The sequence below is a fragment of the Zosterops lateralis genome (genome assembly GCF_965231275.1).
Source record: "Zosterops lateralis genome assembly, chromosome: W".
In the NCBI taxonomy this organism is placed as follows: domain Eukaryota; kingdom Metazoa; phylum Chordata; class Aves; order Passeriformes; family Zosteropidae; genus Zosterops; species Zosterops lateralis.
Window position 1 is genome coordinate 23325477 of NC_139801.1, and position 144179 is coordinate 23469655.

Consider the following 144179-nt stretch of genomic DNA (forward strand, 5'->3'; position numbering starts at 1 on the left):
ACCAGAATAGATATTTCGCCGCTTTTTTGTCTCTGGAGGCAGCCAATTTGGTAAGTTTTAAAACGACAGGCCCCCAAAATCGGAGCTCCGTCACAACCTCCGGCGTAGTCTTGGGGAAATGCAGAAAGAGCATGCGCACAAACCGCTTCAGCTCTCCTTCGGAAAACTTAACATTATTAAAACTGAGAACGCCAACAAAACAACGAAACACGCCTTTCTGCTCTGCCGAGAGCTTGGCACCCATTTTTAACTTCCAAACCGTACCGCAACACAAAAATAAACTAAAAATCGAATCTCAGCACGAAAACTCCGGTCAGGCAGTACCCCCCCACTGCCTCCGCCCCGGAGGTGCCTCGTAAAACAAAAAACCCGCTTCAAACCGCGTCTGTCGCCCGTGAGCAGACCGAAAACGGGGTGGCTCCGGCTTGCCCCGCGCCCGGGCCGGCCAAGGAACGAGCACGGCGCCGCTCCGGTCCCGCCGCTCCCGCGGTCCCGGTCCCGCCTCACCGGGAATCGAACCCGGGTCGCGGCGGTGAGAGCGCCGAATCCTAACCACTAGACCACGGACTCGGCCGTGTCGCTCCCGTCTCGCGGCCCCGGTCCCTCCCGCGGTGCGCCCCGTGTCGCGTCCCCCGATCACCGCGCGCGGCTTCCCGATAGCTGGGCTCAGGCGCACCAGCTCGGAGCCGCGGAAACACAAAACACAAAGCAACAAAACAAAATAAAACCAGGAACCTTTAAACAAAAACCCGAGAGAGGAAAACAACCCCCCCCCCCGAGTGCCGCGCGGCTGATCCCCCCAGGACAGTCACTCCTGGGCTGGATCTCCCTTTTGGGTAGGGTGAGGGCTAGGGGCTCACACTTACCCTTCCCTGGTTCCTGCGTGGGTACGGCGGTTTGGTTTGGGATCCGCACCGAAAAGGACTCTGCTGGGTGCTGCAGAGCTACCCTTTTCTTCCTCCCGGGAGCGCACCTGAAGGCTGCTTCCACCAGGAGGCGCGACGACAATGAAAAATCCGTAAAGGTCCCGATCGACCGGATTCAACCGCGTGGCTCTCAAAATGAGGGCGCAGCGTCAGAGCCGTCGCCGTCGAGTCGTCAAGCTGTTCGCCCACGCGTGACAGCCCCACGTTGGGCGCCAGACTGCAGTGGTTCGGCTTCTCCAATGGGTGCAGCTCCGGCCAGCCCTGCCGCCACTACAACCAGGGGGCCACTTTGCCAGAGGCGTGGGCAAACCCGACCACGGTGCGGATAGTGCGCAGAATATAAAGGTGGGACTCTCAGGATGTGCAACCAAGGGGTGCGTGGTCCCCAAGGCAGCGCTCCGAGGAGAGACGCTGACCTCGGAATGCCACGGCTCTTTATTGAGTGGGTTACAGGGGTGGGATTGCGTGGGACCAATCACAACCTTTTGCCAACGTATAATGAGGGAATGCACAACTTTTGAACCAATAATAAGTAACTTGGGGAGGAGGAATACATGATGAGGGGGTGGGGAAGTTATATAACTTAAAGATTGACACTTAACAGAAAAGTGGTAAACAACTATTATGGGATAGGGTTACCAGGACAACCAAGGTTTTGGCGGGAAAGTCTGAGGGAAGGAGAGAAGGGGAGAAGGAGAGGGAAGGAGAGAAGGAGAGGGAAGGAGAGGCCATCTTAAACAATAGTAATAATTACAAAATTATAAAACACAAATTATAAAACCAAACTGGAGCAGTGAAAACCCAATTGGAATTGAATTTAAGCACCACCACACCCACCGATGTCATCAACAAGATCACAGCAATGTCTCCACCAACCAACACGAAGGAAACACAAGCTTTCTTAGGTGCCATAGGTTTTTGGAGAAAGCATATTCCTGAGTACAGCCAGATTGTGAACCCTCTCTACCTGGTCTCCGGCAAGAAGAACACTTTCCAGTGGGGCTTTGCCCAGTCTGAGCCACTGCATACAGTAGATGGAGATAAAGTCCCAGTGGTGCATGTAAAAGGTTTGCTAGGGAAGACAGTTTGGATCAATTCTGCCTCGAGTACAGACAAACCCATCTGTGGGGTTGTCTTTGCTCAGGGACCAGGTTGCACATAGGGGATAATGCAGAAAGATGGAACAGCATGATGTGTACCTCAGGGAGATCTGATTGTTGGGTGAGAACCATGTGTAAATATCATTGTTTGCTGAATGTCACTGCCATTGTCTGTATATAGCTGTATACTGTATATATGTATAATGTATGTGTGTGTGGAGTTGGAATATATATTAGTTTTGGTAGTAAGTTTACAATATGGGGATAAGGGGTGGAATGTCCTGGGGTGACTTTATGATGCTTGTTTCCTGAATCGTTTCTTCTGCTTATGTTGGATATTATGTTCTGCACCTTTAAGACTGGTTATGAGAGCGAAGAAGGGAGAAAGAGCTCCGTGTTTGTTATCAGAAACTGCACTCGCTCCTCCACATTCTCCTCCTGGGCTGTGTTTTCTGCAGCACGGACAGACAGCGGGACAGAGATCTCCATAGCTTTTAGTTGGTTTTAGCTAGCTGAGGCAGAGAAGTTCCCTGGTCTGTTTTGTTTCTTTCCTTTTTCTTGGAACTGTTCGAACCTGCTCTGGACTGAAAACCCAGAAGAGCACTGGGAGCTATCACCTGTGGCCCACCGGGGCCTGGGCCTCGGCATTTTCCAGCACCGGAGGGACTGATAAGAGACTGACCAAGCCAAGCTACACTCCACAACAAGGACTTTCTGAATTTGCCATCTTTTCAAACAGCGAGAGTTTTTATTGTTTCATATTGTTCATTTTTTTTATGCTTGTGGATACTTTGCTTGTTAAATGAATAGTTTCTTCCTCCTCCTGGACCGAGAGGAGTGGGCGGGGCAGGCAAAGCGGCCCCTCCGCACGGGTCGTACGGAGCGGCGCAGCCACCTGATCACAGCGGAGCAGCGCGAGAAGCGAGCGAAGACGCCCCGGCGGCTCTGCACTCAATTTTAAAAGTACAAGGCATGGCTTTGGGGTCAGCCAGCCCACAGACCCCGGCAGGGAGGAGCCAGAAGCAGATGGAGGGCGCAGGGGAACAGGGATCGCTCGGAGCGAGCGCCCTATGCACTTCCGTAAACAATGCCTACGTACTTCCACCGATGCCATTTTGTGAGCAACAAGACGTTCAGCCTCCTGCTGCAGTGCCACCACTGGCCGCTTCTATTATTGCACCTTCTAATACTTACAATACACAACAACTAACTTGCAGTCTCATCCATAATGACAAAGCAATCAAAGTTACGGGTTTCCTGGATTCAGGAGCAGAGATATGGAAGTCACCAGGTGTCTACAAAGCAGTCTTTTTAAGTATTGTTTAATTTTAAAACTATTCTAGGTTCTGTTAAAATATGCTTATCTAATTTGCAAAGTTTAGTGTTGGAATTCTGGAAACAGGATTTTGGGCTTTCTGTGCTAAATGGCACTGATCCTCAAGTAGGCGTTGCATTTGACTTGAGGCCATGGAACAGGCTTCTGAAGTTGAGTGATAGCACTGACGTTGTGGGTGTGTAGTTTGAATAGAGGTGTGTGATCTTACAGGGTAAAAAGCTTGGAATTTGGGTTTTTGGTATATAGTAATATATGTGGGGCAAGATGGAGGATTTAGGGTGTTGTCTAAGTCCTTCTTCACCTTCTTCTTCTTGGTTTCGGGTGTTTCTTTCTAATTGAGTGAAAAAGGTCCACATTGTGAGCCTTGGGTGGTCATTATCAGGTCAAAAATATAAATAATATAGGTGTCATCTTCTTATTGGGGAATTATCACTTAAATAACCTTGGAAAGAGTTAGAGGCATCCATTTAACCTCCATTTTCTAACTTGCTAGCTAGAGCTCACGACTCGTGAGGCTGTAATATAGATAAGAATTAATAAACACTGAGTCTGAACATGAAAACTGAAAGGAGTGAAAATTGGAAAGCTCCTAAATATATGTTGGAGATTTGAAGAGTTGAAACCCTTGATTGTCATGTAATAAGTGTATTAATATTTTAAATATTAATAATTTTGAAATGTAATGTAACAGTAAGGAGCCACCTCTGTGGTCCCCCTGGGGGGGACAGTGAGGGGGGCTGCTTGGTCGCTGGAGGCCGCCCGCAGCCCCCCCCCGAGGCCGGAGCGGGCTGCCCACCGTCAGAAAAGCCTGCACCCCCCACAGACACCAGAGCGGGCCGTCTCGGCCCCGACCCCCGCTCACTGCCACCGTTCTGGCGTGGCACGGCCGATGGGGGGGCCCCGCCGCTGCTCCTGGCCCCCGCGCCGCTGAAGAAACCGAAAACAAAAGTTGCCGGCGTGCCGCCTCCCCCTCCGAGCGTCCGCTCGCCTCGGGCCGGCGCGGCCCGACTCCCAGAGCCCGCAAACCGCTGCCGCGCGGCACGGGCTGCCGAGCCGGCACGAGCCCGGCGCGGAGAACCCCTGCGCTCCCAAAGACTGCTCCTGCACTGCGGCACGGCCGGAGCGTCCCGCGCCCGCGCCTTCCCGCCGCTGTCACCGCCACGGCGTGGCTCTGCTGACGGGGCAGCCCGCAGCTCCCGGCCCGCGCGGCCATCCCGCTCCTGCCGCGGAGCGGCCAAAAGCATACACATACCCCCCCCATCGAAACCGCGAGACTCCCAAGGCGCCCGCTCCCCGTGAAGCGCGGCCATCTCGCTGCTGTCGATTTCGAAATAACCCCCCCCCGGGGCGACCCCGTAGTACATGTAAATTAAGAATCCCAGTGCACTCTGGGACCCTTTTTAACACCAAAAAAACCCTATAAAAATAAATCCATGTAAGATTTAGACCCACAAAAGACAGTACTAAACCGTGTATACCCTAGAGTATTAATAGACAATTTTTTTGTAACTCGCTGTAACCTAAAAATACCCCAAAAAAAGGCAAGACCCCAAGGCAAACAAATGGAAATCAGAACTCCTTGGAGACCCCCGGCAAGGGAAGAGTTCTCCAGCTCTGCAGGAACATCTGGCTGCAAAGCTGACCAGGACCCTCCTCCTCAAGGATGAACCCGGCTGCAAGGTCCCTCGAGCCACCCTTGTAAGAGCTGATTAATAAAGGCATTTTAAGGAGAAAAATATTATCTCCGCCCATTTTTAACAAAAACTGTGACTCCCGTGTATTAATCCCAGCTCTATGACGAAGAAAAGAAGATAAAAACCTCACATTTTAATGGTACCTCCGTGTGAGGAGGAACACCTGTTAACGGGTTGGAACTGGGACCTCCCTGAAGAAAGAGAGATAACCAAAGCAGCTGGAAGCTAGAAAAGAAGAAAAAAATCCCCAGGCAAAAGAAAAAACAAGGCTCAGACTTCCCTAGACGCTGGTGAAAGTGAACCAGAACTTTGTGAGTGCTGGCCAATCACGGAAACAGAGGGAACCAAGGAGAGAAGCTGACGGTTATAACTCAGGTAGGCTTCAAATTCTTCAGGGTTAATAGAATATAAACGTGGGAAATGTAATGTCCAGATTGCAGAGGGACGCAGTAGACTTGCTAGAATCGATGATAAAAGATGCAGGCCCAGTAGCTCTGTTTAACTTCTTTTCTCTGGGACTCTGTGAATCTAGGACTATAGCACTGCTGCCCTTAGAAATACAACGGCGGCAAAACATGCAGACCATCGGAGCCACATTCAGCCCGTGCAGCCAAAAGCAGAGGAGGGATTAGCCTCCCTCCTCCCGCTCCAGCAGCTTTGGCAGCGTCAGCAGCTGTTAAAAGATCACTGACCGCGGCTCAGCCGGAGGTGGGGACGATCCCGGTTGGGGGGGATGCCCTGGCCCTGCAGAGGCACTTCCTAAAGATGAGGGACCCCCTGGGTTGCAGGGGCCCGGACCGGGACTAGGCAGACCTCTCTGTGCACTGCAATCGGCAACTGCACAAACTGAGCATGTGCAGCACAGCTGTCCGTACAACAAAATGGCGGTGCCCTGTGCACTTCCGTAAACAATGCCTACGTACTTCCACCGATGCCATTTTGTGAGCAACAAGACGTTCAGCCTCCTGCTGCAGCGCCACCACTGGCCGCTTCTATTATTGCATCCTCCAATACTTCTAAGTTACAGGTTTCCTGGATTCAGGAGCAGAGGTAACAGTGATTTTTCATCTCTTCTGGTCAAAGGACTGAACTTTAGAGACACCTTTTAAATCCCTCCAGTAAATTTATGTTGCTGCCATTTTATTATAGATTGTTAAAATCTACAGTAACTTTTTGTGATAATAGTCTGAAGAAGTTAAATTTTGTTGTATCTAGAACCATTTATTAGTTCTGTAGTTTTTTAATTTATTACAAATTCAGTGTTGATTAGATTAAGCAAACTTAAGCTTTAGTATTCTTAGATATGAGTAATGTTGAGTTATATTCTATTGATTTGAAATCCTGTTAAGGCTGAGTTCTATTGAGTTAATTTTGTTAAGGTTTATTTTTGTCAAAATTAATTTCTACCAAGTTTAAGTTATATAAAGTTTAAGTGATAATGTTGCCATAAGGCCTCTGTTAGCAGTAGTTAGGCTAAGGAGTTGGTCCTTGTGCAGGCCCATGAGAACCAAACCTGAGAAATGAGGCCTGAGAATCTGCTGATGCAAGGAACAACGTTTAAAGGACTTAGTAGAGCATGTAGTACATAGGTATACAAATTACTTGTGAAATATGATTACATGGTTACCAATAAAATGTTTCTATGGTGGGAGTTAAGCTTAGAGAATTAACCTTTATTTTAGCTAGAGCAAGCGTGCAAAATTTATAGCCTTTAGAAAGGTTACCTGTAAGATGAATGTGAATGTTTAAAGTAAAATACGTAGGAGACTGCACGTAGGCTGATGAAGTAAGACTTGTAACAAAGGTATAAAAGATGAGCATCTTTTGTAACCAACTCGGGACCCTGACTTTGAGACATTAGTCCTCAGGTCGTCCCCGGGCCCTAAATAAAGCACCGCATAAACTGACACTCTGTTGGTTTGTGTTTTCTCTGGGGATCGGGCAGCAGTTTTCTGGCGACCGTGGCAGGACCTCCGGAGGTGGCTGGGGCGGTTCGCGAGCTGATCAACTCCACGCCGGCACCAGGTGATTTCTGGGGAGTCATCGACCCGCGCCCGACCCCGCACCTGACGGATGACTGTGAGAAGGTAAGCCCGAAAGGTGCTTTATTTTTTTTTTTAAGGTTTGGGTGCCTGCCTAATAAGACGGGACGGCGATTCCCGCAGGGTTGGGCTAAAGACGTCTATGGTCTGGGAAGCCTAGGCGCCGACCGTCAGATGAGGCGAAAGCCTCGCAGGCTCGGCTCTTGCCCCTCGCGGCGACGAGAAGTGGCAAGATTGGTATTGGCACTGGTATTGGTATTGGTATTAGTATTAGTACTGGTGTGTGTGTGTGTGTGTGTGTGAGCAACTTAAGCTGTAAAAAAAAAAAAAAAAAAAAAGAAAAAGAGAAAAAAAAAAAATGATGCCGTTTAAAACCTTTAAGGCTTTGGTACAATCTAATGATAAGGTCCCAGGGAATTCCCCCTTGGGATGTTTACTGGGAAGGTGGAAAAAGGAAGGATTCCACCAAGAGTTACATAAAAGTAAAAAAAGTAAAATGATTGATTATTGTAATCATCAGTGGACACTATATGAAACTGGTGGCCCAGAGTGGCCTTTGAATGGATCTGTTAACCCTGATGTTATAACCCTTTTGATGTGCTTTTTACAGAATAATGAGAAATGGGATGAAATACCTTATCTTGATTTGTTTTATGCTCTCAAAAACAAACCAGAGATGGCCGGAAAATGAGTCTTTACAATCGGAACTTATATCACAACTGAGGCCACACTGTAAACGAGAATCGAAACTTGATGAATTGCCATACATAGATCTTTTCTTTTATTTAAAAGAGAAACCGGCATGGTTAGTGGAATGTGGAATACAAGCACTGGTCTTAGAAAATAATCATTGTTTGGCTTGCGTCCAAGATAAGTGTTGTGTAGAACACCTGGTTTTGAAAAAAAAAAAAAAAAAAAAAAGGGAGGAGATGATTTGGAAGCTGATTTATTTGTAGGACCCACTGCCCCTACCAACGTTACCTCAGCATTAAGTTTTACTCCACTTACTCTCACCCCACCTGATTCTGTTTCCTCTCCCCTGCTTGCGCCTATCCAAAATGCTTCTCCTGGCTGTCCCCCTTCTCTGCTGACACTTGCTCAAAGATTTATCCCTCTACCGACCCTCCTCTCCCACCTACGCCTATGTCATCGGCTCCTGTCCCCTATCCCCAATCCTCCTCTGCCGGAGTTGCCCATTGCTCCTATCCCTGGCAGCGATCGGGATTTGACTGTGGGGCGGGGATGAAGGGAAGGGAGATGCAGAAGGGACAGGGCGGAGAGCAGTGGTGGTGGAGGGGATGGCTCGGATGCGGCCAGGAGGTATACTGGTCCTCAGGTGGATGGTGGGCGAGCGGGGATTCAGCTCGCCTTTATTTTTCTAGACCAGTCACAGGAGGACATTAGGAAAAGTTACAGGAACTGGAAAACGGAAAGTTAAGAAGTTTGGACAAGCTTTTAGAGGTGGCAAGGACGTGGTGGCAGAACCAGTCGAGACAGTAATAGAGGTGGTTTTGGCAGAGGCTGTGGAGTATTAAGAATAAATAAATTAGAAGGACATTGAAAGCGAGAGTGCCCAAACTGGTTTAGTCAGTATGTTCAGCCTCAGTTGAATAGCATAGCCAGAGTCATGGATCTGTGAGGGGAAGCCAGGATCAAAGGAATAGATGGTCACTCTGCGCTTAGAAGGGAAAGATGTCACTTTTCTTGTAAATATTTCATATTAAATTATGTAGAAGGGCAGATTGGAAAAAAAAAAAAAAAAAAAAATTGACTGTAATTATTGGAGCCACAAGGAAGGAGGAGATCTGGCCATTCCTGCAACCCCTAGATCTGAGCTTTGGAAATAAAACTTTAACACATAAATTTTTTATATATGCCTGAGTGTTCAGCTTTGCTTTTAGGATGTGATTTTCTGGCAGCTCTAGAGGCAGTGATTACTTTTGAGAATGGTGAACTTGTAATGAGGATACCCGAGTCTAAACCAGGAAAGATTTTAACGGTAAAAGAGAAACCAACTCCAATATTCCTAAAAAGGTAGAAGAAGTAGTGATTCCCTCTGTGTGGGAAACGGATATATTAAGGAAATCTAAATTGGCACAGCCAGTACAGGTAGAATTGAAGGAAGGGCAAGTCAAGTGCCATGCAAATTAAACAATATCCTATCAAGGCAGAAGCATGATAGGGAATAGTAAAGACCATTGATAAATTCCTAAAGTACCAAATTCTAGAAGAATGTGAATTAAAATACAATACTGCAATATTCCCAGTAAAGAAATTTAATGGTGAGTTTAGACTTGTACACGATTTAATGGGCGTAAATGAGATAACTAAAAAGACATTCATTTAGTAGTTGCTAATCCTTATACATTGCTAGCATCAGTGAAAGAAATATACAAATGGTAAGTATAGACTAGTGCAGGATTTAAGGGCAATAAATAACATTGTCAAAGACATTCACCCGGTGGTGGCCAATCCGTATACTTTGTTAACATCTGTGTCAGAGAAATTCCAATGGTTTACAGTTATTGATTTAAAAGATGCCTTCTTCTGCATCCCACTGGCATTAGAAAGTAGGAAATATTTTGCCTTCGAATGGGAGAATCCGGATACTGGACGAAAAAGGCAGCTCACTTGGACACGACTTCCCCAAGGATTTAAGAATTCAAGAATTCTCCTACAATTTTTGGAAATCAATTAGCCAAAGAGCTGGAGGAATGGAAGACGACTCAGGTAAGAGAATCACCCTTCTCTTACGTTCTGCTCCAGTATGTGGACGACATCTTTCTGGCTACAGAACAACGGGAGGTCTGTTTAACCCTAACTATAGAACTGTTGAATATGCTGGGACAAGGAGGATATCGGGTTTCAAAGGAAAAGGCCCAATTAGTCCAAGAGAGTGTGATATACCTAGGCTGTGAAATCTCAAAGGGGGTAAGGAAATTGGGAATCAATAGAGTTGAAGCTATCTGTGCAATACCCACACCCCGAAACCACCAAGGACTAAGATCCTTTTTAGGAATGGTGGGTTGGTGTAGACTCCGGATACCAAACTTTGGGCTAATGGCTAAACCCCTTTATGAAGCTTTAAAGGAGTCTCAACTGCAGTGGAACAAACCACAGGAGAAGGCCTTCCTAGATCTGAAACAGGCCTTGAAAGAGGCACCTGCACTCGGCCTACCAGACTTAAATAAAGACTTTCAGCTATATGTCAATGAGAGGCAGCGACTAGCCCTGGGCGTACTAACCCAAACCCTCGGATCGTGGAAGAGGCCTGTTGGGTATTTCTCTAAACAACTGGACACTGTGAGCGCAGGATGGCCGGCATGCTTGCGGGCAGTGTCAGCCACAGTGATACTGATCCAGGAGGCCCGAAAATTGACTCTGGGGAGAAAGATGGAGGTGTTTGTGCCCCATATGGTACTGGCAGTTTTGGAACAAAAAGGGGGGCATTGGATGTCCTCTAGCAGATTGTTACAATACCATGCATTGCTCAGAGAACAGGATGATGTTGAGCTCAAAGTGACTAATTGCATCAATCCAGCAGAGTTCCTCCGCAGTGAGCAGAATGAGGGCGAATTAACACATGACTGTATGGAAACCATCGAACAGGTATACGCTAGCCGACCGGACCTGAGAGATGTGCCCCTGGAGGTGCCAGACTGGGAACTGTATACCGATGGATCCAGCTTCGTAGAGAACGGAACCAGGTATGCTGGGTATGCAGTGGTGACCCTCACGCAGGTGGTGGAATCTAAGGCCCTCACCCTAAGAACATCTGCACAGAAGGCTGAAATTATAGCATTAACCAGAGCCCTGGTCCTGAGCAGTGGAAAAAGATAAATATATAGACAGATTCAAAATATGCATTTGGAGTTCTGCACGTACATGGGGCTTTATGGAAAGAGAGAGGACTGTTGAGTTCACAGGGGACATCCATTCGACATCGGAATGAGATCCTGCTGCTACTGGAAGCTGTGTATAAGCCAGTGGAAGTGGCTGTGATGCATGTGAAAGGACACCAGAAAGATGAGGGAAAGATTTTTCGAGGGAATCGGCTGGCTGATTTAATCGCACGAAAAGCTGCTAGAAAGGTCTGCACTGAAATGGCGCTGATTCCAACGAAGGTAGGACCAGTACAACCTTATATGGGACAAAAACCCAGTTATTCCGCTGAGGATGAGAAATTGGCACAGCTGGTCCAGGCCCAGAAGAATGCAATGGGATGGTATCTGACTGGGACTGGCCAAGTAGTGGTCCCTACCAAATTGATGAAGGTGATTTTAGAAACTGAGCATAATAAATGCCACTGGGGAGCAGAGGTATTGGTAAAATTTCTGAAGAAAGAAATTATCTCTGACCAGATGTTAACAATGGCTAAACGAGTGAATGCCATGTGCCCAGTGTGCCTTAAAAATAATCCAGTAGTGAGGAAGCAGATACAACTAAGGAAATCATAGGTAGGAGCAGAGCCAGGAGATTATTGGCAGATAGATTTTTCCGAATTGCCCCGATCACAAGGATACAAGTATCTGCTGGTGTATGTCTGCACGTTTTCGGGATGGCCAGAGGCCTTCCCTTGCAGAACTAATCAGGCCAAAGAAGTAGTGAAAACATTAATAAGAGAAATCATTCCGAGATTTGGGGTTCCATTGGGAATCTCTTCTGACAGGGGACCTCATTTTGTGGCAGGAATGGTACAGACAGTCGCCCGACTGTTAGATGTTACCTGGAATTTGCATACCCCATGGCGGCCTCAATCCAGCGGGCAAGTAGAGAGGATGAATCAAACCCTGAAAGGACAGATTAAGAAAATCTGTCAGGAGGCCAAAATCCAGTGGCCTCAGGCCCTACCATTAGCCTTGTTAAGAATTAGGATTAAACCCCGGGAGAGGATAGGAGTAAGTGCATACGAGATACTGTATGGCAGACCATATCATGCTACAGTATTAAAGGGAGACCCTCATGTAGTAGGGAATGATGTGCTTTTTAATTATGTATTGTCTCTGAATAAGGTACTTACTGCCCTAAAAGGAGCCCTGCAATGGAACAGACCCCTGCCGCTGGAAAATCCTGTCCATGACATCCAGCCGGGAGACCAGGTCTATGTGAAGAATTGGAACACAGACCCCCTGAAAGAAACATGGGAAGGCCCGCGACAAGTGATCATGACCACCTTCACCGCAGTAAAAGTCGAGGGGATCGACAACTGGATACATTACACCCGAGTCAAGAAGGTGCCGACCCGTTGGGAAGTTCAACCGTTAACCCCCACTCGAATGGTGTTCCGGCCCAAGGACAGATTCTGATAGTTGGGTTCTTGCTGATCTGTTTATTACCTTTAACCAATGAATTTTTAGTTATTACAGAACTTGAACCCAAAATAGTGATGATGGAAGGAATGAATGTGTCTATGACCTGTCTGTTCACGGACAACCAGAAAGTTGGATCCGACGAAATCAATATAAAGTGGAGGAGACAAGGGGCAGAACAAATTCATACAGGTATAACTATGGTTTGTGATGAGGATGAGCAAAAAGGAAATACCACCCTGCAACTATCCAATGTCACAATAACTGACAGCGACGTTTATCGTTGCGTAGTCTGGATAAGAGAGAGTTTTGATTATGGGAGTTTCAAATTGAAAGTTTTACCATGGGATACTGGGAAAATAAGTGAAGAAACTGTAGCTGTAAATGTAACTCCAGTCTCAACTCAGGTGGATATGTGAGACGGACCTCCTTTGAGAATAAATTGTACCTTCAAATTGGAAAAGGAATGTTATCAGGATATCCAAGTCAAGTGGTGGAAACAGAATAAACATCAGCAATGGGAAAGACAGCTGGGGAATATAAGTTGGTGGACTCTGGGAACTTATGGGAAAGGGTGGCTGAATTATACTGATCCAAAGATAGGAGAGACAGAAGGTATATATCTGTGCATAGTGTCCTGTGGAGGGAAAGGGAATTTTGGGTAACGAAAGGTGGAGGCAAGGGCCCACTTAGGCTCTGAAATTAAGGCCCAACATGGAGAATATCAAGTGACCAAAGGGAAGGATGTGATTTTTACTTGTGAAGTTAAAGAAGGCCAGCATTTTTCCGAGTATGGATGGTGGTTTGGGAAAAATTTAACATCTGGAGGGAAGTATCAGATAAAAAGAAGATTAGGAGAATCAATTATCCTGATAGTAAGGAATGTGCAGCCAGGAAAAGATGAAGGCATTTACTGGTGTTGGATAGCACAGGATGATTGGTAGGCACATGCAAGAACGATGATGTACCTAGATGAGATGAGAGTGACTCGGCAGGTAGATAATGAGGTAGGGTTACCAAGAAACTCTAAACAGGAAAATCTGGTAGTAGGAGTGATACAAGACTTTGGAAAAACCCAGAATGTGTCATCCATAACTGCTTGTCTACCTTTACCCCATGCAGCAGGGGATCCCATACCCTGGGGAATTATTCCTATCACTGAAATGCCCCCGATCACCAGAAATGGGACAAAGGAATGTAGGAAAGAGTTGCATAACCATACTGAGTGGACAGTTAAAACAACAACTCTCCGCAAACAGTGGTCATCACCTGGAAGTAGAGGGAATTGTGAAGCCTTACCCAATTCCAAATTCATCACGATTGGACGATTCAAAAATGTAGGATGGTGTGAATATGATGAGGTACAATCACATAAAATGCCCATTACAAAATATTACTATGAAGTGGTTTGCCAGGATGGCAAGGAAGAGTGGACTACATGGCAAGCAATCTGGGGGCCAAGCTTGCTGGAAACATATAGTTATCTAGGGAAAATTGGATGGTGTATACAATGGACTGGTAGAAAGAACCAGACACATACCCATGTCCTGACAGCAGAAACAAGTCGTAGGAAAATGACAGAGAAAGTAGAGTCATGGAATTGCACAAGGGTAATTACGTGTGATACACCAGGAGAGCAGGTAGGGCTGGTACCAGTGAAGATTTTGCTGAAATGGGGATGTGAATGTAGAGGATACAACCACTCTATAAAAGGAGAATTAAAAGGACAAAAGCAGGTGAATTGCAAAACTACTACCATAAGGAGTCCAGGGAATTTAGTATGGGTCATGGGACATGGAATGTGGACCATACATATACCTATAGATGGATTGGTGACCCAAATAACGTTGGGAGTGCCCACATTATGCCCATTCTGGAAACAATCAAGATTGACAGATTTGGACATAGGAAGGAGGAATAAAAGAGAGGTCATAGAAGGAATAAATCCAGAAGATGAGTGGCATGAACCATCAGGAGGGGTCAAATTGGGTTGGATGTTAGAATCATTATTTGCTCCCATATCGACCTATAGAAATAGGGAAATGCTCTACCGGCTTTTGGGACAAACTGAGAGATTAGCATCAGCCACTAAAAAGGGGTTTAAGGATTTGAATTTGCAGCTACAAGCAACTAGTAGGATGGCTATACAGAATCGAATGGCATCGGATATGTTGTTATTAAAGGAACATGGTGTCTGTGGGTACCTACATGATAGAACAGATCATTGCTGTATCCATATCCCAAACGTTACAAAGGAAGTAGAAAAAGACATAAGTCAATTGGACGATATAGAGTCTAAGATACAGGAAACCAAAGAAGATGCTGAACACAATTGGATTGGAGCAATATTTAGCTCTTTAGGGATCCAGGTTTCTGGTTGGATATCCTCTGTCATTCAATATGTAATAATGATTATAATCTTGGTTGTGATTATTTTTGTAGCATATCGTTGTTTCTTAGGAATGATCTTTAGGGAAAGGATGCATACGAGAAGAGTCATGAAGGCCATGACCCGAAATGAAGTCATGACAAGAATTACTCCACCATCATCTTATATAGAGACTGCTGCATGAAGAAGAGAATTGAGCATCCTTGCAACTGGTTGAAGAATGCTCAAAAGGGGGGAGTTGTTGCCATAAGGCCTCTGTTAGCAGTAGTTAGGCTAAGGAGTTGGTCCTTGTGCAGGCCCATGAGAACCAAACCTGAGAAATGAGGCCTGAGAATCTGCTGATGCAAGGAACAACGTTTAAAGGACTTAGTAGAGCATGTAGTACATAGGTATACAAATTACTTGTGAAATATGATTACATGGTTACCAATAAAATGTTTCTATGGTGGGAGTTAAGCTTAGAGAATTAACCTTTATTTTAGCTAGAGCAAGCATGCAAAATTTATAGCCTTTAGAAAGGTTACCTGTAAGATGAATGTGAATGTTTAAAGTAAAATACGTAGGAGACTGCACGTAGGCTGATGAAGTAAGACTTGTAACAAAGGTATAAAAGATAAGCATCTTTTGTAACCAACTCGGGACCCTGACTTTGAGACATTAGTCCTCAGGTCGTCCCCGGGCCCTAAATAAAGCACCGCATAAACTGACACTCTGTTGGTTTGTGTTTTCTCTGGGGATCGGGCAGCAATAATAGATTCATATATTATTAAATTAAAGTTTTTACATGTAGGTTTTATTAAGTTAATACAATTTAAGATTCTTTTACCAAAATTTATTCATATCGAGTTTAAGTATTGTCCAATTTAAAAATTATCTTAGTTTTTTTTTAAATATGCTTATCTAATTTGCAAAGTTTAGTTATTTTTTTCTTAGAAATAAGAAGGCTTTGACCGAAACCGCTGTGATGAAGCACTGACAAAAGCTTGTTTGTGGATGGAAAAAGATGCAATTTGCTGCACCCTTGATTTCCTGAAAGGTTTTAGTATTTGTTACAATCTCTGCTGTTTTACCTTCCATAGATAACACAGAAGAGTCAGTAATGATTCCACATTATGGCTGTTATTGGTTGTAAGCTGTTTCAGTTTTTTTGTGTTTTATGTCAAAGATATAGGTTGTTGGGGGTTAGGTTTGGGGTTTTTTTTATTCTGAAGATTTTTTTTTTCCCCATAAGTTACCAAGGCAACTAAGTGTTGGATACTTAAGAGTACTTAACCAAAACAAAGAGGTGGCCAAAGCTCGGAGGGGGAGATAATGTTTTGGGGGCAGGTAAAGGACGGAGCTGGAGGCAATTGGTTTTTCTAGCTCTTGGCATTGGAGAGAACACGCCCAGGCTGCTGCTTGCTGCGGGACGATTTCACTGTCACCAGAAAAGTCCAGTCCTGGGAAATTTACCATCATTGGCTCGTGTGCCCTGGAATTCTGAGCTCCTCTGCCGCCCTGCTGGAGCTGGGCCAGCCCTGCTCCTCCGTTGTGGCTTCTTCGGTGCTGCTCCTTCTGCTACAGTGTGACCCTGCGCCCCCCTGCCCTGCTGGGACATCCTGCCATCCCAGCTACCAGCCCGGGACTTTCCACCATTCCAGCCTGGTGTTCTGAGAATTCCTACAGGGACACCGAGACCAAACTGCCCTGGGCTTTGTGAAGCAAAGCCCTCAAGGTTCTTGGTACTGTTTTGTTATTAATGCTGTAGTTGTTGTTTCTGTTTGCTTTGTTATACATACTAGTAAAGAACTGCTATTTCTATCCCCAAATTTTTGCCTAAAAGCCTCTAACCGCAAATGTATAATTGGGAAAAAAAAAAAAAGGGGGGGGGGGGGTGTGGTTTACATTCTCCATTCCAAGGGAAACTCCAGCTTGCCCTGGCAGATGCCTGTCTTCCTAAACCGAGACATAGGTACATAATAGTTTAGAAAGGTGTTATTTCAAATTCCTTAGATGATGTATTAATTGTATAATGTGGATTTACTGATTTTATGATGATTATTATTTTATAAGATATTATTAGTGTATTTATAGCTGACTTCTTATATGCTTTAACATCTCTTTCTGCAATTATCTAAAAGATACGTATCATTTTTGTTTTCTAGCTGCTTAAGCATCTCTTAAATACTATTGTTAAGAACTTTGTTTTAAAATATATTAAAGGACATCACTCCAGCCCAGAGCTTGGGTCCTGGACAGGCCCTCGACTCTATCTGGATGGATGTTTTGCCAACAAGCCCGGATGTTTCTGCATCAAAACTAGATACAAGTCACTTTGACTTGGCAATTTGACCCTATAAATATGGCAGCTGAATCTATTTTTAGACTGAGTTTGGGAATCATTATCCAGAGATTATGTCCTGGGTTGCAGTGTAGGATGTACACAAAGTATTTATTCTATCACCATCTTCATGAACTGTTCAAACCAGGTGGGCTAGTGTTTTCCCAAGCCCCCTGTCTCTTCTGCTAATGGCCTTTGGAGTGTCTTCTGCTAATGGCCCATTAACGCCTTTGGGGTGTCTTCTGCTAATGGCCCATGAGTCACAGGTAACTCCCTCCAGGGGTTATCTCGGTTAATGGGCCATCAAGGACCCATTTCACACTTCTCATGCTATTGTGAGATGCTCTGCCCAGGGGGAGGAGCCAAGCATTCTCACCTGGATATAAGCTGGTATGTGGGACAGTGCAAGGGCACTTATCCACTGGATTCCCAGAGGAGCAGGGCTGCCAGACCTTTCTACAGGATCACTGCTTCAGGAAGAGCACCTCACCTGGACTGCTTCCACCATCCTGCTCAGGTTGTATTTTGACTCTGTCAGTGATCCTTCGTGTTATTGCATTTATTTTATTTTACTTTTACCTTTTTACCTTTCTTCTTATTAAATTATATCTCTGACTTGGAGCCTCTCATTCGTTTTGCTTTCAAACCATAACAGATGATTGTCCAATTCCTCACTGAGTTAAGGTTTATTAGCTGTTTGCAGACTCTGGGATGATGGTAAAGTATTTTAGTGATTGATAATCATTCAACTTCTTATGTGTTATTGTTAATAGTCATTCATTATGCTTGTCATCTGAAATACTCTTAGTTGTTGTATCTGAATTTTTCCCTGATTGCTGTCAGTTTTAAACAAGAGTTATGCATCTTTCCATCAAGGTACACTTCCTCTATTAACCTGGGGCAAAGGGCTTGCTTGTGTTTCTGCAGATACAGAACCCGAATGAATTCCTGCAAAGAATGTGAAGTCATATCAAGCACAGAAACACACTGACAACTCCGAGAACAGAGAAGCAAGCACACGGACGTGAACTGCACTAAGACTGTAGCTGATGGCAGACATCTTTTGTCCCACTTGCAAGAACTGTGAACCTTGGATTTTGTGTCAATGTAAAAAGAGTGGGAATTGTTTGGTATCGTAGAGCTCTGTTGGCAGAAGCGTGGTGTACATCATGTTATGATTTAGAAGCCTAAATAAAGTACAAAGCCATCTAATTTTTAGTTGCAGTGGGTCACGAAGAAGAAAATAGCCCTCATCTTCCTGCTCTTAGGGAGGGATGTAGAAGAGAATTTTCGAGAGAATCAGGGGAGATTCAAATTTGCAGAGTTGAATGCAAACAAAGCAATTTAGTGCCATATCTTTAGGTGGTTCCAGAACAAATTTGGGAAAAAAACAAAAAAGGAATGTGCTAAAAGATTTGCTTGGAAATTAAGAATGAAAATGAAAGTGCCTTGGATCAAAAAATAACCAAAGAAAAAACATGAAGTTAAATCAGGTATCATGTTCATATCTTGTTTTGTTTGCCTTCAGCAATGCAACCTTACCTGTCAATCAACCAAAGATCAATGCTTGGGGATCAGTAGTATTGTAGAATTCTTTTGTTAGATGATAGCTTAAGGGAAATATGGGCTTCAGTCAAATGTTATGCTTATGCTTTTTTGCTTGCCTGTTTTTAGTAACTTGCTTGCTTTTAGTAGTGCAAGTTTGCTGGTTGGACAACATAAAACTTTTCTCCAAAGAAATCTTTACCCGAACCACTTGGGGGAGGGGCTGCTTGAATTTGCTATTCTGGAGGGACCCCATTCGGAGGTTTTCTCCCAAATTTGCCCTAAACCAGGACACCTCCCCTATCTCAAAGAATAAGACTGGTAATTTCCAACTTTTTATTAATGCTAGTGTTGCCGAAATGATTTTTGCTTTTATATTTTCTTCATCTATATCTATATATATATTTGTAGCTCTGTAGACTATTGTTGTACACTTATATAGTTCCTAGGTCGCTCCAGTGCTTTTCCCTACCCTGACAGGCAGAAAGACAAAACTCATTCCAGAGGCTCCAAACCCCGGGGGTCCAAGGCCCCTAACCTATCTCGGTTCCTTCTGGGAGCCAAGGTTGAAATCAGCTCTTCGAGACACATTTTCATAAACAAAGTTTAGTTCCTATCTAAAGGGGGGGCAACAGAAGAGGTGGAGCCAAAAGGGGGGAATTACTTCATCACTTGTGCTTCTAACTGGGGATTCTTGTCAATTATGTTAATCTGCCAAGCTTATAAAATTGTATTCACCCCATGCGGGTTGGGCATTTTTCCATATCTGCCCCTGGAGCCCTCCAATAAAGACTAGCCTTTATATTACCTCCTATATGAATATTGTCTCAAAAGTGTGTTGTTTTATTTCTAGGTCTTTAAGGCATCACTAGCAATAAACCTAAAGGTAGAAAAAAAATCATGAGCAGTGGTTGTGGTCTAAAAATGTAATTTCAAGAAAATGTTGCACAAAAATGGTCAAAGTGTCTGTCCTTTAAATGACACTGATGATAATTTAAATTCTGACATTGCCACATAGCATTAGAAACTTTAGTTATTAAAAAGGGTTGTGCTGCTATTAGAAAAAACTGTTCTAATCATTGTCACTCAGCTATAAAGGAGTTCTGAGTCTATAATCATAATGAGAGACAACCTTATTTTTTATATTTCCTATTGGTTTCAATCAAAACTCAGGCATAAATGATTCACAGTGTTATTAATGGGGAAAACTCCCTAAAAGATCTTTCTGGGTTCTCCGTAGTTGGCAGTTACAAAGTCAAAATTAAATAAAAACGCTTTATTTGACACAATAATTCACACATTTAGGAAGTCTACTGTTTGCATTATACAAGGAGTTAAATCCAATGCTTGGTTTGTCTATGTTAGTAGCATATACCATAAAACCTCCTGTAACAATACCGTGATAATTTAGTGGTCTTTGGTACCTTTAAAACCAACAGTCAGAAACAGCATTTATTGGACTCCTGAATCCTGGCTGCTAGCCTAGTGAACCTTGCCTTAGGTCAAAAGACACTGATACCAAGCAATGATGATAGCCCATTCTTTCAGAGGTTCAGCTGTGTGCAGTATACAGAAACAAGATGCTATGGCAGTGCTTCATTTCTGGAATGTTGAGGAGCTGTATTAATATCTTGCAAAGCTCTACTGACCAAAACACAAATCACAGATAGTGATTTCCAACATCTGGTAACATTAGACTTCTAAGTAAACAGCAAGACACACCTTATTGACCCCAGTTCAACAAACCAGCCTTCATATCCCAACTGCAAATCACTGAGTTATCTGGCTTTTAAAGTAATTCCCCTTCCCCAGTTTCCTCCCACCCCTACAAAAATGTGCAATCCCTGCCCCCACCATATGTACTGGAAAACACTAAATAACTTCAACAGAGGTCACAAGTTACAGTAATTTTAAGCAGTGTCCTGAAAAAAACATTCATATCCTGTAAGTTGTTGGTATTTTCTAAGTTTAGGAGATTGTATTATAGCTTCCCAGCTGAAACCTAGTCCTAAGAAACCATTGATATAAACAAGACAAAGGAACTGAAGGTGCTGAAACTCAGCTCTTGTACTAATCAGTGGTGTAGCTCCAGAAATAGTTTTTCCCCTATGTAGTTGATACATAGCATATGCATTTCTGATAGCAAATTAATCCTTATGGCTGTTATTTTACACAAAGACACATATTAAATGTTTAAGTCACAACAATCTTAGAGATTACAATTAAAGCATTTTAAAGCATTTAAACAAAATTTTAAAGTTTCATTTTCAAAAGGAAGAGCAATAGAAAAAATTTAATTGTTTTCCACATAGTTCTCTTAAAATAAAGTCCATAAGGACATATTCAGCACCAAAAGTTAATTAAAAAAAACCAAACACAAAAATAAAAACAAAAAACAAAAAACAAAACAAACAAACAAACAAACAAAAAAACAAAAACAAACAAAAAACCGCAACCAAAACCCAGCCATAGAATAGAATCTATAAAGCAAGCATTTAATATTGCCCTTTGTTTCTCTAATGCTTCAATTTTACTTTTTCCTAATTCAGATCAAGATTCTATATCAAATACCGGGCTACAGCTATGAACTTATCGTGCCTCTGAACAACTAATAAAAAAGTTTAAGTGGAAAATCTTCATTTGATAAGGTTTTAGAATGTTTCACTCCGATCCCAGCCTGTGATGCAACATCAATTATGACAACACTGGTCAATTTTGCTTCATATACAGTTTTTCCAATATACTGGGATAAGTGCTTTAATGCTATGTATATCAACAATTGTTCCCTAGTCTGTTAACAAAAAAGAAAAAAAGTAAAATCATCAAATGCCTTTTTATGCCAACAATTTTAACTTGTAAAATTTTGTCTAGTTGGAAAGGATTGAAGGAAAGGACAGTCACAAAAAAAGCAGCCTAAGACATCACCCAATTTCCAATTCTTGCTTATCAAAGCCCAAACATTTCAACTGAATCACTTAAGACGTGACTCGCATTTAATCACCCTGTCATCATTTTTGGAACATAAAATATCTTTCATGTTCTCATAAAGGCCACTTATGGGAAAGCCTATTTTATTATATTTATGAAGCCTTAAAAATAAGGCATAACTTTGTAAGAATGAGCACAATACAGAAACATCAGCTTTCCCTCCCCTCCCTTCTGAGCTGTTTCATTGCACAAGGATTCATACGATGAATTAGTTTTTAAATAGTCAACATCAGACATGTCTCAGACAATAGTTTTTGTTGTTGGTTTTTGGTTTTGGGTAGGGTTTTTTTGTTGGTGGTGGTTGTTTGGTTTTGTTTTTTTTTTTACATGATTTCTGAAAAGAAAATGTACATTTACAAATCTCTAGTATAAAAACACTGATCACATCTAATAGCTTCTTTAGACTACGTTCAAGGAGTCAGTACTTTTTCTATATGATTTCTTGCATTCTAGATGAATGTATGATTAAAGCTGTTGGATTTTTTGTTTGTTTCATAGAATATCTTGAGTTGGAAGGGACCCACAATGATCATCAAAGTCCAACTCCTGGCCCTGCACAGGACAGTCCCAAGAATCACAACCTGCACCTGAGAGCATCGTCCAAACACTTCTTGAGATCTGTCAGGCTTGGTGCTGTGACCACTCCCCTGGGGAGCCCGTTCTGGTGCCCAGTCATCCTCTGGGTGAAGAACCTTTTCCTAATATCCAACCTAAACCTCCCGTGATACAACTTCAGGCCATTCCCTTGGGTCCTGTCACAGGTCACCAGAGAGAAGAGATCAGTATCAGTGCTTGCCCCTCCACTTGCCCTCATGAGGAAGCTGTAGACTGCAATGAGGTCTCCCTTCAGTCTCCTCTTCTCCAGGCTGAACAAACCAAGTGACCTCAGCTACTCCTCATACAGCTTCCCCTCTAGACCTTTCACTATCTTTGCAGCCCTCCTTTGGATGCTCTCTAATAGATTTATATCCTTCTTATATTGTGGCACCCAAAACTGCACCCAGGACTTGAGGTGAGGCCGCACCAGTGCGGAGCAGAGCAGGACAAGCACCTCCCTTGACTGGTTGGCAATGCTGTGCCTGATGCACCCCAGGACACAGTTGGTCCTCCTGGCTGCCAGGGCACTGCTGACTCATATTTAACTTGGCATCGACCAGGACCCCCAGTTCCCTTTTCTGCAGAGCTGCTCTCCAAGCCTCTTGTTCCCCAGTCTGTCCGTACATCCGGGGTTGCCCCATCCCAGGTGCAGAATCTGGCACTTGCCTTTGTCGAACTTCATACGGTTGGTGATTGCCCAGCCCTCTCATTTGTCCAGGTCTCTCTGCAGGGCCTCTCTGCCTTTGAGGGAGTCAACAGCTCTTCCCATTTTATTATCGCCAGCAAACTTAGTATACCTTCGAGTCCTGCATCCAAGTCGTTTATGAAGATGTTGAAGAGAATTGGCCCTAAAATGGAAATTTTTTTGTTATAAATTGTTTGTTTTAAAGCTCTCAGGACTAGCCCAGGAGTGGTCAGAGCAATTCTCAGCAAACTAATTTGAGTATGGCTGGTAACACTGATACTCTGGCTCAGTTTTATAATAATTTTAGTCTACCAACCTCCAAACCAAGATGATAAGGCCAATGGAGCAATATTTGGGTCACTTAAACAAGCTTCAGGTCAACAGAACCTGGTTCTCATGGATGACTCCAACTACCCAGACACTTGTTGGAAGAACAGTACAGCAGCTCATATATCAGCCATCAAGTTCCTGGAATATGTAGAGAACTGCTTCCTCATACAAATGTTAGATGTGCCAAGCAGAAATGAGGCACTGCTGGACTTGCTTCTCACAAACCAAGAAAACCTGCTTTGTAATATCTGTTAGTGATAACCTTGGCTGCAGTGATCACAATATTGTGGAATTGGAGAGCCAGCTGAGCACGCTATAGTATTAAGACAAAGGTTTTAGATTTTAGAAGAGCAAACTTCAGCTTGCTCAGAGCTCAGTTGGGAGGGATTCCGTGGGAAGCTTCCACAGAGGATAAAGGTGCTAGTGAGGGCTGGGAGTTTTTCCAAGAATGCTTTCCTGGAAGCACAAAAGCAATTCATCACCTTTAAAAGTAAAAGAAATGGGCAGAGCAAGAGACCCCCCTGGCTTAACTGCAAGCCTCCGAGTCTGCTCAAAACCAGGAGAAGCATACCAGAGATGGAAAAGCAGACAAATATCTATTGAATACTACAAAGGCACTGCCAGGGCATGCAGAGAAGCAGTTAGAAAAGCAAAAGTTCAGCCCAAATTGAAATTGTCCAGAGATGTCAAAAACCCAAAGAAAGGGTTCTTTGTGTATGTAAACAGTAAGAAACAGAAGGAAAATATGGACCTGATGTTAAACAGGAGAGATGAATTAATCACCAACAATGCTGAAAAGGCTAGAGGATCTCGAAACTTTCTTCTCCTCTGTCTTCTTCACCCGGCACTGCTGGGCCCCAGGCCTTGGGAACAAAAATCCAGGTTGATGCAAACACAGACCTACTGTCAATGAAGAAAGGGTTGGCATGTGAACTCTTACAGGAGCTTGACCCCAACAAATCAATGGATCCTAACACTATCCACCCAAGGGTGTTAAGAGAGTTGGCTGACATCATTGCAAGGCTGCTCTCCATAACCTTTGAGAGATCACAGAGATTGGGGGACTGCCCAGGAGATTGGAAGAAGGCTAATATCACCCCCATCTACAAGAAAGGATTAAAGGAGGATCACAGAGATTATAGGTCCATCAGTCTTATTCAGTCTGTGGGAAAGTTATTGAACAAATCTTCCTTGGGGCTACCAGAAGTCAAATTAAGCATGGGATTGGGAAAAGCCAGCATGGACTCACCAAGGGCAAATTATGCTTAACAAACCTGATCACCTTCTATGACTAAGTAACTGGCTTGGTTTTGTGGGGTAAGCAGTGGACACTGTCTACATGGATTTCTCCAAGGCTTTCAATGCTGTTTCCCACAGCCTCCTCCTACAGAGGCTAATGTGTTATGGTCTAGACAAGTGGTCTGTGCAGTGGGTGGGGAACTGGCTGACAGGCCACAGCTAGAAGGTGGTGGTAAATAGCTCCTTTTCAAACTGGAAATCTGTCACAAGCGGGCCCCCCCAGGGATCAATATTGGGCCCAATACTGTTTACTATCTTCATAAGTAATCTGGATGATGGAATCAAGTGTACCCCGATGAAGTGTGCTGATGATACCAAGCTGAGTGGGGAAGTGGACACTTTGGAAGAAAGATCCACCCTGCAGGAAGACTTGGATAGGCTGGAAGAGTGGGCTAACAAGAACCTGATGAAGTTCAACAAAGACAAACATCTTGCACCTGGAAAACATCATCCAGAAATGCAGCATAGGCTGGGATCTATCCCTCTGGGGAGATGTTCTGTGGAAAGGGCCCTAGGGATCCTAGTGGACAACAAGCTGAATATGAGTGAACAGTGAGCTGCTGTGGCAGAGAGCCAACAGGATGCTGGGTTGCATCAACAAGGGCACCAGCAGCAGAGATAAAGAAGTCATTCTCCTACTCTACTCAGTGCCTTGTCAGGCCACACTTGGAATACTGTGTTCACTTTTGGTCCCTGATATACAAAAGAAGATGTGGGCAGGCTGGAGAGGGTCCAGAGAAGGGCCACAAAGATGATTCAAGGACTGGGAAGGTGCCATGTGAAGAAAGGCTAAGAGAACTGAGTTTGTTCAGCCTTGAGAAAAGAAGGCTAAGGGAAGACCTTATCACCATGTTCCAGTATTTAAAGGGTGGCTACAAAGAAGATGGAGACTTCCTTTTTACAAGGAGTCACATGGAAAAGACAAGGGGTAATAGGCACAAGTTACTCCTCGGGAGATTCCAATTCAACACGAGATAACAATTTTTCACAATGAGAACAATCAGCCATTGGAATAATCTCCCCAGAGAAGTGGCAGATTCCCCAACATTGGACACTTTTTAGGTTTACTAGGTCATCTTGTCTAGACCATGCTTTTGCCAAGAAAGGTTGGACCAGATAATCCTTGAGCTCCCTTCCAATCTGGTGTTCTATGATTCTGTGACAGAGTATCATAAACCCTGAAGATAATACCAAATGGGCAAACTGAGCTGCTGCTTAGTTGCCATAGTTCAATTTTTTCTTGCGATCTGAAATACACTTTCTACTGGAGACTCATTTTATATATAATTTTTGATGATTAGGTAACTACATATTATTTAAATAAAACCAAACACAAACCAACCAACAAACCTTCTCTTTCCCATCCCTAATTGTTAAGGTATCTCTGCCCGTGAACCCTGGACAGCATATGATTATCCCCTTTTCACACTTTCTTTTCACACTTTTAGTGTCTGCCGGTGCTGCTTTCACTTTGTAAGTTTTGCGCATGTCCCTGTTCAAAATCCCCCTCGAAGAACAAAACCAAAACACAAATATAAATAACAGTGCAACATAACAAACCAAAAGCATTCTAACAGTTTGGCAAGTGATGAATTCACCTGAGATTAATTGATCTTTAGGCAGTCTGTAACAAAACACTGCTTTGCAATAAAAGCAGAAAGGCAACAAATTCTTTTAAGAAATCAAGAAGGTATACAACCTTGATCACGTCTCTTATTAGTTTCCTTCTGTTATCTCTTTCCCCACTTATCTGTTGCTTGTCTATTACAGTTAGCTGCAAAACATACAGCAAGGATTGACTTTGAAGGCATGTAATGTTTGTAAATAAATACGCAATAGGATCCAAGCTGAAGAGGTGATACAGGATCAGCCTACTAGGACAATTTTGAGCATGTGCATATGCAGGTAAAGTCCAGGCTACATCAAATTAAAAGAAAATAAAAAGTCAGGGCATTTGTGGGCCTTCATCTCTTCTTTTTTTTTTTTTTTTTTTTTTTTTTTTTTGGCAAAGCTCTTTTGTTCTTTGTTGTGCAGTTCACAAACAATGGGGGGGTAGCAACAGTCCATCATAAATGAGAATAAGTTGTAGTGACACTTAACTGTATAACATAAGTAATAAGCATGAGCAAATTTTCATAGAATCATAGAAAGCAGCCATTCCTCTCTTACAACATAGTTTGAGTGTTTTTAAACACCTGACTGCACGCTAATAAGGCTGCTCCTAGTATGTGCCACTATTTAATGGAGGGGGACACAGGTTTTCAAGCATGTGGAGAAGTCCTATGATGTGCTGTAGGTGTCAAAGCATGATCACAGGTTCTTTTAATTTATTCACCATACAGGCAAGAGCAATATCACTTCCTTTAAAAGCAAGTCTCCACTATGACACCTTGATCTTCAACACAGAAGGTGTGATTCAAAACCCAAGTCAAGTCAGCTTTTTATGGATTCCTTCATCAAGAGGGGCAAGATGATATCTCATCTGTGGGCTGATCTGGGCTTGGATCAATCTAACCAAAAGAAAAAGAAAAAAAAAAAAACAAAAAACAAAACAACAAAAAAACCCCAACCAAACAATTGACCAAGTGAGCCCAGAAAAAAAAAAAAAAAAAAGAAAAAAGAAAAGAAAAACCAACCAACAAAATCCCAAAAATAAAAGCCACAACAACCCAGTGCATTTCAGTGCATTTCAGCATCAATTGCTAGGAATAAAAAACAAAATTCACAAGTTTGACAATTATAATGATATGTGGCATTTCCAGTCCAAGGGTAATTGAAATAATTGAAAAAGTTCTAGTTAGACAAAACTTTGCGAAACAGTAATAAAAATATTAGATCCAGTGGAAGACTTTAAACTACAAGTTGATGGCAATTTAAGGATAAGCACAAATAACTGCTATAAAAAAATTCTCCTTTACTCACACAGAAGTCTTTTGAATTATATGAGATATACAAAAAACATGACTTGACACATATCACTGTAAACATAATTTAAGAAATATTTAATTGTGAGAAGCAAAGAAGTTTTTCTTGAAATGGCAGAAATTTATCAATTAAAAAATCATTCTACTTTTAAATTAAAGTAGTTAACCCTCAAATATCCTATGGGATGTTTCAAAAAGTTCATGTGTTTGAAACCTTACCTCTTCTTCCTCTCTACAGGAGAAATAAAGGGTACAAGCTTGCTAACTTAGGTCAGAAAAACTAGATGTAAGAATAGTTTAAGTGTACATTGCGACTTTTAGACAACATTAAATCAATTAACTTCATACAGCCCTTTTTTCTGCATTTCAAGCCGGGGCGGGGGGGGGGGGGGGGGGGGAAGTTGTGCTGCATAATGCTATTTTCTTAAAGTGGATCAATTCAGACAAAATTTGGCCAGAGGACACTTTCTTTCATTTGTCCTATATCACTTCTTTTTCTTGAAAAAGAAAAAAACAACATGAAAAGCTTTGAAATTTGCATCTCATTCATGGTTATTCGGTGGCTGCATTTTTAGTCCTGTGAAGGCCAAAAGTGTTGAAGAACTGTATACTTCAGAAAACCTAAGTCATAAATTAATACCAATACATCGCTCTTCTACATGAAACTGCTGAAAGGCCTACATTCACAGAATTTAAACACACATGTAGGCAAAACAGTTTAGTGGTTGCTATAAATTGTTAGGAAGCAGCAGAGGTGAAAGCTTATTTTTAATACACACATTTTTAAAAAATATGTTTCTAAAATGGCAAACAACACTTTTTGAAAAATTCCAGAAAGTATTAGACTGGGGAAGAGTGCTCCCAAGAAAAATTACCTCCCAGGTCGGCAGCTCCAGGAAATAGCATGATGGAGAAGTCAAGGCACCTCATGGAGCACCTTTTAAATTTAAGGTTGCAGAGTTCATGTAAAAAAAAAAAATAAAAATTATAAAAAGGGTAACCCATGCTGTAAATCAGGCATGGAAAACTCTTGATGCAATTCATCTGCATCTTGCAAACAAAAATCCTCCTCAAAACCAACTTATTCCATGTTCATGATTTTAATGGTTTCTTCCAATTTTAGGAAGGAGAAACAGGTTTCTAAACTTATTCCATCAGACAAAAAAAAAAAAAAAATCAGTCACAAACAATATATAAATCATCATAGTCTGACAGATGTACCTACTTCTGAATATAGGGGAGGAGGCAGAAAACGAAACTCCTGGATATATGCAAATAATGGTCCTTGCAGTGCTCTCTGAAAATCATCAAAAGCAGCTACAGGTGCAAGGCCAGACTGTCTGTGTTCCTCTGTGACCACTTCTGCATAGCTAGGAGGTGCTGGAGGGAAAAGGTACATACAGTTCAAACAACAAGGTCTTATGCATGACAAAATATACACCATGATAAATATTAAACTTCAACCACTGAAAGATTCACCAGCAGATAAACAATGACTTAAAAATTGTTAAACAAAAAAGAGATACTATTTTGTTTTATTCTGATATTAAGTTTATGTTCAAAGACAGACTGACCACTGTTTATTGTGGCTTAATTATCTCCTTAAAATTTAAATCAGACCAAAGATAATTTAATCTCTATACAGGTAGAAATGACAGAACATTGCCGTCCTCTGTACTCTAGAAGTCTCCAGGTCTGGGATTTGTACTTAAAAAAAAGCAAGATATTAGATATGCAAAAAGAGAAGGAAGGAAATACATAATTCTTTCTTTGGCCATGAGAGATCTTCCATAGAAAAGAGTATTATCTTTTCACAAAGCCTTGGCTACTAAGGCTGATGAGAAAGTCCAGAAACTGCTATTATGGGTTGCAATGCCTTATAACCAAGGATGTAATTGGGATACTGGAAGTGGAAGCAATGAAGTTATGCACAGATACAATGGCATCCTGTGCTTTTATTTCCGCCACTTTCCAAAGAAGCTAGATTTCACTGCCTGTCCTAGACAGAAAGGCAGGGAGGGAAAAAAAAAATCTCTTGCGCTACACAGAACAAGTAAGTGGCAAGAAAACATCCACAACGGATTTCCTGCAGGCTTTATTATAAAAGGATGTAATTTGACTCTGTTAACAAGACTGCAATGAATAAAGCAGACAAAAATCAAAAGAGAGTAGCAAATTGATTGAGATTTGTATTATCAAGTTACCTTCTAGTCTTTCAGGCAGGGTCAGACCAAGCCAATTTGTGTTCATGCTACCCTGGCTGCTTACACTTGATGTTCTGCTACCAAATGGATGTAGAGGAATGGTACCAATGACCAGTGGTAAGTTAAGGAATAAATCCACAGCTCCTGGAATATCAACATATACCTGAAGAAAAATGAAACAAGTATATGATTAAAATGTGGGGTTTTATCAACATTTCATAAGTATTAGTCTAAGTTATCTTTCTATGAAAGTTTTCATGCAGAGCTTTTTTCTAACAGCCCCTTTTAGGGCCCATGCCCCTATGGAGACATGAGCTTTTCAAGTTAAGAAGAGTCTTAACATGAGCCCTCACATAGAAATGCAGTCTACTCATTAAATGCTTGCTTAGTTGACAGCTGCTTTAAGAACTTGCATGATTTAAACTAAATTTACTTACCAGACCTCCTGTCATGACACTAATACCAGAGCATGTATTTCTTTCATAACTAATGATCACAAAATGGTGTGCTAGAAATTTGTATGGCATGTTGGAAGCTACTCACTCTCACGAGTGAAACAAACTGCCCAACATACCATCAGTGAATACTCCACACGGATTATACTACAGTCAAGGATTGAAGGGGAAACAGGTGGAATTTTTAACTGTTTGCCATTCCAGGTTTCTGTTTTGCCAGATGACAAGGATTCCCCACGGAGGTTGGCAACAAGCTGTCTGACTTCCTTCATTTTCCCTTTGGCATAGAATGCCTGGGTTTGGTAAATGGTTGCCTTTGGCACCACCATACGGGAAGAGCAATTCTCAATCTCAGCAAAGATTTGAATTGATTCACCTGAAACAAACAAACAAACAAAAAAAACCAAACAAAAAAACCCCAAACAAACAAAAAAAAAAAACACTCAACAAAACACACCAGAATTTCAGTTTCTTTACATTTACAAGGCAGCTTAAGCAAACTTTCACATTCTTTATACTGTTACAACAATGCTGCTATCACTGCTCTACCTGAAAAAACCATCCACTGATGCTAATAGAAACAAGATCCCCATGAGCTGTTCTAAAAGGAAAAAGAAAACAACACATCCAAAAAAACCCACAAAACAGTCTAACACCCAAAACATGCCAGTCTAACAGATGAGGTCATTGAACCATCTAGAGATACAAGTAGCCCTGTCTTAGTTAACAGGGTATGCGGAGAAGATTGCTAAATGCAGACGTATGTGGTACAAATATCCTTAATGTCTCATTTACGTAAAAACAGTAGTACAGACTCCAGCTTTAAAAAGGAAGGAAAACCACACAGAATTAATTATAGGATCACATACCTGGGGTGTAGCCCTTTCTTTCAATTTTGGCACTTAAAGATATTGGGCCTGAGGTACAAAGCCAACAACATAGTGTCTTTTCTTTTGTGCCTGCTTGAGGTGACTGCAAGAAGAAGAAAAGTATTGTCCATCAAATTAGGATCTTCATGAATCTCATCAGGTATTTAAACCAACATAGGAAAATAATAATTTTCATAATGTGCTTATTATTACATATTTTGATAAACAAAGCTGCTTTCATAGTGAAAGTCTCAAGCAGTTTAAACAGCATTATACAGATACAATGTTTGTACTAATCCCACTGGTGTATTCGTATTGCTTTTTCTTCGATCCTCCATACTACAGCCACAATTAAAACAATACTAAAAGAAAATACTGTATAGCTTAAAAGGCTTCATAGCCTACACATCCCAACATAATGCTGCAGAGCTTTTCATTTAACTAACAGCAAATTAGAACATCTTCACACTTTCCATTAAGCTGCATTTCCAAAGCAAAATAACTAAGATCAACTACTGTAATCTTTACTCCTGCTATTTCCTCAGTTTCTGAATAATCCTGTTTCATCTATGTTAGAAAGACTTATTTTACACACCAGGATTTAGGGCTTGATCCAAAGCCCACTAAAGTCAAATGAGAGACCTTCGATTTTCATGGAGTTTGTGCAAGGTCCCTTTGCAAGCTGATTTTTCACCCATACACATAAGAAATCTGTTTCAATGGCCTTCTAATTTTCTTTCCCCTCTAGATCAAAATTTGAGAAGGGGATAAAATAAAGGATTTTTAGGCCAGACTGAAATCAAATCCTCACTGAAAGCAGTTGTGATAATAAAGTTATTTTAATAAAATGATATTTCAAAAAAGGATTATACAGAATTGTGATTATTTCCTCCCCATCAGTAGAAAACTATACATGTGGAAATTATCAATTATGCACTGCAGTACATTTTTTACTTTGCATTTTTAAGTTAGCAGTCCCTCACTAAAATATTAAGCATTGCATTGTTCCTTCATAGATTATTCTTTATTTATAATTTAAGAGGACTGGTTAACCAAATTTTCTTCCTTAATGAGAGTCTACAATGTGGTAGCATCAGTTTAGACCGACAAATGCATTTTACGTCTTGTAAAGATAAAGCAACTCCAAGTACAGGATAACTTAGCCTTCAAAATACCAGCAGTTAAAGAGTTGTTAAACTGATATAATACTTAAAATAAGAGCTGTACTTAAACTAGCAAATAAATTTTAGGTAAAGTTACATGCTGATGTTCTTTCAGTTATTATACTTCAGTATTTTTATGCCAGAAAAGGAATGAGTAGTTCTGTCAGTTCTTACCAGTAACGAAGGAGTGTTGATATCTATATGTTCAAAGACTGTAAATTCCTTTTTTAATTTTACTGGTAGAAGCCAAGGCCTATGCAATTCAGCTTTCACCCAATACCGCACACTGCCGTGTCTGCCTTCGAATGAGGTAGCAAGTGGTCTGTGCAGGACAAAGGTCAAAGTTGAGTAAAGTTTTTTCTCTCGTTCCAGTAACGATGCAATTGATCAGATTTGGAATTAGTATGTTGTTGGGGTTTAGGATTTTTCCCTTTGTTTCTTTCTCTTATGGAATTTTCTCCCATTTTGTTGCTAAGAAACAATAATGACCAGTACTTCAGAGAGACGAAGGAAGTAACCAACAGAGAAGGGGGGAAGTGCAGCTGGTTTTACTATCGTAGCTGAGGGGGCATTCTCCTGGGAAGGGCAGAGATATCGCGAGACGGGCTGGGGGAAGGGGCTGGGTGCAGCTCCTAGCTCACTCTTACTCTCTAGACGTCGAGGGGGGAGAGATTCCCTGCTGCTGCCGCCGGAGCCCAGCCCTGTCCTGCTTCTTCTGCCGTGGGTGAGCCTTGCCTTTGCTCGTGAGAGCAGCCACTGAACTGGGACCTTATTAACACCCTACCTCACTAAAAAAAAAAAGACAGACTCTTACCATCTGCTCGGGTACCTCAGGGGAAACCCCGGGATCCCGAGCCCTTCCCCCCTCCCAGGAAGCCTCTCCCTGCCGTGTTCGGGAGCCGGGCTGCCACTGCCCGGCCCCTGCCGTTTCTTTGCCACTGCTCCGGGATTTTTGCTACACTGTAGCCCGCACGCCCTGCCTGCCGGGACGCCCCGCAGTTCCAGCTACAGGTGCGGAGTTTCTGATACATCTCGTCTACCACTCCGGGATTTTGCTCGCCCCTGCTGTTCCAGCTTGCTGCTTCCGAGGTCCCTGCTACAGCTCCTTTTGCTATCCAGAGGGGGCAGCGGGATTGGCTGCCCCTGGGAGTTCGTAAAGGAAGCCCCTTTTCCATCCCTTCTGCTGGCTGTGCCCGCCATTGTCCACGTGCAGAGAGACGACCGAACTCGCGCCACATCGCCCCCTGCAGCCGCGAGGGGATCGTCGCACCTGCCCTGCCCAGCTGGGGAGCCACCAGCGCCCCTGCCGGCTGTGACCATAACTACACCAAAGGGGAAGGTGCCTGACAGCTGAGAGAAGGGTGTTACTGGGTTTCTGGTTTTGTTTGTTGTTGCTGCCGTCGTTGTTGTTTGTTTGCCTTGTTATACATACTAGTAAAGAACTGTTATTCCTTTTCCCATATCTTTGCCTGAAAGCCCCTTAATTTCAAAGTTATAATAATTCGGAGGGAAGGGGGGCATATTCTCCATTCCAAGGGAGGTTCCTGCCTTCCTTGGCAGACACCTGTCTTTCAAACCAAGACATATGTAGAACTGTATTTTTAATGTATCATAATAAGCATAACTTATTTGCAACATTTCCATATCTCAGAAAAACGTAATGTTAAAGTTGGGGAAATATATAATCTCTGATTCATTCAACAGTAGTTTTGTAGAAGTTTAAAGAATCAATTAAAGAATTGTGCAAGAAAAGTGCCAGAAGAATAGACATCTCCTTTAGAGGCCATTTTCAAGTGTAGAATAAAGCATGCCTTTTTAAGGTCAAATTAAGACCACCAAGAAAAATTAGCATTAGTACCATCCCGTTATTATTTTGGACATTGTGTTCTGTAAATAACTGTGTATTATTTACTTGGCTGGTATCTCAGTGGTTTAACTATAACTAAATGCATTTGTAGTCTGTTTTGCCTTAAGTACAGTAGTTAAATATTTCAATGTAGAGTTCTGAAGAGAGAGCTTTTGAGCATCATCTAATTTTCCTTTACCCTGATGAGATCATCTTAATATATATACACACACATATAAAAAAGATAAAGACTATTCTGCTCTGAACGCTGAAAGACAAAGTCCTTTTGGGGAGTTGGAGAGGGAAAAAGAAATATGTGGATAGGGGATGTCAAACCTTTCAGCATTACCCTTTTATCCTCTTCTCCCTCCTCCTCCTTCCCTCCCCCACCATCATAAGATGAAGGACATAAGATTTTTATATTCCAGTCATGTCCAGTTAACTGTAACTTGTCTTTTCCTAACACTTTCATCCTTTAATCTCCAGGAAGAATTTTTATATTGTACTATAATTAAAATGTATCATAAAAAAGATAAGTTATGGGCAAAGTTTCCATCCCTAAATTCTATATCAGATAATACTAGCTGTGCTATTACTTTACTAGAAAGAATCATTCTGCTACAAGTTTGACATTTCTATTTGCACATTTGAAATGTTTACTTTTTTTCTTAATAATGCAAATGAAAGGATTTTCTAATCAGCCTTCAATGTTTCATCCTGCTTCAGTATCCTTTAAGAAAAAAAATTCAGTAAGGGCAGTCAGCATATTGGTTCTTTTCACTATTGCTTTGTATTTGGTTGCACTGGGTCTGGCTGGGATGGAGTTAACTTTCCTCATAACAGTCCATATAGTGGGGCACACACACACACAGACACACAGGACGACGAGACAGTCAGGGCTGACACAGACATTCATGGCTATGGTGTTTGTCTTCTCGAGCAACCAATACACATACTGAGGCCCTGCTTTTCAGGAAGTGGCTGGACATTTCCCTGCTGATGGGAAGTAGTGAATTAATTCTTATTTTTGCTTTGCTTCTGCATACAGCTTTTGTTTTTTCTTATTAAAACTGCCTTTATCTTGACCCACAAGCTTGTCCATCTTATTTTCTCCCCCTGGCCTGTTGATGCAGAGGAATGAGAGAGCAACTGCATGGAGGGCTGGCAGGCAGCCAAGGTCAACCCACCACATTGGTTTTGTTTTAAATAAATTTTAGAAATATTCCATGGATACAAAATAGCAAGAAATGGTAAGGAGGCAGTATCAAACTAGTGTTCTCCAGGCCTTTTACTACCAGCCTTCATTTTTTCCAGTATTATCAAAGATGGCTTCATAGTTATTCTTTCAAGTCACTTGACAAGACCTTTAGTGTTTTAATCAATTCTTGTGCTATTTTAGTGGTCATATTTGAACATTCCTTCCAACTCAAGGGAATATCAGTATCATCCTTATCACTTCTTATAGAAGAGTTTTTCATCTGAACCTTAAACTGACTTCTAAAAGTTTCCATAGATATGCATCTTCTTCAGCATTCTAATAATATTGACTGTAAAGCCCTGCGCTATTTGCGGAAACTGATCTGTAAAAGCATTTATCATCTGCAGGTTCTAATAAAGCCAGTCCCTCTAATAAGCAGATGTTTTATTAGCTTTAATATTAGGTATCAGTCTAATATTCTGCCAACTTTTTTTAACCTTAATGACTTTGGCACTTGACTTTTACAGTAAAAGGCTCCTCCTACCTCCTTTCTTTCATCTATTTCCAGACTCTCTCTGTTCCTTCATATTTAATTTTCCTGCAACTTGTGTTTGAGCTAATTTCCATGTTGGTAACTCCTCTATGTATAAATCTCCCCTTCACAATGTATACATTAGACACCTCAAATGCATTTGTGTGTGTGTGTGTGTGCGTGGCAATTTTATCTTAAGACTTCTGCTATCATTCTTGCTTCACCTTTGCTTTCTGAGACAAGCGGGATTAGGTATGGGAATGTTTCTTGCTTCATCCACCCATCCATTTGTTTTGGTTTTTTTTCCATCCTGGCTTTTTTGTCTAGAGGTCAGCCTGAGTACATACATCCTATTTGAAGTAGAAAAAAAAAAAAGCCAAACAAACTCTTATTTAGTTCGAATGCAGTTAAGCCTGCCACATCTTTTTCAGACTGAGCCTGAACAGTTAAGCTGTTATCACTAGGTTCTGATGGCCTGCATGACTCCAGTAAAATCTTGCTTCATTTAGAAGATACCTCAGCCCCTCTGCAGGACTCAAATGACACAAGTTCCCCTCCCTTCTTCTGTGAAGGGGTCCAATCCTCCATAAGGAGCCAACATACCTCAGTCAAAACAAAGAGTAACCAACTGAGCAACGAGCTCCTGCTTTGTGAACAACTCTTAACCAGTTTAAAAGCAATTTCTTCAGTTTAATGAGATTATGTCCTCTACTGCATGTCTGAGCACAACTACTACCACTGAAAAGGTTTCCCTCTCTCCACAAGAATTTTTCTGAAGCAGGTATGTATCTTAGCCTTCTCTCACAAGCTGTGTACTGCATGTAAGTACTTACATCTGTGGAAGCTCAAAGCTGAATGCATATTCATGCCTTCCTGAATGAATAGTGTGAAGGCCTTCTTCAGAATTGTCATCATCTAGGAGGGAAAAACCCAATATGCTATTCCACCTGTGAACATTTTACATAGCATAATATATTATATAGGTCTCTTTTCCAGAATAATAGGGATTTATACATTCTTTACAATACTAAGAATACAGCGTCTCAGAAACAAGTCTCTCCAGTCTGTTTCTATTAACTGCTAGATATACAGCTGCAGAATTTTTAAGGTTAGGTTGAGGCATTGATTTAGAAGAATTAAAGACTTCAGTTAAAATAGATATTGCTGAGGTAAGGTAGCTAAGCTTCCCTTTTGTTAACAGAAGCCGGATTGAAGGAACTGATAAATCAGGGAAGCTGTCAAACTAGGCTTTTACATCCTGAATAATCAATAGACTCCATGAATACAATACAATCATAAATCAAACAGTCCTGGAAAAACAGGATTCAGTTGTCATGTAACACTAAAGGTTAAAAAGTCAGAGCTGAGGAAGACAATCTTTCTTCATCATTTTGGGACCCCACCCCATAAAAAAGACCACCGACCCATTTCAAAGAACAAACTACGCATGCTTAATGGCTCTTTGGCTAATTACCATACGAAGCGGGGAATGGGAGGTACCAGAGTTATGAATATGCATTTGTAGTTTGTGTATTCAATACTCCTGTACATAAAAGACCCTGTGATCATCTGTAAATTGCGCGTGTGTATTTGGGAGCGATCCCGCACGCTGCCCGGCGTCGTAATAAACATACACTTTCTAACTTTAAACTGTTAGAGAGTCTTTGTCCGTCATAGTTGGATATTGGTGTTAGATCAATATCCATATTTTTTTAATAAATCATAGGTGCTTGGTTTTGTCTGGAAAGGGAACAAAAGGTGGCAGGGAAGGGACAGATCAGACACGTTCTGACACCAGAAGCAAGACTGGTGCTGCATGTGCAGCACGTACAGTCTTAAGCAGTTGTCCCGGAACACCACTGTCCTTCCCTTGGCTGCAGCGGCAGGACTGTGAACACTCGCTGCACAGAGTGGAGTTTAACTCTACGCCTTGTACCCTACCACAGTCTGGAAGACCACTCCCTGTCCCCACCTTGTTATTGGCCTGCTGGAGTTTGTTAGCCTGTTGCTAAGGTGATGCCAGCCGCTGATTGCAGGGGGCTGGGACGTGGGGGAAGTTCCTTTGCCCGCTCACTAGTGTGTGCTGAGAGGCAGAGCGAAGTGGCTCCAGAGGGCACACTGCCTTTCTTGGGAATGCCCACCTCTGGGGACAGGCAGAAGTATTCAAGCTCCTGCCATACACATCCACTGGGCCAGCAAGGAGTTGTGAGCAGGGGCGGCCGTTGAGACACATGGCCCTGCAGCCTCTTGCATCGCCCATTCGGTTATCTCTCCTGTCCCATGCCCTTGGCCAGCACTATCTGTAATCGCCTTTCAGTAATGGTCAGCACATGCCCCTGAGAGAAGTGCAGGATTGGGGTGTCTGCACGGGGCAAGCCAGCAGCGTGGCCCTGTGATATGAGGAGAGCAGATGGTGAGGCGTGGGTGATGCCCTCCCCCTCTCTCCTTACCTCTGCGGTAGTCAGGCCAGACTGTGAGCAGAGTTGCTGAGCAAATGTAGTGGGGTGTAATGTATACTGTATGTATATGAGTGGTTGGCAGGGGATGTGTTCATGCCAGTTTAGGCCAGTCCTCTCCTGCTCCAGCCTAGTCTGTGATTGACAGCTCAGTACTTGCTTACCATAATTCTGCTGCTGCTGTTCAGGCTCAATGAGACTGCTGATCTGACAGGAAGTGAAGAAGGGATGAAAAAATGTATGTGCAAGGAAAACACTACTATTTTTAATTAAAAACAAACAAAGCCCTCCAAGTGTTTTTTAACAACAACAACAAAGCACTATACACATTGCTTTGCTTTTTCGGTGTATCAAAGACCGTTATTTTGTGACATTACATGCTGCAGGTACATTTGTGTAAATAGTCTTCTAGGGGTTTTATATTTTTGCACAGGTTTGTTTCAGCATTTCTGGTGCACTAAAGAAATTGGAGCATCAGCACTTTTGTAGAACAGTGGGAACTAAAAGAAATCTTAAAATGTAGCAGTGTTCCTTCATGATGCTTCAGACTATTAACAACAGGAAGGGTCTTTTGCGTAATCCCACTATATGTGCCTGAATTATGCCAACCCTTATGTATGGTCCTTCCGAGCTTGTCTGTCCGGCTAGCTCTGCTCTTCAGATACCATACAAACGAGTTAATCCTTTGGGTCCAGATTTCAGACAGAGACATGACCTTGCTTGGAAGAAAGGAGCGGCTCACGCTTGGTGTTACTTAGGAAGGTGTTTATTCAGGGCGAAAGCCCAGGTGGTCAAAGCGTGAGTGTCAGTGTGAGTTCTTGCTTGCTCTTATGAACATGGGCGTTACAGATGGAAATGAGGGGGAGTGACTTAGGTATAGGGGGGCATTGACATTGCCATATAGGGGTGAAAGGGGTGTAGATATTCTTGAGGCCCTGGCTGAGCCACCTGGCTGGGCTACAGCCATCAAGAATGTGTTCACAGATAAGATACAAAGCTATACAATGGGCTAGGCCAGGGCTATTAAGGGACATACAATGGTGGGAGCCAGGCCTATTATGAAGTTAACAGCAGTAATCGAGGAAAAGGAGTGTGGGGGTAGGAATGAACCCTTACAGAAACTTAATAACAAAAATTATACAGAATTTTTAGGAAACCCAAAATGCACACCGCAACACTTTTGTATGTGGAATGCTGAATTGTTTTATCTAAATAACTTTCTATTCTGTTGGAATCAGCGGGTTTTTTTTCTGGGTTCATGATAATTATATTGGAACAAACTGCAAATTTATTGGGGCATTTAAAGCAATACAAGGAATCATGACTATAAAACAAGGTCAGCTTTCTCGTTGAAATTAGGAAATGTTTGGGTCTTTGCTATCCAAGCAAGATCGAGCTAAACTTTCAATTTTTGATACATTAGCTCTTAACAACATTAATTGGACAGCTTGCCACTTCTCGTGCCCCTGAATTTGTTCAGTACTTTCTAGGTGGTGCTTGCGCACTTTTTAAAAAAATCGATTTTTAGACACTTGCTAGGCAGGCGATAGGAGGAAGCTGAATTACTACATGTAATCGATTAATGTAGCAGACAATACTAAGATCACTTAATACTTATAGAGAGCTCTATTTCATTTTAAGTTTTAACTAGAAGTCATATCGGAAAGCAGTTTCCATTACGTATCTTTCAGGCAGACCTTGAAATGGCAGCAGTTACAACTATGTCAGTATTTGGAATCAAGATCATAAATTAAACCAAGGTAACTTCTGCTTTTATGTCAGGCGAGTCTTGGAATCTCACCTTGATTTATTAAAAAAAATATGGATATTGATCTAACACCAATATCCAACTATGACGGACAAAGACTCTCTAACAGTTTAAAGTTAGAAAGTGTATGTTTATTACGACGCCGGGCAGCGTGCGGGATCGCTCCCAGAAACACACGCGCAATTTACAGATGATCACAGGGTCTTTTATGTACAGGAGTATTGAATACCCAAACTACAAATGCATATTCATAACTCTGGTACATCCCATTTCCCGCTTCGTATGATAATTAGCCCAAAGAGCCATCAAGCATGCGTAGTTTGTTCTTTGAAATGGGTCGGTGGTCTATTTTATAGGGTGGGGTCCCAAAATGATGAAGAAAGATTGTCTTCCTCAGCTCTGACTTTTTAACCTTTAGTGTTCGTGACAGCTAAATCCTGTTTTTCCCAGGACTGTTTGAATTATGATTGTATTGTGTTCATGGGGTCTATTGATTATTCAGGATGCAAAAGCCTAGTTTGACAGCTCCTCTGATTTATCAGTTCTTTCCAAGAATTATCAGTTCCTTCGGTCTGGCTTCTGTTAGCAAAAGGGAAGTCTTAGCTACATTACCTCAGCACTATCTATTTTGACTACAGTCTTTAATCCTTCTAAATCAATGCCTCACCTACCATTGAGGTCAGCATTTGGATCTACAGGCCACATACAAAGTCATTGCTGCTGCTTAAGCTGACAGAAGCATAGGATCGCCTTCTTACTCGTAAGGATACATCCTGCTATGAATGACTCATGCACGATTGCATGTTTCTGTCATCTGCAAGCCAGAGGTGAATAAATTTTTCACATGAGAGAATTATTTCTAAGGCAGCAGTATAAAGAACATTTGAGCTAGAAAGACACTTCATGAGTGACCTGAGCTTGCTTGCATCGCCGTAACATAATTAAAATCGATAGCAACTGCTATTTCCAGAAGATCTCTGCAGTAAATATACTTCAAATTAAAAAAAAAAAAAAAAAAAAAACCCACGCACACACAAAAACTACCCCCCCCACCCCCCCCACCCCCCCAAAAAAAAAGCAAAAACAACCCACCAAACACCCAACTAAATTATGTACTCAGTTTTCACATTTTCTTGTTCTAGGAATTGAGTCATCACCACCACCTGACGTGTGCAACCAATCTGCGAAGAGAAGGAATTCTCCTTCTCTTCTTCCCGGGACTGGCCCCAAACAGGATTGAACCGCTTCTAACAAAGGCTGGAAACTTCAGAAATAACAAGCTTAGAGTCCCTTGTACTTTCACAATGTAACTATGCAAACTATAGATTAGCAAATTTAAGACCCACGATCCCACTCACAATGTAATATCCCATTTCCATACCCAAAAATAAGGGAATTTGCAGGGCACTTTCCATTTCTATAGGGGCTTAGCAGACCAGGTTTTCATTGAATGCAGGTTCCAGAACTCCTCAACTCAGAAGCGATGCTCCAATTATACAACCATGACCTCTTATTTGGCCTTTCAGACAGATTTTTACATCTGAGTCCCCCATAGAGGAGTTGAATAAAAGAAATTAAAGTAATTTACAAGTATACTAGTTTAGAACAAAGGAAGAAATGGAAAATTATGGGTGCGGTGGTGATAGCACACCAAAGTAATCCACAGGAAATCTTTTATCTGCCAACAATGAATCAACCTTAAAAATAATTCTGCAAGTCAGACCTGTATCTGTTATGTGTCAAAGTCTAATGTTACATTTTAATTACACTTATGATTCGATGGGATGCTACCAAGAAAGTAATTCACTACATATCTGGTTTTGATTTAACAGCTATTTTCCCCATAGAGAAACAAATCACGCTAATATCACTAAGAAAAACAAAAAAAAGGCATTGTATATTAAAAAACACATTAAAAACAATGCAAATCCTTATGAAAAAGACTGTTAAAATGCAGGTATTTTTAAAAAGTCCTGTTTTCAGGTACTTTGAAAATGCACCTCAACATGCTTTTAAGTAAACGTTCAAATAATCAGGAATACAACCTAAGAATGCAACCAGCATTTCCTCATCTTTAGAAATAGTGAACGCTCTGAGATTGCATATTAAAAAGGGATAAACCAAGCAAAGATACATCTTTTTCTGGAAATATGTCTGCACATAGTGAATTAATAAGCAAAAAGCTTACCTCTTGCATGCCCGACTAGAATGTCCTTATGGTTAAAATACTCTACTTCTTCGGTGTAATTTTGTGTATAGGCAGTGTTGGATCCAGCATTTCTAGATTCACTCCAGCGTACTTTTGCATGCCCTCTTGCACGAATTTTAAGAGCTTTCACTCTAATTTCCCCAGTAACTTCTAAACTGATCCTTCCTGAGACTGTGTCCCCGCTAGAATACACGGGGATATTGCTGTTACTGAGACAGTCAAAGCTTATTGTCAAACTCTTCACCTTCCCCAGCACCATGATTTTTAACGAAGTGTATAAAAATATAGCCGAAGGAAAACAAAACAAAACAAAAAAAGTCAAGATCTCATCGAAAACGCGACCTTCACTTTATACTGAACAAAACCTCTGCTGCGTAAAGAGCCTGCCAACAAGATCAGCGCGTCCCCTATGAACGCTTCATCGGAGTTACCGAGAAGACAACGACAACCACCCAACACTGCGATATCCTTACAAAGGCAGCTGGTCCGCACGTTGCCAGCTCACTTGGAGAACAGCTTTGTGAAAAGCAACCACCCCCGCGCATGCGCGAAGCGAGCTGTGGCGGCAGATTCCTCCACAGCTTGCGTGTCTTTCCTGACGTGTTTGGTTTTCTTGCGTTATTGCTTCCGTCTCATGCAGAGAGGTAGAGCACTCCCTAGTGGAGTCAGGGCTCTACTGCGAGTTCGCAGTACGGTATTGAGATACGTACTGAAGAACTGAGAGAAAAAATTTTCGGGGGGGGGGCGGTGGGAGTGCGAGGGCACCTTTTCCGGAGGGTCGGGTCATCTCATCTCATCTCATCTCATCTCATCTCATCTCATCTCATCTCATCTCCTGGCACGGCTTGGGGATCCTGGCTGGCTGTTTGGGAGGTGTCTCAGAAGAAGCTGGCAGCTGAAATTCATACTCTCGGTTTTACGGGAGGCATTTGAACGGAGCTTTGCAAGCAGTGTTTTTCTGCGAAGTGCTCTGAAAGTTTTTTAGGGCAGATCACCTGTCATCTGCCCAGCCATGAGCTATTGCACGTGGCAAAATTATTTTAATAATACCCAGGAGCCAGTGCACTGTCATTACTGACGGTTTGGGAAGGACAGGAAAGGCCATTGTTACTTGGAGGATGGATCTGAGTGGCCAGTTTGGTAGGTCATGAAGATGGGTCAGCCCAATTGCATTGAGGCTGCTGTCATGGCATTTCCAAGTTTTCCCAGGAACCTTTCAATTTAGTCATGGATTTATCTTGTGTTGCCGACATGCCACAGCAGTTGAGTCATTCAGTTTTGTAGAGAGTCAGCGATGCTGCTTTGTTTCATTTGTTGATGACTCTGTGTTGTGTTGTTGAGGCAAAAAAAAAATAATCTTTTAAACAAAAATGAGAAATGCAGGGTGAAACCCTGCAGAGTCGATTGGCAAAGCTTTGCATGCCATCAAGCACCTTACTGGTGCCACAGAATTCTATTAACCCTGCCATGTTGAAAGCTGGAGACTGCGACCAAATGAAAGGCAGCAAATGGAAGAACCATCAAGTGATGATTCAGATGCAAGATGCGAGTGTTCACTCCGCTGGTCCTTCCACCAGACTGAACAATGTTCATTTTTCTTTTTTCCTTTTCTTTTTTCCTAATGCAGAAAGGGTGATATATTGCCATAATCCCTAGCCTTCTGATGATAGTTTACATATCTTCCTGCAAAGTCTCTCAAAACAATCTATATTGTTTTCATTCCTCTTGGTGATAGACTTCTGTATTGACCACTGGAGTCAGAGAGGTGTTCCTCTCAATGACCAATCCTTGACCAAATCCCAAATACTATATAAACCCTAAATCATAAAAAACGGTCCTTCTTTTCCCTGCTTCTACCTGATGGGTGAGTGTGGTTCTTTTCGTGTCCCTAACTGTGACAGTGAAGAGTTTGACAATAAGCTTTGACTGTCTCAGTAACAGCAATATCCCCGTGTATTCTAGCGGGGACACAGTCTCAGGAAGGATCAGTTTAGAAGTTACTGGGGAAATTAGAGTGAAAGCTCTTAAAATTCGTGCAAGAGGGCATGCAAAAGTACGCTGGAGCGAATCTAGAAATGCTGGATCCAACACTGCCTATACACAAAATTACACCGAAGAAGTAGAGTATTTTAACCATAAGGACATTCTAGTCGGGCATGCAAGAGGTAAGCTTTTTGCTTATTAATTCACTATGTGCAGACATATTTCCAGAAAAAGATGTATCTTTGCTTGGTTTATCCCTTTTTAATATGCAATCTCAGAGCGTTCACTATTTCTAAAGATGAAGAAATGCTGGTTGCATTCTTAGGTTGTATTCCTGATTATTTGAACGTTTACTTAAAAGCATGTTGAGGTGCATTTTCAAAGTACCTGAAAACAGGACTTTTTAAAAATACCTGCATTTTAACAGTCTTTTTCATAAGGATTTGCATTGTTTTTAATGTGTTTTTTAATATACAATGCCTTTTTTTTGTTTTTCTTAGTGATATTAGCGTGATTTGTTTCTCTATGGGGAAAATAGCTGTTAAATCAAAACCAGATATGTAGTGAATTACTTTCTTGGTAGCATCCCATCGAATCATAAGTGTAATTAAAATGTAACATTAGACTTTGACACATAACAGATACAGGTCTGACTTGCAGAATTATTTTTAAGGTTGATTCATTGTTGGCAGATAAAAGATTTCCTGTGGATTACTTTGGTGTGCTATCACCACCGCACCCGTAATTTTCCATTTCTTCCTTTGTTCTAAACTAGTATACTTGTAAATTACTTTAATTTCTTTTATTCAACTCCTCTATGGGGGACTCAGATGTAAAAATCTGTCTGAAAGGCCAAATAAGAGGTCATGGTTGTATAATTGGAGCATCGCTTCTGAGTTGAGGAGTTCTGGAACCTGCATTCAATGAAAACCTGGTCTGCTAAGCCCCTATAGAAATGGAAAGTGCCCTGCAAATTCCCTTATTTTTGGGTATGGAAATGGGATATTACATTGTGAGTGGGATCGTGGGTCTTAAATTTGCTAATCTATAGTTTGCATAGTTACATTGTGAAAGTACAAGGGACTCTAAGCTTGTTATTTCTGAAGTTTCCACCCTTTGTTAGAAGCGGTTCAATCCTGTTTGGGGCCAGTCCCGGGAAGAAGAGAGGGAGAATTCCTTCTCTTCGCAGATTGGTTGCACACGTCAGGTGGTGGTGATGACTCAATTCCTAGAACAAGAAAATGTGAAAACTGAGTACATAATTTAGTTGGGTGTTTGGTGGGTTGTTTTTGCTTTTTTTGGGGGGGGTGGGGGGGGGGTGGGGGGGGTAGTTTGTGTGTGTGCGTGGGGTTTTTTTTTTTTTTTTTTTTTTAATTTGAAGTATATTTACTGCAGAGATCTTCTGGAAATAGCAGTTGCTATCGATTTTAATTATGTTACGGCGATGCAAGCAAGCTCAGGTCACTCATGAAGTGTCTTTCTAGCTCAAATGTTCTTTATACTGCTGCCTTAGAAATAATTCTCTCATGTGAAAAATTTATTCACCTCTGGCTTGCAGATGACAGAAACATGCAATCGTGCATGAGTCATTCATAGCAGGATGTATCCTTACGAGTAAGAAGGCGATCCTATGCTTCTGTCAGCTTAAGCAGCAGCAATGACTTTGTATGTGGCCTGTAGATCCAAATGCTGACCTCAATGGTAGGTGAGGCATTGATTTAGAAGGATTAAAGACTGTAGTCAAAATAGATAGTGCTGAGGTAATGTAGCTAAGACTTCCCTTTTGCTAACAGAAGCCAGACCGAAGGAACTGATAATTCTTGGAAAGAACTGATAAATCAGAGGAGCTGTCAAACTAGGCTTTTGCATCCTGAATAATCAATAGACCCCATGAACACAATACAATCATAATTCAAACAGTCCTGGGAAAAACAGGATTTAGCTGTCACGAACACTAAAGGTTAAAAAGTCAGAGCTGAGGAAGACAATCTTTCTTCATCATTTTGGGACCCCACCCTATAAAATAGACCACCGACCCATTTCAAAGAACAAACTACGCATGCTTGATGGCTTTTTGGGCTAATTATCATACGAAGCGGGAAATGGGATGTACCAGAGTTATGAATATGCATTTGTAGTTTGGGTATTCAATACTCCTGTACATAAAAGACCCTGTGATGATCTGTAAATTGCACGTGTGTTTCCGGGAGCTATCCCGCACGCTGCCCGGCGTCGTAATAAACATACACTTTCTAACTTTAAACTGTTAGAGAGTCTTTGTCCGTCATAGTTGGATATTGGTATTAGATCAATATCCATATTTTTTTAATAAATCATAGGTGCTTGGTTTTGTCTGGAAAGGGAACAAAAGGTGGCAGGGAAGGGACAGATCAGACACGTTCTGACACCAGAAGCAAGACTGGTGCTGCATGTGCAGCACGTACAGTCTTAAGCAGTTGTCCCGGAACACCACTGTCCTTCCCTTGGCTGCAGCGGCAGGACTGTGAACACTCGCTGCACAGAGTGGAGTTTAACTCTACGCCTTGTACCCTACCACAGTCTGGAAGACCACTCCCTGTCCCCACCTTGTTATTGGCCTGCTGGAGTTTGTTAGCCTGTTGCTAAGGTGATGCCAGCCGCTGATTGCAGGGGGCTGGGACGTGGGGGAAGTTCCTTTGCCCGCTCACTAGTGTGTGCTGAGAGGCAGAGCGAAGTGGCTCCAGAGGGCACACTGCCTTTCTTGGGAATGCCCACCTCTGGGGACAGGCAGAAGTATTCAAGCTCCTGCCATACACATCCACTGGGCCAGCAAGGAGTTGTGAGCAGGGGCGGCCGTTGAGACACATGGCCCTGCAGCCTCTTGCATCGCCCATTCGGTTATCTCTCCTGTCCCATGCCCTTGGCCAGCACTATCTGTAATCGCCTTTCAGTAATGGTCAGCACATGCCCCTGAGAGAAGTGCAGGATTGGGGTGTCTGCACGGGGCAAGCCAGCAGCGTGGCCCTGTGATATGAGGAGAGCAGATGGTGAGGCGTGGGTGATGCCCTCCCCCTCTCTCCTTACCTCTGCGGTAGTCAGGCCAGACTGTGAGCAGAGTTGCTGAGCAAATGTAGTGGGGTGTAATGTATACTGTATGTATATGAGTGGTTGGCAGGGGATGTGTTCATGCCAGTTTAGGCCAGTCCTCTCCTGCTCCAGCCTAGTCTGTGATTGACAGCTCAGTACTTGCTTACCATAATTCTGCTGCTGCTGTTCAGGCTCAATGGGACTGCTGATCTGACAGGAAGTGAAGAAGGGATGAAAAAATGTATGTGCAAGGAAAACACTACTATTTTTAATTAAAAACAAACAAAGCCCTCCAAGTGTTTTTTAACAACAACAACAAAGCACTATACACATTGCTTTGCTTTTTCGGTGTATCGAAGATCGTTATTTCGTGACATTACATGCTGCAGGTACATTTGTGTAAATAGTCTTCTAGGGGTTTTATATTTTTGCACAGGTTTGTTTCAGCATTTCTGGTGCACTAAAGAAATTGGAGCATCAGCACTTTTGTAGAACAGTGGGAACTAAAAGAAATCTTAAAATGTAGCAGTGTTCCTTCATGATGCTTCAGACTATTAACAACAGGAAGGGTCTTTTGCGTAATCCCACTATATGTGCCTGAATTATGCCAACCCTTATGTATGGTCCTTCCGAGCTTGTCTGTCCGGCTAGCTCTGCTCTTCAGATACCATACAAACGAGTTAATCCTTTGGGTCCAGATTTCAGACAGAGACATGACCTTGCTTGGAAGAAAGGAGCGGCTCACGCTTGGTGTTACTTAGGAAGGTGTGATTTATTAAAAAACTATGGACATTGATCTAATACCAATATCCAAGTATGACGGACAAAGACTCTCTAACAGTTTAAAGTTAGAAAGTGTATGTTTATTACGACGCCGGGCAGCGTGCAGGATAGCTCCCAGAAACACACGCGCAATTTACAGATCATCACAGGGTCTTTTGTCTACAGAAGTATTGAATACACAAACTACAAATGCATATTTGCAGTGGTTCAGCTTTTCCAATGGGTGCAGCTCCGGCCAGCCTTGCTGCCACTACAACCAGGGGGCCACTTTGCCAGAGGCGTGGGCAAACCCGACCACGGTGCGGATAGTGCGCAGAATAGAAAGGCGGGACTCTCAGGATGTGCAACCAAGGGGTGCGTGTTCCCCAAGGCAGCGCTCCGAGAGAGACGCTGACCTCGAGATGCCACGGCTCTTTATTGAGTGGGTTACAGGGGTGGGATTGCGTGGGACCAATCACAACCTTTTGCCAACGTATAATGAGGGAATGCACAACTTTTGAACCAATAATAAGTAACTTGGGGAGGAGGAATACATGATGAGGGGGTGGGGAAGTTATATAACTTAAAGATTGACACTTAACGGAAAAGTGGTAAACAACTATTATGGGATAGGGTTACCAGGACAACCAAGGTTTTGGCGGGAAAGTCTGAGGGAAGGAGAGAAGGAGAGAAGGAGAGGGAAGGAGAGAAGGAGAGGGAAGGAGAGGCCATCTTAAACAATAGTAATAATTACAAAATTATAAAACACAACTTATAAAACCAAACTGGAGCAGTGAAAACCCAACTGGAATTGAATTTAAGCACCACCACATCTCCCCCTTTTTTATTTTTTTGTGATGGATTTTAGTAGTATCTGTTCGGGGGATAGATTTCCTGAAACTGTTCTTGTTCCGTGAGCCACCTCTCGTCATCAGTCTCCGGTACAAAAGTCTTCTGGGTTAGGGTATTCCTCGTCTTCCCATGGCGGGAGTTGCTGCATCTCAATCTCTTTGACGGGAGGAACACTGGCCCAGACGTTGTTCACGCTGAGTGAAGAGGTGGCTGCAGTGATGGTCTTTTGAGTGGATCGTCGTATGATGCCAAACGCAATTCCAATGATGAGTAACAAAAACAAAATTAGGAGTCCCGTTTTTACAGCAGCTGACTGGTCTCCTCTGTAACTTAAAATATAACAAAATAAATTAATCAACAAAAAGCCAGTGAGGAATGGGGAAGGAAGGAGCGGACCTCTCCTCCTCCGGACCAACGGGCTTCCTTTTCCTTCGCCAAGCGACATTTTTTACTTGATGGTCTGACCCTTTGGAGGCCCTGGGAACATAAGGTCTCACCCACTTGGCCGGCACCCATTTAAGTCCGGTGGGTGTCGATACGCAGGCGTACCCGCGTCCCCAAGTGATTAAATCGTGTGGACCTTCCATTCTCATGGTCTCCGGGTCCTTGACGAGAACTGGCGGTTTGGACACTAATTTTAAATTTGGGTTCCCTCCAAAGTGTCTAATTATTGGGGGATTCATAAATTCGAATGAACAATTTAGGAAATTAATTGTGTGCAAGGCCCTGGCTAATCGAATTTGGGGTGACTCCAATTTTAGAATTTGTCCCTGTTGATTGAGGACTCTTTTGATGTTTTGGTGTGTCCTCTCCACAATTGCTTGGCCTGTCGGGGAGTAGGGGATGCCGGTTTTGTGTTCTACTCCCCATTGCTGGAGGAAGTTGCAGAACTCCTTGGAAATATAGCTTGGCCCGTTGTCTGATTTGATGGTCTTAGGGATGCCTAGGAAAGAGAAGGCTTGGAGAAGGTGTTTAATGACATCCCCTGCCTTCTCCCCTGTGTGGGCGGAGGCATAGACTGCTCCAGAAAAGGTGTCCACAGACACATGGACGTACTTCAGCCTCCCAAACTGGGAGACATGAGTAACGTCCATCTGCCAAACCTCGTTGCTGCTCAGCCCTCGGGGGTTCACCCCGGCATGCAGGGTTGGGACTGCATGTCGCTGGCAGCTGGGACAGGTCGCCACAATGGCCTTGGCCTGATCTCGGGTCAGTTTGAATCCTCGGACCAGACCTGGCACATTCTGATGGAAGAGTTGGTGGCTGAGCTTCGCCTGCTGGAAAACGTCGGGCAGCGGGGCCTTCTCGACAGGGGCAGCAAGAGCATCAGCCCTCCTGTTTCCCTCCGCTATGAACCCCGGCAAATCCGTGTGCGACCTGGTGTGCATCACGTAAAACGGTTGCTCTCGGTGGGAGATTAGCCTTATCAGCTTCGAGAGCAACTTAAACAGAGCAATGTTAGTCACTTCTTGGAGAACTGAGTTCTCCGCTCTGGACACTACACCTGCAACGTAGCTTGAATCGGTTACCAAATTAAATGGTTCAGAGAACCTTTCGAAGGCCCTGACGACTGCGGCCAACTCAGCAATCTGAGGGGATCCTTCCACCTCAGCAACGTCAGACTCCCACTGCTGAGTCTGAGGATCTTTCCAAGTCACCACTGACTTGTGGGACCCTCCGGACGCGTCTGTGAAAACTGTCAAGGCTTCGAGCGGTCTTTTGCTCTGAACACTCCTTAAATTTAATTTAAATTGAGCATCCGAATTAAAAATTTTGTGGGCAGGCCGATGGATTGAAATTTGACCAGTGTAACTGTCCAGGGCAAACTGAAGTGCTTCGTTCTCTTGAAGCAAGTGCTCTAACATTGCCTTTGAAATTTGGCCCGAATTCAACCGAATTGGTACGTGGATCACCTCAAAGTCGCAACCGGCCAGTTCTCTAATGCGGACTCTGGCCTTCCGGATTAGTTCAGCCATCAACTCCTGTGGGCGTGTCATCCTCTTGGACCTGTGGTGGCTGAGAAAGACCCATTCTATAATAAGAAGAGGATCTCTCCTGCCTCGGTCCTTCCAGGGTATGCTGGTCACCCCGTTGTCCCATTGGAATATCATTCCATGGAGGTGCGGCAGATTTCCTAGAATGACAAAGCGGAAAGGCAAATCAGCATGGCATCGATTTGCCTGTCTGGTGGACATCAACTCTTGAACCCTTTCCAGTGCTTTCTGTGCCTCCGGGGTGAGTGACCTAGGGGAACTCAGCCCCTCTCCCCCTTTCAATAAATTGAAAAGAGGTGCTAGGTCCTCGGTGGTAAGACCCAGCCAAGGCCTCACCCAGTTCAAAGCCCCACACAGCTGGTGCACATCCGCTAAGGTCTTGATGTTGGTTTGGATAGCCAATTTTTGCGGAACAATGGTCCGCTTATTAATTTCGAGGCCAAGATATTTCCATGGTGGCATCTTTTGAATTTTTGCTTCCTGCAACTCGAACCCTGCAGCAACCAGTGCAGCCACTGTCAGGTCAAGCGCATGCGTCAACAGGTCATCGCTGGGGGCGCACACGAGCACATCATCCATATAATGAAAGATGATGGCCTGGTGTGCAGCTGCACGCACGGGGGTCAGCAAGGAAGACACGTACCACTGGCAGATGGCGGGAGAATTTTTCACCCCTTGGGGACGCACCCGCCAGTGATACCTCTTCCTCGGGGCCTCTCGGTTGATGTTAGGAACCGAGAACGCAAACCGCGGAGCATCGTCGGGGTGGAGAGGAATTTGAAAAAAGCAGTCTTTGATGTCAATTACTGCCAGATTATAATTTTGGGGCAACATGGCTGGGGAAGGCATCCCTGGTTGGAGAGATCCCATATCTTCAATGACCTCATTAATTTGTCTGAGGTCCTGGAGAAGCCTCCATCGGGTCTTGTCGGATTTCTGTATCACGAACACCGGGGTGTTCCAAGGAGAGGTGGTCTCCTCTATGTGACCCTTTCGGAGTTGCTCTTCCACGAGCTCATTCAGCGCCTTTAATTTTTCTTTAGAAAGCGGCCACTGCTCCACCCAAACTGGAGAATCTGTTTTCCAATTCAGTTTTTGGGTGGGGCGCTGTTCAGTGACCGCAGCCCGAAAATTTTGTGGAGGGTCAGGGAATTCAGTTGTCGCCCCCCACTGGGCCAGGACATCTCTCCCCCACAGGGGTGCTTTGTAGTTTAAAACAAAGGGCTGGATGTTGGCCAATTGCCCATTGGACCCCTTAATTTGTACCATGTTTTTCGATTTTTTTGCCAATTGAAGGCCTCCAACACCCTCAACTTGCTCAACCACTGTTTGCAGTGGCCAACGTGACGGCCATAGGTGTTCCGGGATCACCGTTACGTCCGCCCCCGAGTCAAGGAGACCCTTAATGATGGTGGTCTCCCCGCCCACCCTTAATTTGCACACCTCCTCAGGTCTGTCATGTGTAATGTTTATGACTGTGCTTATCTGGGGGTGGCAGGTCTTGCAGTCGCCCTCGGGACACACCCTTTCGGGGAGTGATGGTATTGCCTGGGCGACTATCTGTCCCTTTGACAGATAAATGGGTGGGTTCGTGCAGCGAAGCCAGAGTTCAAACCACTCGGGATCCGCAGGAGTGGTTTGGGGAACAATCTCGATCTTCGGCGGGGTATGTTTACAATCCCCCACGACTACATATGTTGTGCCAATTTTGTTCCAGGTACCTCGATTTTTAGATACCTCCACGCGGTGCCACTCATCATCACGGATCCACAGGGCATCAGATAATTCAAGATGAAAGGGCACTCCTTCGCTTGTTGTCGTCAAGGACTTTCCTGCGAAAGGAACAGGCACATTCGGGTCAGGATCATCAGGTGAAAGACTCTTCAAAGGGGAGTTTCTTGTCTCGTCCGGTGAATTTCCCCCTGGACCTTGCAGAGAATTCCTCCGCTGTCCCTGGGAAGAAAAAGTCAAGTCCGTTAAAATACAATGTCCGGTGCAACTCAAATCAACATTCCCCATTCCCCCTCCCCCGGCTTGGGCCGCCCGATTGGGGTCATCGCACTGGGCGGCTCCGCACTCCCTTATTCGTTTTTTTGTTGGGAGCTTCCTCCCCTTCCACCTCCTCCTCCCCCCTCTTTTTGTTGTTTGAACTCTTGGAATTCCTTTCTCAGGGGGCATGCTTGCCACCAGTGGCCTAGCTTCCCGCAAAAAGCGCAGGGTCTGTCTGCTGCGCCCTTTGACGGGTATTTCCCTTGTCTGGGTGTTTTATGTGTGACGGCCGCGTTGTCCTGTTGGAAGGTTGAGGTCGCTGCGGTTGCTGCACTGACGGCTTTCCTCCGGTGTTCTTGTTTTTCAGGACGCCCCGGCGTCATCAGAGGGACTATCTCTGTGACGACCTCTACGTATTCTTGCAACGTTGGCTTGGGGTTCCTTGGCAAGGTCAGCATCGCCTGTTTACATATCTGGTTGGCATGCTTGAATGCCAAGGATGTGACCAGCCGTTTCCTCGCCAACTCGTCGTCTTCCTGCTGCTCTATGGCTACCGTTAGCCTTTCCACAAACAGCAGGAAGTTTTCCTGAGGTCCCTGAAAAATATCTAAATAGGATTCCATGGGGCCGGAAGGCCGCATGGTGAAAAACGCTTTCACAGCAACCTTAGCAATCTGCGTTAACAACGGCTTGGGAAGTCCTGCGGCTTGCTTTTGAGGCATTTCCCAATCACCCTCGCCCATGACATGTGACAGCGTTATTATGTTTCCCTCATTGTCCACAGCCGTGTCAGGGTCATTCGACCAACCTGGAAGGGTGTCCTGCAAGTGCCTTTTCCAGGTCGCAAACCAGAGCTGATACTCAGTTCTGGAATGCAAGCACTGGAAAAGGTACTTGATGTCATGTGGGACTACATCACTCCCGGTAACCTGGCCATCCAACAAGCCAAGGAAGTACGGACTCATGCGGCCGTACTCCTTGAGGGCCTTCATGAGTTCCCTGACCACGTTCTGGGACAATTGCTGCCATTTTGCCTCCTCATGCCCTCCCCTACCCCTCCTGTAGGTAACCGGAGCGAGAGAAGGGACATGGGGGTCATCACTTCCTGGATCCCACCCCTCCCCCTCCAAGCCCCAAGCGTGGGAACCGGAAGAAGGGGCGTGGGAACCGGGAGGCAGTGGGCGGGACTTGGGCGTCACCGAGGGGCGTGGCCGAAGACAGGAGGGGGGCGTGCCAGGGTCTGGGAAAGGCACGCCTTCGGAGGAGTGGTTTTGGGTGGAGACCTGGGAGGTGCGGCAGGTGGGGGGGTCATAGGAAGGGGTTTCAGGAGAGGGACGGCCTCGGGGAAGAGTGGAAGGGGACAGAAAAGGGTTGGTGGGAGAAAACTTGGGGGACTGGGAAGGGGAAGGGAACGGGAGCGGGGCCATGGCGGCGGCGGCGAGCGGCGCCTCCGGCAGCGGAATGGCGGGCAGGGTGGACAAAGAGGACGACCGCGCCATGCGGCCGCCGCCATTCCGCGCCTCTGCCGCGTGGCCGCCACGCGGCTCTCCCGCGTGGCCGCCGCGTGCGCCTTCCGCATGGGCGCCGCGTGCTCCTGCCACGTGGTCGCCATGCGCGCTTTCCACGCGGTCGCCATGCGGCTTTTCCGCATGAGCGCCGCGTGCGCTTGCCACGCGGTCGCCATGCGGCTCCGCGTGGGCATTTTGTGTGCATTCTCCTCCGTTTACACTGAACCGAACTCGGGGTTTGTTTAGGGAGGTTCGGGGAAGGGAAAATTCCTCGGGAGCGTGGCCAGGGCTCCGTCGGATGTCCCGGGCAGACTGCCCTGTCTGCCCCGGGCGGGGGGTCGGCATTTTGAGGGAGCCAGGGCTGGTGGGCTGGGGTTTGCCCGCTGCGTCCCTGAGAATGCCGCGGCGGGGTGACGGGGAGCGGGACACAGAACGGGAACAACGGGGGGAAACGGAACTTTCTCCAGGAGACTGCTCTTTCTGCACTCCTTTCATATTTTTTACAGCGGTCCGAATCTTTTGGGACCAGAACAGATATTTCGCCGCTTTTTCGTCTCCAGAGGCGGCCAAATTGGTAAGTTTTAAAATGACAGGCTCCCAAAATCGGAGCTCCGTCACAACCTCCGGCGTAGTCTTGGGGAAATGCAGAAAGAGCATGCGCACAAACCGCTTCAGCTCTCCTTCGGAAAACTTAACATTATTAAAACTGAGAACGCCAACAAAACAACGAAACACGCCTTTCTGCTCTGCCGAGAGCTTGGCACCCATTCTTAACTTCCAAACCGTACCGCAACACAAAAATAAACTAAAAATCGAATCCCAGCACGAAAACTCCGGTCAGGCAGTACCCCCCCACTGCCTCCGCCCCGGAGGTGCCTCGTAAAACAAAAAAACCCGCTTTAAACTGCGTCTGTCGCCCGTGCGCAGACCGAAAACGGGGTGGCTCCGGCTTGCCGTCGGGGAATCGAACCCCGGTCTCCCGCGCCCGGGCCGGCCAAGGAATGAGCACGGCTCCGCTCCGGTCCCGCCGCTCCCGTGGTCCCGGTCCCGCCTGACCGGGAATCGAACCCGGGTCGCGGCGGTGAGAGCGCCGAATCCTAACCACTAGACCACGGACTCGGCCGTGTCGCTCCCGATCACCGCGCGCGGCTTCCCGATAGCTGGGCTCAGGCGCACCAGCTCGGAGCCGCGGAAACACAAAACACAAACCAACAAAACAAAATAAAACCAGGAACCTTTAAACAAAAACCTGAGAGAGGAAAACAACCCCCCCCCCGAGTGCCGCGCGGCTTGATCCCCCCAGGACAGCAGCTCCTGGGCTGGATCCCCCTTTTTGGGTAGGGTGAGGGCTAGGGGCTCACACTTACCCTTCCCTTGGTTCCTGCGTGGGTACGGCGGTTTGGTCTGGGATCAATCCGCACCGAAGAGGACTCTACTGGGTGCTGCAGAGCTACTCCCTTCGTCCTCCCGGGAGCGCACCTGAAGGCTGCTTCCACCAGGAGGCGCGACGACAATGAAAAATCCGTAAAGGTCCCGATCGACCGGATTCACCCGCGACACTCTCGAACTGAGTGCGCCCCGTCAGTGCCGTCGCCGTCGGGTCGTCTGTTGTTTGCCCACGCGTGACAGCCCCACGTTGGGCGCCAGACTGCAGTGGTTCGGCTTTTCCAATGGGTGCAGCTCCGGCCAGCCCTGCCGCCACTACAACCAGGGGGCCACTTTGCCAGAGGCGTGGGCAAACCCGACCACGGTGCGGATAGTGCGCAGAATAGAAAGGCGGGACTCTCAGGATGTGCAACCAAGGGGTGCGTGTTCCCCAAGGCAGCGCTCCGAGAGAGACGCTGACCTCGAGATGCCACGGCTCTTTATTGAGTGGGTTACAGGGGTGGGATTGCGTGGGACCAATCACAACCTTTTGCCAACGTATAATGAGGGAATGCACAACTTTTGAACCAATAATAAGTAACTTGGGGAGGAGGAATACATGATGAGGGGGTGGGGAAGTTATATAACTTAAAGATTGACACTTAACGGAAAAGTGGTAAACAACTATTATGGGATAGGGTTACCAGGACAACCAAGGTTTTGGCGGGAAAGTCTGAGGGAAGGAGAGAAGGAGAGAAGGAGAGGGAAGGAGAGAAGGAGAGGGAAGGAGAGGCCATCTTAAACAATAGTAATAATTACAAAATTATAAAACACAACTTATAAAACCAAACTGGAGCAGTGAAAACCCAACTGGAATTGAATTTAAGCACCACCACACATATTCATAGCTCTGATACCTCCCATTCCCCGCTTCGTATGGTAATTAGCCCAAAGAGCCATCAAGCATGCGTAGTTTGTTCTTTGAAATGGGTCGGTGGTCTTTTTAATGGGGTGGGGTCCCAAAATGATGAAGTAAGATTGTCTTCCTCAGCTCTGAGTTTTTAACCTTTAGTGTTCGTGACAGCTAAATCCTGTTTTTCCCAGGACTGTTTGATTTATGATTGTATTGTGTTCATGGGGTCTATTGATTATTCAGGATGCAAAAGTCTAGTTTGACAGCTCCTCTGATTGATCAGTTCCTTCCAAGGATTATCAGTTCTTTCAGTCTGGCTTCTGTTAGCAAAAGGGAAGTCCTAGCTACATTATCTCAGCACTATCTATTTTGACTACAGTCTTTAATTCTTCTAAATCAATGCCTCATTTTCCCCACTTCTCCTTTTTTAAAGTGAGTAAATTCTTTTACTCAAAAGTGTCTTCCTCATCAATCCAATCTGTACAGCTAGTGTCTCTCAAGACCAAGCCATACGCTTTTGATAATGAGGTTAAGGCTGCTATTCGTCGTAGCATCCTCCAATTCCAAACAAGCATCTCAACAGATAAAACTAAACTTATACTAACCAGAATAAGCAACACAACTATAGGGTGGAGTAAGGCATTTAGTATACCCGTTGCTGTTGGAGACCACCCAAAAAGCACATCCCACCAGTGATGAGACAAATGTTCCTCAAGCCTCTTAAATACTCCTTTGATGGTTTCTGTGTCATGGTGAATTGTAATTAATGTCCTTCTTCCCTCTTCCTTAATTTCTTTTAAGATTTCTTTCAATCTGGGATGTTTCATCAATTGAGCGACTAAAGTCAAATTCATTCCTATGGGTACAGGCAGTATATTCTGCACGGTAGTTAGGTTAGCCTTTATATATTGATGTGATATTACAGGTGCTTGATAGGAAAAATCACATCCCTTAATTCTGACAAAAATGCAAATACACAAATTGAATTGGATCTCATTTATAATTTGGTTGTCTATTTTTATGATGCGGCATGCTGTCCTTAGACAGACACAACCTTGCCCTGTATACACCAGTGAAGTTTTCTGTTTGACTGGATGCGTTTCAAAGTGACAGATATTCTGGTCTGTATCCAAGCAAGTGTCTTTGTCACCTTCTAATGTCCCTTCACATATGTATCCTAGCTGTCTTCTCGCAGTACAGGGCTCTAGATTAACAGTTTGCCATTTTCCTTCAATTTCTCGTGCCCACATCCGGTGTTCAGAAGGGTATAATACAGTTCCCTCATGATTTAATCCTAAGGGGACTATTGGATGTATTAGGTCCACCGAGGCATCACGTATAGTTAAAACAAAGGCTGTCGCTACACTAGTCACAGGGTTATAAGTGAAATTGACCATCACCCACCAAGACTGGAGTTCCCTCTCCATATCAGAGGCATTATCCCAAACAATTTTGCGAATCTCAGCCGGAAATGTTCCCTCTCCGCCTTCCCTGATAACTGTGGCAGCCACTGATTGCATCCACAGTTGTGCCTGAGTACATCCTAGAGCCAGAGAAATGTTTTCACTAGCTGTACCTAGTGCATTAATTATTACCTCATGATCTTGCTCTTCTGTGTTTTCCCATTCTGGTAGTATTTGGGTCAATTTCCAATGATTGTTACCCAATGCAAGTAGAGAGGATTGCAAAGGTTGTTGTAGTTGGACTAGATCATTCCCTACTGAGGCTAATTTATTCATCAGTACCTCTGAATCTATTGTATTTAGTACTCCCAACCCTGTTCCTAACACCCCAGTGAGATCTCTCTTACTTCTAAAATTAGGAGGCATACTTTTTTGGAGCCAAGTGGTCCAGTCCATAAAGGGGTTTTTGAGAAATGGAGCACATTCTGGACAAACGTGAGAAGCATTTACCTGTACTCCCATTTCTACTCGTTTTAAAGACCACTTTGGGTTAATTATCAGCCTCTGAACTCCTGTCTTTTTAATAGCATATGGCCCAATTTTGGTAATTACAGGAGTTATGTGTTCCTCTACTTTTCGGATAGATGGTACCTGGGGGATCACGGCCTTTCTTGGCACTGGTGGAATCATCTTGGTTTGGTTCTTATGGAGCTCAGTACATACCTGAGTAATGTTAAAGTTGATGTCATACCCTCTTATTGCACACCCCTCTATTTTGAGTCTAAATTGAGGACATTTACTCAAGCATTTGTCACAGCATTCAGGACTAATCCGGATGGGTCTCATGGGCGGGTGGTAAGCCTCATGGAACCCATCCTGTACGAATGCATACTTACACCCCCAAACATTTCTTCCTTCCCATAAGCTTGCATTCGTAACTCTTAGCATCTTATTCAAAGCCTTACGAGAGTAAGCATCATAAGCTTTTCCTTGACATCTGTTTATCTCGGTCACATTGTACCTACGTGGTATTGCGCTGACCCTTGCTATAGTTATTGCTGCAATAATTACAACTTTCCACATAATGTCCATAATAATTATTAGTCCTTCTATTCGTGGTTCCGAGTGAGCTTCAGTTTCAGTTCGTCATCACCTGGTGTGATCTTCCAGATTCCTTCTGGGGCTTTCTTCACTCGGGAGTGATGGATCCAGGCCTTTTGTTCTTTAATCTTGATTGCAGTGAAGGTGGTGAGAAGCACTTGGAATGGTCCTTCCCACTGTGGTTCCAAGGTCTTTTCTGCAAAAGACTTAACATATACATAATCCCCAGGTTGTATATCATGTACTGGCCCATCTAATTCCCTGTTTTGAGCTCCAGCCACATATTTCTCAATTTCTCTAAGTTGTCTATTTAGGGCCACCATATACTTGTGTAGGATTTCCTCCCCTACTTGCATGGGTGCTATTCCATCTTGAACTGCATACGGCCTTCCATACAATATTTCAAAAGGACTTAGTTTTTCTTTTGCCCTTGGTTTTGTCCGAATTCGTAATAATGCCAATGGGAGAGCCTGAGGCCAGGGCAAATTAACTTCTTGTCCCAACCTCACAATTTGTAATTTAATCAAGTGGTTCATTTTTTCCACTTGGCCACTGGATTGTGGATGGTATGGAGTATGCAATTCCCAGTCTATTCCCAGGTGGTTACTTATTTGTTGTACAATTTTTGAAACAAAGTGTGGCCCTCTATCTGAGGATATGGTGGCTGGAACTCCAAACCTCGGTATTATTTCTTGCAACAGTGCTTTGGTCACTTCTCGGGCCTTAGCTGTCCTGGCAGGAAATGCTTCTGGCCATCCTGAAAAGGTATCAGTTAACACCAATAGGTAACGATATCCTCCCTTCCTGGGCAGCTCTGTAAAATCAATTTGCCATTGTTGCCCAGGCCCACAGCCTTTTCCAATTTGTCCCATTTTTGGCTTTGGGGTATTTTTGGGATTAGTTTGGAGGCAAAGACTACACTGATGGGTTACCTGTATCACTGTACCTTGTAACTTCCTGACCATAATTCTTTCCTTCAAATAGCTATACAAGACATCTATTCCCCAGTGTGTTTTCTCATGTTCCCTTTGCACTAATGGCCATAACAAATAGGAGGGTACTACAAGTTTCCCTTCCTCTGTCACAGCCCACCCTTCCTGATTATAATTTGCTTTCTCTGCTTTAATAAGTTTCTTATCCTTCTTATTGTATACTGGTTTACCTTCAATTGAAATTTTTCCATCTGGGATAAGTGCTGCCTCAATTGTCTCATTGGGCACCTCACCTTTAGCTGCGTCTTTTGCCTCTCTGTCTGCCAGCATGTTCCCTTCCTCTAATTCAGAACTCACTTTTTGGTGCGATCTGATGTGCATGATTGCTACTCTCTCAGGTAGCTGCACAGCATCTAGCAGCTTTAGGATTTCTTGTGAGTGTTTAATGCTTTTCCCATGTGAATTTAATAGTCCTCTCTCCTTCCAAATGGCTCCGTGTGCATGGACTACCCCAAACGCGTATCTTGAATCTGTATAGCTGTTAATTTCTTTGCCTTTTGCTAGCTCCAAGGCTCGGATCAAGGTGATGATTTCAGCCTTCTGTGCAGAGGCGTTGGTGGGCAATGGTCCAGACTCTATTACCTCTCTGCTGGTAGTAACTGCATACCCCGCATGCCTCTTTCCACTGACAACGTAGCTACTTCCATCGGTAAACCAGGTCTCAGCATCCTCAATAGGAGTATCCTTCAGGTCCGGGCGACTGGAGTAGGTGGCTTCAATGGTCTCCAGGCAATCGTGGATCACTGATTCTCCCATACTCCCGCTGAGGAAGGAAGCTGGGTTCACAATGTTAGTTACCACAATCTCAACATCATCTTGTTCTACCAGTATAGCTTGGTACTTTAGGAATCTTTGTGGGGAGAGCCAATGCCCCCCTTTTGCTTCAAGGACTGCAGACACCGTATGGGACACTAGCACAGTCATCTTCTGGCCTAGGGTGAACTTGCGTGCTTCCTGGATATTCACAGCCACTGCTGCAACAGCTCTGAGGCACCCTGGCCATCCTTTAGCAGCTGTGTCTAGTTGTTTGGAAAGATAGGCCACTGCCCTCCGATATGGGCCAAGGTTCTGTGCCAATATTCCCAAGGCGATTCCTTGCTTTTCGTGAGAGAACAAGAAGAATGGTTTGCTCACATCTGGAAGTCCCAAAGCTGGAGCTGACATGAGGGCTTGCTTTAGCTGGTCAAAGGCTCGAGTAGCTTCCTTTGTCCACTGAAGTTCTCTAATTCCATCCATGATCAAGGCATATAGAGGTTTAACAAGCAATCCATAATTATAGATCCACAGTCTACACCATCCCGTCATGCCCAAAAAGGTTCTAAGTTCTTTCACTGTTTGAGGCTTTGGAGTCTGGCATATCGCCTCTTTGCGGTCCTGCCCCAAAGTCCTTTGTCCAGCACTCACTTCATAACCCAGGTAAATGACTGTTTGCCTCACCAGCTGGGCTTTCTTTTGGGATACTCGATACCCCTGTAGGCCCAAGAAGTTTAGGAGGCTTACCGTCCAGTCCACACATGTTGCTTGGGTCTGTGTGGCTATCAGCAGGTCATCTACGTACTGGAGTAGCTGTCCTTCTCCTGGTGGGGGTTCCCAAGATTCCAAATCCTTTGCAAGCTGTTCCCCAAATATGGTGGGGGAGTTCTTGTAACCTTGGGGAAGAACGCACCATGTGAGCTGAGTCCTTCGTCCAGTTTTGGGGTTTTCCCACTCAAATGCAAAAATTTGCTGGCTGGCTTCATGGAGAGGGAGGCAAAAGAAGGCATCCTTCAAATCTAAAACGGTAAACCAGGTTAACTCAGGTGTTAAGCGAGTCAGCAGTGTATAAGGATTGGCAACTACTGGGTACAGATCTTCAGTTATTTTGTTGACAGCTCTTAAGTCCTGTACTAGCCTGTATGACCCATCAGGCTTCTTCACTGGCAAGATAGGAGTGTTGAAATCAGACTGACACTCCCTCAATAGTCCTATCTTCAAAAAATGTTCAATAATTGGACTAATCCCTTTCCTATCTTCTCTTTTTAGGGGATATTGTTTAACCCTTACTGGCTGTCCTCCTTCCTTAAGTTTGATCTGTACTGGTAGTGCATTCTTTGCCCGGCCTGGTATGTCAGAGGCCCACACTCCCGGAAACACCTGATCTATTATTTTACTGAAAGTTTCTTTATTTGCAACTTCGATTTCCTTGGTTATCATCTACATATTGTTGATCCTTTACCTCCAAAATAATTTCCCCATTCTTAAATATTATTTTTGCTTCCAGCTGCTCTAGCAGATCTCTGCCCAAAAGTGCAGATGGAGCATTAGGCATATATAAAAATCAATGGATTCCCCATTGTTTCCCCAATTTAAACTTCAATGGTTTGCAAAAGTAAGCCCTCTCAGGTTGGCCAGTCGCTCCTCTTACCATAACATAGTCATTGGTTACAGGTATTAGGGCCTTATTCAGCACTGAAAATGTTGCCCCTGTGTCTATTAAGAATTTCACCTCCTTTTCTCTGTCCCCTAGTTTGACTATAACCAGAGGGTCCCCTAGGGTGGGGCCCTCCGGTCCTCCTCAGTCTTCTTTGACATGAGCAATCATCTTTTCCCCTTTTTGACCGCCTTTTCTGTGTTCATCACCCTTTCTTAATTCTGGGCACTGGTTCTTCCAGTGCCCAGTTTACCTGCAGAAGGCACACTGGTTCTTTCCCAGTCGGGATGGGCCCTGTTTCAGTGGACCATGTCCATGTTTTCCTTTTTCCCTCTCTTTTGCTTCTGCTACTAATTTCTTCATCCCTTGTTTATATCCTTCTTCCCGATTACTAAAAACTCTCCAGGCCTCATCCAGTAAAGCTTCTAAATTCCGGCTGTCTGGACCCCGGATCTTCTGGAGTTTCCGCCTGATGTCTCCTGTAGACTGTCCTAAAAATAAATTTATTAATTGCTGTGTTCCTTCATTAGATTCAGGATCCAGGGTGGTGTGTCGGCGCATTGCGTCTTGCAGGTGATCTAGAAATTCAGAAGGTGTTTGGGAGGGGCCTTGTTTGACAGCATATAGGGCTGACCAATTTATGGTTTTGGGGATGGCTCTTTCTAGCCCTTTTACTATCAATTCCTGGTATCTCCTTAACCGTCCCAGCTCCTCATCCTCATTAGGATCCCAGCCTGGGTCCTGCAGGGGAAATACATCTTTGACATCTTCCTGTGTTGTTCTACAATCATCCTCGGCTAGATCCTTAGCTACTTTCAGAACTAATTGCTTTTCAGTTTCTGTTAAGGCATCAAGCAGCAATTGGAGATCTGCCCAATCTGGTAAATGCTGCTTGATTATAAACTTCATTTTCTTAGCAACCCCTATTGGATCACTTCGATAGCCCTTAGCACTCTTTTCCCAAATCTCTAAATCAATTGAGGAAAAGGGGACCTTAATCAGTTTTGTCTCTCCCTCAGAGGTCATTGCTTGTCTTAGGGGTGCTTGTATGACTCCTCTGGTTTGTTTTTGGGTTCTTGATGCTATAGGCCCTTGTGGGGAAAGTTTGGGAGCTGACGGGGGAGGTTCAGGTTCATCCCACTCACTGTCACTACTAGGTAATGGTGGATATAGTTTAGTTGCTGTGGAAGATGAAGTGGGGGAGGTTGGAGTCAATAGTGGTCCTGAATCTGCATTTTCCACCACCCTCCTCCTTTCCTGTCTTTTTGGGGGTGGTTTAAGTATGTTTGCTGTCTCTCGTTCCAAAGTCTCTACTTGGTATACCTTGTCGGGATGTGTGCACCTCTGATTTATCGAGCAGGTGCTGCAACAACGTTTTGGTTTCCCTTTAGTAGCTTTATTGTCCTTTTCAAGGGCCAATACTAAAGGATCAGATGGTGGTCTCATTCCACAATCCCTTTGCCACTCAGGGTGATTTCGGAGGCTGAAAAACATATCTGCATAAGTCACCTCTGACCACTTTTGTTCCCGCCGCAGGAAAAGCATTAACTGTAATAGTGTCTCATAGTCCAGTGTACCATTCACTGGCCACTTCACTCCCTCATCAAGTTTATATAATGGCCACCACTGTGTACATAACTTAACCAGCTCTCTCTTGGTTTCTGCACCATCATAGCCCGCCAGCTCTTTCCAGTGTGTTAAAATGCACCCCAAAGGGCTCCCTTTAGGGACCTCTTTACTCTCATTTGCCCCCATGCTTAGAGATTTTTTTTTTTTTTTCTTTAACCAGAAAAAAGGAAAAAACAAACAAACAAACAAAAAACCTCAGCTTGTTCTTTAAAACAGGGCCCGAAGCACCAGCTGTTGAAGAAAGAATTTATGTTTACCTAAAAAGGAAAAATTCTTTTTATTTAAAAGCAAAACCCCATACAATTGCTTAGACACTTAATCCAAATTACTGGTTATTAATTTTTAGGGTTTCCGAAATTCCGTCCCTGGGCAGGGGAACTCTTTGAATCAGCTTTCCAATTCTTGTGTCTCCTATTCTTGGGCATATAGTTTAACCAGAAAAAAAAAAGGGAAAAAACCAGTTTGTTAATCTTAAAAAAATTAGCAATATGTAAACAAGGCTCGAAGCACCAGCTGTTGAAGAAAGAATTTATGTTTACATAAAAAAGGAAAAATTCTTTTTATTTAAAAGAAAAAAAACACGCGATTACCCAGACACCTAATTCAAATTACTGGTTATTAATTTTAGGGTTTCTGAAATTCCATCCCTGGGCAGGGGAACTCTTTGAACCAGCTTTTCAATTCTTGTGCTTAAAACAAAAAGTTAACAATTGAAGAAAATTTGCAATCAACTTCTTATACACTGTCCCCCTTCACCAAAACCTGTTTATGTGATAGCAATTTTTTAGGCTCACAAAACAATGGGTTCAAAAACACTCCACAAATTTTTTGCACTGAGGAAAAAGCGGGGGTTTTCTCGATCAGGCAGTTTTGGCTCTTTTTACAATTAAAACTGTATTCTACAAACAAACAATAGTTAAAACAAACACATCAGGCTTTTTCAGAATTTCAAAGACTCAGCCGGAGGCGACAAATCCCGGCTCCCTGCCGGTTACCGGGACAACCCAGATTCCTGCCTGATCACTGTGATATCTCCGGAGAATGTTTGCAAAGAGCACAAAAAAAAAACCCACCCAAAACTTTTTTTTTTCCTTAATAAACAACTAACAGTTTATCCACCCACAGATGTTTTTCTATTGAACAGCACACTGATTAAAATCACACTATCAGTTATGCAGTCAGGACTCACAGCACTCTCCGTGACACCCTCCAGTCACGGCCCAAGCACATCTCCCCGCCGAATTCCTCTGCTTTTCAGCAGAGATATCCTTCCGCGGATCGGCGGGGGTTTTAAAATCTCTTAAAAACAAAAACACTTACAACACAAACTTTCACAATTCACACACATACGGTACACAAATTATTCTTTTTGTAAGCACTCAATCACAAAGAAAACCCAAACAGACACGAATACACACACATTCAGCGTTCGCGACCGCAACTCAAAACGGGACCCTGTTCACCTCAAAAATTCAGGCTAGCCTCTCAGATTATGAATTACCAAAGTGCACCTTTAAACTACAAGCCAAATTGGAACCAATACAATAGCTCTGTGCTGCCGCTGCTTTCCCCTGGAATGCAGCCAACAGTGACCAGCGTTACCTGGACAAACCAAAGATGGAGCCACTACGCCCCCAATACCAGCATCTCTATGCTGCTGCTGCTTTCCCCCCCCCCTGGAATGCAGCCAACAAGTGACCAGCTTTACCTGGAACACAACAACTGTTACAATACTCCTCGGAGATTCCAAAACCCAGGCCTCTGCTTTGCATAAGACGTCTCTTATGACTTATAAGCCGCCTCTATTCAAAGGCACCTTCATTCAATACATTTTTCTTTAAACATACCTTTTGTCCGTACTTCCAGGAGGTTCAGGTCTTTCCCCGGGTGGACGGTAAGGTCTGAGGAGCCCTCACCCCGAAAACTTCCGGGTGGGCGCCCTGAGGGGTCCTAGACCCCACCGGCCCGACGGCCAGAGAGAGCAGTTCTCCTGGCTGGCTCGCCAAAATGATTTATTAAAAAACTATGGACATTGATCTAATACCAATATCCAACTATGACGGACAAAGACTCTCTAACAGTTTAAAGTTAGAAAGTGTATGTTTATTACGACGCCAGGCAGCGTGCGGGATAGCTCCCAGAAACACACGCACAATTTACAGATGATCACAGGGTCTTTTATGTACAGGAGTATTGAATACACAAACTACAAATGCATATTCATAGCTCTGATACCTCCCATTCCCCACTTCGTATGGTAATTAGCCCAAAGAGCCATCAAGCATGCGTAGTTTGTTCTTTGAAATGGGTCGGTGGTCTTTTTAATGGGGTGGGGTCCCAAAATGATGAAGTAAGATTGTCTTCCTCAGCTCTGACTTTTTAACCTTTAGTGTTCGTGACAGCTAAATCCTGTTTTTCCCAGGACTGTTTGAATTATGATTGTATTGTGTTCATAGGGCCTATTGATTATTCAGGATGCAGAAGCCTACTTTGACAGCTCCTCTGATTGATCGGTTCCTTCCAAGGATTATCAGTTCCTTCAGTCTGGCTTCTGTTAGCAAAAGGGAAGTCCTAGCTACATTATCTCAGAACTATCTATTTTGACTACAGTCTTTAATTCTTCTAAATCAATGCCTCAGGTGTTTATTCAGGGCGAAAGCCCAGGTGGTCAAAGCGTGAGTGTCAGTGTGAGTTCTTGCTTGCTCTTATGAACATGGGCGTTACAGATGGAAATGAGGGGGAGTGACTTAGGTATAGGGGGGCATTGACATTGCCATATAGGGGTGAAAGGGGTGTAGATATTCTTGAGGCCCTGGCTGAGCCACCTGGCTGGGCTACAGCCATCAAGAATGTGTTCACAGATAAGATACAAAGCTATACAATGGGCTAGGCCAGGGCTATTAAGGGACATACAATGGTGGGAGCCAGGCCTATTATGAAGTTAACAGCAGTAATCGAGGAAAAGGAGTGTGGGGGTAGGAATGAACCCTTACAGAAACTTAATAACAAAAATTATACAGAATTTTTAGGAAACCCAAAATGCACACCGCAACACTTTTGTATGTGGAATGCTGAATTGTTTTATCTAAATAACTTTCTATTCTGTTGGAATCAGCGGGTTTTTTTTCTGGGTTCATGATAATTATATTGGAACAAACTGCAAATTTATTGGGGCATTTAAAGCAATACAAGGAATCATGACTATAAAACAAGGTCAGCTTTCTCGTTGAAATTAGGAAATGTTTGGGTCTTTGCTATCCAAGCAAGATCGAGCTAAACTTTCAATTTTTGATACATTAGCTCTTAACAACATTAATTGGACAGCTTGCCACTTCTCGTGCCCCTGAATTTGTTCAGTACTTTCTAGGTGGTGCTTGCGCACTTTTTAAAAAAATCGATTTTTAGACACTTGCTAGGCAGGCGATAGGAGGAAGCTGAATTACTACATGTAATCGATTAATGTAGCAGACAATACTAAGATCACTTAATACTATTAGAGAGCTCTATTTCATTTTAAGTTTTAACTAGAAGTCATATCGGAAAGCAGTTTCCATTACGTATCTTTCAGGCAGACCTTGAAATGGCAGCAGTTACAACTATGTCAGTACTTGGAATCAAGATCATAAATTAAACCAAGGTAACTTCTGCTTTTATGTCAGGCGAGTCTTGGAATCTCACCTTGATTTATTAAAAAAAATATGGATATTGATCTAACACCAATATCCAACTATGACGGACAAAGACTCTCTAACAGTTTAAAGTTAGAAAGTGTATGTTTATTACGACGCCGGGCAGCGTGCGGGATCGCTCCCAGAAACACACGCGCAATTTACAGATGATCACAGGGTCTTTTATGTACAGGAGTATTGAATACACAAACTACAAATGCATATTCATAGCTCTGATACCTCCCATTCCCCACTTCGTATGGTAATTAGCCCAAAGAGCCATCAAGCATGCGTAGTTTGTTCTTTGAAATGGGTCGGTGGTCTTTTTAATGGGGTGGGGTCCCAAAATGATGAAGTAAGATTGTCTTCCTCAGCTCTGACTTTTTAACCTTTAGTGTTCGTGACAGCTAAATCCTGTTTTTCCCAGGACTGTTTGAATTATGATTGTATTGTGTTCATAGGGCCTATTGATTATTCAGGATGCAGAAGCCTACTTTGACAGCTCCTCTGATTGATCGGTTCCTTCCAAGGATTATCAGTTCCTTCAGTCTGGCTTCTGTTAGCAAAAGGGAAGTCCTAGCTACATTATCTCAGAACTATCTATTTTGACTACAGTCTTTAATTCTTCTAAATCAATGCCTCAGGTGTTTATTCAGGGCGAAAGCCCAGGTGGTCAAAGCGTGAGTGTCAGTGTGAGTTCTTGCTTGCTCTTATGAACATGGGCGTTACAGATGGAAATGAGGGGGAGTGACTTAGGTATAGGGGGGCATTGACATTGCCATATAGGGGTGAAAGGGGTGTAGATATTCTTGAGGCCCTGGCTGAGCCACCTGGCTGGGCTACAGCCATCAAGAATGTGTTCACAGATAAGATACAAAGCTATACAATGGGCTAGGCCAGGGCTATTAAGGGACATACAATGGTGGGAGCCAGGCCTATTATGAAGTTAACAGCAGTAATCGAGGAAAAGGAGTGTGGGGGTAGGAATGAACCCTTACAGAAACTTAATAACAAAAATTATACAGAATTTTTAGGAAACCCAAAATGCACACCGCAACACTTTTGTATGTGGAATGCTGAATTGTTTTATCTAAATAACTTTCTATTCTGTTGGAATCAGCGGGTTTTTTTTCTGGGTTCATGATAATTATATTGGAACAAACTGCAAATTTATTGGGGCATTTAAAGCAATACAAGGAATCATGACTATAAAACAAGGTCAGCTTTCTCGTTGAAATTAGGAAATGTTTGGGTCTTTGCTATCCAAGCAAGATCGAGCTAAACTTTCAATTTTTGATACATTAGCTCTTAACAACATTAATTGGACAGCTTGCCACTTCTCGTGCCCCTGAATTTGTTCAGTACTTTCTAGGTGGTGCTTGCGCACTTTTTAAAAAAATCGATTTTTAGACACTTGCTAGGCAGGCGATAGGAGGAAGCTGAATTACTACATGTAATCGATTAATGTAGCAGACAATACTAAGATCACTTAATACTATTAGAGAGCTCTATTTCATTTTAAGTTTTAACTAGAAGTCATATCGGAAAGCAGTTTCCATTACGTATCTTTCAGGCAGACCTTGAAATGGCAGCAGTTACAACTATGTCAGTACTTGGAATCAAGATCATAAATTAAACCAAGGTAACTTCTGCTTTTATGTCAGGCGAGTCTTGGAATCTCACCTTGATTTATTAAAAAAAATATGGATATTGATCTAACACCAATATCCAACTATGACGGACAAAGACTCTCTAACAGTTTAAAGTTAGAAAGTGTATGTTTATTACGACGCCGGGCAGCGTGCGGGATCGCTCCCAGAAACACACGCGCAATTTACAGATGATCACAGGGTCTTTTATGTACAGGAGTATTGAATACACAAACTACAAATGCATATTCATAACTCTGGTACCTCCCATTCCCCGCTTCGTATGGTAATTAGCCAAAGAGCCATTAAGCATGCGTAGTTTGTTCTTTGAAATGGGTCGGTGGTCTTTTTTATGGGGTGGGGTCCCAAAATGATGAAGAAAGATTGTCTTCCTCAGCTCTGACTTTTTAACCTTTAGTGTTACATGACAACTGAATCCTGTTTTTCCAGGACTGTTTGATTTATGATTGTATTGTATTCATGGAGTCTATTGATTATTCAGGATGTAAAAGCCTAGTTTGACAGCTTCCCTGATTTATCAGTTCCTTCAATCCGGCTTCTGTTAACAAAAGGGAAGCTTAGCTACCTTACCTCAGCAATATCTATTTTAACTGAAGTCTTTAATTCTTCTAAATCAATGCCTCAACCTAACCTTAAAAATTCTGCAGCTGTATATCTAGCAGTTAATAGAAACAGACTGGAGAGACTTGTTTCTGAGACGCTGTATTCTTAGTATTGTAAAGAATGTATAAATCCCTATTATTCTGGAAAAGAGACCTATATAATATATTATGCTATGTAAAATGTTCACAGGTGGAATAGCATATTGGGTTTTTCCCTCCTAGATGATGACAATTCTGAAGAAGGCCTTCACACTATTCATTCAGGAAGGCATGAATATGCATTCAGCTTTGAGCTTCCACAGATGTAAGTACTTACATGCAGTACACAGCTTGTGAGAGAAGGCTAAGATACATACCTGCTTCAGAAAAATTCTTGTGGAGAGAGGGAAACCTTTTCAGTGGTAGTAGTTGTGCTCAGACATGCAGTAGAGGACATAATCTCATTAAACTGAAGAAATTGCTTTTAAACTGGTTAAGAGTTGTTCACAAAGCAGGAGCTCGTTGCTCAGTTGGTTACTCTTTGTTTTGACTGAGGTATGTTGGCTCCTTATGGAGGATTGGACCCCTTCACAGAAGAAGGGAGGGGAACTTGTGTCATTTGAGTCCTGCAGAGGGGCTGAGGTATCTTCTAAATGAAGCAAGATTTTACTGGAGTCATGCAGGCCATCAGAACCTAGTGATAACAGCTTAACTGTTCAGGCTCAGTCTGAAAAAGATGTGGCAGGCTTAACTGCATTCGAACTAAATAAGAGTTTGTTTGGCTTTTTTTTTTTTCTACTTCAAATAGGATGTATGTACTCAGGCTGACCTCTAGACAAAAAAGCCAGGATGGAAAAAAAACCAAAACAAATGGATGGGTGGATGAAGCAAGAAACATTCCCATACCTAATCCCGCTTGTCTCAGAAAGCAAAGGTGAAGCAAGAATGATAGCAGAAGTCTTAAGATAAAATTGCCACGCACACACACACACACACAAATGCATTTGAGGTGTCTAATGTATACATTGTGAAGGGGAGATTTATACATAGAGGAGTTACCAACATGGAAATTAGCTCAAACACAAGTTGCAGGAAAATTAAATATGAAGGAACAGAGAGAGTCTGGAAATAGATGAAAGAAAGGAGGTAGGAGGAGCCTTTTACTGTAAAAGTCAAGTGCCAAAGTCATTAAGGTTAAAAAAAGTTGGCAGAATATTAGACTGATACCTAATATTAAAGCTAATAAAACATCTGCTTATTAGAGGGACTGGCTTTATTAGAACCTGCAGATGATAAATGCTTTTACAGATCAGTTTCCGCAAATAGCGCAGGGCTTTACAGTCAATATTATTAGAATGCTGAAGAAGATGCATATCTATGGAAACTTTTAGAAGTCAGTTTAAGGTTCAGATGAAAAACTCTTCTATAAGAAGTGATAAGGATGATACTGATATTCCCTTGAGTTGGAAGGAATGTTCAAATATGACCACTAAAATAGCACAAGAATTGATTAAAACACTAAAGGTCTTGTCAAGTGACTTGAAAGAATAACTATGAAGCCATCTTTGATAATACTGGAAAAAATGAAGGCTGGTAGTAAAAGGCCTGGAGAACACTAGTTTGATACTGCCTCCTTACCATTTCTTGCTATTTTGTATCCATGGAATATTTCTAAAATTTATTTAAAACAAAACCAATGTGGTGGGTTGACCTTGGCTGCCTGCCAGCCCTCCATGCAGTTGCTCTCTCATTCCTCTGCATCAACAGGCCAGGGGGAGAAAATAAGATGGACAAGCTTGTGGGTCAAGATAAAGGCAGTTTTAATAAGAAAAAACAAAAGCTGTATGCAGAAGCAAAGCAAAAATAAGAATTAATTCACTACTTCCCATCAGCAGGGAAATGTCCAGCCACTTCCTGAAAAGCAGGGCCTCAGTATGTGTATTGGTTGCTCGAGAAGACAAACACCATAGCCATGAATGTCTGTGTCAGCCCTGACTGTCTCGTCGTCCTGTGTGTCTGTGTGTGTGTGTGCCCCACTATATGGACTGTTATGAGGAAAGTTAACTCCATCCCAGCCAGACCCAGTGCAACCAAATACAAAGCAATAGTGAAAAGAACCAATATGCTGACTGCCCTTACTGAATTTTTTTTCTTAAAGGATACTGAAGCAGGATGAAACATTGAAGGCTGATTAGAAAATCCTTTCATTTGCATTATTAAGAAAAAAAGTAAACATTTCAAATGTGCAAATAGAAATGTCAAACTTGTAGCAGAATGATTCTTTCTAGTAAAGTAATAGCACAGCTAGTATTATCTGATATAGAATTTAGGGATGGAAACTTTGCCCATAACTTATCTTTTTTATGATACATTTTAATTATAGTACAATATAAAAATTCTTCCTGGAGATTAAAGGATGAAAGTGTTAGGAAAAGACAAGTTACAGTTAACTGGACATGACTGGAATATAAAAATCTTATGTCCTTCATCTTATGATGGTGGGGGAGGGAAGAAGGAGGAGGGAGAAGAGGATAAAAGGGTAATGCTGAAAGGTTTGACATCCCCTATCCACATATTTCTTTTTCCCTCTCCAACTCCCCAAAAGGACTTTGTCTTTCAGCGTTCAGAGCAGAATAGTCTTTATCTTTTTTATATGTGTGTGTATATATATTAAGATGATCTCATCAGGGTAAAGGAAAATTAGATGATGCTCAAAAGCTCTCTCTTCAGAACTCTACATTGAAATATTTAACTACTGTACTTAAGGCAAAACAGACTACAAATGCATTTAGTTATAGTTAAACCACTGAGATACCAGCCAAGTAAATAATACACAGTTATTTACAGAACACAATGTCCAAAATAATAACGGGATGGTACTAATGCTAATTTTTCTTGGTGGTCTTAATTTGACCTTAAAAAGGCATGCTTTATTCTACACTTGAAAATGGCCTCTAAAGGAGATGTCTATTCTTCTGGCACTTTTCTTGCACAATTCTTTAATTGATTCTTTAAACTTCTACAAAACTACTGTTGAATGAATCAGAGATTATATATTTCCCCAACTTTAACATTACGTTTTTCTGAGATATGGAAATGTTGCAAATAAGTTATGCTTATTATGATACATTAAAAATACAGTTCTACATATGTCTTGGTTTGAAAGACAGGTGTCTGCCAAGGAAGGCAGGAACCTCCCTTGGAATGGAGAATATGCCCCCCTTCCCTCCGAATTATTATAACTTTGAAATTAAGGGGCTTTCAGGCAAAGATATGGGAAAAGGAATAACAGTTCTTTACTAGTATGTATAACAAGGCAAACAAACAACAACGACGGCAGCAACAACAAACAAAACCAGAAACCCAGTAACACCCTTCTCTCAGCTGTCAGGCACCTTCCCCTTTGGTGTAGTTATGGTCACAGCCGGCAGGGGCGCTGGTGGCTCCCCAGCTGGGCAGGGCAGGTGCGACGATCCCCTCGCGGCTGCAGGGGGCGATGTGGCGCGAGTTCGGTCGTCTCTCTGCACGTGGACAATGGCGGGCACAGCCAGCAGAAGGGATGGAAAAGGGGCTTCCTTTACGAACTCCCAGGGGCAGCCAATCCCGCTGCCCCCTCTGGATAGCAAAAGGAGCTGTAGCAGGGACCTCGGAAGCAGCAAGCTGGAACAGCAGGGGCGAGCAAAATCCCGGAGTGGTAGACGAGATGTATCAGAAACTCCGCACCTGTAGCTGGAACTGCGGGGCGTCCCGGCAGGCAGGGCGTGCGGGCTACAGTGTAGCAAAAATCCCGGAGCAGTGGCAAAGAAACGGCAGGGGCCGGGCAGTGGCAGCCCGGCTCCCGAACACGGCAGGGAGAGGCTTCCTGGGAGGGGGGAAGGGCTCGGGATCCCGGGGTTTCCCCTGAGGTACCCGAGCAGATGGTAAGAGTCTGTCTTTTTTTTTTTAGTGAGGTAGGGTGTTAATAAGGTCCCAGTTCAGTGGCTGCTCTCACGAGCAAAGGCAAGGCTCACCCACGGCAGAAGAAGCAGGACAGGGCTGGGCTCCGGCGGCAGCAGCAGGGAATCTCTCCCCCCTCGACGTCTAGAGAGTAAGAGTGAGCTAGGAGCTGCACCCAGCCCCTTCCCCCAGCCCGTCTCGCGATATCTCTGCCCTTCCCAGGAGAATGCCCCCTCAGCTACGATAGTAAAACCAGCTGCACTTCCCCCCTTCTCTGTTGGTTACTTCCTTCGTCTCTCTGAAGTACTGGTCATTATTGTTTCTTAGCAACAAAATGGGAGAAAATTCCATAAGAGAAAGAAACAAAGGGAAAAATCCTAAACCCCAACAACATACTAATTCCAAATCTGATCAATTGCATCGTTACTGGAACGAGAGAAAAAACTTTACTCAACTTTGACCTTTGTCCTGCACAGACCACTTGCTACCTCATTCGAAGGCAGACACGGCAGTGTGCGGTATTGGGTGAAAGCTGAATTGCATAGGCCTTGGCTTCTACCAGTAAAATTAAAAAAGGAATTTACAGTCTTTGAACATATAGATATCAACACTCCTTCGTTACTGGTAAGAACTGACAGAACTACTCATTCCTTTTCTGGCATAAAAATACTGAAGTATAATAACTGAAAGAACATCAGCATGTAACTTTACCTAAAATTTATTTGCTAGTTTAAGTACAGCTCTTATTTTAAGTATTATATCAGTTTAACAACTCTTTAACTGCTGGTATTTTGAAGGCTAAGTTATCCTGTACTTGGAGTTGCTTTATCTTTACAAGACGTAAAATGCATTTGTCGGTCTAAACTGATGCTACCACATTGTAGACTCTCATTAAGGAAGAAAATTTGGTTAACCAGTCCTCTTAAATTATAAATAAAGAATAATCTATGAAGGAACAATGCAATGCTTAATATTTTAGTGAGGGACTGCTAACTTAAAAATGCAAAGTAAAAAATGTACTGCAGTGCATAATTGATAATTTCCACATGTATAGTTTTCTACTGATGGGGAGGAAATAATCACAATTCTGTATAATCCTTTTTTGAAATATCATTTTATTAAAATAACTTTATTATCACAACTGCTTTCAGTGAGGATTTGATTTCAGTCTGGCCTAAAAATCCTTTATTTTATCCCCTTCTCAAATTTTGATCTAGAGGGGAAAGAAAATTAGAAGGCCATTGAAACAGATTTCTTATGTGTATGGGTGAAAAATCAGCTTGCAAAGGGACCTTGCACAAACTCCATGAAAATCGAAGGTCTCTCATTTGACTTTAGTGGGCTTTGGATCAAGCCCTAAATCCTGGTGTGTAAAATAAGTCTTTCTAACATAGATGAAACAGGATTATTCAGAAACTGAGGAAATAGCAGGAGTAAAGATTACAGTAGTTGATCTTAGTTATTTTGCTTTGGAAATGCAGCTTAATGGAAAGTGTGAAGATGTTCTAATTTGCTGTTAGTTAAATGAAAAGCTCTGCAGCATTATGTTGGGATGTGTAGGCTATGAAGCCTTTTAAGCTATACAGTATTTTCTTTTAGTATTGTTTTAATTGTGGCTGTAGTATGGAGGATCGAAGAAAAAGCAATACGAATACACCAGTGGGATTAGTACAAACATTGTATCTGTATAATGCTGTTTAAACTGCTTGAGACTTTCACTATGAAAGCAGCTTTGTTTATCAAAATATGTAATAATAAGCACATTATGAAAATTATTATTTTCCTATGTTGGTTTAAATACCTGATGAGATTCATGAAGATCCTAATTTGATGGACAATACTTTTCTTCTTCTTGCAGTCACCTCAAGCAGGCACAAAAGAAAAGACACTATGTTGTTGGCTTTGTACCTCAGGCCCAATATCTTTAAGTGCCAAAATTGAAAGAAAGGGCTACACCCCAGGTATGTGATCCTATAATTAATTCTGTGTGGTTTTCCTTCCTTTTTAAAGCTGGAGTCTGTACTACTGTTTTTACGTAAATGAGACATTAAGGATATTTGTACCACATACGTCTGCATTTAGCAATCTTCTCCGCATACCCTGTTAACTAAGACAGGGCTACTTGTATCTCTAGATGGTTCAATGACCTCATCTGTTAGACTGGCATGTTTTGGGTGTTAGACTGTTTTGTGGGTTTTTTTGGATGTGTTGTTTTCTTTTTCCTTTTAGAACAGCTCATGGGGATCTTGTTTCTATTAGCATCAGTGGATGGTTTTTTCAGGTAGAGCAGTGATAGCAGCATTGTTGTAACAGTATAAAGAATGTGAAAGTTTGCTTAAGCTGCCTTGTAAATGTAAAGAAACTGAAATTCTGGTGTGTTTTGTTGAGTGTTTTTTTTTTTGTTTGTTTGGGGTTTTTTTGTTTGGTTTTTTTTGTTTGTTTGTTTGTTTCAGGTGAATCAATTCAAATCTTTGCTGAGATTGAGAATTGCTCTTCCCGTATGGTGGTGCCAAAGGCAACCATTTACCAAACCCAGGCATTCTATGCCAAAGGGAAAATGAAGGAAGTCAGACAGCTTGTTGCCAACCTCCGTGGGGAATCCTTGTCATCTGGCAAAACAGAAACCTGGAATGGCAAACAGTTAAAAATTCCACCTGTTTCCCCTTCAATCCTTGACTGTAGTATAATCCGTGTGGAGTATTCACTGATGGTATGTTGGGCAGTTTGTTTCACTCGTGAGAGTGAGTAGCTTCCAACATGCCATACAAATTTCTAGCACACCATTTTGTGATCATTAGTTATGAAAGAAATACATGCTCTGGTATTAGTGTCATGACAGGAGGTCTGGTAAGTAAATTTAGTTTAAATCATGCAAGTTCTTAAAGCAGCTGTCAACTAAGCAAGCATTTAATGAGTAGACTGCATTTCTATGTGAGGGCTCATGTTAAGACTCTTCTTAACTTGAAAAGCTCATGTCTCCATAGGGGCATGGGCCCTAAAAGGGGCTGTTAGAAAAAAGCTCTGCATGAAAACTTTCATAGAAAGATAACTTAGACTAATACTTATGAAATGTTGATAAAACCCCACATTTTAATCATATACTTGTTTCATTTTTCTTCAGGTATATGTTGATATTCCAGGAGCTGTGGATTTATTCCTTAACTTACCACTGGTCATTGGTACCATTCCTCTACATCCATTTGGTAGCAGAACATCAAGTGTAAGCAGCCAGGGTAGCATGAACACAAATTGGCTTGGTCTGACCCTGCCTGAAAGACTAGAAGGTAACTTGATAATACAAATCTCAATCAATTTGCTACTCTCTTTTGATTTTTGTCTGCTTTATTCATTGCAGTCTTGTTAACAGAGTCAAATTACATCCTTTTATAATAAAGCCTGCAGGAAATCCGTTGTGGATGTTTTCTTGCCACTTACTTGTTCTGTGTAGCGCAAGAGATTTTTTTTTTCCCTCCCTGCCTTTCTGTCTAGGACAGGCAGTGAAATCTAGCTTCTTTGGAAAGTGGCGGAAATAAAAGCACAGGATGCCATTGTATCTGTGCATAACTTCATTGCTTCCACTTCCAGTATCCCAATTACATCCTTGGTTATAAGGCATTGCAACCCATAATAGCAGTTTCTGGACTTTCTCATCAGCCTTAGTAGCCAAGGCTTTGTGAAAAGATAATACTCTTTTCTATGGAAGATCTCTCATGGCCAAAGAAAGAATTATGTATTTCCTTCCTTCTCTTTTTGCATATCTAATATCTTGCTTTTTTTTAAGTACAAATCCCAGACCTGGAGACTTCTAGAGTACAGAGGACGGCAATGTTCTGTCATTTCTACCTGTATAGAGATTAAATTATCTTTGGTCTGATTTAAATTTTAAGGAGATAATTAAGCCACAATAAACAGTGGTCAGTCTGTCTTTGAACATAAACTTAATATCAGAATAAAACAAAATAGTATCTCTTTTTTGTTTAACAATTTTTAAGTCATTGTTTATCTGCTGGTGAATCTTTCAGTGGTTGAAGTTTAATATTTATCATGGTGTATATTTTGTCATGCATAAGACCTTGTTGTTTGAACTGTATGTACCTTTTCCCTCCAGCACCTCCTAGCTATGCAGAAGTGGTCACAGAGGAACACAGACAGTCTGGCCTTGCACCTGTAGCTGCTTTTGATGATTTTCAGAGAGCACTGCAAGGACCATTATTTGCATATATCCAGGAGTTTCGTTTTCTGCCTCCTCCCCTATATTCAGAAGTAGGTACATCTGTCAGACTATGATGATTTATATATTGTTTGTGACTGATTTTTTTTTTTTTTTTGTCTGATGGAATAAGTTTAGAAACCTGTTTCTCCTTCCTAAAATTGGAAGAAACCATTAAAATCATGAACATGGAATAAGTTGGTTTTGAGGAGGATTTTTGTTTGCAAGATGCAGATGAATTGCATCAAGAGTTTTCCATGCCTGATTTACAGCATGGGTTACCCTTTTTATAATTTTTATTTTTTTTTTTTACATGAACTCTGCAACCTTAAATTTAAAAGGTGCTCCATGAGGTGCCTTGACTTCTCCATCATGCTATTTCCTGGAGCTGCCGACCTGGGAGGTAATTTTTCTTGGGAGCACTCTTCCCCAGTCTAATACTTTCTGGAATTTTTCAAAAAGTGTTGTTTGCCATTTTAGAAACATATTTTTTAAAAATGTGTGTATTAAAAATAAGCTTTCACCTCTGCTGCTTCCTAACAATTTATAGCAACCACTAAACTGTTTTGCCTACATGTGTGTTTAAATTCTGTGAATGTAGGCCTTTCAGCAGTTTCATGTAGAAGAGCGATGTATTGGTATTAATTTATGACTTAGGTTTTCTGAAGTATACAGTTCTTCAACACTTTTGGCCTTCACAGGACTAAAAATGCAGCCACCGAATAACCATGAATGAGATGCAAATTTCAAAGCTTTTCATGTTGTTTTTTTCTTTTTCAAGAAAAAGAAGTGATATAGGACAAATGAAAGAAAGTGTCCTCTGGCCAAATTTTGTCTGAATTGATCCACTTTAAGAAAATAGCATTATGCAGCACAACTTCCCCCCCCCCGCCCCCGCCCCGGCTTGAAATGCAGAAAAAAGGGCTGTATGAAGTTAATTGATTTAATGTTGTCTAAAAGTCGCAATGTACACTTAAACTATTCTTACATCTAGTTTTTCTGACCTAAGTTAGCAAGCTTGTACCCTTTATTTCTCCTGTAGAGAGGAAGAAGAGGTAAGGTTTCAAACACATGAACTTTTTGAAACATCCCATAGGATATTTGAGGGTTAACTACTTTAATTTAAAAGTAGAATGATTTTTTAATTGATAAATTTCTGCCATTTCAAGAAAAACTTCTTTGCTTCTCACAATTAAATATTTCTTAAATTATGTTTACAGTGATATGTGTCAAGTCATGTTTTTTGTATATCTCATATAATTCAAAAGACTTCTGTGTGAGTAAAGGAGAATTTTTTTATAGCAGTTATTTGTGCTTATCCTTAAATTGCCATCAACTTGTAGTTTAAAGTCTTCCACTGGATCTAATATTTTTATTACTGTTTCGCAAAGTTTTGTCTAACTAGAACTTTTTCAATTATTTCAATTACCCTTGGACTGGAAATGCCACATATCATTATAATTGTCAAACTTGTGAATTTTGTTTTTTATTCCTAGCAATTGATGCTGAAATGCACTGAAATGCACTGGGTTGTTGTGGCTTTTATTTTTGGGATTTTGTTGGTTGGTTTTTCTTTTCTTTTTTCTTTTTTTTTTTTTTTTTTCTGGGCTCACTTGGTCAATTGTTTGGTTGGGGTTTTTTTGTTGTTTTGTTTTTTGTTTTTTTTTTTTTCTTTTTCTTTTGGTTAGATTGATCCAAGCCCAGATCAGCCCACAGATGAGATATCATCTTGCCCCTCTTGATGAAGGAATCCATAAAAAGCTGACTTGACTTGGGTTTTGAATCACACCTTCTGTGTTGAAGATCAAGGTGTCATAGTGGAGACTTGCTTTTAAAGGAAGTGATATTGCTCTTGCCTGTATGGTGAATAAATTAAAAGAACCTGTGATCATGCTTTGACACCTACAGCACATCATAGGACTTCTCCACATGCTTGAAAACCTGTGTCCCCCTCCATTAAATAGTGGCACATACTAGGAGCAGCCTTATTAGCGTGCAGTCAGGTGTTTAAAAACACTCAAACTATGTTGTAAGAGAGGAATGGCTGCTTTCTATGATTCTATGAAAATTTGCTCATGCTTATTACTTATGTTATACAGTTAAGTGTCACTACAACTTATTCTCATTTATGATGGACTGTTGCTACCCCCCCATTGTTTGTGAACTGCACAACAAAGAACAAAAGAGCTTTGCCAAAAAAAAAAAAAAAAAAAAAAAAAAAAAAGAAGAGATGAAGGCCCACAAATGCCCTGACTTTTTATTTTCTTTTAATTTGATGTAGCCTGGACTTTACCTGCATATGCACATGCTCAAAATTGTCCTAGTAGGCTGATCCTGTATCACCTCTTCAGCTTGGATCCTATTGCGTATTTATTTACAAACATTACATGCCTTCAAAGTCAATCCTTGCTGTATGTTTTGCAGCTAACTGTAATAGACAAGCAACAGATAAGTGGGGAAAGAGATAACAGAAGGAAACTAATAAGAGACGTGATCAAGGTTGTATACCTTCTTGATTTCTTAAAAGAATTTGTTGCCTTTCTGCTTTTATTGCAAAGCAGTGTTTTGTTACAGACTGCCTAAAGATCAATTAATCTCAGGTGAATTCATCACTTGCCAAACTGTTAGAATGCTTTTGGTTTGTTATGTTGCACTGTTATTTATATTTGTGTTTTGGTTTTGTTCTTCGAGGGGGATTTTGAACAGGGACATGCGCAAAACTTACAAAGTGAAAGCAGCACCGGCAGACACTAAAAGTGTGAAAAGAAAGTGTGAAAAGGGGATAATCATATGCTGTCCAGGGTTCACGGGCAGAGATACCTTAACAATTAGGGATGGGAAAGAGAAGGTTTGTTGGTTGGTTTGTGTTTGGTTTTATTTAAATAATATGTAGTTACCTAATCATCAAAAATTATATATAAAATGAGTCTCCAGTAGAAAGTGTATTTCAGATCGCAAGAAAAAATTGAACTATGGCAACTAAGCAGCAGCTCAGTTTGCCCATTTGGTATTATCTTCAGGGTTTATGATACTCTGTCACAGAATCATAGAACACCAGATTGGAAGGGAGCTCAAGGATTATCTGGTCCAACCTTTCTTGGCAAAAGCATGGTCTAGACAAGATGACCTAGTAAACCTAAAAAGTGTCCAATGTTGGGGAATCTGCCACTTCTCTGGGGAGATTATTCCAATGGCTGATTGTTCTCATTGTGAAAAATTGTTATCTCGTGTTGAATTGGAATCTCCCGAGGAGTAACTTGTGCCTATTACCCCTTGTCTTTTCCATGTGACTCCTTGTAAAAAGGAAGTCTCCATCTTCTTTGTAGCCACCCTTTAAATACTGGAACATGGTGATAAGGTCTTCCCTTAGCCTTCTTTTCTCAAGGCTGAACAAACTCAGTTCTCTTAGCCTTTCTTCACATGGCACCTTCCCAGTCCTTGAATCATCTTTGTGGCCCTTCTCTGGACCCTCTCCAGCCTGCCCACATCTTCTTTTGTATATCAGGGACCAAAAGTGAACACAGTATTCCAAGTGTGGCCTGACAAGGCACTGAGTAGAGTAGGAGAATGACTTCTTTATCTCTGCTGCTGGTGCCCTTGTTGATGCAACCCAGCATCCTGTTGGCTCTCTGCCACAGCAGCTCACTGTTCACTCATATTCAGCTTGTTGTCCACTAGGATCCCTAGGGCCCTTTCCACAGAACATCTCCCCAGAGGGATAGATCCCAGCCTATGCTGCATTTCTGGATGATGTTTTCCAGGTGCAAGATGTTTGTCTTTGTTGAACTTCATCAGGTTCTTGTTAGCCCACTCTTCCAGCCTATCCAAGTCTTCCTGCAGGGTGGATCTTTCTTCCAAAGTGTCCACTTCCCCACTCAGCTTGGTATCATCAGCACACTTCATCGGGGTACACTTGATTCCATCATCCAGATTACTTATGAAGATAGTAAACAGTATTGGGCCCAATATTGATCCCTGGGGGGGCCCGCTTGTGACAGATTTCCAGTTTGAAAAGGAGCTATTTACCACCACCTTCTAGCTGTGGCCTGTCAGCCAGTTCCCCACCCACTGCACAGACCACTTGTCTAGACCATAACACATTAGCCTCTGTAGGAGGAGGCTGTGGGAAACAGCATTGAAAGCCTTGGAGAAATCCATGTAGACAGTGTCCACTGCTTACCCCACAAAACCAAGCCAGTTACTTAGTCATAGAAGGTGATCAGGTTTGTTAAGCATAATTTGCCCTTGGTGAGTCCATGCTGGCTTTTCCCAATCCCATGCTTAATTTGACTTCTGGTAGCCCCAAGGAAGATTTGTTCAATAACTTTCCCACAGACTGAATAAGACTGATGGACCTATAATCTCTGTGATCCTCCTTTAATCCTTTCTTGTAGATGGGGGTGATATTAGCCTTCTTCCAATCTCCTGGGCAGTCCCCCAATCTCTGTGATCTCTCAAAGGTTATGGAGAGCAGCCTTGCAATGATGTCAGCCAACTCTCTTAACACCCTTGGGTGGATAGTGTTAGGATCCATTGATTTGTTGGGGTCAAGCTCCTGTAAGAGTTCACATGCCAACCCTTTCTTCATTGACAGTAGGTCTGTGTTTGCATCAACCTGGATTTTTGTTCCCAAGGCCTGGGGCCCAGCAGTGCCGGGTGAAGAAGACAGAGGAGAAGAAAGTTTCGAGATCCTCTAGCCTTTTCAGCATTGTTGGTGATTAATTCATCTCTCCTGTTTAACATCAGGTCCATATTTTCCTTCTGTTTCTTACTGTTTACATACACAAAGAACCCTTTCTTTGGGTTTTTGACATCTCTGGACAATTTCAATTTGGGCTGAACTTTTGCTTTTCTAACTGCTTCTCTGCATGCCCTGGCAGTGCCTTTGTAGTATTCAATAGATATTTGTCTGCTTTTCCATCTCTGGTATGCTTCTCCTGGTTTTGAGCAGACTCGGAGGCTTGCAGTTAAGCCAGGGGGGTCTCTTGCTCTGCCCATTTCTTTTACTTTTAAAGGTGATGAATTGCTTTTGTGCTTCCAGGAAAGCATTCTTGGAAAAACTCCCAGCCCTCACTAGCACCTTTATCCTCTGTGGAAGCTTCCCACGGAATCCCTCCCAACTGAGCTCTGAGCAAGCTGAAGTTTGCTCTTCTAAAATCTAAAACCTTTGTCTTAATACTATAGCGTGCTCAGCTGGCTCTCCAATTCCACAATATTGTGATCACTGCAGCCAAGGTTATCACTAACAGATATTACAAAGCAGGTTTTCTTGGTTTGTGAGAAGCAAGTCCAGCAGTGCCTCATTTCTGCTTGGCACATCTAACATTTGTATGAGGAAGCAGTTCTCTACATATTCCAGGAACTTGATGGCTGATATATGAGCTGCTGTACTGTTCTTCCAACAAGTGTCTGGGTAGTTGGAGTCATCCATGAGAACCAGGTTCTGTTGACCTGAAGCTTGTTTAAGTGACCCAAATATTGCTCCATTGGCCTTATCATCTTGGTTTGGAGGTTGGTAGACTAAAATTATTATAAAACTGAGCCAGAGTATCAGTGTTACCAGCCATACTCAAATTAGTTTGCTGAGAATTGCTCTGACCACTCCTGGGCTAGTCCTGAGAGCTTTAAAACAAACAATTTATAACAAAAAAATTTCCATTTTAGGGCCAATTCTCTTCAACATCTTCATAAACGACTTGGATGCAGGACTCGAAGGTATACTAAGTTTGCTGGCGATAATAAAATGGGAAGAGCTGTTGACTCCCTCAAAGGCAGAGAGGCCCTGCAGAGAGACCTGGACAAATGAGAGGGCTGGGCAATCACCAACCGTATGAAGTTCGACAAAGGCAAGTGCCAGATTCTGCACCTGGGATGGGGCAACCCCGGATGTACGGACAGACTGGGGAACAAGAGGCTTGGAGAGCAGCTCTGCAGAAAAGGGAACTGGGGGTCCTGGTCGATGCCAAGTTAAATATGAGTCAGCAGTGCCCTGGCAGCCAGGAGGACCAACTGTGTCCTGGGGTGCATCAGGCACAGCATTGCCAACCAGTCAAGGGAGGTGCTTGTCCTGCTCTGCTCCGCACTGGTGCGGCCTCACCTCAAGTCCTGGGTGCAGTTTTGGGTGCCACAATATAAGAAGGATATAAATCTATTAGAGAGCATCCAAAGGAGGGCTGCAAAGATAGTGAAAGGTCTAGAGGGGAAGCTGTATGAGGAGTAGCTGAGGTCACTTGGTTTGTTCAGCCTGGAGAAGAGGAGACTGAAGGGAGACCTCATTGCAGTCTACAGCTTCCTCATGAGGGCAAGTGGAGGGGCAAGCACTGATACTGATCTCTTCTCTCTGGTGACCTGTGACAGGACCCAAGGGAATGGCCTGAAGTTGTATCACGGGAGGTTTAGGTTGGATATTAGGAAAAGGTTCTTCACCCAGAGGATGACTGGGCACCAGAACGGGCTCCCCAGGGGAGTGGTCACAGCACCAAGCCTGACAGATCTCAAGAAGTGTTTGGACGATGCTCTCAGGTGCAGGTTGTGATTCTTGGGACTGTCCTGTGCAGGGCCAGGAGTTGGACTTTGATGATCATTGTGGGTCCCTTCCAACTCAAGATATTCTATGAAACAAACAAAAAATCCAACAGCTTTAATCATACATTCATCTAGAATGCAAGAAATCATATAGAAAAAGTACTGACTCCTTGAACGTAGTCTAAAGAAGCTATTAGATGTGATCAGTGTTTTTATACTAGAGATTTGTAAATGTACATTTTCTTTTCAGAAATCATGTAAAAAAAAAAACAAAACCAAACAACCACCACCAACAAAAAAACCCTACCCAAAACCAAAAACCAACAACAAAAACTATTGTCTGAGACATGTCTGATGTTGACTATTTAAAAACTAATTCATCGTATGAATCCTTGTGCAATGAAACAGCTCAGAAGGGAGGGGAGGGAAAGCTGATGTTTCTGTATTGTGCTCATTCTTACAAAGTTATGCCTTATTTTTAAGGCTTCATAAATATAATAAAATAGGCTTTCCCATAAGTGGCCTTTATGAGAACATGAAAGATATTTTATGTTCCAAAAATGATGACAGGGTGATTAAATGCGAGTCACGTCTTAAGTGATTCAGTTGAAATGTTTGGGCTTTGATAAGCAAGAATTGGAAATTGGGTGATGTCTTAGGCTGCTTTTTTTGTGACTGTCCTTTCCTTCAATCCTTTCCAACTAGACAAAATTTTACAAGTTAAAATTGTTGGCATAAAAAGGCATTTGATGATTTTACTTTTTTTCTTTTTTGTTAACAGACTAGGGAACAATTGTTGATATACATAGCATTAAAGCACTTATCCCAGTATATTGGAAAAACTGTATATGAAGCAAAATTGACCAGTGTTGTCATAATTGATGTTGCATCACAGGCTGGGATCGGAGTGAAACATTCTAAAACCTTATCAAATGAAGATTTTCCACTTAAACTTTTTTATTAGTTGTTCAGAGGCACGATAAGTTCATAGCTGTAGCCCGGTATTTGATATAGAATCTTGATCTGAATTAGGAAAAAGTAAAATTGAAGCATTAGAGAAACAAAGGGCAATATTAAATGCTTGCTTTATAGATTCTATTCTATGGCTGGGTTTTGGTTGCGGTTTTTTGTTTGTTTTTGTTTTTTTGTTTGTTTGTTTGTTTGTTTTGTTTTTTGTTTTTTGTTTTTATTTTTGTGTTTGGTTTTTTTTAATTAACTTTTGGTGCTGAATATGTCCTTATGGACTTTATTTTAAGAGAACTATGTGGAAAACAATTAAATTTTTTCTATTGCTCTTCCTTTTGAAAATGAAACTTTAAAATTTTGTTTAAATGCTTTAAAATGCTTTAATTGTAATCTCTAAGATTGTTGTGACTTAAACATTTAATATGTGTCTTTGTGTAAAATAACAGCCATAAGGATTAATTTGCTATCAGAAATGCATATGCTATGTATCAACTACATAGGGGAAAAACTATTTCTGGAGCTACACCACTGATTAGTACAAGAGCTGAGTTTCAGCACCTTCAGTTCCTTTGTCTTGTTTATATCAATGGTTTCTTAGGACTAGGTTTCAGCTGGGAAGCTATAATACAATCTCCTAAACTTAGAAAATACCAACAACTTACAGGATATGAATGTTTTTTTCAGGACACTGCTTAAAATTACTGTAACTTGTGACCTCTGTTGAAGTTATTTAGTGTTTTCCAGTACATATGGTGGGGGCAGGGATTGCACATTTTTGTAGGGGTGGGAGGAAACTGGGGAAGGGGAATTACTTTAAAAGCCAGATAACTCAGTGATTTGCAGTTGGGATATGAAGGCTGGTTTGTTGAACTGGGGTCAATAAGGTGTGTCTTGCTGTTTACTTAGAAGTCTAATGTTACCAGATGTTGGAAATCACTATCTGTGATTTGTGTTTTGGTCAGTAGAGCTTTGCAAGATATTAATACAGCTCCTCAACATTCCAGAAATGAAGCACTGCCATAGCATCTTGTTTCTGTATACTGCACACAGCTGAACCTCTGAAAGAATGGGCTATCATCATTGCTTGGTATCAGTGTCTTTTGACCTAAGGCAAGGTTCACTAGGCTAGCAGCCAGGATTCAGGAGTCCAATAAATGCTGTTTCTGACTGTTGGTTTTAAAGGTACCAAAGACCACTAAATTATCACGGTATTGTTACAGGAGGTTTTATGGTATATGCTACTAACATAGACAAACCAAGCATTGGATTTAACTCCTTGTATAATGCAAACAGTAGACTTCCTAAATGTGTGAATTATTGTGTCAAATAAAGCGTTTTTATTTAATTTTGACTTTGTAACTGCCAACTACGGAGAACCCAGAAAGATCTTTTAGGGAGTTTTCCCCATTAATAACACTGTGAATCATTTATGCCTGAGTTTTGATTGAAACCAATAGGAAATATAAAAAATAAGGTTGTCTCTCATTATGATTATAGACTCAGAACTCCTTTATAGCTGAGTGACAATGATTAGAACAGTTTTTTCTAATAGCAGCACAACCCTTTTTAATAACTAAAGTTTCTAATGCTATGTGGCAATGTCAGAATTTAAATTATCATCAGTGTCATTTAAAGGACAGACACTTTGACCATTTTTGTGCAACATTTTCTTGAAATTACATTTTTAGACCACAACCACTGCTCATGATTTTTTTTCTACCTTTAGGTTTATTGCTAGTGATGCCTTAAAGACCTAGAAATAAAACAACACACTTTTGAGACAATATTCATATAGGAGGTAATATAAAGGCTAGTCTTTATTGGAGGGCTCCAGGGGCAGATATGGAAAAATGCCCAACCCGCATGGGGTGAATACAATTTTATAAGCTTGGCAGATTAACATAATTGACAAGAATCCCCAGTTAGAAGCACAAGTGATGAAGTAATTCCCCCCTTTTGGCTCCACCTCTTCTGTTGCCCCCCCTTTAGATAGGAACTAAACTTTGTTTATGAAAATGTGTCTCGAAGAGCTGATTTCAACCTTGGCTCCCAGAAGGAACCGAGATAGGTTAGGGGCCTTGGACCCCCGGGGTTTGGAGCCTCTGGAATGAGTTTTGTCTTTCTGCCTGTCAGGGTAGGGAAAAGCACTGGAGCGACCTAGGAACTATATAAGTGTACAACAATAGTCTACAGAGCTACAAATATATATATAGATATAGATGAAGAAAATATAAAAGCAAAAATCATTTCGGCAACACTAGCATTAATAAAAAGTTGGAAATTACCAGTCTTATTCTTTGAGATAGGGGAGGTGTCCTGGTTTAGGGCAAATTTGGGAGAAAACCTCCGAATGGGGTCCCTCCAGAATAGCAAATTCAAGCAGCCCCTCCCCCAAGTGGTTCGGGTAAAGATTTCTTTGGAGAAAAGTTTTATGTTGTCCAACCAGCAAACTTGCACTACTAAAAGCAAGCAAGTTACTAAAAACAGGCAAGCAAAAAAGCATAAGCATAACATTTGACTGAAGCCCATATTTCCCTTAAGCTATCATCTAACAAAAGAATTCTACAATACTACTGATCCCCAAGCATTGATCTTTGGTTGATTGACAGGTAAGGTTGCATTGCTGAAGGCAAACAAAACAAGATATGAACATGATACCTGATTTAACTTCATGTTTTTTCTTTGGTTATTTTTTGATCCAAGGCACTTTCATTTTCATTCTTAATTTCCAAGCAAATCTTTTAGCACATTCCTTTTTTGTTTTTTTCCCAAATTTGTTCTGGAACCACCTAAAGATATGGCACTAAATTGCTTTGTTTGCATTCAACTCTGCAAATTTGAATCTCCCCTGATTCTCTCGAAAATTCTCTTCTACATCCCTCCCTAAGAGCAGGAAGATGAGGGCTATTTTCTTCTTCGTGACCCACTGCAACTAAAAATTAGATGGCTTTGTACTTTATTTAGGCTTCTAAATCATAACATGATGTACACCACGCTTCTGCCAACAGAGCTCTACGATACCAAACAATTCCCACTCTTTTTACATTGACACAAAATCCAAGGTTCACAGTTCTTGCAAGTGGGACAAAAGATGTCTGCCATCAGCTACAGTCTTAGTGCAGTTCACGTCCGTGTGCTTGCTTCTCTGTTCTCGGAGTTGTCAGTGTGTTTCTGTGCTTGATATGACTTCACATTCTTTGCAGGAATTCATTCGGGTTCTGTATCTGCAGAAACACAAGCAAGCCCTTTGCCCCAGGTTAATAGAGGAAGTGTACCTTGATGGAAAGATGCATAACTCTTGTTTAAAACTGACAGCAATCAGGGAAAAATTCAGATACAACAACTAAGAGTATTTCAGATGACAAGCATAATGAATGACTATTAACAATAACACATAAGAAGTTGAATGATTATCAATCACTAAAATACTTTACCATCATCCCAGAGTCTGCAAACAGCTAATAAACCTTAACTCAGTGAGGAATTGGACAATCATCTGTTATGGTTTGAAAGCAAAACGAATGAGAGGCTCCAAGTCAGAGATATAATTTAATAAGAAGAAAGGTAAAAAGGTAAAAGTAAAATAAAATAAATGCAATAACACGAAGGATCACTGACAGAGTCAAAATACAACCTGAGCAGGATGGTGGAAGCAGTCCAGGTGAGGTGCTCTTCCTGAAGCAGTGATCCTGTAGAAAGGTCTGGCAGCCCTGCTCCTCTGGGAATCCAGTGGATAAGTGCCCTTGCACTGTCCCACATACCAGCTTATATCCAGGTGAGAATGCTTGGCTCCTCCCCCTGGGCAGAGCATCTCACAATAGCATGAGAAGTGTGAAATGGGTCCTTGATGGCCCATTAACCGAGATAACCCCTGGAGGGAGTTACCTGTGACTCATGGGCCATTAGCAGAAGACACCCCAAAGGCGTTAATGGGCCATTAGCAGAAGACACTCCAAAGGCCATTAGCAGAAGAGACAGGGGGCTTGGGAAAACACTAGCCCACCTGGTTTGAACAGTTCATGAAGATGGTGATAGAATAAATACTTTGTGTACATCCTACACTGCAACCCAGGACATAATCTCTGGATAATGATTCCCAAACTCAGTCTAAAAATAGATTCAGCTGCCATATTTATAGGGTCAAATTGCCAAGTCAAAGTGACTTGTATCTAGTTTTGATGCAGAAACATCCGGGCTTGTTGGCAAAACATCCATCCAGATAGAGTCGAGGGCCTGTCCAGGACCCAAGCTCTGGGCTGGAGTGATGTCCTTTAATATATTTTAAAACAAAGTTCTTAACAATAGTATTTAAGAGATGCTTAAGCAGCTAGAAAACAAAAATGATACGTATCTTTTAGATAATTGCAGAAAGAGATGTTAAAGCATATAAGAAGTCAGCTATAAATACACTAATAATATCTTATAAAATAATAATCATCATAAAATCAGTAAATCCACATTATACAATTAATACATCATCTAAGGAATTTGAAATAACACCTTTCTAAACTATTATGTACCTATGTCTCGGTTTAGGAAGACAGGCATCTGCCAGGGCAAGCTGGAGTTTCCCTTGGAATGGAGAATGTAAACCACACCCCCCCCCCCCCTTTTTTTTTTTTTCCCAATTATACATTTGCGGTTAGAGGCTTTTAGGCAAAAATTTGGGGATAGAAATAGCAGTTCTTTACTAGTATGTATAACAAAGCAAACAGAAACAACAACTACAGCATTAATAACAAAACAGTACCAAGAACCTTGAGGGCTTTGCTTCACAAAGCCCAGGGCAGTTTGGTCTCGGTGTCCCTGTAGGAATTCTCAGAACACCAGGCTGGAATGGTGGAAAGTCCCGGGCTGGTAGCTGGGATGGCAGGATGTCCCAGCAGGGCAGGGGGGCGCAGGGTCACACTGTAGCAGAAGGAGCAGCACCGAAGAAGCCACAACGGAGGAGCAGGGCTGGCCCAGCTCCAGCAGGGCGGCAGAGGAGCTCAGAATTCCAGGGCACACGAGCCAATGATGGTAAATTTCCCAGGACTGGACTTTTCTGGTGACAGTGAAATCGTCCCGCAGCAAGCAGCAGCCTGGGCGTGTTCTCTCCAATGCCAAGAGCTAGAAAAACCAATTGCCTCCAGCTCCGTCCTTTACCTGCCCCCAAAACATTATCTCCCCCTCCGAGCTTTGGCCACCTCTTTGTTTTGGTTAAGTACTCTTAAGTATCCAACACTTAGTTGCCTTGGTAACTTATGGGGAAAAAAAAAATCTTCAGAATAAAAAAAACCCCAAACCTAACCCCCAACAACCTATATCTTTGACATAAAACACAAAAAAACTGAAACAGCTTACAACCAATAACAGCCATAATGTGGAATCATTACTGACTCTTCTGTGTTATCTATGGAAGGTAAAACAGCAGAGATTGTAACAAATACTAAAACCTTTCAGGAAATCAAGGGTGCAGCAAATTGCATCTTTTTCCATCCACAAACAAGCTTTTGTCAGTGCTTCATCACAGCGGTTTCGGTCAAAGCCTTCTTATTTCTAAGAAAAAAATAACTAAACTTTGCAAATTAGATAAGCATATTTAAAAAAAAACTAAGATAATTTTTAAATTGGACAATACTTAAACTCGATATGAATAAATTTTGGTAAAAGAATCTTAAATTGTATTAACTTAATAAAACCTACATGTAAAAACTTTAATTTAATAATATATGAATCTATTATTGCTGCCCGATCCCCAGAGAAAACACAAACCAACAGAGTGTCAGTTTATGCGGTGCTTTATTTAGGGCCCGGGGACGACCTGAGGACTAATGTCTCAAAGTCAGGGTCCCGAGTTGGTTACAAAAGATGCTTATCTTTTATACCTTTGTTACAAGTCTTACTTCATCAGCCTACGTGCAGTCTCCTACGTATTTTACTTTAAACATTCACATTCATCTTACAGGTAACCTTTCTAAAGGCTATAAATTTTGCACGCTTGCTCTAGCTAAAATAAAGGTTAATTCTCTAAGCTTAACTCCCACCATAGAAACATTTTATTGGTAACCATGTAATCATATTTCACAAGTAATTTGTATACCTATGTACTACATGCTCTACTAAGTCCTTTAAACGTTGTTCCTTGCATCAGCAGATTCTCAGGCCTCATTTCTCAGGTTTGGTTCTCATGGGCCTGCACAAGGACCAACTCCTTAGCCTAACTACTGCTAACAGAGGCCTTATGGCAACAACTCCCCCCTTTTGAGCATTCTTCAACCAGTTGCAAGGATGCTCAATTCTCTTCTTCATGCAGCAGTCTCTATATAAGATGATGGTGGAGTAATTCTTGTCATGACTTCATTTCGGGTCATGGCCTTCATGACTCTTCTCGTATGCATCCTTTCCCTAAAGATCATTCCTAAGAAACAACGATATGCTACAAAAATAATCACAACCAAGATTATAATCATTATTACATATTGAATGACAGAGGATATCCAACCAGAAACCTGGATCCCTAAAGAGCTAAATATTGCTCCAATCCAATTGTGTTCAGCATCTTCTTTGGTTTCCTGTATCTTAGACTCTATATCGTCCAATTGACTTATGTCTTTTTCTACTTCCTTTGTAACGTTTGGGATATGGATACAGCAATGATCTGTTCTATCATGTAGGTACCCACAGACACCATGTTCCTTTAATAACAACATATCCAATGCCATTCGATTCTGTATAGCCATCCTACTAGTTGCTTGTAGCTGCAAATTCAAATCCTTAAACCCCTTTTTAGTGGCTGATGCTAATCTCTCAGTTTGTCCCAAAAGCCGGTAGAGCATTTCCCTATTTCTATAGGTCGATATGGGAGCAAATAATGATTCTAACATCCAACCCAATTTGACCCCTCCTGATGGTTCATGCCACTCATCTTCTGGATTTATTCCTTCTATGACCTCTCTTTTATTCCTCCTTCCTATGTCCAAATCTGTCAATCTTGATTGTTTCCAGAATGGGCATAATGTGGGCACTCCCAACGTTATTTGGGTCACCAATCCATCTATAGGTATATGTATGGTCCACATTCCATGTCCCATGACCCATACTAAATTCCCTGGACTCCTTATGGTAGTAGTTTTGCAATTCACCTGCTTTTGTCCTTTTAATTCTCCTTTTATAGAGTGGTTGTATCCTCTACATTCACATCCCCATTTCAGCAAAATCTTCACTGGTACCAGCCCTACCTGCTCTCCTGGTGTATCACACGTAATTACCCTTGTGCAATTCCATGACTCTACTTTCTCTGTCATTTTCCTACGACTTGTTTCTGCTGTCAGGACATGGGCATGTGTCTGGTTCTTTCTACCAGTCCATTGTATACACCATCCAATTTTCCCTAGATAACTATATGTTTCCAGCAAGCTTGGCCCCCAGATTGCTTGCCATGTAGTCCACTCTTCCTTGCCATCCTGGCAAACCACTTCATAGTAATATTTTGTAATGGGCATTTTATGTGATTGTACCTCATCATATTCACACCATCCTACATTTTTGAATCGTCCAATCGTGATGAATTTGGAATTGGGTAAGGCTTCACAATTCCCTCTACTTCCAGGTGATGACCACTGTTTGCGGAGAGTTGTTGTTTTAACTGTCCACTCAGTACGGTTATGCAACTCTTTCCTACATTCCTTTGTCCCATTTCTGGTGATCGGGGGCATTTCAGTGATAGGAATAATTCCCCAGGGTATGGGATCCCCTGCTGCATGGGGTAAAGGTAGACAAGCAGTTATGGATGACACATTCTGGGTTTTTCCAAAGTCTTGTATCACTCCTACTACCAGATTTTCCTGTTTAGAGTTTCTTGGTAACCCTACCTCATTATCTACCTGCCGAGTCACTCTCATCTCATCTAGGTACATCATCGTTCTTGCATGTGCCTACCAATCATCCTGTGCTATCCAACACCAGTAAATGCCTTCATCTTTTCCTGGCTGCACATTCCTTACTATCAGGATAATTGATTCTCCTAATCTTCTTTTTATCTGATACTTCCCTCCAGATGTTAAATTTTTCCCAAACCACCATCCATACTCGGAAAAATGCTGGCCTTCTTTAACTTCACAAGTAAAAATCACATCCTTCCCTTTGGTCACTTGATATTCTCCATGTTGGGCCTTAATTTCAGAGCCTAAGTGGGCCCTTGCCTCCACCTTTCGTAACCCAAAATTCTCTTTCCCTCCACAGGACACTATGCACAGATATATACCTTCTGTCTCTCCTATCTTTGGATCAGTATAATTCAGCCACCCTTTCCCATAAGTTCCCAGAGTCCACCAACTTATATTCCCCAGCTGTCTTTCCCATTGCTGATGTTTATTCTGTTTCCACCACTTGACTTGGATATCCTGATAACATTCCTTTTCCAATTTGAAGGTACAATTTATTCTCAAAGGAGGTCCGTCTCACATATCCACCTGAGTTGAGACTGGAGTTACATTTACAGCTACAGTTTCTTCACTTATTTTCCCAGTATCCCATGGTAAAACTTTCAATTTGAAACTCCCATAATCAAAACTCTCTCTTATCCAGACTACGCAACGATAAACGTCGCTGTCAGTTATTGTGACATTGGATAGTTGCAGGGTGGTATTTCCTTTTTGCTCATCCTCATCACAAACCATAGTTATACCTGTATGAATTTGTTCTGCCCCTTGTCTCCTCCACTTTATATTGATTTCGTCGGATCCAACTTTCTGGTTGTCCGTGAACAGACAGGTCATAGACACATTCATTCCTTCCATCATCACTATTTTGGGTTCAAGTTCTGTAATAACTAAAAATTCATTGGTTAAAGGTAATAAACAGATCAGCAAGAACCCAACTATCAGAATCTGTCCTTGGGCCGGAACACCATTCGAGTGGGGGTTAACGGTTGAACTTCCCAACGGGTCGGCACCTTCTTGACTCGGGTGTAATGTATCCAGTTGTCGATCCCCTCGACTTTTACTGCGGTGAAGGTGGTCATGATCACTTGTCGCGGGCCTTCCCATGTTTCTTTCAGGGGGTCTGTGTTCCAATTCTTCACATAGACCTGGTCTCCCGGCTGGATGTCATGGACAGGATTTTCCAGCGGCAGGGGTCTGTTCCATTGCAGGGCTCCTTTTAGGGCAGTAAGTACCTTATTCAGAGACAATACATAATTAAAAAGCACATCATTCCCTACTACATGAGGGTCTCCCTTTAATACTGTAGCATGATATGGTCTGCCATACAGTATCTCGTATGCACTTACTCCTATCCTCTCCCGGGGTTTAATCCTAATTCTTAACAAGGCTAATGGTAGGGCCTGAGGCCACTGGATTTTGGCCTCCTGACAGATTTTCTTAATCTGTCCTTTCAGGGTTTGATTCATCCTCTCTACTTGCCCGCTGGATTGAGGCCGCCATGGGGTATGCAAATTCCAGGTAACATCTAACAGTCGGGCGACTGTCTGTACCATTCCTGCCACAAAATGAGGTCCCCTGTCAAAAGAGATTCCCAATGGAACCCCAAATCTCGGAATGATTTCTCTTATTAATGTTTTCACTACTTCTTTGGCCTGATTAGTTCTGCAAGGGAAGGCCTCTGGCCATCCCGAAAACGTGCAGACATACACCAGCAGATACTTGTATCCTTGTGATCGGGGCAATTCGGAAAAATCTATCTGCCAATAATCTCCTGGCTCTGCTCCTACCTATGATTTCCTTAGTTGTATCTGCTTCCTCACTACTGGATTATTTTTAAGGCACACTGGGCACATGGCATTCACTCGTTTAGCCATTGTTAACATCTGGTTAGAGATAATTTCTTTCTTCAGAAATTTTACCAATACCTCTGCTCCCCAGTGGCATTTATTATGCTCAGTTTCTAAAATCACCTTCATCAATTTGGTAGGGACCACTACTTGGCCAGTCCCAGTCAGATACCATCCCATTGCATTCTTCTGGGCCTGGACCAGCTGTGCCAATTTCTCATCCTCAGCGGAATAACTGGGTTTTTGTCCCATATAAGGTTGTACTGGTCCTACCTTCGTTGGAATCAGCGCCATTTCAGTGCAGACCTTTCTAGCAGCTTTTCGTGCGATTAAATCAGCCAGCCGATTCCCTCGAAAAATCTTTCCCTCATCTTTCTGGTGTCCTTTCACATGCATCACAGCCACTTCCACTGGCTTATACACAGCTTCCAGTAGCAGCAGGATCTCATTCCGATGTCGAATGGATGTCCCCTGTGAACTCAACAGTCCTCTCTCTTTCCATAAAGCCCCATGTACGTGCAGAACTCCAAATGCATATTTTGAATCTGTCTATATATTTATCTTTTTCCACTGCTCAGGACCAGGGCTCTGGTTAATGCTATAATTTCAGCCTTCTGTGCAGATGTTCTTAGGGTGAGGGCCTTAGCTTCCACCACCTGCGTGAGGGTCACCACTGCATACCCAGCATACCTGGTTCCGTTCTCTACGAAGCTGGATCCATCGGTATACAGTTCCCAGTCTGGCACCTCCAGGGGCACATCTCTCAGGTCCGGTCGGCTAGCGTATACCTGTTCGATGGTTTCCATACAGTCATGTGTTAATTCGCCCTCATTCTGCTCACTGCGGAGGAACTCTGCTGGATTGATGCAATTAGTCACTTTGAGCTCAACATCATCCTGTTCTCTGAGCAATGCATGGTATTGTAACAATCTGCTAGAGGACATCCAATGCCCCCCTTTTTGTTCCAAAACTGCCAGTACCATATGGGGCACAAACACCTCCATCTTTCTCCCCAGAGTCAATTTTCGGGCCTCCTGGATCAGTATTACTGTGGCTGACACTGCCCGCAAGCATGCCGGCCATCCTGCGCTCACAGTGTCCAGTTGTTTAGAGAAATACCCAACAGGCCTCTTCCACGATCCGAGGGTTTGGGTTAGTACGCCCAGGGCTAGTCGCTGCCTCTCATTGACATATAGCTGAAAGTCTTTATTTAAGTCTGGTAGGCCGAGTGCAGGTGCCTCTTTCAAGGCCTGTTTCAGATCTAGGAAGGCCTTCTCCTGTGGTTTGTTCCACTGCAGTTGAGACTCCTTTAAAGCTTCATAAAGGGGTTTAGCCATTAGCCCAAAGTTTGGTATCCGGAGTCTACACCAACCCACCATTCCTAAAAAGGATCTTAGTCCTTGGTGGTTTCGGGGTGTGGGTATTGCACAGATAGCTTCAACTCTATTGATTCCCAATTTCCTTACCCCCTTTGAGATTTCACAGCCTAGGTATATCACACTCTCTTGGACTAATTGGGCCTTTTCCTTTGAAACCCGATATCCTCCTTGTCCCAGCATATTCAACAGTTCTATAGTTAGGGTTAAACAGACCTCTCGTTGTTCTGTAGCCAGAAAGATGTCGTCCACATACTGGAGCAGAACGTAAGAGAAGGGTGATTCTCTTACCTGAGTCGTCTTCCATTCCTCCAGCTCTTTGGCTAATTGATTTCCAAAAATTGTAGGAGAATTCTTGAATTCTTAAATCCTTGGGGAAGTCGTGTCCAAGTGAGCTGCCTTTTTCGTCCTGTATCCGGATTCTCCCATTCGAAGGCAAAATATTTCCTACTTTCTAATGCCAGTGGGATGCAGAAGAAGGCATCTTTTAAATCAATAACTGTAAACCATTGGAATTTCTCTGACACAGATGTTAACAAAGTATACGGATTGGCCACCACCGGGTGAATGTCTTTGACAATGTTATTTATTGCCCTTAAATCCTGCACTAGTCTATACTTACCATTTGTATATTTCTTTCACTGATGCTAGCAATGTATAAGGATTAGCAACTACTAAATGAATGTCTTTTTAGTTATCTCATTTACGCCCATTAAATCGTGTACAAGTCTAAACTCACCATTAAATTTCTTTACTGGGAATATTGCAGTATTGTATTTTAATTCACATTCTTCTAGAATTTGGTACTTTAGGAATTTATCAATGGTCTTTACTATTCCCTATCATGCTTCTGCCTTGATAGGATATTGTTTAATTTGCATGGCACTTGACTTGCCCTTCCTTCAATTCTACCTGTACTGGCTGTGCCAATTTAGATTTCCTTAATATATCCGTTTCCCACACAGAGGGAATCACTACTTCTTCTACCTTTTTAGGAATATTGGAGTTGGTTTCTCTTTTACCGTTAAAATCTTTCCTGGTTTAGACTCGGGTATCCTCATTACAAGTTCACCATTCTCAAAAGTAATCACTGCCTCTAGAGCTGCCAGAAAATCACATCCTAAAAGCAAAGCTGAACACTCAGGCATATATAAAAAATTTATGTGTTAAAGTTTTATTTCCAAAGCTCAGATCTAGGGATTGCAGGAATGGCCAGATCTCCTCCTTCCTTGTGGCTCCAATAATTACAGTCAATTTTTTTTTTTTTTTTTTTTTCCAATCTGCCCTTCTACATAATTTAATATGAAATATTTACAAGAAAAGTGACATCTTTCCCTTCTAAGCGCAGAGTGACCATCTGCTCCTTTGATCCTGGCTTCCCCTCACAGATCCATGACTCTGGCTATGCTATTCAACTGAGGCTGAACATACTGACTAAACCAGTTTGGGCACTCTCGCTTTCAATGTCCTTCTAATTTATTTATTCTTAATACTCCACAGCCTCTGCCAAAACCACCTCTATTACTGTCTCGACTGGTTCTGCCACCACGTCCTTGCCACCTCTAAAAACTTGTCCAAACTTCTTAACTTTCCGTTTTCCAGTTCCTGTAACTTTTCCTAATGTCCTCCTGTGACTGGTCTAGAAAAATAAAGGCGAGCTGAATCCCCGCTCGCCCACCATCCACCTGAGGACCAGTATACCTCCTGGCCGCATCCGAGCCATCCCCTCCACCACCACTGCTCTCCGCCCTGTCCCTTCTGCATCTCCCTTCCCTTCATCCCCGCCCCACAGTCAAATCCCGATCGCTGCCAGGGATAGGAGCAATGGGCAACTCCGGCAGAGGAGGACTGGGGATAGGGGACAGGAGCCGATGACATAGGCGTAGGTGGGAGAGGAGGGTCGGTAGAGGGATAAATCTTTGAGCAAGTGTCAGCAGAGAAGGGGGATAGCCAGGAGAAGCATTTTGGATAGGCGCAAGCAGGGGAGAGGAAACAGAATCAGGTGGGGTGAGAGTAAGTGGAGTAAAACTTAATGCTGAGGTAACGTTGGTAGGGGCAGTGGGTCCTACAAATAAATCAGCTTCCAAATCATCTCCTCCCTTTTTTTTTTTTTTTTTTTTTTTCAAAACCAGGTGTTCTACACAACACTTATCTTGGACGCAAGCCAAACAATGATTATTTTCTAAGACCAGTGCTTGTATTCCACATTCCACTAACCATGCCGGTTTCTCTTTTAAATAAAAGAAAAGATCTATGTATGGCAATTCATCAAGTTTCGATTCTCGTTTACAATGTGGCCTCAGTTGTGATATAAGTTCCGATTGTAAAGACTCATTTTCCGGCCATCTCTGGTTTGTTTTTGAGAGCATAAAACAAATCAAGATAAGGTATTTCATCCCATTTCTCATTATTCTGTAAAAAGCACATCAAAAGGGTTATAACATCAGGGTTAACAGATCCATTCAAAGGCCACTCTGGGCCACCAGTTTCATATAGTGTCCACTGATGATTACAATAATCAATCATTTTACTTTTTTTACTTTTATGTAACTCTTGGTGGAATCCTTCCTTTTTCCACCTTCCCAGTAAACATCCCAAGGGGGAATTCCCTGGGACCTTATCATTAGATTGTACCAAAGCCTTAAAGGTTTTAAACGGCATCATTTTTTTTTTTTCTCTTTTTCTTTTTTTTTTTTTTTTTTTTTACAGCTTAAGTTGCTCACACACACACACACACACACACCAGTACTAATACTAATACCAATACCAATACCAGTGCCAATACCAATCTTGCCACTTCTCGTCGCCGCGAGGGGCAAGAGCCGAGCCTGCGAGGCTTTCGCCTCATCTGACGGTCGGCGCCTAGGCTTCCCAGACCATAGACGTCTTTAGCCCAACCCTGCGGGAATCGCCGTCCCGTCTTATTAGGCAGGCACCCAAACCTTAAAAAAAAAAATAAAGCACCTTTCGGGCTTACCTTCTCACAGTCATCCGTCAGGTGCGGGGTCGGGCGCGGGTCGATGACTCCCCAGAAATCACCTGGTGCCGGCGTGGAGTTGATCAGCTCGCGAACCGCCCCAGCCACCTCCGGAGGTCCTGCCACGGTCGCCAGAAAACTGCTGCCCGATCCCCAGAGAAAACACAAACCAACAGAGTGTCAGTTTATGCGGTGCTTTATTTAGGGCCCGGGGACGACCTGAGGACTAATGTCTCAAAGTCAGGGTCCCGAGTTGGTTACAAAAGATGCTTATCTTTTATACCTTTGTTACAAGTCTTACTTCATCAGCCTACGTGCAGTCTCCTACGTATTTTACTTTAAACATTCACATTCATCTTACAGGTAACCTTTCTAAAGGCTATAAATTTTGCATGCTTGCTCTAGCTAAAATAAAGGTTAATTCTCTAAGCTTAACTCCCACCATAGAAACATTTTATTGGTAACCATGTAATCATATTTCACAAGTAATTTGTATACCTATGTACTACATGCTCTACTAAGTCCTTTAAACGTTGTTCCTTGCATCAGCAGATTCTCAGGCCTCATTTCTCAGGTTTGGTTCTCATGGGCCTGCACAAGGACCAACTCCTTAGCCTAACTACTGCTAACAGAGGCCTTATGGCAACATTATCACTTAAACTTTATAAAACTTAAACTTGGTAGAAATTAATTTTGACAAAAATAAACCTTAACAAAATTAACTCAATAGAACTCAGCCTTAACAGGATTTCAAATCAATAGAATATAACTCAACATTACTCATATCTAAGAATACTAAAGCTTAAGTTTGCTTAATCTAATCAACACTGAATTTGTAATAAATTAAAAAACTACAGAACTAATAAATGGTTCTAGATACAACAAAATTTAACTTCTTCAGACTATTATCACAAAAAGTTACTGTAGATTTTAACAATCTATAATAAAATGGCAGCAACATAAATTTACTGGAGGGATTTAAAAGGTGTCTCTAAAGTTCAGTCCTTTGACCAGAAGAGATGAAAAATCACTGTTACCTCTGCTCCTGAATCCAGGAAACCTGTAACTTAGAAGTATTGGAGGATGCAATAATAGAAGCGGCCAGTGGTGGCGCTGCAGCAGGAGGCTGAACGTCTTGTTGCTCACAAAATGGCATCGGTGGAAGTACGTAGGCATTGTTTACGGAAGTGCACAGGGCACCGCCATTTTGTTGTACGGACAGCTGTGCTGCACATGCTCAGTTTGTGCAGTTGCCGATTGCAGTGCACAGAGAGGTCTGCCTAGTCCCGATCCGGGCCCCTGCAACCCAGGGGGTCCCTCATCTTTAGGAAGTGCCTCTGCAGGGCCAGGGCATCCCCCCCAACCGGGATCGTCCCCACCTCCGGCTGAGCCGCGGTCAGTGATCTTTTAACAGCTGCTGACGCTGCCAAAGCTGCTGGAGCGGGAGGAGGGAGGCTAATCCCTCCTCTGCTTTTGGCTGCACGGGCTGAATGTGGCTCCGATGGTCTGCATGTTTTGCCGCCGTTGTATTTCTAAGGGCAGCAGTGCTATAGTCCTAGATTCACAGAGTCCCAGAGAAAAGAAGTTAAACAGAGCTACTGGGCCTGCATCTTTTATCATCGATTCTAGCAAGTCTACTGCGTCCCTCTGCAATCTGGACATTACATTTCCCACGTTTATATTCTATTAACCCTGAAGAATTTGAAGCCTACCTGAGTTATAACCGTCAGCTTCTCTCCTTGGTTCCCTCTGTTTCCGTGATTGGCCAGCACTCACAAAGTTCTGGTTCACTTTCACCAGCGTCTAGGGAAGTCTGAGCCTTGTTTTTTCTTTTGCCTGGGGATTTTTTTCTTCTTTTCTAGCTTCCAGCTGCTTTGGTTATCTCTCTTTCTTCAGGGAGGTCCCAGTTCCAACCCGTTAACAGGTGTTCCTCCTCACACGGAGGTACCATTAAAATGTGAGGTTTTTATCTTCTTTTCTTCGTCATAGAGCTGGGATTAATACACGGGAGTCACAGTTTTTGTTAAAAATGGGCGGAGATAATATTTTTCTCCTTAAAATGCCTTTATTAATCAGCTCTTACAAGGGTGGCTCGAGGGACCTTGCAGCCGGGTTCATCCTTGAGGAGGAGGGTCCTGGTCAGCTTTGCAGCCAGATGTTCCTGCAGAGCTGGAGAACTCTTCCCTTGCCGGGGGTCTCCAAGGAGTTCTGATTTCCATTTGTTTGCCTTGGGGTCTTGCCTTTTTTTGGGGTATTTTTAGGTTACAGCGAGTTACAAAAAAATTGTCTATTAATACTCTAGGGTATACACGGTTTAGTACTGTCTTTTGTGGGTCTAAATCTTACATGGATTTATTTTTATAGGGTTCTTTTGGTGTTAAAAAGGGTCCCAGAGTGCACTGGGATTCTTAATTTACATGTACTACGGGGTCGCCCCGGGGGGGGGGTTATTTCGCAATCGACAGCAGCGAGATGGTCGCGCTTCACGGGGAGCGGGCGCCTTGGGAGTCTCGCGGTTTCGATGGGGGGGGTATGTGTATGCTTTTGGCCGCTCCGCGGCGGGAGCGGGATGGCCGCGCGGGCCGGGAGCTGCGGGCTGCCCCGTCAGCAGAGCCACGCCGTGGCGGTGACAGCGGCGGGAAGGCGCGGGCGCGGGACGCTCCGGCCGTGCCGCAGTGCAGGAGCAGTCTTTGGGAGCGCAGGGGTTCTCCGCGCCGGGCTCGTGCCGGCTCGGCAGCCCGTGCCGCGCGGCAGCGGTTTGCGGGCTCTGGGAGTCGGGCCGCGCCGGCCCGAGGCGAGCGGACGCTCGGAGGGGGAGGCGGCACGCCGGCAACTTTTGTTTTCGGTTTCTTCAGCGGCGCGGGGGCCAGGAGCAGCGGCGGGGCCCCCCCATCGGCCGTGCCACGCCAGAACGGTGGCAGTGAGCGGGGGTCGGGGCCGAGACGGCCCGCTCTGGTGTCTGTGGGGGGTGCAGGCTTTTCTGACGGTGGGCAGCCCGCTCCGGCCTCGGGGGGGGGCTGCGGGCGGCCTCCAGCGACCAAGCAGCCCCCCTCACTGTCCCCCCCAGGGGGACCACAGAGGTGGCTCCTTACTGTTACATTACATTTCAAAATTATTAATATTTAAAATATTAATACACTTATTACATGACAATCAAGGGTTTCAACTCTTCAAATCTCCAACATATATTTAGGAGCTTTCCAATTTTCACTCCTTTCAGTTTTCATGTTCAGACTCAGTGTTTATTAATTCTTATCTATATTACAGCCTCACGAGTCGTGAGCTCTAGCTAGCAAGTTAGAAAATGGAGGTTAAATGGATGCCTCTAACTCTTTCCAAGGTTATTTAAGTGATAATTCCCCAATAAGAAGATGACACCTATATTATTTATATTTTTGACCTGATAATGACCACCCAAGGCTCACAATGTGGACCTTTTTCACTCAATTAGAAAGAAACACCCGAAACCAAGAAGAAGAAGGTGAAGAAGGACTTAGACAACACCCTAAATCCTCCATCTTGCCCCACATATATTACTATATACCAAAAACCCAAATTCCAAGCTTTTTACCCTGTAAGATCACACACCTCTATTCAAACTACACACCCACAACGTCAGTGCTATCACTCAACTTCAGAAGCCTGTTCCATGGCCTCAAGTCAAATGCAACGCCTACTTGAGGATCAGTGCCATTTAGCACAGAAAGCCCAAAATCCTGTTTCCAGAATTCCAACACTAAACTTTGCAAATTAGATAAGCATATTTTAACAGAACCTAGAATAGTTTTAAAATTAAACAATACTTAAAAAGACTGCTTTGTAGACACCTGGTGACTTCCATATCTCTGCTCCTGAATCCAGGAAACCCGTAACTTTGATTGCTTTGTCATTATGGATGAGACTGCAAGTTAGTTGTTGTGTATTGTAAGTATTAGAAGGTGCAATAATAGAAGCGGCCAGTGGTGGCACTGCAGCAGGAGGCTGAACGTCTTGTTGCTCACAAAATGGCATCGGTGGAAGTACGTAGGCATTGTTTACGGAAGTGCATAGGGCGCTCGCTCCGAGCGATCCCTGTTCCCCTGCGCCCTCCATCTGCTTCTGGCTCCTCCCTGCCGGGGTCTGTGGGCTGGCTGACCCCAAAGCCATGCCTTGTACTTTTAAAATTGAGTGCAGAGCCGCCGGGGCGTCTTCGCTCGCTTCTCGCGCTGCTCCGCTGTGATCAGGTGGCTGCGCCGCTCCGTACGACCCGTGCGGAGGGGCCGCTTTGCCTGCCCCGCCCACTCCTCTCGGTCCAGGAGGAGGAAGAAACTATTCATTTAACAAGCAAAGTATCCACAAGCATAAAAAAAATGAACAATATGAAACAATAAAAACTCTCGCTGTTTGAAAAGATGGCAAATTCAGAAAGTCCTTGTTGTGGAGTGTAGCTTGGCTTGGTCAGTCTCTTATCAGTCCCTCCGGTGCTGGAAAATGCCGAGGCCCAGGCCCCGGTGGGCCACAGGTGATAGCTCCCAGTGCTCTTCTGGGTTTTCAGTCCAGAGCAGGTTCGAACAGTTCCAAGAAAAAGGAAAGAAACAAAACAGACCAGGGAACTTCTCTGCCTCAGCTAGCTAAAACCAACTAAAAGCTATGGAGATCTCTGTCCCGCTGTCTGTCCGTGCTGCAGAAAACACAGCCCAGGAGGAGAATGTGGAGGAGCGAGTGCAGTTTCTGATAACAAACACGGAGCTCTTTCTCCCTTCTTCGCTCTCATAACCAGTCTTAAAGGTGCAGAACATAATATCCAACATAAGCAGAAGAAACGATTCAGGAAACAAGCATCATAAAGTCACCCCAGGACATTCCACCCCTTATCCCCATATTGTAAACTTACTACCAAAACTAATATATATTCCAACTCCACACACACATACATTATACATATATACAGTATACAGCTATATACAGACAATGGCAGTGACATTCAGCAAACAATGATATTTACACATGGTTCTCACCCAACAATCAGATCTCCCTGAGGTACACATCATGCTGTTCCATCTTTCTGCATTATCCCCTATGTGCAACCTGGTCCCTGAGCAAAGACAACCCCACAGATGGGTTTGTCTGTACTCGAGGCAGAATTGATCCAAACTGTCTTCCCTAGCAAACCTTTTACATGCACCACTGGGACTTTATCTCCATCTACTGTATGCAGTGGCTCAGACTGGGCAAAGCCCCACTGGAAAGTGTTCTTCTTGCCGGAGACCAGGTAGAGAGGGTTCACAATCTGGCTGTACTCAGGAATATGCTTTCTCCAAAAACCTATGGCACCTAAGAAAGCTTGTGTTTCCTTCGTGTTGGTTGGTGGAGACATTGCTGTGATCTTGTTGATGACATCGGTGGGCATCTGACAACATCCATCTTTCCACTTTATTCCCAGGAACTGGATCCCTTGAGGAGGTCCCTTAACTTTGCTCTGCTTGCATGTGTTGTACCATGCACGGCATCTGCATATGCTCAGAGCTTCTTCGCCATATCAAGCACAGTCTCCTCCCTGTCATCTCACTTCATTATTGCTAAAGCAGAAGCGCATTCTTGTGGCCCAAGTTGTAGAAGTGTTCGCCACATCACAGATGTACATGGTACCAAGTCTGGGTGTTTAGGTCATCTGAGAAGACAATCTCCACCAGTGCCATTTCTCTCAAGCATTGAATCCCTTGTTCTATGGTCTTCCACTGGGTTTGCTGCATATAGAGATTGTCTGCACACAGATATCGTTGTGCCACACTTCCCAGGACCTGTTCCCAGAGACTGTGAGGGTTAGCCTCCCTCATCATTCCTTGGTTAATAACCAGCTCATGCAACAGGGATCCCAAATGCCTTGCTTCAGTGCCATCCAGCATTGTAGCCTCGCCTGCAGCATCCCAAGGATGGACTAACCAACTAATTATCGATTCATCAGGTCATCGAGTATAATCCTTTCTTAGGCCATGAAGGTCCTTCAGGGAAAAGGACTCAATAGTGGCTTCTGATCTTGTGTCAGTTGTTTTGGCTTCTGATTTTATGTCAGGAGGCATCGAGGGTCCTTCTCTCACATCATCATCATCATCATCATCAGGCAGCAATCGCAAGAACAGCCACCGCGTGTCGCTGTGGAACAACACGAACGGCGCAAATCATTTAAACACTACAATTCTGTACTGCAACAAATTATGTCCGATTTTATTAAAATGCCAAAATCACAGGAACAACAAACACCTTCCAATCCTTCACCTGTTCCTTCACTAGAAGTGTCATCAGTCCCTGGTGCCTCAACATCTGCATGTACAGAGAACTCAATTGTAGAACGTGGAAACTGGGATGCCACCGATCCCATTGAAAACATTGCTGCCGAGTGGAAACCTTTGGATTGGAAACTGCTCCGGAAAGCCAAAGACACTGTCAAAACACACGGACTCAGATCCAAAGCAGCGCAAGACATCATTCACCACATTTACACAGTTAACCTTCTTTGTCCAGCTGACTGTACCAGCATTGCATCTTTGCTTCTCACACCATTGCAGCTTCTCATCTTTGAGCGGCAATGGCAGCGCTTGGCTGCGGAGGAAGCCAGCAGGCATCGACAGGTGGGTGATCCATTCTGCAACATCCAGCCCGACATGTTAACTGGGCACGGCCTGTACGCTTCATCCTCTGTGCAGCTCACCTATCCTGTTTAAGTCCATCAATTGGCTCAATCACTAGCTCTCAGAGCTCTGCTGCTGGTCCCGGACATGAAAAGATCAAAGAAAAAGAATAAGTCTTCACATCACAACAGACCGGTTTGCTTCCGCTGTGGTGAGTCAGGTCATGTCAAGCGATCATGCCAAAAGCCTGTGTGGTGCACAACATGCGATGCTGACAGTCACGCCACTGAAGCTTGCAGGAGGTCGACAGACTCCAAGGACAGCACGACGTGTGGAACTTCTTCAGTCAACACTTTTACAGACCAATGCTGAAACTTCTCCTCTTGCCATTGTCTTTCAATGGCAAAAGAAAAAGGGGGAGAGAACCGTCCTGAACAGAAAAATGACTGAACAAAAAATGAAAAATGATAATTTTTGAAAATTCTGAAAATTGAAAAGTCTGGTTTTGAAAATTAAATAGAATCTGTGGAAAATCGAATCTAATGCCACAGAGATTGTCATTGAGTGGGCGTTTCTGCCAGTGCAGCCAAAGAGTCGTGTCATGCGCAGGACAGACGCTTTTGCTGCCTTGATAAGGAGAGGCAGAAACAGAATTGTTGAAATAGACGGGAAAGAACCAGCAGACATCCGCATTCCCGCAAGAGATGAAGACAGAATCAACGCCATCATGTCCTCTGTGTGATGCACATTCAGAATCATCAGTGCAACAGAGTTTGGGAGAAAGCAATGTACGAGCTGATGCAGGCGTCAGCTGTGCTGTGCATGTTCCTCCCAAAAAGCCTGAAAACAAGTTTAAAAAGGCTTGCAACAGTCATGAGACAATGAGACATTCCATCAAGAGACATTCCATCAAAATGCACAAGCCTTGCACCGACAATTTCAGATTCTTTTGAGTGCATGCCCGCCCTCAGTCATCCCGGATCTGGACTGAGGCTGGGCACAAAACCCAAAGGGACTGAAAGCTTTAGAGTTGTGGCAGATGGATGTAACTCATGTCCCAGAGTTTGGGAGATTGAATTACGTCCCTGCTACTCAAAATCTAGTTAGGCAACAGCATGGCCAAGGGAAAGGAGCTTGCATGTAGAAAGGCATCTGTCTGCTTGTTTTGCAGTCATGGGTGTGCCTGTGGAATTTAAGGCCGACAATGGTCCAGCTTATGTCGGTCAACGAGTGTGGGGAGTGGTAGTCATTTCCATGCCAGAGTCTCTTACCACAGGTCAAGCTATTGTTGAAAGCGCAGATTACACCCTCAAAAAAAATCTTGTAAAGCAGAAACAGACAGATGACACTGATGTAGTTATTAGATTGTATAAGGTTTTGTTTGTTTTAAATCATTTATGTTTAGCAGAAGGTCAAGAGGCAATTCCAAGACTTTGTGTTTACTATAAAAATATGCAGACGGGTGAAGGGCAGGGACCAAGTCAAGTGTTGTTTAATGGTCGAGAATGTATGTGTGTATTCACAGAAGCTGGTCCTGCCTGAGTGTCGAGTCGTTTCACCTGCGCGTGTCCTCCAACAAGAAAGAATACCATCAATCAGCGAGAACAATCGAGAGGACATCGATTCACCTGAAACATCTTTGGACAATTTTGAACCCTCTGATTCTTCTGAGTTTGATAAAAATTAATTTTAGAGTGTGTGAATTTAATAGTTATATAAGTATATAGTAAAAGTTAAGTTATTTTAAGTTAGTATAAGTTAAAAATTTAAGTTATAAATTAAGAATCTAAAAATTAAGTTAAGTTATAAGTTAAGTTAAGAATTTTTAGAACAAACTGGAAAAAGGAACCAAAAGTGCCAGTGAAATGATGTGGTTTGAACTACTTGTCATTTCCATTGGTTTGATGCAAGGAGTGATTGGAGTGCTCGATGTAGACCAGAGAGAGAACATGTGGGTCACATGGGCCAATCGAACTGGACAAGATTCATTTTGCTTGTCGTTAGCGACACCGTCCAGTCCGTTTCGCACCTGTTTGATTGGAGTTCCATTGCTTTCCATGGCAGAGTTCAAAAGTCTGACACAAGCGAAAATCTATTCTAACGTGTCGGAAGCTTGGAACGCATGGTGCAATCAGCCCATCGGGTCCACTCACAAACACTCCGAAAATTGGTGTGAAGTTCACAAAATTCCCCGAAATGATTTGGGAGCGCAAGTTGTTGCCATCACGCAAGATCTAAGAGCGGTAAGTGCGGAGCCACAGGAATTCGATCTTCTTGGCTCTGTACCAGGCAACTATTGCCTGATGTTTGGACATGAGAGACAGTCCAAGGATGGCAACACTTGGTTGTTTCCTAAATCTCCATTGTATTTTCGTTATGCAGAGTACTGCAACAATTGGACTCAACTTGTAGCACCACCACAAAATGCTGCAAGAAAATTACCACCGAGAATTTTCCTCATCTGTGGGGATCGAGCGTGGTCTGCAGTACCCAAGAGAGCTGCAGGGGGCCCATGTTATTTTGGGAAATTAACCCTGTTTGCTCCTTCCATTCATCAAATTACGAAATTTTCAAAAACATCCCGACGATTCAAACGCGAAGCCATTGAATTGGATCCTGGATGTAAATCCACAGTATCACTGTGGGGAAGTCCAACTGTAATAGTGGCTTCGATCTTTGCTCCGGGAGTTGCATCAGCGCAAGCTCTCACCCAGTTACGAACCTTAGCGTGCTGGACATCTAAACAAATTAATATAACATCTAACCTTCTGAGTGAACTTGCTGCGGATGTCGGAACAGTCCGCCATGCAGTGCTTCAGAACAGAGCAGCCATCGACTTCCTGCTCCTTGCCCAAGGGCATGGTTGTGAGGAGTTTGAAGGCATGTGCTGCATGAATTTGTCAGATCACTCACGGTCAATCTATCAACAACTTGATCAGCTAAGGCGTAACATGGGACAAATTGTAGTGGTTGATTCTCCTTTTGACAAGTGGATCAGTTCATTTGGTTTTACTGGTTGGATCAAAGATTTGATCCATCTTGGGACCATTGTACTCATCATTGTTGTAGTTGTATTAGTAGTAGTGCCTTGTTTGTTGAAATGTATGCAAAAGGTAGTTAGTCACGCCTTCAACTCAGTCTGGGTAGTTCAAAAAGAAAAAGGGGAACTTGTTGCTGATTTTCTTAAATCAGGAGGTCATGATTTATATCAAGAGTTTGAACTACTGTGACTGAGTTCTGACCTGAGGCCTTGACGAGGCCTTGAAGCCTGTTGCGCAGATAAAATTCCATCAGGTGTGTGGCGCAGCTAGAAAAAGACACCTTAAGGTGTTTGGGGAAGATAATGGGAATTTGAAGGTCACTGAGTGAAGTAGTTAGTAGGCACATGTGTAGCCACCTTAATTGTAACTAAAATAATGAGTGTTTGCATTCTTTCTCTTGCTGTGTGCCAATAACTGAGCTATCCAAACTGTAAACTATATAGAAGTGTATAAAAGACGCCATTTCTCTCAAAATAAAGGAGTTACGTAGTGTTACTCACATTGAGCAGACCTACGTTTTCTCTGGCCAGTCCTCCCTTTTTTTTATCAAGGTTACCCTGGCAAGATATTACTATATAGTAAAACCTTAAACCCTAATTTTTGCATCCTGTGATATCACACACTTCTATTCAAACTACACACCCATAATCCCAGTGCTATCACTCAATTTCAGAAGCCTGTTCCATGGCCTCAGGTCAAATGTAGTGCTTTCTCAAGGGTCAGTGCCTTTTAACACAGAAAGCCTAAAATTCTCAGCTTCCAGGGCTCCAACAGCTGATGAACTATAAAACTCCAATATCTGAGAGATATTAGGCAACATTGCAAAAGTGATCTATTTTTTTCCAGTTATCTAGTTAAAATAACACTTATTAATCCCTTTTTAAATTTAAGCCTTTCATGTTGTAGGAAAATCAGCCAGTAATTTACCATAAACTACAGCTACCTTAGTTTTTTGCAGGACAGCAGCACTCAGAAACGTTCCACTACAGAATCAAAGAACATTCTTCAGAACAGATAGAGTAAGCTTGGCTTTTGTTCAGTAATGAACTTTCTACAGGAACACTTCTTTGCTAATGTGAACACTGCTGATTTGAACCAAATCCTGTGAATCAAATTATATGGCTATATGCAACTGCAAAGAGTCAAGCATCCAATGTGATTTTTCAGTAGGCTTCTGTTACAAGATAACAGCTGCTCCTAGGAATATTGATTTGACTGGAGAGTCCAGCCAAACTCAGTCTAGTCACAGACTTTCCACATTCCATGAATTTTGAGCAGAATTTTCTTCAGAGACTCTCAGAACTTTAGGAGATGCCAAGGACTTATAGTTGCATGACATTTAAAAAGGATTTATTTTTTTTATTCTAGTGAAATCAATGTACAAAGACATGTCATCAGGTGTGTTTCAACTGCCCTCTGAACTATATTCTTGAAATAGGAAAAAAGTAATCTATTTGTTCTCTAAGTAATCGTTCACCCCCTGTCAGCTGCAGCTTGCTCTTTTTAGAGCTATGTCTCCATATCTCCTGACATAGTGGTAACTTCTGAATAGAGACTAGATTGTTGCAGTCCAGCTCACTGTGACCCCGAGTCTGGTCCAGCCAGGCGAGCATGGCAAAAATAGAGGGGCGGGAATGATGGAGTTGCCCAAAAGATAAAGAACTTTAATAGTGAAAATAACAAACACAGACCACATGATTTGAGGGGCAAGAGCCAAAGTTGAAGGGGCATGGTGAATGTAACAATATATAGGGATATTCTGAGGGCAGGGGTCCAATCGTGAATGCAGACTAGGAACATGACCTTATATGTGACAGGTCTCGAACCAACTGAGAACAAGAACCAGAACCATGGCCTATTATGGGAAAATTCCATTAACATACCAACTCCAATGGGTACACTCTTCTCACCATAATCTGACTAGATTTCTCCCTTTTGGTATCCCATTTCCCATGGTCTCAGGTTGAAGCCTCCTGCATAAGCCACCGAGGCTAAACCACTACTCAGTCAGTTCGGTTCCCACACTAGATGATGCTGTGACATGCAAGTTGAATAGTGTATCTTTAATCCAGTTCGTAACATGAAATATTTGGAATTTATAAGGACATTGTATTTTTAGTTCGTTTCAAGCACCTTGCTATAAATGTTTGTCACATTTGGGTGAAAGACAACTTACAACAGGGAAGGTGAGAGCATGCAATTTTTAAGGGGGTAGAAATATACAATCACAAAAAACCAAACCAACCCCAAACTCATATCCAGGTGTAGTGGTGAGGTTTTGGTTTTATCAGTTTTATGTATGTATTTGTTCCTTGTATTTAGTTCATTTTTATAAGTTATAATGGTTTGCCCCATGCCACCCATGTTCCACCCTCATTAGTTTCATCCCAACCCCAGTTATATGTCAGTCAGAAGTTATCCAGCCCCTGGGCCTTGTCTGTCACTTTGGGGTCTCTCCCAAAAGTCTGGAAAGTTCCAGGAAAAACTGCAAGTGATTGGACAAGACTTCAGCTGTCTCCCCACCTGAGTTAATAATTTGTTACTATGTATGTCATTTATCCAGAGAGCCATGCCCTGTTGGCCCCTGATTTGTCCCCAGTTAAACCCATCCCTGAGTTCCTCCCCCCAATAAAAGGTGTTGCATTCGGGGGTTCAAAAAAGGATTTTTTTCCCTCGCTTTTCCCCCCGCTGCTTCTGCTGAGGGGTGTCTGCTGGGGCAGACACCCTGATGAATAAAGCCAGCAGTTAACCCAGAACAGCCTCCTCTTTTTTCCTGCTATCGTTGCTTCACTCCTTCAAGCAAGACAAGAATCCACAGGGGTCGGTGAGGTTCATCCTGCTACCGAGCCGTACCCTCATACTGTCGAGGTGTCAGGGCTAGCCGAGGCAGACAAAGACACCTCAACATCCAGGAACTAATTCTGAAGTGCAAAACCAGCTATTAAGCATTGTTTGCTTCTTTGGCAGTAGAGTCTGATCCCTTATACAAGAAAAACAAAAATCTAAGATGGTGAATCACCACATGTGACAGCACTGAGGTCTGCCATGAAATCCCTCTACAAGTTCCCACTAAGGACAACAGAGGAAATTATGAAGTGAAAGATGATTCTGCTCTTGTTCTTGTGTATGAGGCTATTCTAAAGTATGCCTTTGATGTGCCTGCTCTTCAGCAAATGTTGGGAATGGGACAAGTCAGAACCTGTTAGCTGTTCATCGATTTAACTATGTGTCTATTATTTACAATTTCAGACCAATGCCTAGTGCCTATAGTAGAAGGGTCATTTTTACTTTGACCCAATCCCCTCAAACTACTTTGTGTCATCACCACATCAGAAGATGGAAGACGAGGAAGGAGAGGAACCTAGGGCACCAACCTAAATCCTCCATTTTGTCCCCCCCTTACCTCTATTCTATGAACCCTAAAACTTCTAAATTTCTCATCTCGTGCTGTGCTAAACTACTGTTTTCACACCTTTGTGGTTTGTAATTCCTCTCTGTGTTGGAAGCCTCTCCCATGGACTAAAATCAAAACCAGTGTCTTCCTGGGCTCTGTGCCAATGTCTTCAACCCCCCTGGACAAGCTCCACACCCCCCTGTCTAGGGTTCAAGCTCTCTTCCTCGGGTCCCAGGTCATCCAAGGGTATGCCCTGGACTCCGACAGGTGGCAGCGTCAGGCACCACCCGGCACTGAGCTCCTGCTGCCCCACACCCCCAGCTTGGTTCTGCACCTCCCCCACAGCTCCCCAGCCCGTGCTGCCGGTCCAGTATTTCCGTACCTGGCCTCAGCACTCCTCACCATAGAGAAACCTCCTTAAGACCTGAGTAGTAAGCGGACAAACCCAAATCCTCCACCCTGGCTCCGTGATGATCTGGGGAGACATTCTGGGGTGACTTTATGATGCTGGTATCCCCATTGTCTGTTTTTTGCCCAAAAATGGGTCCTATCGCTTTAAGCTAGGCCCGGAGAGACAGAAAAGGCAAAGGAGAGAGGAAGCAGTGAGCAGTTTGTCTGCAGAAGCTTCACTTTACTCCCTTGGAATTCCTCTCTCTCACAACTGTGCTGTCTAGCACGGACAGCGACAGAGAGAAATAAGGCTCTCAGTGCTCTCTGAGTTCTCGACTTTTGCACAGAGAGAGACAGGGAGTTTTTCTTTGCTTTTTTTGCTGGTTATCCCCTTTAACTACAGCAAGAAAGGTTTTCCCAGGACTGTGTCTTTTTTTCTGGAACTGTTTGGATTCTCTCCTGTCCAGAACACCAGAACAATTGCTTGGGGCTTCCCCCAAGATGCTCTGTGGCCTGGACACCTGGCCCAGGATGCTGCATTCTAGCCCCTGGAGGGACAGAGAGAGACTGAAGAGACCAAGACACACTCACAGAGGACTCTGATTTTGCCATCTCTTCAGAGCAAGGAGAGGTTTTATTGTTTAATATTATTCATTTTCTCATATTTGTGAGTACTTTGCTTGTGAAATAAACAGTTTTTTCCACTTTTCTCCAAAGAGATTATCTCCCAAACTGGTTGGGGGATAGGCTGCAGAAATTTGCTTTCTAGAGAAAACTCCTTTAGGAACTTTCCTCCTAAATTTTGTCTCAAAGGTGGACAAGAAGGATGAGGGTGTAGGAACAATACCTCCCTGCCTTCGCTCTCCTGGAAGCCGGGAATACAAGACTTGCAGCTGGCCCTGTATCAGACTGTAGATTTTGAAGATAAGGCAGAGAACTTCCCAGTCCTCCCTGTTTATCTTTCTTTCCCTATCACATAGCCACCCATTGCTATTTGCCTTAACCATATTTCTCCACACTCTCCTTCAATCAATCCTTTCCCAAACCAACACTATATTCTCCTTCTGGGTGTGGATTGCCAAGACCCTTTCTTGGCTCCTCTTATTATCCCCTCTGGGAGTCCATGTCCTTAACTACCTCTGGGAGAATGTGCAAACCATCCCATCGTTCTCCCAAAGGACCCTTCAGAGGTATTTTGGGATCATGTAGTGGTTTTGGTTCACTTATCCAAGTCACGATGCCAATTGATGTAGTGGTTTCACGTTTGCAGAATTTAGTGTCTGCTCTTTTTTACCTTTGGGAGATAGGATGTTGGAGAAAAAGGCAAAACAGGCCCCAACTTAAGGTAAACAGAGTTTATTAACACACACTAAGAGAAGCAAAGGGAAAGGGAAAAAAAACACAAATGAAATTTCGAAACCAACCCTTTCTCCCACCACAAGCTGTTCACTTTCTACAAACAATATAAAGGGGCAAAACTCAGAACTCCAGGTCAGTACCACTTATAAAACAGTCTTTCATTCAGTCTTTGAGAGAGAGAAGTCTTTCCTGTTGTTTGGTAACTTTCCACAAGAGAAACAGTCTGCTTGTGTCTCCTAACTCACACAAAAGCAGCCCGCCCAGGAAACTTCTGCAGTTGTGGAACCTCCCATATCATGTAGCCTTTCCCGTGACTACATATGGTCTGTAGACTCACATCATATTGGGGTGGCACCTTTTTAAAATGAGCAACTTCAAAGGCAAAGAATTCTTCAACTCAGGGAACAGAGATGTCTTCTCACTTCTTCCGCTAGCACAGGGGGCTTCTTCTAATCACTCTCTGTTCAAACCTCTTATGGGACCACCAAATCCCAACTTCTGATTCAATATTCATTCAGTAAATTACAGATACCCTTGCTTTAAAATCCACAAATCATCACCCCGATTTGTATTGTCCACTGTCACCCCTCACTTAGAGGGGTCACACTTTGCGATGTGGGTGTGGACCCTCACAGAGGACAAGCAGGCAGCAGCAGGGTCAAACACGGAAAGCTTCTTTATTTTTTCTGACTCCATCACTTATATACACTTTTTACAGAAAGCCAGGATTGGCCCAAGGAGGTTACAACCTCCTGACTCCATTGGTCACTCTGACCATCAGTCAAGTTCTCCTCTCAGAGAAGAACTATGCAAAACACACAGATAATTTCTAAAAATACATATAGTTTACATCAAGCAGTGTGAGAATCAGGCTGCAAAGATTCAAACACTTGAAAGCAAGAAAATGCAGGGGCGACAGTCCACATTTTAAAGGATTATTCTAGCATTTCATATTACAGTCTGTTACCATAACTTGTACGAGATTTTCAGCCTAGAACCAAGGCAACTTGTTATCTCTTCCACCTAAGAGGTCACTTTTCCTTTACTGACTTTGAGATCTCCATATTGTCCCTTCACATGTCTCTAATTTGGCCATCTCTCTCACTAAGGAAAAGGTTAGGGCTTTGGAAATTTCATCTGTTCCAAGAAAGAGTTAAATTTTGCCAGGTCTTCTTTTCTCCGGGCTGCGGCTGACTTCGTGGCCATGTCGGCTGCAGAGATGGGGGAAGGGGAGGAGAAACTCACACCGATTGGAGCAGCTCAGGCAGTCAGGGATCTCAGCTGCAGCCTCCATCCTCACCCCCAGCAGCTGATGGGGGGCCCTGGAGGCACGGCCAGACCAGGGCTGGCTCCCCCCCACAGGGGGGGAGCAGTGGGGCCTGGCCAGCCTGGGCCTCCCCTCAGAGCTGTTACCTCCTCTGGCCGGAAGTAAAAGAGGACTCTGCTTGGGCACACTCAGTTTTATATGGGTATTACCAAAAGTCGCCTTCAACTCTCTTAGTGATCAAACTACCTGCTAATAGAAAAAACTGCCTCCTGATAAGTCCCTGTCCTTTCCAAAACAAAGTCCCAGGTCCTGGCAGGGCAATATTCCATTAACCAAAAACCAAACTGTGTTAACCTATAACAGATCGTCATCTCTATAATCAAGACCCTTTTTCGACTTTCCTTTGCTGCCCACCCTGGTCGTCCATGTCCAGTGATCCTTTTCATGTAGGGAACTTATAACTAAATTTAAACAGATTATAATTTGCTGTGTAATCAAGTGTGTAAAAAACAGATAATCCTTCGCCATACAAAAACAGGGCCTTGCTCATTTTTTTAAAGACTGATAAGTAGAAACCAGTGATAAAAAACTGGAAAAAACTAGATTTGTAGTTTAGACTATGACCAGGAACCTTAGAGGACAGTGAGAGACCAAGAGGGCCTGCGCAAAAACCAGGTTCATCCAGCAGACACCTGAGGAGGACTATTTTACTTCATCCAGACAATGTGCAAGCGCAGACCGACAAAAAGCTGATTAACATACGAAGTGAGAGTAGGTGGGGATAGGTTCTAAATATGTGTAAGCTATATTGGAACTTTCATAAATATGTATGAGTTTTAAGTGTATTTGAACAAGAGCACCTGCTCTTTTCAAGGCGCATGTCTTTGGCGGAGTGATCCCCTGTGCGCCTGGCCCCTGAGTAAAGCATACCTACTTCATAACCTTTGGTTGTGGAGTCTTTGTTCCACTTCACTTTCCTGTGTACTCTTCACGGACCCCCTTGTCTGCCTCTTGTCTGTCTCCTGGACAGTCTCGGGTACCCAATTAATCGTCTGGTGCCGGCCAGTGTGGACAGGAGCTGGTCACCTAAAAACTGGGTGAGACGTGCCTCCAGCTCCTCTTGTGGTGTGCTGGACCCAGATGTTGGAAGGATTCCAGATGAGGCCCCATTTTGTATGGAAAATCATGCTATGAAAAGCCAGTGTCCACAAAAGAGGCAGAGTTCTGCAACTTTTTTCAAATAAAGGGAGAGAGTCCACGGGGGCTCCATTAGAGTTTTTGCTGCTGGCTATGACAGCGAGGAAAGCGATCAGGACGGTGCGGAGGAGGATCCCTTTGATCCTGGACCCACTGATCCTGACAAAGAACCTGATTTTCATCCCCCTGACCCTCATGACAGCTGGATATGATTAAAACAACAAGCATTAAAAGAGGGACACTGAAATTGCTGAAAGAATTGTGGCTCCAGTAATATATAAGGGAACATGATGGCGAGTTGCCCATTGGGAACAGCTGTCCTTCTCAGAAATTAAAGAGCTCCAGCGAGCAGCTACAGAGCATGGTATTGGCTTGCCACATTTTGTAAGCTTGCTGGACTCTGTGTTTGCTGGCCACACAATGACTCTGTATGATTTGAAAACTCTTGCCCGACTACTGTTATCTCCCATGCAATACAGCTTATGGGAGAAGGAGTGGGAAAAAGGTTTGCAAAACCTGCTTTTAACTTACATGGGCCACACTAATCAGGCCCTGGCCGCCCTCACAATCAGGCAGCTTATGGGAATGGGACCATATACAGATCCTGCTGTTCAGGTGCAAGATTGCCCAAAGGAAGCCCTTGATGGAGCTTGCGATGCAGCTCGCAGCTCGTCAAGCTTTTCTTAAGGTCCCACATGCCAAAACACCTCAGAAAGCATTCACGACCATTGTCAATGGGCTCTGACACAAATGCCTCAGCTGCCGATGGAGATGCAGCCACCGCAGATGCCAGCCTCACAAGTGCAGCCATCGAGAATGCCCAGTGGAGGACTGCCTCAAGTCTTCACCCAGCAAGTGCAGGGAGCACCTGACTGGACCTGGCAACCTCAATCACAGTAATGTTGCTTGACTCTTCTGTTCATTTACTCCCTACAGGAATTTTTGGCCCACCAGGACCCCAGACAAGTGCTCTGCTGGTGGGGAGGTCTTCAACTACCTTTATAGGTTTGATGGACAATATATTTTTGATATGTGGAAATAGAGCCTGGAAAGGAATACCAGGAAGGGCTATAGGAGGCCCTTGTACTTTTGGTTGACTAACCATGTTTCAGTCCTTTTGGGGCAGCTTGCCATCTCTGCATAGGCTGGTGTGAGCAAAATGTAGCACACACAGGTATAGCCCAGATTGTGATGATAATGTTGAATCCTGGAGTCTCAGAGTCTGAATGTTTGCCTCAATTGTTCCAGCTATAGACACGGCATACATAAAAAACTTTAAATAACCTTGGCTGTTGGCTTGCAAAACAAACTAATGCTACTAGCTCTACTTTAACAGGCTTATTAACAGATGTTGATAGTGTGAGGCATGCCACGCTGCAAAATGGGGCTGTGATAGATTTCTTGCTTTTAGCACATGAACATGGTTGCGAGAATTTTGAAGGCTTGTGCTGCATGAACCTTTCTGACAACTCTTTGTCTATTCATGCTAACATACAAGCCCTTCGAGACAGTGTAACCAAATTAAAGGTGGTAGATGATAATGATTGGCTTGGACATATGCTTGGAGGCAGGGGGCTTACTGGCTGGCTTAAGCATTTAGTTAAAACAGGAATTTATATTTTAACCATATTGTTGCTTATATTGATTTGCGTGCCATGTATTTTGCAATGTGTGCAGAGATTGATTGATAAATCTACAAAGAAAATCCTGCTGGTGGAACAGAAAGGAGGAGATGTGGGGATACAGCTAGAGAGCCGAGCTGGGAGCACTGCTCAGCTCGTGACAGAAATGGACATGTTAGCATTAGTAGGCTGCAAGCCTTGGCAACTGAAAGCAGAAGTTTGAGAAAGGAATGCAAGAGACAGCAATGTGCTTGGTACAATACATGCTTAGCAAGCAGAACTTAGATAAGACAGTACATACCTGTGTTAGTCTGTACGAGGCATGTCTTAAGCTATGTACTTGGAAATATTACTTGTTATATAATGAAAAGGTATATAAACTCAGCTAGCTGTATCAATAAACGGCTTCATGTGTGCAACTCATGGAGTCCATGTCTCTGTCAATTGTTGTCACCGAAACACTGTATCAAAGAGTCTGCCTTTCAATAAATCTTTGCTATAAGCCCTCCGAAGAACCGGAGTTCTATGTATTGGTTTTTGAGCCGCCCTGAATTGTAACAATAGAAGAAGAATCAGAGCAAGAAATTAAAGTTAATGGGGAACAACAGAAAAATGAGGTTCAGCCTGAGAATGTGTTTTCCCCTTAAGTAGAGCCTGCTGGAACTACTTCTGTGGAGTTTTCTCCAGGATCTACTGTTGTGGGAAAGAAATGACAAATTGATAATGCCTCTTGGTATCTGTCTCCAAAAGACTATGTTAAGCCTGTCTACCTCTCCCCTGTGCAGCAGTTAACTGAATTGACAAGTCAAAATATGCTACTCTTGCACAGCAGTTAGCTGAAATGATTTTACAGGAGAAACAAATTGAAGAGCAAGTCGAGCCATCTGCCCCCCCACTTCCCCCCCGAACTGCACAAACAAATGAAATCATCAACACTGTATCCTCCAGTGCCTAGCAGTGATAGTGAGGGTGAAATTCCAGTGACCAGAAAATCTGAACTGGTCTATGGATCTGTTTGTGGCAAACCTCATAATAGATATAAACCTGTTGCTCCTTGGACTTTACCTCCTTGCCAAGTGACTGTGACCCCTCAACAGCCTCTACAATTTTGGGAGCATGTTAAAAAGAAAGCAGCTGAATCGGAGGATTGGGATGTATTAGAAAAAATGTCAGATATGCAGAGTGCTGATATGAATGTTGCTTGTAATGAGCCTATGGCCTTTCCTGTTTTCAAAGCAGTTCCTAATCCAGGACAAAATGATATCCATCACATTTTTGCATGGAAGGTCATGCAAGACCTTCAGGTAAAGGTAGTGTTATAAATGCAACGGCAAAAATCAGGTTAACAAAGAAACAATTTATTAATAAAACGATCCCAATCACCAATAAAAACAAAAAACCACAAAAGGATTCACAGCGCAGCGCCGGGTGGAAGAGAAGACCCGCACTCTAAGGCACGGTTTTCCCAAATCCACATGGAGCAGGTCGCAGCTCGGGGTTTTATAGGGGTTTTCATGTCCCGAGGCGGAACAGGTGCCTAGGATAGTCCAAATAGTCCAAATAATTTTCGGATGGGCTTCCCAGATTTGTCAGACTCTGCAGACTGTATTCCGGGAAGATCCTTTCACATGCAGATGGAGCTTGCCGGCCCATGTTTATTTCAATGTGTATTCCTCGGCGGAGAATTCTCTTTTTCGTTCGGAGAGGAATTTCTCTGTCTGGGTGCGATGTCGATTCTTATCTGGGTTGGCTAGTGTCTTTGTTTCTCGTAACGGTCCTTGTCCTGTTCTCTTTGTCTCAGGACTGAGGACCGTGGAAACCTGGCGGGGGAATAGTTTCTACGGACCATACCTTTTTATATTAACACCAATCTAACATATCTTGCTATATTCTTTTATCATGAATTTTTACCCAATGTCACATTTATCACAGTCCCCCACCTAATAATTTTATTAAATTAAAATTTCGTGCTTCTTTATTATATTTGTTTCCTGTGAAGAAGACTATTAATACCAATTGGGATCATAATCCTTTTGAGAAATCTCACCACATCCCTGGAGTGTTTCACCTTCTTCAAATATTTTCAAGGTCCTGGCTGCTCTTCCATTCCCTCCTCCCTCCTTCTAGTTTCTAATAAAGCAAGGGATTAAGCCAAGAAGAATAATAATAACTGCAATAGAACAGGCTATGAAGAGTACCAAAAAAGGGTTTACCAATGAGGTTGGTTGTCTTTTTTCTTTCACCCATACGGTTTTATTGCTTCGTGCACAAACTGGGATTGGGGGAAGCATCCTGACTCTTCGTTTACGTATGACATGTAGAGCTTTTTTCCTTCCCACAACACGAATTCTTGACTGACCGTCCTTAAAACTTACCCCTGAGTGTCGGCACCGGAACTCCCCCTCCAATTCACAGAGACTGAATTGAGTGCCATTAGACCAACAATAACCTCTTTGTTGCCGTGGAGGGCAGTCGATTATCTGTCCGGTTAATGTGGCAGTCAGGCACTGCTCACACTTCCCTGGGGAACTCACCCCCAGAGGCACCTCGGGGATGGCCCCCTTGGTCAAGCACACGGCTAGACTCAGGACAGTCAGGATTCCCCACAGATGTATCCCTCTGCCTCGCCCTTCGCTCATATGTGAACATACGGCGGGGAAGACCATCTTCTCGGCAGCAGGGATAAGCTTCAGGGGCCCTTGTTGTCCTGATAGCGAATCTCCTTTTATAGATCGCCCACAGAGACAGCTTAATCGTATCACTTCTGCACAGTACTTTGATAGTCCTTCGGCACTCAATTGCCAAAATCTCTGCCTTGGCATCCAATTTCCCTTTTATCCCCTTTTTGTAAATTTGGTACCACTCAGGAGAGTCTAGTTCCAAAAGTCCAGCCCGTTTGGCAAGTATTAAGAGACGGCTAGTATTCTCCTGTTCTTCGGTTAGACAATTGGTACACAGTCCCTTCGGTCTGTTCCCTCCCCAACAATGAGTTACCCAAACCTGTTTACAATAGACACATTCGAAATGAATAAAAGGAAAGCAATCACAGTTAGGAGTGGTACAACTTATCTGATTTGTCATTTATGGTGACACTGAAGCCTAATTTTCAGCTCTCCTGGAGGGGTGATGATCCTCCAATCCGAGGTATTTGAGTCCTCAACCTTTTTTACCCTTGATGAATGAGTCCAGCCTTTTTCCGCAGTTCGGACCGCAGTATCAGTGGTGAGGAGGACAAGGAAGGGTCCTTCCCAGTGTGGGGTGAGGGGAAGTTCTTTCCAGGCTTTGATTAACACTTTATCTCCCGGTTGTATCTGATGGATTGTGAATCCCAGGGGAGCACTTTGGGGAATAAGTCCACGCCTTCGGAGATCCTGTAAATTTTTGTTTACAGCAATGAGATAAGGTTGTAATTGTGCATCTTCGACTTGAGGGTGTCCCACCGGCATTCCATGTTTGTAGGGCATTCCATACAACATTTCAAAGGGGGACAACCCGGTCTCAGAGTGCGGCATAGTTCTTATGTTAAGCAAAGCTAGAGGGAGGCATTTGATCCAAGACATTTTTGTTTCCAGCATAAGTTTAGACAATTGAGACTTTAGGGTCTGATTCATCCTTTCCACCTGTCCCGAGCTCTGAGGATGCCAAGGGGTGTGATACTGCCATCTGATGCCCAAGGCTTCTGAGGTTTGTTTAATAACTTTTGAAGTAAAATGTGTCCCTTGATCTGAATCAATATAGTCAATTATTCCATACCGAGGGATAAGTTCCTCTAGTACAATTTTTGACACAGTCTGTGCAGTGGCTTTTGCCCTGGGGCAAGTTTCCACCCAATGAGTCAATTTGTCCACTATCACCAATAGAAATTTGTATCTCCCAATTTTTGGTAATTCCGTGAAATCTACCTGGATCCTTTCAAATGGCCTATATGAGAGAGGACGGCCCCCCCAGGCAATTTGTCTGGATCTGGATCCATTCACTTTTTGGCAGACGACACACCCTTGTACCTCTTGTTTGGAAAGTTCAAAAATCCCTTTGCACTCGAAGAATTTCAGAAACTGTTCCGCCAACGCCCGAGTTCCCCAGTGTGTTTGTCTGTACAATCTCTGCAAGATTTTTCTCGCCGCTTCCCTTGATATTAATTCCCTCCCATCGGGCAGCCTCCACTTCCCCCTTTCTAGGACCCCTCCGATCTTCTTGAATTCCTCGGTTTCCTTTTCTGACGGGGGTAGAGGAAATTCAGGGGCTTCCTCCATTGTCACCTCAGGGGCACTCACCATAAGCAGAGCTGCTCTTTTTGTTTCCCTGTCGGCTAGATTGTTACCACGGGTTTGGAACTGGAGTCCAGTTTGATGCCCCCTTACATGGACCACAGAGATTTCTTTCGGTTCTCGAATGGCCTCTAGGATTTGTTTAATTATTTCTCCATGGATTAAGCCTCTTCCCTTTGTATTTATCAGCTCTCTTTCTTCCCAAATTTTCCCAAAAGTATGTACCACTCCGAAGGCATACCGGGAGTCGGTATAGATAGTTCCCCTTCTTCCTTTTAGCCGCTGAAGGGCCCTTAAAAGAGCATAAAGCTCACAGGCTTGGGCTGACCAACCCGCTTCTAGGGGACCTGATTCCACCACCTCTCTCGATTTACCATCCACAACCGCATACCCCGACTTCCTCTTTCCTTCCACTACCTTTGCAGAACCATCTATGAACTACTTCTCTCCTCCTTCCAATTCCTGATCTTCCAAATCAGGTCTTACTTTCATCTGAAGCTCCACAATCTCGATACAATCATGTAATAATTTTTCCGAGGCTTCTCCGAATAGAAACTGAGCCGGGTTCTGTGCAGAGGTAGTTTTTAGCTCCAAATCCGGAGAGCTGATTAGAATGGCTTCGTATTTCAGAAGCCTGGAATCAGTTAACCACTTCTCTGCTTTTTGTTGCAAGATATTTCTCACATCATGAGGGGTATAAACTACCAAAGGCGCTCCAAAGGTTACCTTCTTCGCCTCCTCAACCAAAAGAGCGACTGCCACAATCGCCTGCAGGCATGTTGGCCACCCTCGACTGACAGGATCCAAAATTTTGGACACAAAACCTATAGGTTTCCTTTTTCCTGCCCATTCTTGGGTTAAGACTCCTTGTGCTGTCTGCCCATTCACATCCACAAATAACTGAAATTCTTTATTTATGTCTGGTAACGTCAGCACCGGAGCAGTCATGAGGATATTCTTTAATTTCTGAAAATCTGATTCATCCTGTTCAGTCCACTTCACTCTGTCAGTGTTTAACCTCTCATACAGAAATTTTACCTTTTCACTGAAGCCCTCAATCCACTGCCTGCAGTATCCCAGGAGCCCCAGAATCTGCCTAATTTGTCTTTTGGTTTTTGGTGCAGGTAATGCGATGATACCTGCCACCCTTTCAGGATCCAACTTCTTTTTCCCTCTGGTTAGCCAATGTCCTAAATATTTTACTTCGGGCTCTGTGAATTGCAGCTTGGATTTTGAGACCTTCAAACCCTTCTTTCCCAAAAAATTCAACAAAGCTACAGTACATTCTCTCACACTTTCTTCGGTGGGTCCAGCTATTAACAAGTCATCCACATACTGCAAAAGCCTTGTCCCTTCCCTCGGGGTGAATTGGGTCAACAATTGTTCTAACGCTTGTCCGGAAAGGTTTGGGGATTCCACAAATCCCTGGGGGAGGACTGTCCACCTTAACTGCTGTTTTCTGTTTGTATCCGGGTCCTCCCACTGAAAAGCAAAGTAATTTCTACTTCTCTCGTCCAAAAGGGCAAGTCCAAAAGGCGTCCTTTAAATCTATCACACTGTACCATACGTCCTCGGGAGAGAGTCTATTTAGCAGGGTATAGGAATTTGCTACCACCGGGAATCTAGTTCAGGTTCTGGCATTCACAGCTCTTAAATCCTGCACCAGTCGAAAACTTCCATCGGTTTTTCTCACAGCCAGTATGGGGATGTTATGTTGAGACATACACGGCTCTAGAGTACCTCCCTTCAGGAGATCATCTATTACTTGTTTCAACCCCTTTCTCCCTTCCATCGGGATGGGATACTGTTTGACCCTTATAGGATCCTCTGAGTTTTCAATCTCAATGTGAATAGGTTCGATTTCCAACCTCCCTACTTCTCCTTTCGAGTGCCAAACCTCCGGATTAATCTCTTCCTCGTCCTTCACAGTGAGCCTAAACATTTTTACCACTAGTTCTGAACTTTCTGCAATCACACTAATTCCTAATGCAATGATCATATCTCTTCCTAACAAATTATAATCAGCTTCTTCTACTAGCAACAAATCTCCCAAGCAAATTTTATTTCCAGACTCAATTTCCACGTTCTTTATTACAGGTACTTTAAAGGGATCCCCCTTAGCACCAATCACAATCACTCTTTCCCGACTAGTCTCACATCCAGACGGCAAATTCTGCAAGGTACTTCTCTCTGCCCCAGTGTCTACCAAAAAAATCACTTCTTGTCGTTGGGGGCCCACTTTTAATGTTACCAGGGGCTCTCTGGATGTTCTGGTCCCCAAAGTGAAGAGCCCCTGACACCTCTAATCTTCCTGAAAGATTTTCTCATCCTTTATCCTTTTTCGGCAGTCCCGCCCAAGGTGACCTGTCTTTTTACAATAATAACATTCTGGAAGTTCCCTTGGAGTGGCCGGGGTTAATTTGCGAAAACCCTGAGGCTTTCGGGGCATCGTTCTATACTTACCCTGTGCCTGTTCTTGCTTCTGAACCTCCTTTACTGCAGCCACTAGGACCTTAGCCTGTAATTTCTGTACCTCCTCTTCCCTTCTCATGTATACCTTCTGGGCCTCTCTTAGGAGTTCCTGTAAGGTCTTGTCTTGCCACCCATCTATCTTTTCTAATTTCCTCCTAATGTCCTCCCAAGGTTTAGCAACGAACTGAGTTTTTAACAGAACCTCCCTCACCGGAGAATTTGGATTGGTTCCAGAATACATCTGTAAACTCCGCCGCAATCTCTCAATCCATTCAGTGGGAGATTCGTCCTTCCCTTGACATTCACCAAAAACTTTGCTAATGTTTTGGCCCTTTGGAACCGCTTCTCTTACACCTTGAATTATGATATTTCTCAAGTCTACCATATTCCGCCTCCCATCCTCTGTTTGCGCATTCCAACTTGGACTAGTGCTGGGCCACTTCTGGTCGCCTGGCGTCCCCTGTGGATTGCGTCGGTCCCAGTCTCTACTACCCGCCTGCTTTATCATTTCTCTCTCCTCGGTGTTAAACAAAGACCTTAGGATTGCCATAAGATCTTCATAGGTATAGATACTACTTCCTAAGAACTCATCCAACCTCTCTGCCACACCAAAAGGATCATCCAACAACCGTCCCATCTCCTTTTTAAAAGCTCTCACATCTCCTGTATTTAGAGGAACATTCACAAACCCGATAACCCCGGGGGCCGTCGGAACTTCCCTTAACGGAAGTAAACTATGTCCCTCATTTTCACTCTCTCCCCATTCATCACCCATCAGCCTCGCTTTCAAACATGTTCTGCTAGCAGGAGGGGAACTGATGGCAGTGGGTTGTCTCCCTTTTGTGGGCTGTGGGGGTGGAACCGCCGTTTGTGGGGCAGAGGGGATTCTCTCCTCCGCTTGGGCCAACCCTGGTTGCGGCGGCAGTGCCGGCAAGGGCGAGTAAGGCTGTTCCCATCTTTGCGCAGACGGGATCTTGGAGGGGACTCCAGTGGTCATGACGTCCACTGGCGGGTGCGCCGCCGACGGACCCAGACCGGACGGAAGGGGAAGGAGAGGGGGTGGCAGCAGGGAAACTGCCAGTGGGGACAAGGGACAGGAAGCCTGTGTCGTTACGGACATAGGGCTTCCCACTTGGGATGCTTGTGCCCCCATAGGTTGGTTTCGGGGGTCCAAGGGAGCCGTAGGCACCACTTGATCCAGCAAGGGCGGTGAGTCCGGCCCATTGTAAGGGGGAGGGAGATGGTCTAGAGGTTCCCAGGGCTCGGTCCCAGTTCCGGGCCGCCCTTTCTGTTTTATTGGGAATAATCCTGCTCGGGTATTCAGCCAGAGCTGAGCATATTCCCTCTCCTCAGGGTCTGAGGGGCTTTTGTTTTTTACATAGAGATTTAATTCATTACACATCCATTTTTCAAATGTTCCTAACACCGGCCATGTAAGGTGGCTCCTCAACTCTTTGCCTCCCCACACATCAACACAATAATATATCATCTTTTCTCTGGATTTTTCTCTCCTCTGGGGACAATCTCCCCAATGCTCTAACATCCAGCCCAAGGGGCTATTTAGAGAGATGTCAAGCGTTCCCTCCTCCTTTTCAGAGAGAGGTCTTCCTGAGGTCTTTTTCTGAGGTTTACTCTTTCTCTGTCCCATGCTTTTTGTGTAATGTGATTTCTTACCAGTCTTCAACTCCTTCCTGAGTCAGTTCTCTGCCTTTGCGTTGTGTTTTGACTTTCTCTGAGGGATTTGGGGCTTTTTGCCGATTATCGCCCCTCCAGCGAGCTGTGCCGAGAGGTCCCCTGATCGGCGTTCTATCTCCTTATGGATTTTTACCTGGACCGTTACCTTGGTCCGTTGCCTAAAAGGGTTTACCAATTCCCGAGCTCAATAGGACGTACCCTTCCCCTTTTAGCCTCCACGTGATCGGTCCCTTGTGACTTCCCTAGTCCCAGGCTTGACGAGCGAGATGAGAGAGAACTTTCACACAGAATCGCTTCTTTCGCGGCCGACCGCTTCTCTAGCAAGAACACGGAACTGCGACCTTGAAGCCCACACTCGCTTCATGATCAGATCACGTCTCACACACTCGCCTGATCACCCACTCAACCAGCAGTACTTACAGCTCCTTTTCCTGCGTGGATGTCTTCGTGCACTTAGACATTTTACGAGCAATATCAGCCGCGGCTTTTGAAGGCCTTTTGCCTTTCCCGAGCTCTCTTTGCCCCTGGATCCATTTTCCCTCTGTCCTTTTGTGGTTTTCTCGTTCCTAAATTTGGTTCGGGTGTTCGGAGGGAGCTACGGGGTTTCCCGACTCACCAGGCCGCCAAAATCAGCGGGGGTACCCTCCTGGACAGCAGGTCCCTGCAGCTCCTTCGAATCCGAGTCACAGCACCAAATCTGTTATAAACGCAACGGCAAAAATCAGATTAACAAAGAAACAATTTATTAATAAAACCATCCCAATCACCGATAAAAAGAAAAAACCACAAAAGGATTCACAGCGCAGCGCCGGGTGGAAGAGAAGACCCGCACTCTAAGGCACAGTTTTCCCAAATCCACATGGAGCAGATCGCAGCTCGGGGTTTTATAGGGGTTTTCATGTCCCGAGGCGGAACAGGTGCCTAGGATAGTCCAAATAGTCCAAATAATTTTCGGATGGGCTTCCCGGATTTGTCAGACTCTGCAGACTGTATTCCGGGAAGATCCTTTCACATGCGGATGGAGCTTGCCGGCCCATGTTTATTTCAATGTGTATTCCTCGGCGGAGAATTCTCTTTTTCGTTCAGAGAGGAATTTCTCTGTCTGGGTGCGATGTCGATTCTTATCTGGGTTGGCTAGTGTCTTTGTTTCTCGTAATGGTCCTTGTCCTGTTCTCTTTGTCTCAGGACTGAGGACCGTGGAAACCTGGCAGGGGAATAGTTTCTACAGACCATACCTTTTTATATTAACACCAATCTAACATATCTTGCTATATTCTTTTATCACGAATTTTCACCCAATGTCACATTTATCACAGTAGCTAAATATGGTATTAATTCTTCAGAAATAATGCAATTTATTTGTGTTATTAATGGTGATGTGCTTGCTCCTTATGATATTACGCATCTTGCTACAATTTTGTTTCAGCCAGTACAATACGGTGTATTTCAAAATATCTGGAGACAATTAGCTGAAAGAACAGCTTTGAATAATGTTATAAATGAATCAGCCAGATTGATAATCAAAAATAAAATTTGTTTTGCATAACAGCAATCTCGGAAAAGCCACAATAAAAAGGACAACTATGATCCTGGGATCGGAGCTGGGTGAACCTCGGACTGGCCTCTATCGCACCAGTCCCCCCTCGTTCACAAATCCCGCCACCGAAGGTGCAGTTTATATACAGTTTATTTTCCCTAAGGCAAGGTTTGTTTGTCCACTTCTGCTCAGATCGCATATTCATGCGTCTTCTTTTGGGACTTCTGTTCTCCCAGACGGCTTTCCCGGCAGGGTCGAGGGATTGTTTAGATTTCTGAGAAGTCGGCATCGGGATGCACACCCCTGATGATTCTGGGTGTGGTGTCTTAGATGCATATCTGGTATCAATCACCTAGACAGAACCAAGCCCACCACTGCTGATGGCCCATCATCGTCGGCTGCAGCTCTTTTTCTGTTGTAAATTCGTGGTTCCTCCTTGGAGCCGCCAGTCCCCGGTAGCTGCTTGTGAGTTCTCAATTCTATATTTCTTAGTTTCCAAGCACAAATTATTTTATACAGACATTACACATAAATAACATGCAATTACCTCAGCAGGACCCTCATCACACCATCACTTTGGAAAGGGCCAAGGGTATAAAAAGCAGAACATTCATTTTGTAGACGAGCATGTGGCTGCTGGTCACAGAGACTCCCAGCACTGCTCTTTCTCCTTAGTCAGTATTTTGTTGTATTTTGTTAAGGTTTAATAAACCTTTGAAATTTTTTAAAGAGGGTGTCATTTCTTACAGCAAGGCAACCGGCTGGAGTGACTCAGACTCCATACCTTCTTGCCTCAGCTGGGCACTGCTGGCGGGATAGGGGTTACCACACGGAACAGGAGTGCTCCACTCCTCCCAGCGCGAGGTAAAGCTGGGAAGGGGCATGGACAAAGGGGATGAGGATCTCATAATACCCCCAGAGAGTCCCTTAGGGAGAATGCTGAGGTCTTGGAACAGATTATGCATTCCCCTAGAGGTAACTATGTGCCCTGGGGTGACTTTTTGATGCTTGTATCCCCAATTGTCTGTTCTGTTTTTGCTGAATGTTAAGACTAGTTCCAGGAGTGAAGGGGGAGGAATAAGCAGCATGGAATTTGTTTGCAGAGATGGCACTCCCTCTTCCACATTCCTTCTCTGGACTGTGTTTGTCACAGACAGAGTGGGACTGAGGTCTCTTTGCTTTTAGTTAGTTTTAGCTAGCTGAGGCAGAGAAGCTCCCTGGACTGATTTTCTCTTTTTCTTGGGACTTTTAAAACCTGCTCTGGACTGAAAAATCCAGAGAGACATCAGGATCTCACACCTGTGGCCCACTGAGGTCTGGACCTCAGCATTTGCCAGCGCCAGAGGAACTGATGGGAAACTGAGCAAGTCGAGCTAACTCACGGCAAGGACTTTCTCAATTTGCCATCTCACTTCAGAACAGGAGGTTTTATTGTTTCATATTATTCATTCTTTATGCTTGTGGGCACTTTGTTTGTTAAATAGTTTTTTTCCACTTTTCTCTGAGGAGATTTTCTCCTGGACCAACTGGGGGAAGGGCCATTTGGGTTTGCTTCCCAGAGGGACCCTATTAGGAGGTTTTCTCCCAAATGTGCCCGAAACCAGGACACTAAGGAGATAATGGTAGAATATTGTTATTTTGTGTGGCCAAAGTATGATTTGCCAAGGGGGCTTAAATGGCCACCTTATGGAACAGATAAACTTTGTGTCAAAGTAGGTGATGGTATTTAGAGGAGAATTGGAAAGGATTGATTGAAAGGGAATGTGGATTGATATGGTTGAAACAAGCAACAGGAGAGGTTTGTGTGTTAAGAAAAGGAAAAAGAAGAAAAAAGGAAGGAAAAGAAAAATCGTGAGGATTGGGATGTTTTTCAGCACCTTCCCCCATCTTGTCCTCCAATTTTGCCAAGTGACTCAGGGCCAGCTGCAGGTCCCCTGTATCCTCAAGTTCTGGAGCAAAGGGATCAGGAAAATGCTGTTCCTATGGCCTCACCTGAGGATAATGACAGTGAAAGGGGAGGAGGGCAGCATATCATATCACCACCTAGAACTAGAAGGGGAACTCAGTATAGGACATCACAAGTCCCTTGGACCCAAGAGACAGGGGTGTACCAGATGCCACTATGCCAAGTTCCCTTGGAGGGTCAAGGGGGAGGGTTTGGTTTGTAATTGTACCACTTATTACACAGGATATAAGAGGACTGAAAAAGGAATTACCCTCATATTTAGATGATCCCATAGGGGTGGGGGAAAAGATAGAGGAATATTTGGGAAATGCGGATTATACATGGAAGGACTGGAATTTTCTTTTGGGGATTTTGTTTGGGTTATCAGAGAAATGAATGATTTTGCAGAAAGTTCGGGAGCTGTGGGAGGACGAACATCCACAAGCAGTGGTGGGGGGGGGGGGGCTGGACCCAATGCACCTACAGTGGATGATGCCAATCCCCCAGGTGGACCCCCAGTGGGACCCAAATAATCAGGTCAGTCTGGCTCGCCTCCATGACTACCGTGCTTATTTGACTAGGAAAATCAAATCGGCAGCTCCCAGAACTAACCACATAGCTAAGGCTATGCTGTTAGAACAGGAAAAGCACTAAAGCCCCTCTCATTGATTGGAGAGGATTAGGGGTGCCTTGCACGGGGGGATGGATCTTGAGGGACCAGCTGTTGACACATTGCTGAAGGTACAATTTGTTACTAAATCCTGGCCTGATATAAGGAAAGGAGTACAGAAAGATGAAGAGTGGCAGAATAAGCCTCTGGAGGAATTGGTTAGAAAGATACAGCAAGTGTATGCAAAAATGGATGAGGCAAAGATGATAGCAGAGTTTTTACAGCCCTGGAGTCTTGGGTTTTAGGCTTTCTTTCCCTCAAGATTCAGGCTGGTGGTTCGAGTGGGTGTTTTTCCCTCTGACCTCTGAAGGCTTTAAATCTGTGCTTGGTGCGAGAATGAACAGGAGTCTCAAGGTCTTGGTTTTCTTAGTTTCTCGCGTTGTTTATTATTTCTTATCTTACAATTCTCTGTGTCCGGCCAAGGTGTTCACAGCAGCTTGGACACGAGGCGACTCCCCCCGTGATGGGAGGTCGCTCTGCTTTTATACAGATAACTATGTGCTTATTATTTACCATTTAATACCAATGCCTAGTATCTATACTAGAAGGGTCATTTCTACTTTTACCCAATCCACTCAATCTACTTTGTGTCATCACCACCTCAGAAGATGGAGAACGAGGAAGGAGAACTTAGGGTACCACCCTAATTCCTCCATCTTGTCCCCCAGTCAGCTCCATTCTAAAAACCCAAAACTACAAAACTTTTTACCTGGTGACAAACTACACTACTGTCTGTTACACATTTGTGACTTGTAATTCCTCTCTGTGTTGGAAGTTTTTCTCATGGACTAAAATCAAAGCCTGTGTCTTCCTGGGCTCTGTGCCAGGCAAACTCTCCTGCACAGACCCCAGACCCTCTTTCTCGGGTCCCAGGACTCTCTGCCAAGGTCTGTGACCTTCCAGGGCACCCAGAGGGGTGCCCTGGACTCCGACACTGGAGGAATAAACTGCAGGGTCCAAGGAGCCCCCCAGGACAGAGAACGGGGTCAGCCACAAGGATGTGTCAGAGGCATTCCCTCCTCAGCAGAGGAGAGCCAACCCAAACAGCAGTTGGGAAAGAATCAGTGTGCTATCTGCAGGGCAAAGAGACACTGGAAGGGGGACTGTCTGCAAAAACAGCTGGACCCTCAGGAGGAGGAAGTCCACAGGACAATGGAGATGGACTGTTAGGAGTGTCAAGGGCTCCAATTATACCAGAGACCCACTATACTGGAGTCCTTGCTAACTTTTAAGGTGGGTCCATGTTGCAAGATTCCTCAGGGAAGGAGGACATGATTTATATCTAGATATTGAACTACCCTGACGGAGGCCTGACCTGAGGCCTTGTTGAAGCCTTGAAGCCTGTGACGCAGATAAAATTCCTTAGTAAGTTGTGGCACACTCAGAATTAGATATTAAGGTGTCTGGGAAAAATAATGAAGTGTTGAAGATCACTGAATAGAGTTGTTAGTAAGCACGTGTTAGCCACCTTAAGAGTAAACCAAATAATGTGTGTTTGCATTCTTTCCTCTGCTATGTGCAAATGAAAAAGTTATTACATGTATGAACTATGTAGAATGGTATATAAACTGCCGTGCTGCACGTAATAAACGGACAATGTAGATGTAACCACACTAATTGGACCTGTGTTGCTCCAGTCCAACCCTCTCTTATTATCGGTATCCCTGGCTTCAGGTCCAGATCAAGAGGAGATGTGTTTCCTGGTAGACACAGGGGCCTCTCCATACACTTTAAATTTTATTCTTGTCAGGAAAATTAATCCACAAACACCAGAGGTTTATGTCCAAAGAAGAGACAGAGGAGTCCTGTAACTTTTTTTGAATAAAGGGAGATGCCATGGGGCATTTCCCCTGGGGTCTCTCAAATTTTTGGAGGATGCAGCCTCCTTTTCATCCTAATTTCTCAGCCACATTTCTCTCTCTCTTTCCCCATTGGCTGAGATACTTGAGAGGTACAGACTTCCCAAAACGCCTAATACCTAAGAGCTCCTTCTAATGTATACCCCTCCTTTGTCTTTTCCTTGTGTCACTCAGTGGACTTCCTTATGGAATTTATGATTCTTCCCATTGTTTCTTTCATCTCTCAGTATCCAATTTTATTTATCAGCAGACCTACAGTTTGTTTGTAAAGACAAATCTCTCATTCCATTTATCAATCAGTGGAATCCTTCCCATTGTTTCCTTTATCTCTCAGTAACTAGGTTTATTTACCAGCAGATCCACAGTTTGCTTGTAAAGTTGTTCCTCATTCCTTTCATCCCTAAGGAGGGGAAATTGTCAATAACATCCATAATTATTCAAGGGGTGAGTGGAAAGGATGAGTGGGTGGGTTTTATTCAAATGCTGTTAGTAGATGTGGGGGATAGGTTTGAAATGCATGAATTGCTGTTTGTTCCTAGTTGTGATTATAAATTATTGGGAAAGAATTTGATGGCTGAAGTTGGAATGTAAATTAGTATTGTGAAAAATGATACAGACTAACACTGAGGTAACTTTGTGTAAAATGTCTGATAAAGCTTATGCTGAAATAAACACAGAAGTGTGGGCAGCCCCAGGGAAATACTGAAAATTAGATATAAGGCCTCTCCAAATTACTTTAAAGCAACCAGGACAAGTGATGTCTAAAAAGAATTACCTATTTCAAGGGAAAGAAGGAAGGGGTTAGAGCCTGTCGTTGAGTCCCTGCTAAAGGCAGGTCTTTTGGAGCCATGGATGTCTCCCTATAACACTCCTGTCCTGACAATTAAGAAACTGGATGGAACCTACAGAATGGTGCAAGATTTAAGAATAATAAATGAAATTGTCAAACCAAGGCATTCCACAGTTCCAGATCCCTATACCATCCTGAATCAAATGCCTTCTTCACATCAGTATTATTCAGTACTGTATTTGAAGGATGCTTTCTGGGGGTATCCAATTACCAAGGACAGTAAACGTTATTTTGCCTTTGAGTGGGAACAGGAGGAAGGAGGGAAAATGGTAAAACAACAGTTGACATGGACAGTCCTCCCACAGGGATAAACAGAGTTGCCAGTTTTATTTGGGCAAGCCTTGCAGAAAATACATCACCATCGGGAGTTAGGTTGTTGCAGTACATGGATGATGTTCTTTTATCGGGGAACAGGAAAAGGTGGTGGTTGAAGAAGCTACTGTGAAGCTGCTTAATTTCCTTGCTAAAAAGGGTCTTGGAGTGTCTGAAAAGTAGGCACAGTTGGTAGAGAAAAAGAATAAATATTTGGAACACATTTTGACTGGAGGGTTACGGCATATTGACACAGAAAAATACAAGGAATTTTACCATTATCCCAGACAAAGAAGGAGTTACGGCAGTTTTTAGGGTTAGTGGGGTACTGCACAGTATGGATTGAGGATTTTTCTGTTTTAGCCAGACCTTTATATGACTTTTTAACCCAAGACAGTTCTAATGTTGTGGTATGGACACCAGAATGAAAGCAAAGCTTTAGAAAATTAAAAGACAAATTGGTTAATGCCCCAGTCTTAGCTCTTCCAGACTCAGAAAAGGAATTTGAGTTATATGTGGATGTTAAACAGGGCCATGCTAAAGGAATTTTGGTACAAGAGTGTGGGGATTGAAACAGAGAGCATAATGAAACTGATAAAGGAGCCTGGTATCTTAGGCCTTGTTATAAATGCAATGGCAAATATCGGATAAATAAAAGACAATTTATTAATAACAAAATATCGAGCACAAGAAAAATGAGAAAGCCACAAATTAGGAGAATATCAGCGCCGCGCTGGGTGGATAGGGGTCCGCACCGGGGTACAAGACTCCCAAATCCACGCCGATGCAGCTTTCAGTCCAGCATTTTATAGGGTTTTTCTGCCCTTAGGCAGTCCAGGTGTCCAGGATGGGCTGAATAGTCCGAATTTCTTTTCAATGGCCTTCCCGGATCTCGTCAGGTCTCATTGTCTCATTCCGGGAAAAACTCTTTCTTATGTCAATTTTATGTGTTAGTCTTATGCTGATTTCATTTTGCTTGTTGCTCCGGAGAGTTGATGAGATCGCAAGAGAGTTGATGAGATTGGCATCCGTCGTCACGAAGGAATTTCTTCCTTGCATTGGCAAGGAAGTGATTCTTATCGAGGTTGGCCAGTGTCTTTGTCTAGCTTGATGATGTTCATCCTGTCTTTGCAACTGAGACTGGCAGGCTGGGAGGGAAACGATTAGCCCTATACTGGATTTCACGATTTTTATTAACATTATTCCCATTACACATCAGGTTATTATTTTATACACGAATTTTTACCCGAAATTTATCACAGTCCCCCACCTAATAATTCATCAAATTAAAAATTCGTTTCTTTTATTTACTTTGACCTCAATTCCAATTGAGATCACACTCTTCCTAGTCCTCCTGAGAGGATTCATCACCTGGTTCATTTTACTCTCAGGGTCCATTCCTTCCTCGTTTTTTGAAAAACAAAAGGTCTGATCAAACTGCAAACACACACGATTATCACCCGGAGGCAATAAGTCAAAAACGATGGGTTCAGTATCAAAGGAACCTACTTCCTCGTGTTTGAGATTCTTCCCTCCCCAATACAATTTTCCACCCATGTTACATATTTTTAGTTTCGTTTTGTCGTAACACAGGGGATTCACCTTGTAGTAGGCAAGGAAAGTAGATTGCTTTTTTCCTCCCACCCATACAGTTTTGTTACATTGCTGACATGTTTGCACCGGGTAAGGAATTTCGAGTTCGCGCCTTTGTCTAACGAGTGAGCGAGCAGGATCCCTGAACAGCCCGCCCTTAGGACTTGCCCCTGAGCGTTGGCACCGGACCCTTTCTTCCAATTCACAAAGGTGAAATCGAGTGCCATTAGCCCAACAATCACCCAACTGCCTTTCCAGAGGACAATCCATTATCTGCCCGGTTTCTGGAGCTGTTAAGCACCATTCACACTTCGTGGGAGGATTCTCTCCCAGGAGCGCCCCTGGAAGGGCCCCCTTGACCTAGCACACGGCTAGACTCAGGACTGTCAAGATTCTCCACAGAAATACCCCTCTGCCTTGCCCTTCGCCCGTATGTGAACATACGGCGGGGTAAACCATCTTCTCGGCAGCAAGGGTGTGCTTCAGGGGCTCGTGTGGTCCTGATGGCAAACCTTCTCTTGTAGGTTGCTCACCGGGATAATTTGATTGTATCCCCTCGGCAAGGTACTTTGATGGTCCTCCGGCACTCAACTGCTAAAGGCTCTGCTTTAGCGTCTAATTTTCCCTTTATTCCCTTTTTGAAAATTTGGTACCACTCAGGAGAGTCTAATTCCAAAAGTCCGGCCCGAGTGGCAAGTATTAAGAGACAGTTTGTGTTATCTTGCTCCTCAACTAGACAGTTAGTACACAAACCTCTAGGTCAATTCCCTCCCCAACAATGGGCGACCCAAACCTGTTTACAGTATACACACTCAAAATGAATGAAAGGAAAACATTCATAGTCTGGGGTATTGCAACTTATCTGACTGGTCATTTAGGTTGATGCCTGAGCTTGATTTTGGGTTCTCCAGGAGGAGTGGTGACCTTCCAGTCCGAGGTTTTTGGGTCTCCGATCTTTTTCACCCTTGATGAATGAGTCCAACCCTTCCCAGCGGTTCAAACTGCAGTGTCGGTCGTGAGCAGCACTAGGAACGGTCCTTCCCACTGTGGAGCAAGAGGGGTTTCTTTCCAAGTTCCGATCAACACTTTGTCTCCCGGCTGAATTTGGTGGATTGGAAACCCGAGAGGGGCGCTTTGGGGAATGAGTCCGCGCCTTCGAAGCTCCTGTAAATTTTTGTTTACAGTGATGAGATAAGGTTGCAATTGCACATCCTCGACTCGGGGATGTCCCACTGGCATTCCGTGTTTGTATGGCATCCCATACAACATTTCAAAGGGGGACAGCCCCGTATCAGAGTGAGGCATGGTTCTTACATTCAGCAAAGCAAGGGGAAGGCATTTCACCCAACACATTTTCGTTTCCAGCATGAGTTTTGCCAATTGTGATTTTAAAGTTTGATTCATTCTCTCTACTTGCCCTGAACTTTGGGGGTTCCAGGGGGTGTGATATTGCCATCTGATTCCCAAGGCCTCGGTTAATTGTTTTATAATTTTTGCGGTGAAATGAGTCCCTTGGTCTGAATCTATGCAATCCACGATTCCATACCTGGGGACTATTTCTTCTAACAACACTTTGGAAACCGTTTGAGCTGTGGCTTTCGCCCTTGGGTATGCCTCTACCCAGTGTGTCAATTTGTCCACAATAACCAATAAGTACCTATACCTTCCGACCTTTGGTAAATCAGTGAAATCCACTTGGATCCTTTCAAACGGCCGATATGAAAGAGGATGACCTCCCCAAGCCGTTTGTCTGGATCTGGACCGGTTCACTTTCTGGCAAGTCACGCACCCTTGTACCTCTTGTTTCTCCAATTCAAAGATACCCTTGCACCCAAAGAACTTCAGAAACTGGTCAGCCAGTGCCCGTGTTCCCCAATGGGTCTGCTCGTGCAGACGTCTTAGGATCTCTCTGGCCGTACTTTTTGGGACCAGTTCCCTTCCGTCAGGCAACTTCCATTTTCTCATTTCCAAAGCCCCTCTCCTCTCCTTGAATCCTTCAATGTCCTTTTCAGAGGGACATATTTGGATTTCGGAGTTCTCCTCCCCGACTACCTCGGGAATGCTTACTGCGAGCAAAGCTGCCCTTTTCGCTTCCTGATCAGCCAGATTATTGCCGCGCGTTTGAAATTGCAATCCGGTCTGATGCTCTTTCACATGTACCACAGCAATCTCTTTTGGTTCTCTGATTGCCTCCAAGATTTGTCGAATCATCTCCCCGTGAACTAAGCCTTTCCCCTTTGTGTTTATTAAACCTCTTTCTTCTCAAATCTTTCCGAAAGTGTGAACCACCCCAAACGCATATCGGGAATCGGTGAATATGGTCCCCCTTTTTCCTTTTAGCCTTTTGAGAGCCCTCAGGAGAGCGTAAAGCTCACAAGCCTGGGCCGACCATTCGGGCCTCAGGGGGCTTGATTCCACCACCTTTCCCGTTCTGCCGTCCACCACTGCGTACCCTGATTTCCTTTTCCCTTCCACTACTCTCGCCGACCCATCCACAAACCATTTTTCTCCCCCTTCCAATTTCTGATCCTCCAAATCTGGTCTTACTTTTGTCTGGAGTTCCACGATCTCAGCACAATCGTGCAGCAGTTCCTCGGAGGGGTCTCCAAACATGAACTGTGCCAGGTTCTGTGCTGAGGTGGTTTTTAACTCCAATCCTGGGGAGCTGGTCAGAATGGCTTCATATTTCAGAAGCCTGGAATCGGTCAACCACTTTTCTGCCTTTTGTTGTAGAATGTTTCTCACATTGTGGGGGGTGTAAACTACCAGTGAGGCTCCAAAGGTGATTTTCCTCGCCTCTTCCACCAGGAGTGCTACTGCGACGATGGCCTGCAAGCACGTAGGCCATCCCCGACTCACAGGATTCAGAATTTTTGATAAAAATCCTATGGGTTTGCTCTTGCTGGCCCATTCTTGAGTCAGGACTCCCTGTGCAGTCTGTCCAATGACATCTACAAACAATTGGAACTCTTTGTTCACATCTGGAAGGGTCAGTACTGGGGCTGTCATGAGGACCTCTTTCAATTTTTGGAAATCCAATTCATCCTGCTCAGTCCACTTCACCCTGTTGGTGTTCAATCTTTCGTACAGAAATCTTACTTTCTCACTGAAACCTTCAATCCACTGTCTACAGTATCCCAGGAGCCCTAACACTTGGCGTATTTGTCTCTTAGTTTTTGGAGCGGGTAATGTAATGATTCCCATGACCCTCTCAGGGTCTAATTTCTTTTTCCCTTGGGACAGCCAATGACCCAAATATTTCACTTCGGGCTCCGTGAACTGTAGTTTGGATTTTGAAACTTTCAACCCCTTAGCTCCAATAAAATTTAGCAATTCCACCGTGCATTTTCTCACACTTCCCTCAGAAGGTCCAGCTATTAACAGGTCATCCACATATTGTAACAGTTTCGTCCCTGCCTCTGGAGTAAATTGAGTCAAGAGGTGTTCCAGGGCCTGCCCAAACAGGTTAGGGGATTCTACAAACCCTTGGGGAAGCACTGTCCATCTCAACTGTTGTTTTCTATTGGTATCGGGGTCCTCCCATTGGAAAGCAAAGTAATCTCTGCTTTTCTCATCCAAGGGACAAGTCCAGAATGCATCCTTCAGGTCAATCACACTATACCATACATCCTCAGGCGTGAGCCGGTTCAGTAAAGTATATGGATTGGCCACCACCGGAAACCTAGTCCTGGTTCGAGCATTTACTGCCCTCAAATCCTGAACTAGCCGATAGCTTCCATCTGCCTTTTTCACAGCCAGTATAGGGGTGTTATGGGGGGACATGCATGGTTCTATTGTTCCTCCTTTCAAAAGGTTATCGATTACCCACTTCAATCCCTTTCTTCCTTCCAGAGGAATGGGATACTGTTTGACCCGTATAGGGTCCTCGGGATTCTCGATTATGATGTGAATGGGATCTATTTCTAGCTTCCCAACCTCCCCTTTTGAGTGCCATACCTCTGGATTGATGTCTGCCTCATCCTTCTCGGTGAGCTTAAACATTCTTACCACGAGATCGGAGCTTCTTACAACTATGCTAATTTCAAGAGCGATAATCATATCTCTCCCTAGCAAGTTGTAATCAGCTTCCTCCACCAACAACAAATTTCCCAAGCAAACTTTATTCTCTGATTCAATTTCTACGCTTTTTATCACTGGTACTTTAAAAGGATCCCCCTTTGCCCCCACCACCACAACTTTCTCTTCACTGACCGTGCATCCCTCTGGTAAATGCTGCAAGGTGCTCCTTTCTGCCCCGGTATCCACCAGAAAAACGATCTCTTGACGCTGGGGACCTACTTTCAATTTTACCAGGGGCTCGTTAGATGTCCTGGTCCCCAAAGTGAAGAGCCCCTGACACCCCTAATCCTCCTGGAACAGCTTTTCATCTCTTATTCTTTTCTTGCAATCTCTCCGAAGGTGTCCTGCCTTTTTACAATAGTAACACTCAGGCAATTCCCTTCTGGTGTCTGGGGTTGCCTTGCGGGGGCCTGAAGGCTTTCGGGGTAAGGTCTTATACTTACCCGAAGCCTGTTCCTGTCTCTGAACCTCCTTCACTGCCGCTACCAAAACCTTGGCTTGCACCTTCTGCTTCTCGTCCTCCCTCCTCATGTAAACTTTCTGCGCTTTCCTCAGCAATTCTTGCAAGCTTTTGTCTTGCCAGCCATCTATCTTTTCAAGCTTTCTTCGAATGTCCTCCCAGGATTTCGCTACAAACTGTGTTTTGAGTAACACCTCCCCCACGGGGGAATTGGGGTCCGTCCCAGAATATATCTGTAGACTTCGCCTTAGTCGCTCAATCCATTCAGTGGGGGACTCATCTTTCCCCTGACATTCATTGAAAGCTTTGCTAATGTTCTGACCCCTTGGGACGGCTTCTCGAATGCCCTGGATTATGATATTTCTCAGGTCTACCATGCTCCTCCTCCCGTCCTCTGTTTGTGCATTCCAGCTCGGGCTAGAGCTGGGCCACTTTTGGTCCCCTGGTGTCCCTTGTGGGTTTCTTCTGTCCCAATCTCTGATACCCGCCTGTTTTATCATTTCCCTTTCCTCGTTGTTGAATAAAAACCTTAGGATTGCCATCAGGTCTTCATATGTATAAATACTGCTTCCCAGGAACTCATCCAACCTATCTGCCACCCTAAAAGGATCGTCTAACAATCGTCCCATTTCCTTCTTAAACGCCCTTACATCTCCCGTGTTGAGGGGTACGTTAACAAACCCAATTACTCCAGGGGCTGTGGGTATCTCCCTCAGTGGAAGTAGGTTGTGTCCCTCATTCTCACTCTCTCCCCATTCATCACCCACCATCCTTGCTTTCAGTCGGGTTCTGCTAGCAGGGGGAGAACTGGTAGCAGTGGGTTGTCTCCCCCTCCCAGATTGCAGGGGCGGGATTGCCGCCTGTGCGGCAAAAGGGAGTCTCTCCTCCGCTCGGACCAACCCTGGTGGCGGTGGCAAAAGTGAACGAGAGTGCTCCCAAGCTTGTGCAGGAAGGACCTCAGAAGGGGCTCTCGCGGCTATAGCGTCTATCGGCGGGGGCGCTGCCGACGGACCCAAACCGGACGGAAGAGGCAAGAGTGGGGAGGGCAGCAAGGAAGCTGCCAGTGGGGACAATGGAGGAGAGACATGGCTCCCCACCTGGGATGCCAGTGCCCCCAAGAGTTGGCTCGGAGGATCCAAAGGAGCCGTGGGCACCACTTGCTCCGGAGAGGGTGGGGAATTTAACCCATTGTAGGGAGGTGGGAGGTGGTCCAGGGGTTCCCAGGGCTCGGTCCCGGTTCCGGGCCGCCCTTTCTGTTTCATTGGAAACAGGCCCGCTCGGGTGTTTAACCAGAGCCGGGCGTATTCCTTCTCTTCGGGGTCCGAGGGGCTCTTATTTTCCACATAGCGATTTAACTCACTACATACCCAACTTTCAAATGTTCCCATTACTGGCCACGTAAGGTGGTTCCTCAATTCTTCACCACCCCACACATCCATGCAATAATAAATCATTTTTTCCTTGGATTTCTCTTTTCTTTGTGGACAATCTCCCCAATGTTCCAACATCCACCCCAAGGGACTATTTCGAGGGATTTTTATGGTTCCCTTTCTCTTACCAGAGGGGCACTTTTCTGAGGTCTTTTTCTGGGGCTTACTCTTTCTCTGTCCCATGTTTTTGCAAGTTCTCCTTACCAAATCTTCAAATTTCCCTGCGAGTCGACTTTTCTGCCTGTACGTTGTGTTTTTTTTTCCTTTTTCAGGGGATGGGGCTTTTTCGATCACTCACCCCTCTAGCGAGCTGTGCCGGGGGTTCCTGATCGGTTCTCAATCCTTTCGGATTCCTTTTGGACCCTTACCTTGGTCTGCTGGCAAAAAGGGTTTACCAATTCCTGAGCTTAACAGGACGTACCCTTCCCCCTTTTGCCCACTCCGTGATCGGTCCCCGAGACTTCCCTCGTCCCGGTTTTGACGAGTGATGTAAGAGAGTTTCACACGAAATCGCTTCCTTCGCGGCTGACCGTTCCTCTCGCGGGAATACGGAAATGCGACCTTGAAGTCCACACTCGCTTCGTGATCAGATCACGTCTCACACACTCGCCCGATCACCTGCTCAACTAGCAGTACTTACAGCTCCTTTTCCTGCATGAATGTCTTCGTGCACGTAGACGTTTTACGAGCAATTGCAAGCCGCGGCTTTTCCGAAGGCCTTTTGCCTTCCCGAGCTCTCTTTTGCCCCCGGATCCGTTCTCTCCCCTGTCCTAATTTGTGGCTTTCTCGTTCCTAAATTTGGTTCGGAGGTTCGGATGGAGCCGCGGGGTCTCTTCACTCACCAGGCCGCCGAACTCGGCAGGGGTACCCTCCTGGGTCGCAGGTCCCCGCAGCTTCCTCCGAATCCGAGTCACGGCACCAAATCTGTTATAAATGCAATGGCAAATATCGGATAAATAAAAGACAATTTATTAATAACAAAATATCGAGCACAAGAAAAATGAGAAAGCCACAAATTAGGAGAATATCAGCGCCGCGCTGGGTGGATAGGGGTCCGCACCGGGGTACAAGACTCCCAAATCCACGCCGATGCAGCTTTCAGTCCAGCATTTTATAGGGTTTTTCTGCCCTTAGGCAGTCCAGGTGTCCAGGATGGGCTGAATAGTCCGAATTTCTTTTCGATGGCCTTCCCGGATCTCGTCAGGTCTCATTGTCTCATTCCGGGAAAAACTCTTTCTTATGTCAATTTCATGTGTTAGTCTTATGCTGATTTCATTTTGCTTGTTGCGCCGGAGAGCTGATGAGATCGCCAGCGGGTTGATGAGATTGGCATCGTTGTCACGAAGGAATTTCTTCCTTGCATTGGCAAGGAAGTGATTCTTATCGAGGTTGGCCAGTGTCTTTGTCTAGCTTGATGATGTTCATCCTGTCTTTGCAACTGAGACTGGCAGGCTGGGGGGGAAACGATTAGCCCTATACTGGATTTCACGATTTTTATTAACATTATTCTCATTAGACATCAGGTTATTATTTTATACATGAATTTTTGCCCGAAATTTATCACAGGCCTGATTTAGCAGAAACCATGGGAGAGACAGACACATATAAAGGCTCCTTGGGGTACAAGTGACCAAGAAACATGTTGTGAAATTTTGTAATGATTGCCAAGTAACTGATGTCATAAAGAATGTCTAAGCAATGAGAATTGTTACCAAAAATAGAACCCTATATAAGTGCCATACAAGAAAAGCCCTATATAAATGCCTTGTATGCTCAATAAATTTGGCTTCTGATCAGAACCCGGAATGTCTCTGTCTCTCAATCGCCGATACAAGAGCACAGGGGAACACGGGGGCCTGTTGCTTACTTTTTTAAGCTGTTAGACTGAGTGACCAGAGGCTGGCGTCATTGTCTGCACAACTCTGCAGCCACAGCTTTGATGGTAACTGAGGCCTAAAAACTGACAATAGGAAGATATCTGTTAAAGTTTCACATCAACCTAACGCTTTGTTAACTGAAAGAGCCTCTAAGTGGATGACCAGCTCGGTTGTCACAGTACGAATCTTTTTGAATGGAACAGACAGGAGGACGTAGAATTGAAAAGTGGGGAAGGGTTTAACCAAGCCTCCTGTGTGAATGGCCCTGAAGAGGGGAGCCAGGAAGAAACCCATGACTGCATTCAAATGATAGCTCTCCAGAACCAGGCTAGGGAAGATTTATGAGACACTCCCAGGCCTGAGGGAGAAAATGTGTTTATTGATGGGTCTTCAAGGGTGGTAGAAGGGAAGCGATTTATCC

At 43.6% G+C, this 144179-nt stretch overlaps 2 protein-coding genes across 7 annotated transcripts; one reads left to right on the forward strand and one right to left on the reverse strand.

Annotated features, from left to right (window-relative positions):
* Positions 1–19839: 19839 nt before the first annotated feature.
* Positions 19840–42686, reverse strand: LOC310922096 (arrestin domain-containing protein 3-like). 6 transcript variants are annotated; one of them, XR_014592292.1, is made up of 9 exons: positions 42164–42686; positions 36585–36666; positions 32350–32497; positions 31013–31115; positions 30263–30519; positions 29689–29851; positions 28710–28864; positions 22913–23094; positions 19840–22401 (listed from the first exon to the last, which is right to left on the reverse strand). XR_014592292.1 is itself a non-coding variant. In XM_083882434.1 (9 exons), exons 1-8 carry the CDS (start codon positions 42441–42443, stop codon positions 28401–28403), a joined length of 1209 nt encoding a protein of 402 aa, XP_083738560.1. In that variant the 5' UTR covers positions 42444–42686; the 3' UTR covers positions 19840–23094; positions 28360–28400. The 6 variants fall into 6 exon arrangements, 4 of the variants coding, with proteins under 4 accessions (XP_083738560.1, XP_083738559.1, XP_083738561.1 ...); XM_083882434.1 differs by adding an exon at positions 28360–28421 and having other exon boundaries at positions 19840–23094; XR_014592293.1 differs by having other exon boundaries at positions 19840–23094; positions 28360–28864.
* A 616-nt stretch (positions 42687–43302) lies between these two features.
* Positions 43303–87135, forward strand: LOC310922241 (arrestin domain-containing protein 3-like; the record flags this gene model as incomplete). Its single annotated transcript, XM_083882698.1, has 9 exons — positions 43303–43324; positions 44086–44349; positions 70314–70395; positions 74483–74630; positions 75865–75967; positions 76460–76716; positions 77128–77290; positions 78115–78269; positions 83881–87135. 9 exons carry the CDS (start codon positions 43303–43305, stop codon positions 83905–83907), a joined length of 1221 nt encoding a protein of 406 aa, XP_083738824.1. The 3' UTR covers positions 83908–87135.
* Positions 87136–144179: the final 57044 nt, after the last annotated feature.

What these genes read in the sequence shown, in the direction of transcription:
- LOC310922096 (XM_083882436.1), bottom strand. Translation starts at nt 42,443, where the DNA reads ATGGTGCTGGGGAAGGTGAAGAGTTTGACAATAAGCTTTGACTGTCTC. An exon ending in TCTAGTCGGGCATGCAAGAG is followed by an intron (nt 36,667 to 42,163) that starts GTAAGCTTTTTG and finishes TTTCCCTCCTAG; the next exon opens with ATGATGACAATTCTGAAGAA. An exon ending in TCAACACTCCTTCGTTACTG is followed by an intron (nt 31,116 to 32,349) that starts GTAAGAACTGAC and finishes TTCTTCTTGCAG; the next exon opens with TCACCTCAAGCAGGCACAAA.